The sequence below is a fragment of the Enoplosus armatus genome, chromosome 2, assembly GCF_043641665.1.
Source record: "Enoplosus armatus isolate fEnoArm2 chromosome 2, fEnoArm2.hap1, whole genome shotgun sequence".
NCBI lineage: Eukaryota > Metazoa > Chordata > Actinopteri > Centrarchiformes > Enoplosidae > Enoplosus > Enoplosus armatus.
Genome location: NC_092181.1, coordinates 8,392,160 through 8,535,434, shown reverse-complemented (window position 1 = coordinate 8,535,434; position 143,275 = coordinate 8,392,160). Strand labels below are relative to the sequence as shown.

The following is a 143,275-nucleotide window of genomic DNA, read 5'->3' as shown; positions in this document are numbered from 1 at the left end:
GTCTCTGCTTCGCTGCAGGTAAATTCACCTGCATCGAGGTGCGGTTCCACCTGGAGCGTCAGATGGGCTACTACCTGATCCAGATGTACATCCCCTCCCTGCTCATTGTCATTCTGTCCTGGGTCTCCTTCTGGATCAACATGGACGCTGCCCCGGCCAGAGTGGCCCTGGGCATCACCACTGTCCTCACGATGACAACGCAGAGCTCTGGCTCCAGGACTTCACTGCCTAAGGTCTGCGTTTGTTTGTTTTATCTGCGTTGGGTCTTCCTTTAGGTGTCCCACGTCCCTCCCACGGCCCCAACACATGCAGGTGTCGGTGAATGAATTAGAGACTCTTGCCCATAGGTGCGAGCGGTTGTCTGTCTGTATTTGTCAGCCCTGTGATGGTCTGGTGAGCCCAGCTGGTCTGGTGGAGTCAGGCGCACTTTTCTCTTTGGAGACGTCATATCACAGACCATATGATAGAGCTGAAGTGCATTCCAGCAAGATACTGCACTGGACCCTCACCTGTTTTAACCCAGGGCTGCTTTTGCTTGGTTTTCACACTTTTTACAACAGGCTTATGGCAATGTCACCACAAGTGTTAGCTAGGCATGTCATGTATTATTTTTATATTAAGTCACTACTACTACTACTACTACTACTACTACTCAGGCATGTTCAATGGACAATTTCACATTTTTAATTGTTTAATTGTACAGTTTTTTAGCCTGTATGTCCACGGGCTTCTGTCCATCTGTAAATGAACGGGTATAGATGGATAAAGGAGAGCTGACAGTGTGGGATACCATGAACGATGACGCTTATTGCTATGTTTGTTTGTTTTTTTTTGTTACATTTCAGGTAAGATAAGATATGCTTTGGGTGATGGAAAACAGGAAGCGTAATGGCCGACACCTGAGCCCCGTTTCTGTGTGCTGCATTAGCTGCAAGCAGATGCTGTTTCTGCTGCGGCCGTGGATGGACAGATTGTGTCTACCCGGTTCGAAGGGTTAAACTCACAGGCCTGAGATTGCACATGCGTGTGTTGATGTATTCCCTCCCCAGAGACCTGAATTGCCTCTTCTTTTCCTCCATTTTGATTGGTGGGTGTTTTGCATGGGCAAGTATGTGTTGATTGCACACATCATGCATCTGCTAGAGCGCGTGTGAGACAGAGCCCCTTAGTCTTGTTCTGGTATCTTGTATGCATGAGAAAAAAAATCAGACATGGAGCCCTTTGTTACGTAACCCTTATTAGCACACCCATCTCTCTCACACACACATCCTCTACATATACACCTCAACAACATGACTGTGTGTGTGTGTGTGTGTGTGTGTGTGTGTGTGTGTGTGTGTGTGTTATGGGTTAGGAGGTTTCTCATGTCTCCAGTGCTCAACAGAACTTTGCACTCAAGTATGTTACACGTGTCTGAATAAGTCATTATTTCATGAAAGGGTGAGGATACATCAGTTTGACACTATAAGCATCGGTAACGCAGCCATGGGGGTGTGCGCGGGGCAGCAGCTGCAACCCTAAAATAATGGCTGTAATGATTTAAGGAAAATGTGAATTGGTTAGGACATGCAGTACAAAAGTGGACTGACTAACTGTCTGACCGGCATTGCCTTCCCTAAAGCCTCAGCAGCATCTCACATGAAAAACAAAAATCATGCACCTTGAAACAAACTCATTTGCATTGCAGGCTCATCTGTACCAAGTTTACCAAGAGACCTCTGGTGGGTTGAAAGTCCACAGATTGAGACTTTACTTAATAAAGTGTATGTGTCTGTGTGTTTACAGGTCTCTTATGTCAAGGCCATAGACATCTGGATGGCAGTGTGTCTTCTCTTCGTCTTCTCTGCACTGTTGGAGTACGCTGCTGTCAACTTTGTGTCGAGGCAACATAAAGAGCTTCTGCGATTCAGACGGCAACCCAAGAACAAGAGCAAGGTACTGGAAAATCAGCCCCGTCCTCCACACTCCCATCGTCCAGAGTGATCGGGCAAAAAAACAAAAAACAAAATTACACCTATATCTATACCTGCTCACAGATATGCACATACTGTATGCACACTGACTTATGGACTGGTTCGAGGCTGCCACCTTGTGATGGCACATTGCTATTGCAGCTAGATGGCATCAGATGAGAGAGAGAGAGAAGAAAACCACAATGTTAGAATGTAATGCTGGACACGAGTCCATTCCTGATTTGTGACAGTATACATGAAGTGTCAATGCATCTGACCGTGCATGCGTGAGTCTGCTGCAAGGCCACGTCTCACTCACTGTATTAGTGCACGACACAGCATGGCTGCACCTTTAACCTCTGTGGTTTTATGATTCCTCAGATCGCAGCTATGTTGTTTCTCTTTACAGAGGGGCCATCCCAACAGAGGATGAGCCTGTCGTCCATGCATGATTAGGATCTGTGTGTGTGTGTGTTGGGAAAGGGTCAACTCAGCATTCAGTCAACTCACACATACACAAAGGGCACTTGTACTTTTTTTTTCTGTCTGTCTCAGAGAGGCAACTCAGTAAATGAGTACAAACGGAATAGAAAAATAAAGGAATAGAAGATATACAGTATATATTATATATCAGTATTATATTATCTGGTCAAAGACTGTATATCTCCTCAGCTTAAATTGTTGTGAAGCAAATTACAATATAAAAATATCCCATTCACAGATGAGATTACTGATCATTGCTGGATTTTACAGTTTCTTCCGCGGTGGAAACGATATTGCCAAATCCCTACTGGTGGACACATTTCTACGGTGTGGATATTACCGTCATATCGCCCCACCCCTATTACAGAGGCAGCGATGGGGTTGTGTCAGTTGTAGGAGGGTGAGGGGTGTAGACTTTTAACGGCTGTTGGGGCTACCAGCAGTACTCTAAAGGGTCCTTTCCAAACTGCTTGACGTGCTCCTTTTTTAGGCTTTACATAAACGTGGTCACCAGGATTCACGTCGGGGGGGGGCCTTGGCAGCCTGTTGAGCCTATGGAAAAAAAGCTCAGACTGGTCGTTGCTCTCATTGACATAAACGCAGCAGGACGAGCAGTTACCCATTTCCCTGCAGATAAGAACAGATTCTGTGCAGAACGATTGGATTGCTCAATTAAACCACTGGGTTGTGGATGCACAGGACAGTGATACAGATTTTATTTATTTTTTTATTCCTAAGGTTTTAAATACCTCTGAAACCAAGTGAGGACCTTGGTCTGAAATGTGGGAGCTATTCAGTCAGCAGCAATTCTGCTACTGTCAATGCATCACTGTGTGTGTATGTGTGTGTGTGTGTGTGTGTGTGTGTGTGTGGCAGTGGCGGCCATGCTATACTCATCCTTTTTACCACACATAGCTGCCTTTTTAGCTGAACCATCTGCGTAGGCCTGACCTCGACTCTGCTCGTCCTGCTCCTTTAGTATGGGCCTTTATTATTATCACCGCCGCTGCCACCAAAGTTCTGTCGGGTTTTACTTCATTTACAATGACTGTGAAGACAAGAACACTTCAACCCAAGATTTTATTGTTTATTGCTTTATATTATTTGTCAGTTGTTCTATAAAGGTAACTGCATTTCGACCCACCCAAACAAAATGTCATCTCCAGCATTATCACTGACACATTTAACACATAGGTTGACTGAATGAATGGGTGTCCCGACCCTGCTTCTGGATTCTGTTCTTGTTTGTTGTTGTTGTTTGGGGTTTTTTTCTTCCTTTTTGTTTTCCGTCTGTTGATTACTGGTGTGCATGCTGTCAACTGGTAGAACAGTGGAGGTGCAGTTGATCAAGAGGAGCTAGCTGATGCCCTCCGTCGCATTAACATTGACAACGGCCTCAAACCGACAGACCCTCTGTGTGGATCTATGACCAACATCTACACCAGCAATCACAGGGTAACGGCACAGTACATGTATGAGTGTGTGTGTGTGTGTGTGTGTGTGTGTGTGTGTGTGTGTGTGTGTGTGTGTGTGTGTGTGTGTGTGTGTGTGCGCGCATGTGTCTGTGCATGTTTCACTTGCATGATCCGGCCTGTGTGTTGTTGGAAGTTCTCCCCTTGTCGCTTTGCTGGTTTTAGCGAAGACGTGGACACTGGGTGATAACAACAGTCGTGATCATCAACGCAGCAGTTTTCAACATACAAAGGACACGACAAAGGACATATCAATACAACTGAAAGAAGAGATACATTTTCTGCTGAATTCTAACGTGCTGTAGCTCATTTGCGTACATAAATTTGACTAGGAACAGCTCTGAGTTGTTCTACAACATGGCCAAAAGTATGACTCAGAATACATATGACTCTCTCACTATCATTTCTGCACTAACCAATCTAATTCAAGACCAATGTTGTATATAAACAAAGCAGTATATCAATGTAACCCTCATTCTGTGCCTTGCTCAGTGGCACTTACAGTCATGTGAAGAGAACAATGAATGAGCACGATCATCTGATCCATGCCCGCCCCCCGCCCCCCCCTCCCTTCCTCCTCCCCCCCCCTCCTTGTCTCTGAAACAGGAAGGGGAAGTACACGAGAGCAGGCTGACCTCCACCGCTGCTGTGACCTCCACTCCCAGCAACAGCAAGGACTCAAAGGCCAGCGCCAACAACGCCGTCACTGTACTGAATACCTCAGGAGCTGCTGCAAACACTACCCAGAATCCACCTGGGGCAGCAGCAGGTGGAGGGGGTAAAAGCACAGAAGAGATGAGGAAGTTGTTCATCGACAGAGCCAAAAAGATTGACACAGTGTCGAGGGCCGGCTTCCCTCTGGCCTTCCTCTTCTTCAATATATTCTACTGGGTTCTTTATAAGATACTTCGACATGAAGATGTACATAAGCAATAGAGACAGAAAGAGCACAGATTATTCATATACAGTCTGAGCCGACTGGCTCATAGCTGAGGGCTACAGCTTTTCAAATAGCAGCACCCCTGTATCCTTGACTACCTTTACTTACCTCTCCCCTTAACCCCGACCTTACCCCGACCTTGACGACCATTCAGGGGGGACCTCACTTTGCGAAAATGTCCTGGTTCTGAAGGTGTAAAACTCATATTCGGTCCTCACAAACAGTGTACAGAAACACACCAAAGGATAAGTATACGGCGGAGGTGCGCTCTAAAATACGCCGACTGGAGAATATCTGAATCTTACAACGTCTGAAAGCAGAGGTGATTATTTACACGTACATTACACATTTACACAGTGTCTGGATTCAAAAAGTCTGGAATAGTATGCGTAAACATATCCAGTGTGTGTGGCTATGTCCTACAGCCATAAAGCCACCAAAAGTTTACAAGTTAAAAAGAATCCTCCACCAATAAGTGACGCGGCGTATCTGACTCAAAATCTGTGACTTCCATATGGACATCATCGATCTCCTGAGGAATGGAAGAAGTGTGGTAATAATGAGTAGGAGCCCTGGGGTTCACGTGATGATGAATAAGGTGGCAAGGCAACTAATGAAAGTGTGATCGTGTGATACGAAGAGGACACTTGAAACACAATTTGCACAAGCTTTGGTTCACTACAGATTCACAACACCAGGCAGGAGTGAATCACTGCGGCTGCGTGAGACTGCTCATGTCTGATTGTCCGTGTTTTATTGGGAGAAAAATCGGATCGCTCAAAGACCAAGCGGGGGATTTCAATCACCTTCATCTGCGGTGCATTGAGACCAACTAGATCGGCCACCACCCTCTGGCATGGCAGCAAAGATAGGTGGAGTGTAGTCTGGCTCACCGGGTGTAGGCTGTTGGGATAAGTCTGCCATTGGCCCGACTACGTAAATTGGTGTTCTCCTCCCCTTCCCCTATCCGCGTGTTACCATTTTGCAAGGGCAACGCCGCTGCATCCTGGGCTTTAGCGCCGCCCAAGACGATGGTGATTGGTTTAAAGAAATACAAACAAGCCAGAGCGGAGCCAGAATGGTAATGGGTCGAGCCAGACCTTTCTCCGAAGTGTGGAGCTAGCCTGGCCATGCGAGACTATGCAGGGTACAACTCTGGCACATATCTGTGGGTGGAGCTCTAAATACAAACACCATAAAGACGCACAGATTTGCCCAATGTGCCCGTCTTTACTCTCGCTAATTGGCTGTGTAACATTTGTTAGTGTCAGTTTTTTACTATGAAAACTCTTTGATTTTAGCTGCAAACATCCCATGAGCCTTGTAAGCAATAGTAATAAAGTATCATGTAACTGACAAATAAAGCAAGAAGAAGAAATGACAAAAAAAGAAGAAGGCGATTTGAGCAAATGTGATTCTTCCATTGGTTATCTTACCGAGCGCCTGGTTTGTGCAGCTCTTAGCATCACCTCTTGGTTTATGGAATGGCCAAATAAGCATATTTACGATTAGGAGTTACTGATGTATGGATGAAATGATGCCGATGACAGACCAACCGGCTTAAAACCAGTAAACCACTGTGGGAGCGTCTCACCAGTACACTATACAAAGGAGATTCTGAAATGTAAATGCGGCAGGCGCGGTGCAGCTACTCCCTGGCTGGAGAAGCGGAGCTCAGGTCTGGCTGCCTCAGGTCTAACTGAAACCTCTCCAACTCTCCAAGCGTAATCGACGGCATACCAGCTTTCTGATGCAAATGCTGTGTCTTTGAGACCTAGTGCAGGCCACAGAACCCTGCACAAAGACCCCCGTGCAGTTATACCACGTTCAGTCCATGTGGATGTCGTTTCTGCTCCGCTAGGACGCTAGGGACATGCCGGTCAGACCTGTCTGAGTGCTTCAATACGACAGTTACTGACATATTCTCATTTAGGGGACATGTCGGAGTCACGAAGGGCAGTTATTCCACTGTTTGTCATTTCTTTGCTTGGAAGTCGTGTGTTTTGTTATGGCTAGCTGGCTGGCTAACGCCCTTGCAGTGGTGTATCATTCCAGAAGATTAGCGAAGTGTAATCAGATCAGAACTGCGCGCTAACACCACCCACACCCATGTAGGGTGGCGCAATCATTTGTACTGGTCATTGGTCTCTGATCATGAGGTTATGACTAAGGAGACTTTTCAGACCCAGGCAAGTTTCATTAGAGAAACACATAAGACTTAGGTTACAGAATATCTTCAAAGTTACACTTGTGGATCACAATAAAGTTGGTGCTTTTACCTCAAAACTCCAGCCAAAAACTCCCAGTATCCCTTGCAGAGCACCAAGAAAGTGGTTGCGCGGAAGAAGCCACCTAAATCCATGTCAGTTTATGCATATTAGTATCAAATTTTCAGTTCTTGTTACTGTGAAACATCCTGCCCTAACCCGGGACTTCCCAAATCCATTTCAAGACTTCCAACACTGCGACCAAGAGACCAGGTAAAGCCTGAGAAAGAAAGGGGATTGGATTAAATACCGTGCTCCATTAACAGACAGTGAACAACTAAAAAAAAATGCTAAATATGGGAAGATAAGTAATCTGCCATTCACGGATGACTGCTTCGATCAGTCAGTCAATATTGTTGTGGAGAGCAGCAGGCAATGTACTTTAACAGACTCGAGGCGGAAAAGACTATTAGGAACCACAAGAACACACACACACACACACACACACACACACACACACACACACACACACACACACACAAATGACACACTGTTCTGCCCACTCGTGTCTTACAGCTCAACTGCCAATGTTGTATTTCTGTCCTCTGAGCCGTCGGCCCCACCTCAAACCCCTCATTACTCCCACACACTCACTCACTCACACAGCTGTGAGCACCAAGCCACACACACTGCACATGACTGTTTTTATTAAGCTACCAAACAGTAAAAGCCCCCCAAAACCTACAGCAACATCACTGCACTGATTCCCTGTTGACACTGTAGCTAATACTACAAGCCTTTCCAGGTCACCGTTGTATTCATTCACACACAGGTTTCCTCTGACTCGAGCATTCAGGCATTTAGGCTTTTCTACCCGCTCAGAAAACGTAGATCAGCCACTCCCGACATTTAGAAACTCTGTGGTCTGAAACGGAAATCCGATCTCATGCAAATGACATTCATATGCCACTATTTTTCTTTAGAAATTTACATTTTGGAGATGATGGATAGAACATTAAAAAAAAAAAAAAGGGGAAAAAAACAAATTATGTTACTCGTTGAGTGCCGGTGTAGAAGCGTAGTGTGATGTTGGAGTGCAGTGAAAAGTAAGTGTGAGGAGGGCGCGTGGTGTGTGACGGATGTTAAGTGTCTTGTGTCCTAAAAAAGAAAGTGAATTATCAGTCTGCGATTAGTAGCTCTGAAAGGAAAGTGGTATAGTGTATTATGTAGATATACAGTCAGATCAAGTCTGTTTCCAAATGATTGCTGGTTTATGAAATTCTGACCCCGGAGTACACACACTTTCACTGGAATTTCATTGTGTTTTCTGGGAAACAGCTTGGCTCTCCCTTTAATTGCCGTTAACATCAGCAGACACTGCGACATTCAGGCTGTTTGTGTTTGAAACAGGGAAGCGGCCGGCAAAGGTTGCTGCGCTGTAGTGTTGCATGATGAGTGTTTTCTTTCTTTCTAAGAAGACGGTCATGAGCCTGTGCCACACAAAGTGTTTTTTTGCAAGTTCAGCCGATTTCCTACGAGTCACGTTTCATTTCCTGCCCCAGCGTTTAACGGAGCACGCTGCAGTATTTTAACCTTTCAGTTCAGAGCGTTCTCCAGGGTAAAATCAGCCTTGTGTCGAGTTGTGAAACTTGCACTTGCGCTGTCTGCCGTGGCGATAAGATGGCCACTGTTTCGGGCCTCTGCAAGCTTATTTACATACCTTTAATTAAATCATAGGAAAATGATCACTGTCTCAAAATTGGGACACACTCACACACTGGGTGAGAAAAGAAATGCACAGTCACTCATGAGTTGTTTCCTTTTGCACAGTTGGCCCTGACCCAGGATTTGCATGAAGTACTGAACAGCCTGACGTTTGTTTGTGCTCTGGGCCAGCTGCACAGGAGCCTCACATACTCTCATGTTCCTCATGTTGAACCGGGTCTTAAAAGCCTGTGTCCCCCCCAATAACCGATCAGTGTTTCCAGTCGGTCGTCGTGGAGCCAGTCTGGGTGCATGACGTTTTGGCAAGAACCAGACTTCCAGATTTCACATGAAAAGTCTTGACTTCAGTGGCAAACGACGTAACCACCTCAAACAGGTTTCAAGCTGATTTTCATAGTGCAAAATGAATGCAAATCAGTGGCTGCCTGGAAGGAAAACACATTCATAACCTAAAATAACCTAAACCTAAAAAGGTTGGCAGCTATTTAAGGTCTACATGGTTTGCTGTTAATATACTAAAAATGAGTGTGATTCTTAAATCCTATTATGCTCATTTCCAGCTCTGTATTTTCCTTTTGTGATTCCACTAGAGGAGCTTTGCATGATTCACAAAAAAAAGTCCTTATTCATCTTATTCTGGCCCTTCATGCGGTCCCTCAGCCGTTTGAGCTCCTGTCTCTTTAAGACCCGCCCCCTCCCTAAAAGCCCACTTTCTTCTGATTGGCCGGGCCAAGTTCCGGAAGTCAGAAATAAACATAAACATCTCGCCTGTGCCTGGAGCAGAGATACCATATGAGGACATCTGTCTGACATCAGATAGAGCTTTTGGCTCACAGGGATCACTTTTACGTACGCTTACCTGGCAACGTTTAGTATGAATATCCAACATTGCAACATTATATATATGAAAATAAGGAAAAGCATAATAGGTCCTCTTTAATATTGCTCCAGTGAAGGAAGTCTTTTATTACACCCTTTGACCTGGAGGCGTTTTCACTGCCGTTGCCTGATTAGAGCTCTCCAGGCGACTGAGTGTGCATGTACGGACTGCGTTTGATTGTCATCGCCTGCGAGAAACCGTCCACCGCTATCATTCTGATCGGTACGTGCGCAGCAGTTGGGCGACCTCGTGGGATTCCCAGCACGGTGCCTCATTAACCTGCGAAAAGGTGTCATCAACCAGAGCAACGGAAAACCCACCTTGTGTGGGGGTGCGTTTTGGGTTTTCCACTCGGGGCCTTGCAGTTAATGACTTGTTTCAAGTGACTTGTTCTTTATCGTCATGTGCGCAATAATTACAGTGGAGCAGTCATCAGGCCCCCCTCCAACAATGACCCCCGCAAGTAAAAGAGAAACTAAGACAAAACATAGTGCGGAAGTTAAAATATATTTGATTCTATATATGTTATATTCCTATAATAATAATAATAATAATAATATGGAATGTAATACTGTGTTAGGCAGGTAAGCAGGACAGGCAGTGGATATATGTAGTGTGATGGTTACACAGCTTGTAAACAGGTAGTCCAGGATCCTGTCACATAGGGTGGTGTTGAGCCCTCCAGGTGGGAGAGGACAGTGTGGAGCACAAGGGCAAGAGCGTCATCCAGTGGGTCCAGTGAGTCAGGGAGGGAGGAGGCGATGAAGATTTTGACCAAGGCTGCATTCAGACCAAATCAGGCCTTCCGGCGAAGATGCCAGTCCTCCCATTAATTTGATTGAGGGTAGTCGGTTAAGGGTGCGGCGGTGGGGACCACAGGGGGTGCCAAAAAAGAAAAACAGCTGCTGCGACGCCTGATTTGGTCTGAATGCAGCCTAACCGCTCAAAGTACCTCATGATGGTGGAGGTGAGAGCTTACTGGGTGGTAGTCATTCAGTCAGAGGACTTTGGTCTTTTTGGGGACAGGGACAATGGTGGTCTTCTTGAAACACGTGGGGGCTACAGACTGGAGCATCGAGAGATTGAAAATGTCTGTGGAGACGTCTGCCAGTTGATCTGCAGGTGTGCTCGGCCAGAGATGCCACCAGGTTCAGGTGCCTTGAGTGTGGGTGAATCCCTTTGAAGGATCTACACACACACACCTGCCCTGGATATTGCTGGTGGGCAGGGGTCCTGGGCCAGGAAGTTGTTCTCAAAGCGTGCATAGAAGGTGTTCACTTTCTCTAGGAGATGTGCAGACATTATCGCAGCACTGCTGGTTTTCCTTTTGTAGTCTGTAACAGTTCTTAGTCCAGCCAACATGTTTCTGGTGTTGGAGCCCTGATAGTTGGACTTTGTCTCTGTATTGTGGCTTGTTGTTGTTGTCCTGAAACATCTACCACTCCGTGATGCTAAAGCAGTGACGTAGGGCCGAATGTGACTGGTCTCATAGGTGAGCGAGGGAGGGCCTCATATCCCTCCCAAAAAGGGAGCGTACACGTGGCTGAGCGTGTTACCTCCGCGTAGGACAGCTGATGTGTCGGCGATGCCTCTGCAGAACTTCCCTCAGGTTGGCCTCAGCCCTGTCGACACCTCCCTCCTTTGCTCTTCCCCCGATCGTATTGTCCAGCCCTGGTGGTGAATGCACAGCCCCTCTAGAACAATGGCCGAGTCTGGGTCGAGCCAAGTCCATAACGTTCCAGTCCTTAGTGTCCCACCCCGCTCCTGAGCTCATCCAGCTTCTTACCCAGTGACTGGACGGGTTTCACCTTTCTTCTTACCAGGACCCCCGACCTTCTTCACAACCTCACAAACACAACTCTGTCTCTGTGATGCTGTTGTGAATCTGGTTGAGTTTCTGCACTGTGACACACACACACACAACAACAAAACAAAACTCTATACTATATGTACATTTCTATCGTAGGTCAGAAATGATCCATTTGTACAAAAAGAAAGAGGTTTTTAAAGATTTTGAAAGTTTCATTAATGTTGATATGAAACTGCGGGCTGACACTGTGTTTGATGTGTCTTTTTACTGCCGTTCGGACAAGTCAGCCGGTGGATCAGAAGAGCACGATTTTCAAACACTTTTCTAGGTCGTATGCCTTCCTTTGCTCTTTTCACAAAGAAACGGAATTCTGGTGTTGACGCTATGTGCCGGCTGGCTCGTAACTGAGTGCTACAGCTTTTCAGCCTGAAGCACAGGAGCCACGGGTTCCCTCGCTAGATTGTATTTATACTTGGTTCTTAGCTTACCGCAGTGTTAAAAACTCTGTCGTGGGAGCCCTGGACTGGGCTGACCGCGGTCACGTCATGTATTTGGAGCTATTTCACATCTCAGAGGTTGTATTTCATCGAACCAAGTCAAATACGTTTCTAACAAAATGTCACATTATTCACACCCTCATTGTTGTGAGTTGTCTGTCAGAAGTAAATGTCACACAGCTTTCGAAACACGACATAACAACTCAGTAATCATGTACTGTATGCGGACAGAGTATTCTGTCGTGAGGCCCTCATACGTTTGTTGACTAAAGAGTTGAGCACACACACTATTTTTTGTAAAATAAGATCTGCATATTTTCCATTGTTCTAATTAAATTCTATTGGATTGAAATAAACTTGGTAGCTACTTCTTATTGTTGACTGACTGTCTGTCCTTTTCTTGTCTCTTTAGTCTGCCTGGATAAGTTATATAACGCCACCTTATTTAATGCAACATTATGCAAGTTTTTGGGAGATCGTACCTGTTCAACCAGGTCACACAGTCAGTGCAGGAACAGGAATGAGAGAGGCACCACTCTCCCTGTTAAAAGTCAGTGTTCCATCTAAATGATACTGAAGCTGCTATTTTAAGGAAAAACTGTGACATAATGTTGCTTTAATGGGTGGTCCACTGGGTCCAGCGGGCCATTACTGAATCTATATTCGATCCTTTTTTCCTTTTAAATGATCAGTTTTAATGGAATATCAGTACCTGCCCGGCACAGGTGGGCAAACATCCCCAATGAGCCTCATCCTACCATCCACCGTGACGGGACCCACTCCATCTATTCACAGAGAAGGCTAGAACTGATTCCTGTTCAGGCACTCACTGGCGATCTGAATCCTAATGGGAAAAGGAACATCGTGCATGGGTACCCGCTCCGCCTACCGCACATTCGTTGCTTTCAATGATTTCATCATTCCGGTAAGTAGCAGAAAGAGAGATAGCATTAGTCTTTGGACCTCCACGGGTCCTCCTCCAGCTCCTCGAACCCCTCTTCTGTTTCAATGCGATTCAAGTTGAAGTCCATCACATCTGGTTCATTTTGACCTCTGGTCCTTTGCAACACATCCAACATGTCCACTAGGACCTCAAGTACAGGCCTGAAATTCTAAATTACATTGTAGTTACTGTATTGTGCTAACTTTGATGATTACTGCCAGCAAGCTAGAAAACTAAGACTAGTACATTACTGATTTCAGTCTTCATTACTTTTGAAGACTGAAAATTGTAAAAAAAAAACAAAGAAAAACGTTACAAGTCTTTAGGAGTCCTGGCTGTCCTGCAGAGATACTGCCAATCACTGCTGGAAAAACACGACGTTGTAGCCTAGCTGTTGGTACCTTGGACAATCGCAGCTTCATCACATAAAATAAAGAATTACCTTGTAAACGTTTCGGCTCTCAGACGGGAGTGTGGCTCTGATTCTAATTTCTTGTGATTGTTCAAATACATAACGGTGGGAGAAGAAAATGAATGCACAGATGCGCGGCGCCTTCAGCAGTCCGAGCTCTCGTGGATGTTGGAGATGTGTTTGGCCATCACTGTTGGAAGTAAGAGGATACTAAACCTTTTGAACTCTGAACATCAAAGTGTGTAATATCTATTAATGGACAGCAAACACCACCACAGTCTCAACCATACCTCGACTTGTCGAGAAATACGTTGACTCAAGATAAAGAGAAGAAAATATTTAGTGAGAACTGTAGTTGACATCCGGTACGCCATTTCAAATAAACATTTTCCTCTTTTGACAATTGCTTGAGAATGTCACTTCAAGAACACATACCTTGGGGGCCAACTCCAGTGCGAACAGGGGCAGGCGTCGTGTGCCGGCGATACAGGTGCAGAATGTCAGAAAGCCTACACCCACGGCTGCCTTTAAGCCATTACCCTCGCTCATTTTACAACAGGAGCGTCACGATATTCCCAAGACTATATCCGCGAGAGCGCATTTCTTGTGACGCCACTGTTGGCAAAGCAGCTGTCATTTCACACGGCGGAAACCTTCAGGAGTCCGACTTCTCGTGGACACATTTGAGACCTTTTTGGCGATCGCTGTTGGAGGTTGAGAGGATATTAAACCTTTTCAGTGTCGCTGAACGTCAAAGAGTTCGCGACGCCTGTCACACTGAAGGAGAGACAGCGGGGTTCTTCGCCTCCAGCTGAAATGGACGGCAAACAACCACAACAGCCTCAACTCTGCCTCGACTTGTCGAGACATATGTTGACTTAAGATAAAGAGAAGAAAAGACTTGGTGAGAACTGACTGTTGACAACGTATGCGCACACACACACACACACAGGCAATACAGTCTTAACGCTGCCTTGATTTGACAAGCAGGTGTAAAAAATATGTATATCGTCACTGTGTGATGGAGTCCAACAGTAATCCCCTTATGTCAACAGAAGCAGCGGTCGTAGCCAACATGCCTTTAGCAGCCCCCGCTCTCAGTGGAGGGCTGCTGGGAGAACAAAAGAAGCTGTGGTAGAGCTTCTGAAACAAGTACGTATGTGAGCGGCGTGGTGGTGCAGCGGTTAGCACTGTCACACAGGCAGGTAGGGCAGGGTAGAGGGAGCATGGGGGGAGGGGTGTTCGATCAACCGTCCCTGAGGAAGACGCTGAACCCTAAGTTGTTCCCGGTGGAGGCCAGCACCTTTGCATGGCAACTCGAATGGGTGAACGAGACCTGATCTGTAAAGCGCTTTGGGAACCGTGAAGGTTGAAAAATGCTATTTAAGTGAAAATTTTACCATTAGATTACTTGGGATAATGTCATGTCATGGGGCTTCTACATATAGGGGTGCTTTGATATGGAGAAAATGTTATCCCCCCCCCCCCAAAACCCCCAGTGCATTACTGCCAGTCACGTTGCGCCCTCACATGTCCTAAGCCTGAATGTCCACTGACAGCGAAGTGTGCAGGAGTAGTGACACTAACCAGTAATAATTTCAGTGATAGCAGGCGTGGCGGATTCGAGGTGAAGGTCACAAAATTACGATTACAAGTTCGCTTAAAACTACATGAGTTGCTGCGCCCGGTGTTGAGGAACACTGTGGAGGCGCTGACGAGGTACTATGGCCGTCCACGCCTGGAACTAAAAGATAGGATGTTTGGGACCAAATTCAAGAGACACGTGTGCCATGATAACAGGAAGGATGTCAGATAAGGAGGACGAGGGAGGAAAATGTGTAAAGGAAGTTCCTGAATCTGATATTCTGCAAAGTATAAAGTGGTGTTTATTTGCATACAAAAACTAGATTTTTTTTCAGTATTCTTTTTTTTTAGCAAGCGAGGAAACAAGGACCAGAATTTTCACGTTTCGTTAGCCATCAGCAGCCACTGGTTCCCATTCACTTCAGCACCGATGTGAAAATCAACATGCAGGGACCTGAACCGCTCTGTAATGTGCCGCTGAACGGCGCTGCATGTTGTGTAACAGCAGTTACACACGGGGAGACACACAACAAGCTAACAGGGACGCGGTGATAAATGGGGAACGTGGGATTGACGGCTCGGGCTCGGCCGGGTTGTCTTTTTGTTTTGCTTCCAAGTCGTAGGAGGCAGATTCTTATGCAAACAGTAACAGTGTGTGTCCAGATGAAGCAGCAGTAGAAGGAGTGAAAGAGTGTAGAGAAAGGAGGAGGAGGAGGAGGAGGTGTAAAGGAAGTAGGGGGAGGCAGGAGGGCAGGTACAACAAGTTGGATAAAACCTGTAATTATTATCCTACGGAGTTTACTTTACCCTCTCTCTCTCTCTCTCTCTCTCTAACACACATGCAATGTTTGTATAGACTGATAAGCTGAGAGAGAGAGAGAGAGAGAGAGAGAGAGAGAGAGAGGGAGGGAGAGAAAGGGAGGGAAGAAGGGAGGGAAAACAGCCCAGCCAAAAAGAGTGAAAACACACACACAAGGGTGAGAAAGCCTGTGATTGTGTTACAGAGAGCAGGTCGGTGCCAGAGCTCAGAGAGGAGGACAGAAGAAGAAGAAGAAGAGGAAGAAGAAGGAAACTCAGTGAGACTCAGAGAGAAGAAGCAGAGGAGACGCAAAGTGTGAGAGACAGAAGGAGGAAGACCAAGTGTTAGGGGAGGGAGGGAGGGTGGGGGGGCGGTGGTGGTGGTGGGTTTCTGCCGCTGTGCTGGGATCATGTCTCTGAATGGGAAGGTTGCTCTGGTGACCGGGGGGGCTCAGGGCATCGGGAGAGCCGTGGTCCAGGCGCTCCTGCAGAGCTCAGCCAAGGTCAGTACTGCTTCATCTTTCTTTTTCAAGCTTTTCAGGTTTTGTCCTCATCAAAAATGCTCCGAGTGCTTTAACATTGCGTGTTTTCGCTTGTTGAAGTCACTGCCACGCGTTCTCTGAGCCGACGCTGTGCAGTAACAGCTCCAGCTCTTGAATGCCTCTCACTGCGACCGGAGATGTGTGCATGTCTGCGGCGGTTTTATTCATTCCACTTGCATGCATCGACCCAAAACACTGTTCTTAAGTGCACGATTGCTTTAACTTAATGCTTAACCTACAGGGAAACATTCTGTCGTTTTCTGCTTCATCGCGTTTGTTTTAGTGCAAATATTGAAATAGGACCAGTGTTAACAAGTGACATTGTTGTGTTTTTTTTTAAACTAGCAATCAGAACATGAGAGGGAAAGCAAAAAAAAATAATAAATTGGTTTCTGAGAACTTCCTTCGGTACAGCACTGAGAGAAACATCAGTGGCTAGTCGTGTATTTCGGTTCCCCATTTGAGCAGCGCACAGCCTCACTCGTCAGACCACAGGTCTTAACACAGGAAGATGATAAAAAAAAAAAAAGTGCGAGCTCTTTGAATTCTGCACCAGGTTCTGCAGATGTGGATACACACTTTAGCGCCTGACGTCCTCCAGCTCTGCAGTCTGTGTGTGTGAATTTAAAAAGTCCAACTCACCGAAACAGAGTACTTCCCCCCCCCTGTCCAGGTGGCTGTGGTCGACCTCAACAAGACCTGCGGTGAGGCGTGCAAGGCGCAGCTGGACGGCGAGTTTGGGGAGGGGAACTGCGCCTTCATTCCGTGCGACGTGTCCAATGGAGACGCGCTGAGAGGTAAACACTGTCCACGGGGCTGTTAGAGAGGACAGACAACAACTGACGCCCGTGACACTGACGCTGATAGATGATATCATCGATCATTAATGACGGCCTGCAGAGCGCGACTGACTTTTAAAGTGACTTCAAGAAAAAAAAAAAAAAGAGAACCCAGGGACTATTTTTTTGGCAGGCGTCAGAAACTTTTTTTTAATTTATTTTTTTATTTTTTCCCCGGAGAGAATCACTGTTGCTGCTGTCTGGGCCGACAGCCGCTCTCAGCGAGTGCGAAACACACCGCGACTCTCTGTGGTCACACAGGTGCGCCTCACCGACCGGCAGTCACGTGGTCAGTTTGCCTGCTCCACATGTACAAGTGTACTGCTGCTCTCTCACCTCCTCACCTGTGCGTGTGCGTGTGTGTGTGTGTGTGTGTGTGTGTGAGCGTGGGCGTGTCTGGCAAGAACCAGAAGAGGCCAAGAATGAAAGTGTGTGTGAGTGAATGAGTGTGTCTCAGAGAGAGAGAGAGAGAGAGAGAGAGAGAGGAACAAGGTTTCATTGTCTGACACTGAAAAAGTAAATCCCTCCAGGCAAACGGCTGTGGAATGCTGTTTGGTGTTGCTCCTGACTGGGTGATAGCACTGCTGTTGATGTGGACACAGTGTAAGCCTGCACTGAGCTGATGACAGTGTGTGTGTGTGTGTGTGTGCGGTAAACAGAGATTATTCCTGTTCATCTGTGTACATGTATCTCTGGGCAGGATGTGCAGTCGTTAGCAATGTGATAGCGTGTGTGTGTGTGTGTGTGTGTGTGTGTGTGTGTGTGTAATTGCGGGTTGTCCAAGTGTGGAATGCGGCGGGCGACGACACGACGCAGGTTTCACCACCTCAGGTGCTCTCCCTCCACCGCATGCACAAGGAAGGATTCCACCTCATTGTTCAGAGAGCGATGGGGGGAGTTTCAAGTGAGATTGTCCTCAAACATTCTAAGATACTGACATAAGAGATCATGTTATTGATAAGCACCTTTACTGCCGATGAAACTGTATATATGTATATATTTATGTATAAACAGTGGGCTCTCATGACAGCTCTCCTCGACCCTCACACAGCCTTAATGAACGGAAAACAGTTGTTTCAGCTTTTTAATTCTGATCTGGAGTCATCGGGGGGGGGGGGGGGGGGGGGTGAACTGAGGAGCGTGGTGATCCTGCGTCAGGCGTTGCTCACTGATGGCCTTTTTCTGTCTCTGTGGAACAGACGCATTCCAGAGCACGGTAGACCAGTTTGGCCACCTGGACATCGTTATCAACAACGCCGGCATCAACAACGAGAAGAACTGGGAGCAAACCATACAAGTCAACCTGGTAAGATGACTGAGAAGAGCCAGTTTTAGCTCGACAGGCCCCGAAATAATAAATCCCAAATGAGTGATCAACAATACAACGCCCTCTGGCCTCGCTGGTTACTTGGTTGCATATGCAGGAGGAGGGACTGTTTGCACCAGCATCTACTTTGTATGAGGCTCTCGATGACCCTCGAGACCACGCCCCCCTCTGGGAGTGGACACGTATACATTTCAGCGGTCAGTCATACTTGTAGTGAATACACGACCAAGCTCTTCCGCATGTTGACGGGAAAGAAAATGTTCCTGAGACGACTAAAATTCCTCACATGCAAGTTAGATGAGAGCGGTTGATAACACCCGGGTTTCCTTGTGTGTGCTGAAGCACTGGGGTTAATTGTGACATGGGATCAAAGGTCACGCAGGTTAATGACCCGGTAGCCGGCTTGAAAATAGTTACTGTAATCCCTTTTTAGAACTGAATCCTCAGTCAGAGCCACCTTGGACAACACAGTTAATAAAGCCCTGCAGGCCGGCGCATGTATGCACTGTATGTGTCACTGACGGACATAAATGTGTCAGCCAGCCAGCTCATTTTCAACTGCAGCCCTTTGGCAAGATGTTCTAAATCCAAACCGTCCCATTGTTTTATCCGTGCCCTCCACTAAGAAAGGAAGTGGGGAGAGACAGGGAAGGCAGAACTGGTTGGTCGGCCACCTTTTCGTGTTGTTGTTGATAAGGGGCCAGAAAAATGCACCGTCTTTTGACACCGTCAGAAAGCAATGCTGATGTGAGTGTTGAATTTTGCTGGATTTCCTGTTTAAAGAATGATGAAACTGGAACTTGGTCGCCGGTTTCGCGTTGCAAACACTCCTGGAAACGCGGACCTTTGATCTAAAAGTCCTGTGTTTAAAGTATGCGGTGCTTTATCAACGGCTTCGGCGCGTTATCAGGAACAAAAATCACCTCGTGCCAGCTGAGCCATTGTTGTCCTGTCCGACATGACTGAAAACTAAGCACCAGGCAGATCATTTACAATCCTATTTGAGACTTCACCCATTTGTTTTTGATGTAGGTCAGCGATGCCGACCAGCCGGCCTAACCTCTATTTGTAACACACACCTGAGGCAGGAAGATAGCACAAGTGTGGCAAGGTGTAACCATGATACTAAAATATCATGAAATATGAACGTTTTTGTTCAACTGGGGGGGGCTCATTGTCCCTGAAAGACCCCAGCTCAGGCCTCTCAGGGTGCAGCGCTCGGACTCCTCCGTTACATAAGCGGGTCTTCTTCTTCTCAGCCATTCATGACACCACACCACACCAAGCCCAAGGCCCTGCAACTGCATTCCTGCAAAGCAGAGTCGCAGCAGGCAGCTCCACCTCCAGCAGTGGAAAAACATGTCCAGCCTCCCAATGTGCACTCACAGCCCCCATGACTCCGAAGGCAGGAAAGCAAAGGGGTCAGTTGACGTGCTGTTGACACAGTTCGTCAGTTGCTCAGATACAGTAGCTGTGTTGGACTGTGTTTTTTGACTTTTTCACTGGGCCAGCTGTAGCTAGAAGCCGCCATGAGAAAGTTCTGAGAGTTACATGAAGAAAAGTCTGAAGACGTGTGTTCGATTGCTAATAGGATCCTTTCTTAGGGGAGGGTTTCGGTGACTGAGTACTATTTGTACGACAACTATTTGTCTAACAATGTATAGACTCTTAATCATCACTTATGAGCCGGCAATAATAGCGCGCCGGGTGCGAGGGGGCGGGACTCACCATAAAACTGTAGCAACCAGGTGCCAGATCGTCAGCACACATCCAAGAGGAAGCTTCTGTTGTCGCTGAGCCGGGGAGGAGGGGGGCCAACTTTGAATGTCCAACCGACAAATCCGACTCGTTCTGCCTTTTAAGATTACTTTGAGAGTTGGAGGATCTGTTGTCCACCTGCAGCCGGCGGACTCCGTAGAAGCCTTCTTTAAAGGAAGCTTCCGGAGTGGTGAATGTCTACCATCTGGAAACACAAAAGCCAGCAGGACCACATACCGTGTAATCCTAAATCTGTGATCCAGCCACGAATTAATGATTTGAAAAGAGACTCACAAATCATCAAATTTACTTTTCACAAACTTTTACTTTTGACCCTTTCGGTACATTTCCTGCTTTTATCATCTCCTCTGCTCCTAAGCTGCCGCTAAAAGCCAAGAGGCAGAAAATTACAGGTGCTCCTCCCTGTGGTCGTAACTGCTCACTGCAGAAAACCTGGGGTCTTATAAAGCCTTTGGTCACGTTTGATATGAACGTCTAAGGGTCTAAGAATGGCGAAGCCGGTCGGTCGGGACAGGATATCACAACAACTACTGACCAAAACGCCACGAGATGTTTTGTGGACATTCATGATCCCCACAGGACAATTCGCAGTTATTATTGTGACCCCATAACCTTTCCCCTAGGGCCACCAACAGCTCAAAATGTGTACCTCTCCACAATAAATATCAAAATCTAAAGAGCAGGTTAACATGAAGTTCACTTAGATAGTAGATCAAAGTCTAGCGGTATAGGAAAAAAACCTGTTGTTTGTTCTGTCCAACTATATATAGTGTATATATAACTATATATATATACATGTTCTTTTACTTTCACTTTCACTTCCTGCTGTGACCATGTTGTCTCTTTCCCCCTATAGACCTCGGTAATTAAAGGGACCTACTTGGCGCTGGAACACATGAGTAAAGAGTACGGCAAGGATGGAGGCACCATTATCAATGTATCCTCTATGGCAGGTAACACATACACACTCACTAACACTAACTGCTGAGGACATTTCTTTTTTTTTTGTTGTGTGTGAATTCAACCTTGTTCAAGATCAACCTTGTTTGACGCTTTCAACGCAGATTTTACCTACAAGCTGATGACATCAACGTCGTTCTGATTCATTTAAAACATGGGAACCAAAAAATGTATTGTTTGAAAATCAAAAAGTCTTATTTCTTTTGGACAATTTAAAGCAATAAAAAAAAAAAAAAGACTTGTCATCTCAATATACATCATTTGACGCTCCTGACACTTAGGCTTGAGTAATGCTAAAACATTAGCATAGGAGATGAGACCGAGACGACGGGGCAACGCGTGCCCGCATATCTTGATTTACACTGAAGCCGAAACGTTTCCTGCTTCACGTTAGTTTGGGTTGACGGTGAGGGTAGTTGCCCTTCAAACTCACATGCTAATAATAAATCAAAACACAAATCAAACACGGGATCTACACTGGTCGCCATCGCTGTGTGAACGTGTGCACCGTGGGCCCCCAGGGAAACAGCATTTCATCCCAAATGTACACTTGTATACGAGTGGGTCGACAATAGACAAGAGTCCAAGCTCGAGGACGAGGACGAGAGGACAAATAAAATACAATAAAAGCATTCTGACACCCACACAGGCTAACAATGATGGCCTGCGTTACGTAAGAGCAATACAACCAATAGGCTAGGCTTAGCTCGGTTTCAGGCAGTGAGTGACATCGCATAACGTAACGACATTCACTGTCGTGTTATGAGCGTTTTTTGGAGGTGCCCACCCGTTTTATATTGTGGCGACGTCCATTCAGCTAGCAAGGCTACAACCTAGCCCTGCGCACAAGTTCCATGGAGCACTGAGTGATGATGCTGGCGTTAAATGAGGAAGAGGGGCTAGCTTCGTGTCAAAGTGCCGGGGACCTTCTCCCTTTACGTAGCAGTTAAACAACTACTATCGCCTGACATGGCGATGATGGGCCGGGGTCGCTCGGGGTCCGTTGGTTTGGGCGCCGGGCTTCTATCAGCCCGGTCTCAGATAGGCAGGTGGTTTGGTTGTATGGGCACCGAAGAAGTCTCCCACAAATGCGGAGTGTGGTTTAGTTTGTTTCTTTTTTTCTTTTTTTTTTTTTATCATTGTGCAATCTTCCAACACATGGAAGATGAAGATGAAGACAGGACAGCGGGAGGTATGGGAAAGGTTAGGGTGGTTGGAGTTGCAGGTGGTGTTTGTGACCGGAGCTCCACTGCAAACAATGAGATGGTGCAGCAGAGGGAGTAGAAGAAGAGGGAGGGGCTGAGGAGCTTGGTTTGAGATTTTTAGGCTGGGCCTAACGGCGACAAGCCCTTTTCATAGAGCAGGTCCCGGCCACACTCTTTATGATATGCTGGAAAATGAGCCATTTCAAGCCTCAAATTAGTCATGACTATGAGTCAATCATTAACTTTTTCCGTCTAATAACGTTAGTGACACTTAAGTTCTAGTTGGAAGCACATGGCCCGAGTGTTAAACTCACTACTCCCCAAATATTCTTCCTCCTGAGAGACACACAGATGCGGAGGGACTTATTTATGTCAAAATGTCACGGATGATGAATTTCTCAAAGTCCCTGGAAGCCAAGCTTATGAAAACAGTTTCCCCTCCTCCTCGAGTGTGTGTGTGTGTGTGTGTGTGTGTGTGTGTGTGTGTGTGTGTGTTAAAGTGTGGGGGAACACACCAGACAAAAAGCAACCGTGACAGGCTGGAAGACATCCACTCTAACTGAGAGCACTGGATCTAGATCATTCTGCACTCCGTCATGGAAAAGCTCGCACTCCTCCAAAAAATTCTGAGTTTTGCTCTCTGCATGCTCACACACACACACACACACACACACACACACACACACACACACATGTTTTAACAAGGTAAGTCCAGTTCTTTTATGGATTTATTTGGTCCTGATGGGCCTTTAAAAGTTGCAATCCGTCTTTAAACTCAAACAAAAACCCTGCAGCAACTAAGCCTCTCTGAGAAGACACCAAACTACATTCTGCATACGTACCAAAATAAAGAGATGAACACTGCCTTTGCGACCGCGGGACCTTTTGATTTGACAGGAAGCAACTAGTCTTATGTCAGTCTGGCTCACCGGATGTAGGCTGCTGGGATAAGCCCGCCGACTATTTCAGTCGCCATGCTCCTCCCCTTCCTCTAAGCGCATTACCGTTTTCAAAGGAGATCGAGTTCTGTTCGTCTTATTTAACAGTAAACGTTGTAAAATCACATAGTCTACATGCGTCCTTCAGTATTTTATGTGGCGTTTTCTTCAGCAGGGATTTGACCATTTCAACCACCACTATTTTGCAAGGGCACCGTCGCTGCATCCTGGGCACAGCGCCCAGCCCAAGGCGATTGTGATTGGTTTAAAGGTCTCCAAAATGTGGAGACAGGTCATGCCAGTCAAGGTTTTCGTATCCCTGCGCTGACTGGCAGAACATCTCAAGACGCTGCACCGCAGACCGCTCTCCGTTAGCTAGCCTTTCTCTGCGTTCCGATCCGAGACTGCTGTCTTTCAATGTCTGACCTGGGGCCTGCCCGACCATAAACCAGGAGAACTAAGCCCAAATACACGCAGCTGACTGAAGCATCGACATCCTGCGAGGCATCGTATAGGAGACGGATGCCAGGTCACCAGGCTGTGTGGCGGACAGGACTATCCAGCCTACAGCATTTGTCTCGTTTTGGTAGCACATAACAATTGAGTAAGACGTTGTACCACGATCGTATGTCATTATTATCAATAGGTACCGCATGAGGGCTGTGTTGTGTAAAGTGTTACTGTTGCTTTTACAGCTGCATGTTGTTCAGGAAGATTCCAGAGGCTGTTCTTCGTTCATGTAGTCGGGACACATCATCTTGTAGATCTAGAACAGTTCAGCCTCCTGTAACAGCAGACATATGGTAATCATTTTTCACTTATCTCACTGGTGATAGCATCAGTCCGCGCGTGTGTGTGTGTGTGTGTGCTCGCCATTCCCATAACAAACAAGGACTTGTCCAAACATGGTCAAGCATATTGTTTTGGGGGAGAAAGAATGTATGTCTGTGTGTGTGTGTGTGTGTGTGTGTGTGTGTGTGTGTGTGTACGTGTACTTGTATAGCTGTCTTTGTGAGAACCAATGTGAGTTTTAGACCTTGAGAGTGAGGACATTTTTGGACAGTGAGGACATTTTGGTCCTCACTTTCAGACAGACCTTCAGAGGGCTAGAGAATGCATTATGTCAATGAAGGTCCTCACAAGTATAGAATCACAATCAGAAATATTTTATTGATCCCCGGGGGGAAATTCTACAAGTATGAGTACATGGATGTGTGTGTGTGTACGTATGCTGGAAATGGATATGTTGGTGTGTGTGTGTGTATGTGCGTGTTTTGAATGGTGTCTATTATCAGACTCCTGTGGATTCGACATCTGAGACTGATCGAATTTATAGTCCTGTTTGTTTTGCTTTCATTACTTCATCTTCATCTCATCCACCTCAACAGCAGGCTGACACTGTACTGAATTTGTGGTCGCATGTTTTTAAAATTTAGGAAGCCGCTTGCAGATTTCTGTTCACCGCTCTGTCAGTCGTGGGAGCATACGCCGCTCCTCGGGTGGGCTCCTGTGGTTAAGTTTACACCATTTCTGTCACTTTTCCTTGGCGTTTGGCCCGATATTTCGGTCCCCGTGTGCTTGCATGAAGCCTTGAGACGGGTGTGGTAAAGTCAGAGCGACCTCTCACAACCTCCCCTGACCCTTATTTGTCCTGAAGGAACTGCACACATAAACCCGACACCTGTTGTGGAAGGTCGTGAGGAAGAGGAATGGGAAACAGTTTCCGAAATCCTGAAAACTCACCGCGGAGGCCGTCTCGTCGTCTATGGTGCTTTACTGAGATTTGCAGTAACGTGTCATGAATGTTTGAAAGGAGAGGACTACATTAAAAATGAGATCCCAGGCCATGTTCTTCCCTTCAACTCCCCAGACCGGCCGTCCTCTAACTGTCCACCAAATATGCCCCACCCATCTTCACACCTATTCCCATCTCTCATCAGCCCTGCAGTCACCTGAGCCCCTCCCCAGCTGCGCCTCATTCTCTCATCACCCCTCACTACATCTACCGGTCCACGTCCTTTGTTCCTTGCCAGTTCGGACATGTTACGTTGCTGGTTCCCTTGTTTCTGCCTGCCTTACCTGTCTTTAGACCTTTGGACTTCTGGATTTCTGCCTGCTCCTCCACGTGATCTGTTTGCTTGTCCTGGACTGCCCTCTGGTTTTGACCCTCACATAAGCCTTTGTGCCTTGGTGTGTTTATTAAGTCACTAACCTGCACCAAGCTCTGCCTCAGGTGTCTGCGTTGGGTCCCGTTCCCTGTGTTCCCTATTACCCTGCTCGCACAGTTGTGACAAAAACATTGTCATTTCTCTCCAAGTGATCCTCTGCTGGTTTAAAATGAGAAGCTGCTGTTGAGAAGCAGATGCAGCCATGTTTGGGAACAGCCCTGATGCGTCCCTATCACTGTACTTCCATCGCCTGCGTGTTTAAAACTCACAATAAATGGAGAGAAGCTCATAGTGAAAACACTCTGTTGGTAACATGTTTTGTTCCCTTGTCTCATCTTTGTCTTTTTAAAATTCAGCCTTCCTGCATTCTCCTCATCAGCCTGTCTACACTGCTACTAAACACGGAGTCATTGGCTTCACGAGAGCTATGGCGGTAGGACACACACACACACACACACACACGCACAGTAAATATGACCAGGGATGCGAACTCATCAGAGGGGGGGAAAGGTGACAAAGATGCCAGAAAAGGAAGAAATCTCAAAAGTCTATTTCGGATTCAAAACTGCAATTTTTTTATTTTTTATTTGGCTGAAAGGTGACAAGTTCGCATCCCTGATGGCAGTACAAAAGGTTGTCTTTTAGCTTTTGTCCTCCCAGGCGGCTCATTCCAAATGTTCTGGCAGGACGCGTCCTCTCAGGGCGCCTACGGCGTTCGCATCAACGTCCTGTGCCCGGCCTTCGTCGACACTCCTCTGCTGCACTCGGTGGAGCACGAGGACAACATGGGCAAGTTTGTCAAGTTCAAGGATGACTTCAAGCGCGACATGAACAAGTTTGGAGTTTTGCAGTAAGTTAACTCGCACACGTTCAGTTTCACACGCCGTGAACTTGTTGGTCATTTGCAGTCTTGCCGATCCCTTTCTTTTTAATCGATCAAGTTTCGGCCCTGGGTCTCCAAAGTGGAGCCTCAGCGTTGGTGGAAGGGGAGGTACAAGAAACCGATTCATGTCTGGATTTAGGAATGTGTAGAAATGGCAAACCTCAGTTCACGGGTTGACACAAAGATGAAACAGTATAGAAAGCACACATTCACCACTTGTGCTCTGGTTTTGTAAGAATACTTTCACTCCTTGTTGCTTGTGAATACAACAGGAATAGGTATTAGTAGTGAGGTCCTGAAGACACTCCGCTTCTTTCCAGGCCTTCTGTTCTGATTTCACGCAAGTGGCTCGGCAGATGGCCGATACTTTATCTTTTGTGAAACTTAAATTAAGTGTTTATTCGGAGCCGTTCAGACTGAATGCCCTTGTGCTAATCAGATGCAATATGTGCCAAGGGTTCCAACATTCCATGCTTCAGCGGCCAAACGGAAATTTTGAAAAGTAAATACATAAACAAATTGTGCAGCTCCGAGACCAGCTAGTGTCAGGAAGTTGAGGCCGGATGACTTCCTGAGCACACACACACACACACACACACAGTCTCTCTGAGTAAAGGCAGAATGGCAGGTTTATTGTATTTTTAGGATGGGAGGCACAGGAAATCCACAGGGCTCTTTCTGAGTCTCCTTTCCATCTCCATCTAATGCCCCCTTCTTGTCTCCAGGCCGTCGCTGATAGCAGAGGGCATGATGAGGCTGATCGTGGACACCAGTCTGAACGGGGCGGTGATGAAGATCACCTGCTCCAAGGGGATCCACTTCCACACCTATGAACCCATGTCCGCTTGACCCACGACACACTGAGCACCAGGCTGCTGCAGAGGAGAACAATGCAGTGCTTTGATCAAGAAAACTGGTTCAGGATAACTGACTTCATATCAGAACTGAGTCAGATCATCGCTCGGATTCTACTGGGGGAAAAACTGACCTGGACGACGCCTGATCATGGATGTACAACCTGTCCAAATTAACAAATGAATGCTATCCAAATAATCGTTCCATTCACTGTCAATATATACTGCCGGTGTTATTGTATTAAAAAGACGAACATAACTTGATCATCGGTGTCCTGGAGGTGAAGCCTACCTATACTTTAGCTCTGGAGGAGCTCACTGGACCCGTTAAAACCGCGAACGATCAGAATCAGAATCAGAAATCCTTTATTGATCCCTGGGGGCAGGGGGGGGGGAATTACACAGGGAAATCCAAATCTTTGTCAAATCTTTGCCATTTTCAGCGTGTACCTCACCAGTTTGAACCAGTTTAATGTGCTCCAAACACCCGCACACTGCAATACAAAAGTGATGGAGGGAATAAAACAGCATACTCGTGTGTTTGTTCTAAGACTTCCTCTGTGAGGCGATGATGATGATGATGATGATGTCAGAGGAAATCTCAGGGGCTCACCAGAAACATCAGTAGATATCTTACTGTGGACTGTGGATTATGATGCAAATTTGACTGATTGCTGTTTACTGAAGACATGATCATGAATGCTATTATTCTAAAACAGTTGCTATTAATATTATTAGCGTCTTGGGTTCAATAGGTGGCTCTACTGTGGTGTAATCTATCCATGCCTTTTTCTCTCAGGGGGAAACCCTGACTGTTTGTCTACTTAAAGGGAAACATCGCTGATTTTTTTCTTTGAATCATAACAACGTGGGACGGGTCCCTGGGTCCCCCCATGTTGCTCATTTGCCGGCAAAAGTCTGCCAGATGACGTTTTATTGGTAAGAACGTGCTTACCTTAGTGATCCAGCCAGGGAAGTGATCTAATACAGTAAATACAGTCGCACAGTAGTAAAAATGTCTATTAGCATTTTTAATCCTTGAATAAACATACATTAAAAAAACAAAAAAAAAGGATTCCTCGTTTTGATTCTGCTGTCCTCATTTACAACAGATGAACTGGGATGATGAACCAGGTGTTTTAAGCGGCCTCACTGAAATCCCCACCGCCATCGCATCAATAAACCTACTGCACCAACTACTTCAATAAGAGAGGAGCAGCACTATTCATATGTAACGTGGAAAAGACTGAATATGTTGCGGCTCGGGAAGTCTAAAAGTCAACCTGCTTCCCACACACACAGTTTACACACACACACATTATAGTGTTCTTCCTGTTTTGGTGAGTGCAGCGGTAAACACGCCGCAGGGCCTGAACCTAGTACAAATATTGCACTTCCAACAATTCCTCCCAGTTAAACATTATGGCAGAAGAATAACAGAGAGGACAAGCAGGAGTCACGGCGAATAAACCGAATCATTCTCACAGTGCCAAGTTAGTCATGTTTGCTACGGAAAGCTTTTCCCCCTTTTTTGTTCTTTGTTTTGGGGGGGGGGGCCTGACTCTTATTCTTCAACCTCCACTTCTGCTGTACATTTAACAGCTGCATTACGCTATATTGTCGATGTTGCGCTGTACCGTGTCGAGTCAAGCTTACTTGTTTCGATTGATCTGCGAGCTTCGCGGCTGGTGTTGACATTCCTCACGACTCCCTGGTTAATGAGGTCCTTTCACTGCGCTGAACATGTTGGCCCCTCTCCAGGAAAGCTGTATGAACTCTGCTTGAGGTCGCACTCTCAGGTAGGTGTGTGTGTGTGTGTGTGTGTGTGTGTGTGTGTGTGTGTGTGTGTGTGTGTAGGAAGGGTATGAACAAACAGGTCAGCTCTTTGTCAACAGAAACCTCGCTGCATCCAGCTGTTGTGTATACTGTATTACCAGCTGTTAAATACAATCTTGCAACTGCACTTGCATGCATTCTGTGACTTTTTTTTCTTCTTCTATCAATATGAGTGCAACACAATAAGGTCGACCATATAAATACGCAGTGGTTGCTTTATTCCAGTTTCTTTGTTTTTTACAACAATAGAGGAAAGTTATTACGATTCATACCCTGTATGTACATGCTCATACTTTGAGAAATTGTTAGCTGGCGAAAAAGAGGGGATCCTACCGACTAAATCATACATCTCATTCAATAAGAATCCCCTTTCACAAATGAAGCATGATGACTTTGTCGCCGCGTAACAGCTAAGCTAAGCTAACCGCTATCGAAATCTACCAACACCAGTCTGAAACTGAATCCTCCTCACAGAATCACAAATGTATTTGTTTGTTGACGTCGCCACGTGTGTTGGCTCAGGAAATTATAAAAAAGTGGGCCAGTTAGCTGAAGCACAAAAGTGTGTGTGTGTGTGTGTGTGTGTGTGTGTGTGTGTTAGAAGGGGTTGATGCGGAGTCCCGTTCCCAGAGGAGAAAAGGGGTTGACCTTTGCCCACATTAGAGCATCATTAAGGGAGATGGCTGATTTACCGTCCTCCAGCAAAAACACTGGACCCTGCGCATCAAAACCAAAGAGAGCCATGAGGTCAGTCACAAGTTGCCGAGTCATGCCCAAGCGTGGATGCACACAAACTGGTAAAACACAGAAACACACACCTGTATTCTGTGTCCCGTGAAACAGGACAGTTGGACGTCTGAGTGGCTCGGCAGATTGGAGCCCGTCACATAATCAGCGCCACACAAGACTAACGCATCTAAGGGAGAGAGGAAACGCGTCTTACGGGTAATAATGATGACACACAATATGTATTCAATATGGAGCCTCGCGAGATGATACTTCACCCTGCCTCCTCTGCTCCTTCATTCATTTCTCACTCCATCCAATCAGTGGGCCACTTACGCACACAGTAGCCAATCACTAATCAGCATACTCTTTACTGCCCATATCAGCTGCACCTGAGGTTCAAGTACGTCTACACCAAAATAGAATAAATGATTTTCGTGAGCGGTGTTCCCGTGTTATTATTATTATTATTTTTACCAGAGTCTGTTGGCTGGATTCTCCTCTCAAGGCAGCTGAACTCTTCTCTTTGACACTCTGACGGAGGACTGTGGAAAAAACAGACGGACAGAGGGACAACCGTGAGGCCGCGCACCACGCACATGTGCAATGCAGACGTATTATAGTGATAACAAGTCGCAGAGTGATGGTGGATTTAAACATGGTAGTATGCGCATCATAGATGATGTAGACCTGCGTTATATGTGTGATGTTCAGCAGAACATCCAGGAGGCCAGAACGCCTCGGACACCTCTGGATCACCTGGGTCGCCTTCTTTGGGAAAGGATCTAGAGAACGATGTTCTTCCCTCCTTTGCCATTTTCAAAGTGGACTTTTTTTTCTTTTTTTTTTGCGGCAGATGTTTATGTCAGTCAGGCAGCAACATGGCCACCGACATCTCCCTCTCCCCAGGGGTGATTCGGCTGCTTTTCTCCTCCTTCCCCAGTGTTGCCTTGGTAACTGGCCTCGCCGTGGCCTTTTTCGGCTCTTTGCTCTGCTGACTAGGTGTGATGACAATGCAGAGTCACCGAGTGACGACCTCTTCGCCTCTTTAGCGTCATTGCATCGTTTCCAGTAGCTAGATGAAGGCCTCTTAAAACCTCGCACCGCACTTGGCTCAACTGGTGTTCATTTGTTAATAATGTGTTTTATTTTTTTTATTTTTTTTTTTACAATATTGTACTTTGTGCTGTTATTAATATCATTCAATTGTAATAAGACTATCTTTAGTATAATTACAGTGTAATTCCTTTACCTTTATTTCTTATAGTTTTTTTAAAACAATTATTGTTTTTATTTATTATATCTTGACTTTCTACTTATGCCTCTATTGCACTATCCTGTAATGCAAATGTCCCCACTGAAGGATGAAGGATTATCTTTTCGTTGTGTTTTCTGCGTGTGCGTCTGTGTAACCTACTTGCTGTTATTTTGTGTGCAGGCCCGCCAGGCGTCCAGCTCCACAGACAGCTGCTCAATCTTCAGAGGAACGCACACCTCCCTCCTCTTCAACAGCTGGCTGAGAAACAGAGAGGAAAAACCCCAAATTGGTAATCCAATTTCAACCCGATTAGGGTAATTATCGACGTAAAGGAATTCTGAACGAGCAGTTTGACGTCAGACATCAGCCCATTGTTGCTGCATATACCCCGGTTATTTTTAACACACTCCTCCTGGAACAGCTTCACCCCGTTTAAGTCCGAGAACCTAATTAGTCCTGTGCCTTTAAAGAACTCCGCAAATTACCGCCAGCCAAACATCAAGACCAATCGGATAGAAAAGCTCCATGTGTTTTTAACAAGCAGCACACCTTTTTGACCAAAGGCAAAACACCACAGGAAAGGCCGTATTTCAGAGTTTAATATAGAATTCTGAACACACAGTTGTGTGTCTACCTGGTGTATTCGTAGAGTGCAGGTACGATGCTGGAGTACTGTCTTCGAACGGCCAGCAGACCTCCAATGTAACCACACAGGATCAACAGCTCGCTGCGAGCTCTACACACACACACACACACACACACACACACACACACACACACACACACACACACAGACAGACCAGGATGATGATCAAGTCTGTCAACATATGAGAGATGTGATAGAAAAGAATTCAAGTAACCATTAATACAAAAACTAACGCTGTAATAAGTAATGCATGTCCTCACTCAGTCAACTTGGCCGTGATGAGGCAGTCAGTTCTGATGTAACTCATCAGGTCCAGGATTGGCTGAACACTATCCACCGTCCAATCAGACCCAGTCAGCTGCCCTGGAGTGGAATTAAATAGAGTTTCTGATTGGTCAGTGCTTTATGGAGACAGACATTCTGATCCTTTTCTTCAGGCTGACACTGGTTGCGATGCATGAGTGATTATTGAGAAGGTATTGCTCTAACTGACTTACATTTTAGTGGAGCGAACAAGCAAAGGGAGAAACTGAGTCGGTGCCAGTGAACGTCACCAGGTCCAGTATTTTGGCTTGTTTTCTCTCGTTCAAATATTGCCGACTGTTTCACGCTGCGGTCACCACATTTAAAAGTGAAACTGAAACTTGAGCTGTCCATACCTTTAACGTGATCTATCCCTATCCGGAGGGCGTGCTCGGGCTCGGGGCTCAGCAGGTGGAATTTAACCGCTGAAAACAAATCTCCTTCACACGTGGCGGCTTCTGCCAAGGCCTTACACTCCTCTAACGACGGGAGGCCGCACTTGAATGACAAACAACACACAACCATCGTCATTATAGTCACAGACACGGAGCCTCCATCCCGTTTCATCCAAAAACATGTCTCAGATTGAACTGAATGATCGCCTACTCACTCTCTCGTGTAATTGGTCGATCTCGGTGGCATTCCCAGGGTAAAACGCACACAGCTTGGCCAATAAAATGTGGTTGTCGGGAATCATTCGCAGTAGGTCAGTAGAGAGCTCCCTGAATGTAAACACATTTGCACGGACAGCCACTGTAGATGTGTTGTTGTGCACTGTAACCCTAGTTCTACGAGCACAGGTGGAGCCCTCTAACTTGAGCAATTTGGCAAATGCAGAGAATCAAGATCAAGTGACTTAAAAATGGGGGAAAAAGCAAATATTTTTTTCGTTAGTTATGCAGAAAAATAGCACTATGAAGCCAAAACTGGATCAGTATCAGTTTGGATTACTTTCAAGGTTTTTACAGAAGAATACAGAGTATACACTGACATGGACATCGGCGTGGGTGGAGACGTACCATGTCGGTGTGGTCATGTACTTCCTGGCCAAGAGTTCAAAGCAGTACGCGGTGCTCTGATTGGCCGCCTCTCCTAGGACGATACCCACACATGCAGCCAACTCCAGTTCATTACCTCGGACCAGACTAGACATGGCTAACTAGAAACATAACAAACACATTTCTTATTATTTTATAAGGATGCAGGGCATATGCAAATATACTGTATGTGACAAATGGCGACAATGGCGCAGACTGGTGCGTACCTTGATATTGTCCACAGCTAAGTGGCAGCATGCTGCCAGCACAGAGCATCCGTCCTGGAAGTACCACTCGGCTAGTTCCTTACATACCTTATGGAGGAGACTGGACAGAAAAAAGGAGCAAATAAAGCCAGGGGTGCTGATCAAAACACTGGGGTTCATTTCAGGGAGCAGTCAAATGAATCTAAAATGTCCTGGCAAGGATGCTTTGAGTAAAGAGGTGTCGCTCACCATGTTTCTAGGCATGATGCTCTACTTTTAGATGCTATAATGGTAGATCTGTTTCTCCACTTGCACGCAAGGGAACACACTCGATACTACACACAAATACTTGGCTTAGTATCGTGGAGTTTGGGATGGAAACAGTGTATTTAGTCATATTTTGGCAATATGAATGGGTACAGGAAAAATTGATTCTGCTGGAGGACCGCAGTGTTTTTCCACACTGAAAAGAATAACAAAGTAACCCCTAACAATAGTGTTCGTAATAAAAAACAAAAGGCCATGCATCATCACTATTCCAGTCCCAGTGAACATATCTGCAACTGTGTGTCAGATTTGTGCTGCCCCATTTTGGGGTAAATGTTCAACTCATACCACAAACGTGAATCAATAACAGAATGTTGTGTGTGTGTGTGTGTGTTTGCTTTACCTCTGGTATTGCTGTCTGTTATCCACATCATTAGTGGTGTGGTTGACCGGGGAGCTTTGAGGTGCACGAATGTTCCCTTCACACGCTCCCTAAAAATAAAAGAATATTATCATTTCTGCCATTTCTGGTCGGTATTTCTGGTCATCATTAGTATCACCCGCCCCATCCATCTGGGACCATTTAAGATGTACCATCCATGCACCCCTGCAGAAAACGACTGTTAAAGTGACTCCCTCCCTCTCTGTACCTGTGCTATTATTAAGGCCTCTAGCAGTTGTCCTCTGCCAGTGAAGAAAGTTACAAGTTTTTTGATGTCTCCTGTGGCGATGCAGTACGGGATAGCGTCATCATTATCCTCGGCCATCAGCTGGTCGGCTCTCCTGCGACGTGAGCATATGAAAGTTACCCGTGCACACACACACACACAAATGACAGATTGCACTTGAATATGATATGAACATGCGACACAACATGCTAAGAAACATTTCTTGAAACCTTCCACCCTTTTTCTCAAAACACAAATCCACATTCACAAAACCTCTGGCTCTTCTTCTGGCAAAAACCGAACAATCCGCCTCCAAGCTATTTTAGCCGTGCTCAGACAATGCTTTCAGATCAGACGCACAGCCAGTCAGTGTTACAAAGAGTATGGTCTAGACCTGCTCTATATGTAAAGTGGCACTATATGAATACACCTGAATTGAATTGAATATAAACACTAATGCGCAGTCATTACACGCTACATCAAAGCATGGAAAACACAGTGTCCAGGGTATGTATCTTCAGAACAAAATGTCCATTATGTACACTGACAGTGAACATATTGTTTACTGCAAGTACTGCAAGTAATACAGTATTGAATTACACTGTAAAATTTTTGTGCACATGTAAAATGTAAAATCGTGAAAAAGTGGACGAGAGCTTCATTCTATCTTCGTTCTTTGTTGGTATCAGCGTGAAACTCACTCGTGCTCACTTTGAACTGGCTCATGTTCTATTCAGCTGGATTGTGAGCAGCGTGTGAACAGTTTTGAGTGTGTAAACGATGACTATACTGTGTTATAGCTGCGCTCTGCCGCCCAGCGCAAAATGTGTTTTTAGAGAGTGAGAACATTGTTTCGAATTTTGCCAAAAGACTGAATACATGGGTTCAGGGCACTGAGGATCGGGTTCAGAGAATGGGGTTTGGTGTTTTAGGAATTGTGAAAAACAAAAAATAGTATAATCTTATATTATATATAGGGTATATATTATGAGTGTTCCTGATCATCTGTCCACCCTCTGACAACTCAGATATTGTACCTGCATTTCACTTTTATTGTTGTAAAGCTGAGGGGAAAAAAACAAAAAAACAACTTAAACGTGGCTTACCTCTGCATGAGTTTCTTCCAGTACTTCATGGAGACTCCTGGCGCCACAGATAATGCCTTCTCCCACTGAAAAAAGTGATAATAATTCTACATTACATTGTCAATATCGTCATTTCACATCTGTCTTTTTCTGATGCTAGAAATAGAACTGTCGCAGGCTGTGACCAAATACACTTCACGCTAAGACCTGACAATGCCCAGATGTCACTCTCCGTAACTTCAAACTCCTCTACAGCTGGCTTTTGTCTCTGCAGCTGCTCTGAAAGTCCTGCATGCAGGGCACCAGGGGAAGCTTGTCTCCTTAGGCATGAGCTCCCCTGAAAACACAATTTGTGAAATTTTGGGGGGGGTCTCTAAAATATTGACAATATGCTATTTTTGCCATGCATTTCTATTGTTCTGTATCTTCCTCGTCATGGGTCGTGCATGAAATCAGGCTCTTATTAATGTAGGATTCATGCATGAGGGCCCCAATGCCCTTTATCACATGGATTAAATCAGGTCAATGCTCATCCACATCACGGGCCGCAGATCCCAGGCCCAGGTTTTAAGGGCTATCAACCAAATGAACTGTGTTATTCACTGTTAGCACTGTATTGCATGTGATGTGCCGTGCTCTGTTGTTGATTTAATGCTCTTACATGTGTGTGTTTTACAGGCTGTGTCTTAGTGTGTCTGCAGTACATCACTCTGTATAGTGCACTATGCCCTGCTTTAGTAAGCTGTATTGTATCATACTGTGGTCATAGTCACAGGCAGGATCAGTGCCAACACAACTAATCGAGTCTCACGAGTGTTTGCGTCACATGCTTTCTCGTGAGGGAATTTACCACACACACACACACACACACACACCTGCACACATACACAGACGCTCCATACCTGTCCCAGCTCCACCATTAACTCGCAGTATCGCTGAATCTGCCCCAGTCTCAGATGAATGTCTGCTGCTTCTTTCAGCCTCTCCTCTTTACTGGGAGCTCCAATGCCTCCTCCAAATTTAGACATCTTGACTATGGTCAGTTCCTGGGCTTCAGACTGAAGGTAAATAGAGCAAACGGAAGAGAAACAAAACAGCGAAATGAAACATAAGACACCTTTGGAAACCCAAATACCTCCTGTCTGCAACATCGTAAATGGACTCGGGTTGAGTAGAACAGACGAAAATTGAAAGGGAATTAGTACTCATGAATAAAATGGATAGAAAGCCAAATTCCATCTGCAGCTTTGAATCAGTGTAAGGATGAAGTGTCGGGCTATTTATGAGTGGATTTCCATTCAAATCGTGTGAACTAAATGTAGTCCTGCATCTATTATCATACGTTTTCATTATATTTATTCCATGTATGTTCTGTGATTTCTGTATTTACTGTGCTTTTCCTTATTTCTAAATGGAATGCATGTCAGGAAAAAGCAGAATTACGATTATGACGAGAGGGGCCAACTGAAGTGACAAGTGTCTCAATTCATAGGCCTTTCTGTGGTAGTGTCATAGTGCAGTTCTGAGTGTTGTGTGTGTGTTGGTGCCGCTGATAACATTGTTTACGAAGAGCGCTTATTTTCCTATCTAGGGGCAGAAATCGCTGCATTTATTTAGTTCCCCTTGAGCGAAGAACATTTTTTCTTTGGCTCTGTACCATTCAGTGATTTGATTGGCCGTCTGTTACCAACCACAGTTCACGTGGGGCAGGGCAAGCGGCTCCTTGGCAGTGCAGCCTCTCCGGGTTTCTGCACATGCAACGAATCGGAGCTACTCACCGTCTTAAACTTGAGCAGGTGCCTCATGTGCATCACTCCCTTGCTGTAGCTGGCTGGCAGCAGTGAGTCGTCCTGGCCATTAATGACCGACACCAGGTCCCATAGGTTGTTGCTGCCTCCTGGAGGCTGGGACACACAAACATGTTCAGAAACGCACCACCAACGCATGTGCGGCGTGCACACTCACACAAAGACAACAAACAGGAAACATTGATTCGTGGATGAAAAACCGTGCAGTCAGTGCAGTCGTTCACATGCTGCCATTATTTTCAAGCATTTCAGTGATTTTTCGAGCAGTGTTGCAAAGAGCAATGAAACAAGCATTTTTAGTGGACGTGCTTTTGACGGGCAACCCTAACCCTGGACCAATTCCAGGGTATTTATTGTTCAAATGAATGGAAATTCTTAACATCTGCTTATGTTTAAGTGTAACACCATGGAGCTCTTCTCACTGACTTTTAATGTCAACAGAAACAAGGTGGACTGGATATTTTAGTAAAGAGAAGGTGTATTAAAGTCTTTTCTTTTCTAATCTCTGTGTTTGATTTGCATTTCCTTTGAGTAAACATCAAATACAGGGTATGCAGGAGAGAGTCTTGTTGACTCACCTATCCGATTGTATTCCGAAGTCCAACAGTTAAAATGAGCCTCGTGCAGAATCAACAAAGCTGCACTTATGGTTAAACCCTAGGCTCTGGGCAATGTGTTACATGACTGGAGTAATGTCAGTTAACCTCCGAATGTTTATGGGCAGAATCTACATAAAGATAGTGTGTTCTTAGCTATGAAAGCTCATTAAGAAAGCTGCTCGCCACTATTATATTAAATACATGTCACCTTTTTACAAGCTTTCGTAAATATAGCTAATCTGTTATTGCTTATCTGCAAAGAGATTTTTGAAGAAAAGCCTGAAGTTACACCTAAAGGCCAGAAGAGGGAGACAAAACCAGAGCAAACGCAATGGAAGCTGGGTGCTAAGCTATTATGCTCCCTAATTTCCTTACTGCAGCCTCCAACCAATTAATCAACCTAATACGATGTAAAATATAAAATATGTAGTGTGCAAGCAACAGGACATTCATTCGTATTTCAGAGCATTTCAAGCACGATAAATAAACATTTAGAATGTCGTTACCAAAAAGCATTCAGAGAACCAGCGTAGCTTCTTGGCCCTGATGTCTAAGCTCAGTTTATCCAAGTCCTGCTTAATGTCTCGAGACACTTTACCACAGAGCAGCGGCAGTGAGCTGGGAACCATGGCTGTGTCTGCAAAGACACACAACCAGCATGGTTAAATTAGCTTTTAGAACACAACACCTTTGGAATGGAACAGATCAGGAGTCCGTTCTTACCCGTGTTCCCTATGATCTTTTCCCAGGGCTGGTCTGTGAGGATGTTTAGCAGCAGTGGAGAGATGAGGGGCGTGAGAGACCACAGCCTCACCGTGCTGTCTCTGCTGCAGCTGGCCATGGTGAACGGGCGACTCTGATGACATGTTAAACCTACAGACGCATGCACAGTTTGGGAAATACTTGTCATAATAGAAACTGGAACTCCGCCAACCTGTCAAGTTGCAGTTTTGGCATACTGATGATACATATGTATGATTCCAGTCAATATACATTGTTGAAGTGATTATTGAAGGATTATCATACATGTATTGAGCAAACAGGTACACATGTACTGTTATTTACTCTGTAAATATGGATTCTTATAGAGTATAGCTATACTAAATGTGCTGCTTTTGTTTTCTCCGGGCATTTTTAGATGCGAAGCCTCTCTGTGAGCTGTAGGTGAAACTTTATAGTTTACTCATCGTGTCGTCCCAGTCAACATGCGTGTGAAATCTGGCATCATCCAATTCATTCTTAAATTATAGCTAAAAACCTCTGAGGTCATTGATTTGATTTGACTTGACTTTGTTAAGCTTTTCTGTTTTGTTCTGCTGTGTAAATTCATTGAGAGTCAGATTCCTTTTTATGTGTTCACATGTTTGGCCAATAAAGCTGATTCCGATAGAACAAAAAGTTGTAGCCATGACAGCAGACAATGCTTCGTTGCTGAGATATTTGGTTCACGAGAATGCGGTGGACATGACCTTTAACCACCAAATTCAAATCAGTTCATCCTTGAGTCCAAGTGGACGCTGAGATATTGCGTTGTTTACTGTATGTTGCATGCAACCGGTCAAGGCAGATGACCGCCCACCTAGAGTCTGGTTCTGTTCAAGGTTCCTGCCTGGTAAAAGGACGTTTTTCCTTGCTGCTGTCGCCAGAGTTTCATGTAACTTTCATGTATTGCATTTTCAGCGAAGGACCTCATTCATTACACACTGTACCTGCCACCCGTCATGTATCTGCAGTATTAATAGTCTACCAGCTTGTTCTTCCTATGGTAATGTCTTACCGTAGACATCAGCACCGTGGTCGTAGACTGTATCGAGACAGGTGCCATCTCTTGTGTCCCACACTCTGATTGTATAATCCCAAGAACCTACAAAATAAGACAACATTTTACTATTTAAATACAACACACTTAAAACACAGCCCCTTGGTCAAACGCCACTAACCTAATGAAATAATATACAACACCATACAACACTTCAGTCTTGGTTATTAACACATTTCCTAACTATCTAAGATAGAACTGTGTCACGCATCAGCAATATAAAACAAATGTCCTGCATCTTCACTACAAGCTAATTTTTATCCTGTGTCGTAATATTTTTATTTATCAGTGCTTGCGACCGTTTCATGCCACACTATCTGCCAGCTAAATGGCGTTCAAAATCTCAGAAGTAGCGTCAGACTCCGAAAGGCTTCAGGTTTGTCGCTAACATTAGCCGTATAAGCTAATTACCGTTACTGTTGATGGGACATGGCCAGCTACAGCGTCACATTTACCGACATCCTCTCATTGTGATCTGTCTTGCCTGAATGTGAGGCCCAGTTAGAGTACCATGTCACGTGAGTCATTTTGTACTGTAGTATAGGTGTGGACTGGTGCGGAGATGTTGAATAAATGCAGAAAACATTGCAACAATATGAAGGTTGCAGGTCTTCTCAGGAGCACTATATGCCTCTTAAAAGGAAGTTTTTCCTCGCCACTGTCGCCAAAGTGCTTGCTCATGGTGGGAACTGTTGGGTCTCTGTAATAACATTATAAAGAGTCTATTTGTAAAGTGTCATGAGATGACTTTTGTTGTGATTTGGCGCTATATAAATAAAATTGAATTGAATTGAATTGAATTGAGTTTCTGTAAGTGAAATCATCATCATCATTCATTTGCTCAAAAACACTGTTTAGGATTGCAGCAGGAGATATGTATGTGCTGATGTTTTTACCTACAGCTGCCACTAGGTGGTACTAAAAAGCCATATATTACTGCCGGCACCTTTTAACATTACTGGGTCATAATAGTGTAACTTCTCAAACATTTTAATGACAAAAAGACGTTTCTTGACAACAGAGCCACCTGCGTGCAGCTCTCTAATGCAACTTTGTAAGGTGTTGCATTCAATGTTATTCTCTCTCTCTCTCTGCAGATACATTCATGCTGCTGTTATGCGCGCCCTCCGCCTCCCCGTCACCGCCCAGTCTCTGCAGATTCATCTGCCTCATCAGCCTCAGCAGCGTCATCAGCCACCACCACCAGTGTCTGGACTCATGGGGGGGTTATCACCCCTTGATTACAAAATCTCCCCTGTGGGGTCTAAGTCGTTCTGTGAAGACTTAGTTGTCTCATATCATCTGTTTTAATGAACAATTATCTTTACTTCATTCACTTGTCTCTCCTGATTTAATCATCTGTTGGCCTGAGCAGACCACATTAGATGGACATACAGTGTATATATATATTCAACAGTATAGTCAGTGACAACACATCGATATCACGAAACAGTTGGTATAAAAGAAAATCACTGGAAAATCAAACAGTACTTTTAGTGACATTACCTGAAATGAGGAGGTAAGGAACCTCTGTGTTCCACATCAAGCCTCGGACTGGAGCTGTATGACCACTCAGCACATTGATACACGCATCCTGTGTGTAGTCCCATATACGAACAGTGCTGCACAGACAAGACACACATTGAAGTCATTTAGAATGATTACTTAAAGGCATAATCCTTGTCCTTGTGTACTTCGCCATGCAAAATGCAAGTATACACACATACTGTATGTGACTGCAGAGCTCGAGCTGTAAATGATAAATCAATTTGTTTTTGTCAACATGTCATAATAAAAAATAAAGGCCTGGATGTCACAGTTTGCTTCCTGTGTGTGTTTAGTTCAGTCATTTGTGTTTCATGTTTCCTGTTTTATTTTGTTACTTACCTCTCCTCTCGTTTCTGACAACTTCACTTCCTGCCTTTGTGTTTTTTTCCCGCCTGTGTGTTTGTCTGCACCTGCCCTGATCAGGTTCACCTGCCCCTCATTACCCCCATCTGGCTTCTGTATTTAGTCTGTGTGTTTCCCTCTCTCCAGTGCCAGTTTGTTGTGTGTTACTGCTGTATGTTTCAGTATGGCTCCCTGTTTCCCCTGCGTCCCCAGTGTCTATGTCTTTGTCCCCCTGGTTTTGCCAATAAACCTTTTTTTACCTGCATCAGTTCTGCCCGTGTCTGAATTTGGGTCCTCTTCTCCGTTCTGCCTAGCACCCTGCCATCACAGCCGTGACACAGGACAGCTACATAAACGGTCCTGGATTCAACATCCCATCCTGAACACCGTCATATCACTGGGAATATAATCCTCCAGTCTTTAGCATTGCTAAAAACGGCTACTTTTCCCTCTGACTTTTTGCCCTTGTGTCTTTTAAAACATATAGAATTCCGCACTAACTCTTAAAATGGTCATTTTCAGGAAAGGTTAGGTATAAATTTAGTAAAACAATCCACAAGTCGCTCTTTAAACGACGAGATGTTACCGGTGAATATGGTCAGGCAGCAAGTGATATTGGTGCGTGATTGGTGAGCTTCTCCCCGATGGACATGCAGAGACTTTTTAAGTGATACTCATAAGCCCGCTTTGACAATGAAACTTAACTAAAATCTATTTGGATGAGCAGCTTTAATAGCATTAACAAAATGAAACATGTTCTGGCTCCTTTGGTCTTTTAACAGTTTGTTTGTTTTTGTCTTTTTGCTTGCAGTATCTCCAACTACATTTGGCTTGGTTCTTTTTTAATGTACAAACCTTTTGTGGTATATTTGATCATGTATAAGTCTATGTAACTCTACATTATGGAAATTAAATTGTGTTGATTACATCAACACATTATTTCTGCATGTTATCTTTTAAAATCATTATCATGTCAACACTCTTTCATTATAAATCCAAGAAAACAAGACATTCGTATTTGAACATTACTTCATTTACGGGGTGTCACCATAAAAAAAAAACATTGGTCATGACCCAGCTAATTATCAATGAGCCTGCACTTTTGCAGGTTTGGGCTTAAGAACTTTGCCAACAAATGGCCAAGATTCTAATCTAATCTTATCCATGTATGAAGAACAGGGCCATGTTGTCTTGCTGTGCTAAACATGACTGATGTAAATAAACCTTTTAACGGCATCTGAACTGATAAAATCTGTCAATCAATTTAAAGAGTGACAGCAGGTTCTAATGCCTTTTTTAAGTTTTGGTGGTGGGGTGACACTTTTGATTATTGGTGATTAAATCATTGTGACACACAATAAGACATCCTCATAAAACTCTGGACAATTGAAACTGGTAAAAATGTGTTTCTAAGTCAACTCTGCAGAACCGCTACAGAAACCTTACCTGTATTTTAGCAATGGGACTGCCCATTTCTGAACTTATAGTTGTTTCCATTCCATTTAGTTTTAAGAAGACACATAAATAACATATGTTTCATATTTGCGGACCGATACCTACAGGATGTTAAAACACAATGTCCACATTTTGTAATTCCCACGTGTACTCTGCATGCGGTACACTTAATACTCTTGTCTGCCTGTGTTACGCCCTAGCTTTCTGTGCCTGCACTCACCCATCGTCTGATCCAGAGCACAGTATTCCCTCTCTGAGTGGGGACCAGCGGACATGGAATACTTTGGCTAAGTGGCCAGTGAAGACCTTCAGAGGCTGATCAGAGCTGGTGGCCAGATAGTACACACGGACATTTTTATCCTCACAGCCTGTTGCTATCATGTCCCTACGAAGAGAGAGAGAGAGAGGCGGGCCACTTGTTAGCAACTACCAGACGACACAACACCTTTTTATTTTTTACAGTATTAATGTGCTAGAACATCACTATTGACATGGTAGGAACTTCCAGAATCTACAAATATGCAAAGTTTCGTCATTTCTAAAGATGCCTCCTACTTCACTGTAACGTCTATTCTCAGTGTATGTGCTACTGGCGGCCTCACATACAAGTGTGACGTAGAAAGATGCAAATAGGACCAGGGTTGGCTTCCAAACTATTTGTGATGTCACAAATCACGCCCGTAGGCCCCGCCCCTTAAAAGCAGATGACAGCCTTCTAGTGTCAAACGCCGCACGTGCATCGTTCTGCACAGTGAGGCTCAAACATCCAACTGTAGCAACAAGAAGAACAACATATTTTTGATAGGAGGGGGACTTTAACTTGTTTGTTTTTTTTGCTTCACTTGTGTTACCTGTCTTTTTATAATCCTGGTTTGTTTATCTGGTAACATTTTGTAATTGAGTTTTAATATGTTGTTTCTGTGGAAAGTAAGTGTTGTCTTTCAGGTCCAGTTGCATATAAATAAACTGTTCAAATAAGTGAAATAATTGAGCCAGTTGCAGCACGAGGTGACTGTCGACTGCATATTGGTTTCACCCCACTGAGAGAGATGGTAGATGGTTGGAGGTCTTACTTGTTGTTCTGGCTCCAATCACAACCAAACACAGCAGCTGGATGTTTGTACTTATGAAGGATTTTACCATCGATGGTCCGGATAATACTGTAGTCAAAAAAATACAAAACACTTAAGACTCCCTTTGAAGGACAGATTAGTTACGCTTCTTTTCATAATAGAAGAGGGGTCTATCGGGGAAGATGAGGACTTACCAGAATCCGTCTCCACTACAGGTAGCAATCCTCTTGGAATCCTTATGGCTCCATGATATACAGAATATACCGTTCTTACCGTGCTGGAGGAAGACAGAGACACCATTGTATCATTCACCGTTTTTAATAAGTTGGGAGTTTCGTGTTTCATTAGGGGGTAGTTGGCAAGGATAGAATAACTAGTATGGAAACAACACATGTTTTTTCAAATAGTCAGTACAAAAAAAGGGGGCCATATTTCAACTTATCATTTGATGAAGCTAAGTGATACACCAGTGATTGTCATGATATACAGAATCCCTTTTAATGTGATTTTGCAGAAACCTCATTAAAGCGAGTGATTATCTTTCCTTTCCTGACGTCCCAGATGAACGCTCCATTACGAGATGTCGCCCCTGCGATGCAGTTCAGGTCTCCTTCAAAACGCACCAAAACACACACACACACAGACAGACAGAAAGGTCAGTGACGTTCACATGAGCAACAGACGATACGCTTTACTGAGATATTGCTGTCAGGATGGGGACTAGAAGTCTTTTGTACCTTATACCTGACCAGTATGTGTATGTACTTTTTACAAGTTATTCCTGTGTGTGTCTATGTGTGTGTGTGTGTGTGTGTGTGTGTGTGTGTGGAGGTGGAGTTAATGTACCTGGAGCCCAAGACAGGGAGTAGACCACTCCTTCATTGCCGGGGGAGGTGTACACGGCTGTTAGTGTGTTTGTGTCCCAGATTTTGATGGTTCCATCAAAACTAGCTGTGGCCAGCAGGTTGGGATCATCTGGCTTAAACTTACAGTCGAAGATAGTCTCTACATGACCCTGGAAACGACACGAAAACAGAGAGAAAGAGCAAAGAAATCTCAAGTACACAGTGCAAGGCATGTTCTTTTATTGGTTTGTTCATTCAGTCATGCATAAGCACGTGCAGGCTGCTTTACAAAGGACGTTATAGAATACCAAGTCTCGTAGGAAGTCCCACTTCTTGGCCCCCATGTCGTAGAGTCCCACCCCTCCATCCATGAAACAGCACACAGCATGGCCTGGAGGCAGAGAGAAGGACCGGTTCTGTGACAGGGTTGGGGGAGGTACTGCCTCACTGGTGGAGCTGGTGTGTAGACTTTTGCTGGGGGAACAGGAACTCTGAGCTGAAGAGAGCGGAGAACATAGCTGGTGTGTTATTATTATAGACATTTACATTCCTTAACAGCCAATCTCAACCTTATTTCAGGGACAGTGCTGCTGAGCTAATTAAATGAAGCCTTACAAGAGAAGTACTACTGCTCAGTGTTTGAAGGGCTGCATTATAACCAGACAGCGTACATTTAACAGAAAACTATCAATCAATCAACCAGGTTTATTTGTCACATGTAGTCATATAAGGTACAATCACAGTGAAATGTAATCCTACCACTTCCTTCAATGTGATACCAACCTGAAACTAGAACCCCGGCAACAGTTTATAACACATTTACAAGTCCAAAAGGTTTTAATCAAAATATTACCTTTCTTTGCAAGGGGGGAGTTGAGGACATGCAAAGCATGAAATCCGGTCTTTTTCAATTTAAAGCTGTCCAACGGAGTGGAGCGAGACACATTCCATACCCTCAACACCCCAACCTGGGAGTCTGAGAGACAGACAAAGACAAACCAGTTAAAATAGTGGTTCAGTGGTCTCTTCCAAAATGTCCTCATTAATTCATTAATATGCAAATAAGAATGCATCTATACATAGACAGATGGCACCGGGGCAATGACAGGTCCCACATACCAGCTGGCTGGTATGTGGGAGGTCGAGAGGCAAGTCTAACCTGTAGCGGTAAACACGTCAAGGCAGAAGGGAACCCAGATCATACACACATCCCACACAGAAGTGCACAGTCTTTACCTCCGGTGATGAACATGCCCGGTGCAGAGGGGACCCAGGCCAGACACTGAACCGATGCAGCAGCTGAGGGGAAGCAGAAGGACGTGATACAAGCCAAGGCCTCGCTGTCCACCAGCCTGATCCCATTATGGAGGTTAGACACTGTTGAGAGAGAGAGAGTGTGCTCGCCATTTAGCATCTGTGGTTGTAATTATAGTCAGCCAATAACTGAATGGGTTACATGAATAGACCGGATTCAGTGTTCCGATTACTAGCATCTGTTTTTAACTGTACCATAAAATAAAAAAAGCGACTTTATTGTTATAGTCCATGTTTCTTATTGTAAGTCTTTTTAAATTCAAATCACTTCAGCAAACAAAACCTTGGTGATGTTGTTAATATCTTGTCCCACCTAGTAAATAGTCAGTTGACAAAAGGTCCCATTCCAGAGCACTGACTGGGTCCTCTTCATCTGTCCCCTCCAATGACTCTGGACGCAACACATGCTTCTGGCTTTTAGTCCCTAAACAATAGAGGACAGACAGATCGGTGAAGATGTCTCTGCTTATGGAGAAGGGCAGGGTTGGACGTGCATATATTGTAGTTAGGCTCAGACTATATGGCTATATATAAGTCCCACGAAATGCATAAATGCATGCATAAGAGTACGTTAATAAATTTAGATCTTAATGAGTTGAGGAAAACATCCGTACCTGGCTGAAAAATGGACAAACTTCCGTCTGTGTGTCCAAACACCAGTTTGCCCTTCTTGGTAGGGTGCCATCTGAAGAGACAGATATCAGACAGGAAGGAGTGGGCTTCTTTATGCACTGTGACCCCGCGGTCAGAACCTCCATAGACCCAGATATACAGCGGACCACGCTGGGAGACAAACGCCACTCCGTCAGATGAGTTCCAGCACCAACTGACTGACGTAGGGACGCCTGGGAAAGAAGAGGAGACGCTGAGGACATTGCAATAATCTAACCTTAGACACTCCAGTGTGCCAATAAAACCTGGTCAGGATCATCCATTGACCTTTAGTATTGTCCAGTCTTGCTACAGCCTTTTGTTCTGCTACGTTCCATACGATGAGCAGGTTATCAGCGGAGGCTGACACGAACAGATCGGGGTTGTCAGGACACCAGCTAATGGCTGTTATGGTCTTCTTGTGTTCTGACATGATGGACCGCAGCTTAAATTCGTTGTACTGCTGGTCCAACTACAACAAGGAGACAGAGAGAACGACAGTGTAGCATATTTATGATTATAGGCAGTTCCTTGAAATCTTTTGGAGGTTTAGTTCAGGGATTCAGTTCTGTCCAGAACTGTAGGCACTTCGAACAAAAGGACTAAACCAAGAACAAATGACATGGGACAAAGGAATTGCAGCGTATTGTGCTTGAATGGTTTAAACAATTGTGTTACATCACACTGTGTATAATTATATTACAGGGTTTGCAGTACCCAAAAGACATTTTTGGTTTATTGCCTTGCCAACCATTCATATTTTGCCAGTGACCTTACATTTCCAACGTTAAGTTTAAGTGGCGAGTTGAACATGATTTAAACACTCATCACCCTCATGGACACACACACACACACACATAGCTCACCTGGTAGATGTATATAGCCAAAGTAGCACAGTAGGCAAAGCGGTCTCCACTCGCAGCACACACGTCTTTATTCCAGGGCTGACAGCCTGCTGCCAGCAAGCCCACCTGCTTCACCTTGGCCATCCTCACCTAGAGACACCCAAACACACGCAGACACTCATTATGTTACATGTTCTGTGTATATTTACATTCTGTAATGTTGAAGTGGCTATGACTTTGTAGACAAGCGGGCGTTGATCTCAGATGTAAATGAATAAATGAATGGCAGCAATAGGCAAATTTAGATCCCCAGTATTTCTGGACCCATCGTGGCTAAAATGTCTCTTAAACAGCGTCTAAAGATCATTTGTCGGCTGTGTTTTTATATTCTATTGTATTCTTAGGTGTTGGTGCTGCTGGTGTTGTGTCCTCTAAACAATGTTTATCATGGATTGATTTACACTGTGCAGTTCCATCTCCAACGGAGCAGCACTCGCAACATACTAATATACCACGTCGGCCCACAGGTTGAGGAGGATAAGATGATTAAAGAGGGAAGAGGCATGTAGAGAGGATTGAATTAATCTCTGCTGTGATTGGCTGAGGTGGCTGCTTACGGGTACCCTGGTAGCTCACCGGGTGGAGCGCGTGCCACGAGCTGAGGCTGGTTCGAGTCCGAGCCGGGCCCTTCGCTGCGTGTCATCCACAATGCCAAAAACTAAACAGAAAGACTGCTGCTCATTTACTGACTGAACTGACTAGTGACTCAGCGTACAGTGTGTCTGAATGGCGGCACTGTACTGGCTGCAGCAGCTACACATCCTCAAGCTAAGAGTCCTGAAAAGACCCTTTTGTATTAGTTGGTTATCTCGTGATTTTTTTTAAAAACTAAAAAAACCCAAAAGGATAACTGTTCAACCAATAACTGTTCAACCAATTCCTTTTGTATCTGCGGGGTGTTTCTGAAGTATCTCCATCAAAGATGCTCTTTAGAAATGACAAAAAAAAAAAAACTAAAGTAAGAACGTCTTAAGTTCATGAACCTGCAGGAAGAACTGTGACCTGGATGTTGTAATTGGTATATCTGTTCATTCCATTTCATTCTTTACACTTTTATAATAAAAGGGGGTTTTTCTTGAGGCATTTTCAGGGGCTGGTTCACCCGAACCGCAACTGAAAGGAGGGAAACAAGGGGAGCGCGGGATTTTCTATCAAAGGTAATCTTCAAAAAACCTGCTGACCGGTTAGCCTGTAACCTCTTCCTGTAAGGTGCAAATTGGCTGATTTACATATAAATTTCTCACCGTCCATTCTCTCTTTTTGAATAGATAATGGCGTGATCGTCTAAACAGTAATGATGCACGGTAATGACTACGTGGCACTTTGATGGAGGAACGCGTTACGCTGCAAGTGGACCTTCCTGGGCGTCCCGTAATTACATTTTACTTTGTCAGCGAGCTAACGTTTCTGATGAGGGTTTTACTCACTACTTCCTCTAATGTTGCGTCAATCTCCAGTGGCCAAAATGCCATGTTTCCATGTCTTTTTTTTTCTTGTAGGGTTTGGATTGAGTCCTTCTGCTTCTTCTCTGATAGAGAATTTAGACGTATAAACACAGCTTCAGCCTCTTTATCAGTGGCAGTGCTTTATAATGAATTCAGTAATGCTGCGTTTGAATACACCAGCCTTTTAGGTGCTGCCTGGTTGGTGTAAGGGGGATGGTTACTTTCTCAGCAAGATCAAGCCGAGAAAATCTTCTTCTTTTGCCAAATGGACCATTTTTTTTTCTTCTTTTTTTTTTTGACTTACTATAGCAGGAAAAGCACGGATAGAACTGCTAACAAGTGTCCAGAAAAGCCCTGGACCTGGTTCACCTAGCTTGAGTAGCCTTGTTTAATTCCAGTGATTACATTGGTGCTTTTCCTGCTTTGACATGTCGAAATGTCTGCCGGGGGACAAAAAAAAAGGGGTCTATTAAAACTAAATGTGTACCCAGGAGACCAATCAAGACCTCTCATCCTTCTCTAGACAGTAGATTTAGCTCACACTCGTGAAAAGACGTGTCGCTATTTGAAGACCATTCACACTTGTGCACACACTCGGATAAGACACAACAGTGGAGTCCGGCTCCTGAAGCACGGCTCGTCATCATCAGCCCGACACACACCCCTCGGGTCATTTTAATGTCGTGACATGGTTCGTGTTCAGGTGAAACTGCTGTGGGAACACAATTCAGCAACACGCTGTGTTACACGTTTACGTCGCGTGCAGCCTCTGTTCCAGCCGCCTTTCATTGATGCATTTGAGTTCATGAAGGAGTCGGCTTTTCAACCAGACGCCAGACGTATTTTTTTTCTCCCCCCCACACCATGCAAATCACCCGAACCGTGCTCGCTTGGAGTTGGTATCGGCTCGACAGCAGGAGAGGCTCAGTGCGAAACTCGTATTAACACAAATACCTCGTTCCAGACGTGATATGATACTGAAAATAGCCCAAAACAAAAATGCTCGACCGTTAACACAAATACCAAATAGCCTGTTTGTAAGCTACTAACTAGCTGTTTCCATCACCCACAATTGTTGCCACCACTCGTCAACCAGGCGGGGGGGGGGGGTTTGGCGGTTGGTTCCTGCCTGTTTCCCGTTATATTCCAAGAATATGAGGCGACATCAACAGGTTTCAGCAGTACTAACTAGTCCGTGTGGGAACTGTGTGTTATTGAGACACTTGAGTGTCGCAGATGCTCTCCGTCTGAGCACCGCGGAGAGGCGGGCTTGGTGATGACTAACGTGCGGTTTAGCAGCGGTTTTGACTTCTATGGTTTCGTGTGCCGCCGCTGTTCCAGCGCTACCGGGCGAGCTGGTGTGTGTGTGTGTGTGTGTCTGTATTTTTTTTTTTTCTTCTTACCGTCGGTTGTCAGCCGGCTCGTGCACAACGGACAGCTCCCAGGTGCTGAAATGCTCCCTGCTTACCTTCCTCCGCGAGGGGTGGGCCGCAACGGCGGCAGTGACTGGTCCGCGGGGGTAATCATTTTCGTCAGCTATTGGCTGTCCGGCGTGTCTGTAAAAGCCCGCTTTCTGCTGTGTAAATACAGGAGTGTGTGAGCATCCTCTCAGGACTCCGTCCAGCATGATGTATGATTATATTAGTGGGAGCCAGCCATGGGTCGTTTCCCTGGGTGAAGAATTATCCTGATGTTTCTGTCGCTTTTGGAAGAACTATTCTGATCCTTTTACTTAAGTAATAGAAGTAATGCATTAGGCCAGTGTATTAAAACAATGTGAAAATAATGTGCATTCAAAATCAGAATCAGGATCAAGCAATTTGCCTTGGTGTGTTGGTGCATAACAATAAACACAGGAAGTTGGAAATATGACGAAAGACATAACTGGAATAAAAGCAGAACACAAAAGCTATGTTCCCTCTGTTGTAGCTGGTGGGGGTGGAGCTGGTTTAACCTGAGGAAACTCAGCTTTATGAGGACATTTCCTCACAATATTTCTATTTGAACCTTTAACGCCATGAGATACAGCCTTTCACAGTCATATAAAACATAGCAAAGAAAAAACAAAACAAACAAACTCAAACCCAGAATGCTCCTCCTGTTTAACAAGTGGTAATCTATGCTAAATGGAGTACATTGCTTGCAATAGATGCAAAATATGACGAGTAAAACAAGAAATTCACTTGATCATCTGTTAAATCTAAATCCTTAACAACATACTTAATGAAGGGCCTCCATATATTCTCAAATATATGCTGTTTAGCCTTTTAATGGAAGACTTGACAGCATCCGCCTTATCCGTTGAGTTGTGCTTGGTCTGTGAATATTTTTCCATGACAGTGCAATATATTGTCTTGGGGGGCACAAAGCAAGCTGAGGTCTATAAATGCTCGTTCATTTTTACTAGAATTATGTTTCCCTGGATTTAAGCCCAACAGAAAAAAAAAGCTCAGGGTCCAGTAAGATTTGTTTTGATAGTAATCTTCTCAATTATAACTTTTTAATCATTCTGCATAGCCCAATACAATGAAATAATGTTCCTGTAGTTTTCCCTACATTTTGTGCATATGTCTGTCCGTTAATACTGTATTAATTTAAGGTGTATTTATAGACTTAGTATGGGCATCAGTGCAAGCTGCTTTCCAATCTTCATCTGAAGTTTCCCCTCCAGGCATTCAACTTATTCTGTCAATTTTCTGAAGAGCAAAATTCGATTTGACAAATTGTAAAACTCTGATACGATAATGAAGCCTTCTCTGTCTGTAATCGAGTCCTATTTGTTGTGTTTTTCAGTCAGAATATTTCAACCAATTTCCAATTTCAATAATTAAAAAAAAAAAAAAAAAGCAAAAAACAAACATTGTAGAGAAGAGTGTCTGTATCTTGAAACAAAGGTGGAAATAAAATAACAAATCAAAAACAAAAAAAGTAGTGAAGTTTGAGGGAGCTACTGGCTGCCGCGTCTGCATCTAAATCATTTCCCTCTGGAATGGAGAGTAGTAGAAATATGCAGTAGCAGAAAATACTCAAGCAAAGTCCCTCAAAGTAAATGTTCTTAGTTCCATCTGCCCCTGAGTCCGAGGTAACATGATACCAATCTATTGGCAAAGAAACAAGACTAATAAGAGTGGCTGTCATACCATAACACATGCTACACATGAACATATATCTCCACACATACACTGTCTATATGTTATAGTTATTGCTAGTATTAGTCATATTTCTATTGTAGTTATTGCTATGCATCTTTGTCTGTCAACCCAATCGGTTGAGGCACATGACCGCCCCACCTAGAGTCCTGGTTCTGTACATAAGGTACTACCTTGGCCTTACACTAATTGTTACAATACAACCAAAATCAATTACTCGAGTAGAAATTAGCATTAGTCCTCCATGGACACATGAGACAATGGGTCCCCCCCCCCCCGAGCACAGATGTCTATAATCCTAATCGTCATGACATCTTCATTCTGAAGATGCTTTTCAGGCCCTCTGACCTGGACTACACAACAGAAGCAGTACTTTAGACCTTCTACATAGCACAGTCCTTATCCTTATGAACCAGTTAAGAACTCACCTTCCTCCTTACTTAGGATATCCAATCAAACAACTTGACAATTAAGAGCAAACAGCAATTTTATCAATATACAAAATTTTATTACAAAAAGAAAAATCGTTCTACATTTAAGTTTCCACATTAAAAATGGCTGCAAACATTTTTAATCAAACTACAGATAACCCCCTGGTAGTAAAATGACAGTGAAGAAAACAGCACCACTAAACAGAAAACATATGCAGTGCTTCCAGAAACAATACATTTTTTTAAATTTTATTTTTAAAAAAACTTTACCGATTTGCTGCTGTCCACTGCCTGTACATGAGTTTCAGTCCATTGTATTTTCACAGGAAATTCATATCTGTCTGCCCATTTAGAGAACGAGGATTTAAGATATAACAAACCCGAGTTTAGCAGAAAAACGGTTAAAAAAAAAAATCATAAGGGGACTAGTGACAAAATAAAAACTAAATCCCTGAATTTGAAAAAGGAATACAGGTCTGGTATCCTAAAGAGGCAGACCAACAGGGACAGCAGGCTATACTGTTGGAATCATCCACACAAAAAAAACAAATAGGAGTTAAGCTGAACAATGCATTGCAAAATTCACATCCTTTAACACATAAACCGCCTAGTCATCATCGTCGTCCTCATCGTCATCTTCCTCATCGTCATCCTCTTCCTCGTCATCATCATCGTCGTCGTCGACTGGTTCTTGTTTCTTGGCAGCGGGCCTGCCGGGGCCACCTTTCTTGCCAGCATCACTCTTCCCTGTACCACATCTGGCTCGGTAGGCAGCGACATCCTAAAGAGAGAAAAGTGACATACCTTTTCATACTCGTGGCTTCAGCAGAGATTTTTTAATATAGTAAAACCTTGGATATAGCATGACTGGAGTTGTTCTTCCGTTGAATTGTTAGATATCACAATACAATGAATTTTAGCCACCGCTGGTTGGGTTCAGGCCTGATATTAACATGCGTCCTGGGCAATTCGATCACAAGCACCCAAGAAGCATCGAGAGCTGATCGCTCAGACCACATTCTTTTAGCAGTGTGTACTCGAATGTGTCCTGGGCCATGTTGAAGGACCGCCTACTCAACTGACAACCTCTGTGTAAGTGGACTCACTCAAAACGGGCTAAATAGATTCTTATGGATGGCGCACAGACGAAACACACTGTCTGATGTCCTCTGGTTGCTCTGCCTCAACTCTGATTTACGGAGGTGCCTGGTCGACAGATAGCTTTACTTGATAAAAATAACCGCTAACTGTAGCGGCTGTTAGTTGGTTAACTGCTAGCTCAGTTAGCCGTGCAGCTAGCGCTCTGCTGCCCGGACCGGGCGCTTGAAGCACCGAGAGAATGTTAGTGTGTGAACCACTGGGGGAGGTTTAATAAAGCTTTATAGCCAATAGTCCACTAAATGCATGACTAACTAGCTTACTAATTAGCAAACAGCAGCTACAGTTAGCAGCTGTTTTAACAACATGTAAAGAAAAAAATCTGTCTATCAGTAAACTCCCTAAATGACAGAGTTAAGGCAGAGCAGCCTAGGACATCAGAGGGAAAACCAGAAATTATTTTCTCCATAAAATGATCGAGTTTCACCAGAATCAATGAATAAAATTATAATACAGTAATCAGTGAGACAAGCCCCCAGAAACACTCCACGCCAACAGCATCTATTGTTTTTTTCCAACCTACTTGTCTCATTTGCAGTCTGTACAGTAAGCTCATCATATTCAGGTTAAATCTATTTGGTATTTGGAAACAGAAATGATGTTCATTTGCATATAGAGCAGGGAAGTAAGATCCCATTGTGGGATTTGTGAAGAAAAAATAAAATAAAATGCCAGGCAACATACCTTCTCATATTTTTCCTTCAGTTTGCCAGCCTTGGCCTCATAGGGAGACTTGTCTTTGGAAGTCTGTGTGGCCCACAACTCTCCAAGCTTCTTGGCAATGTCGCCAATAGAGATTCCAGGATTTTCCTCCTTGATCCTGGGACGGTGATCAGAGCAGAACACGAAGAACGCAGAACTGGAGAGAAAAGAGAACGGATTAATGTCATGCACAAAGTAGCTTGAGGCTAAATCTGATAGTCTCCTCTCCAGTCTTTGTTTTTAAAACCCTATGTGCGGGAAATGTGGTGATGGTTTAAGACTTACGGTGGCCTTTTGGGTGCATTGGGGTCCTTCTTCTTCTTGCCTTTCACGGTACCTTTGGGAGGGATGTACGTTTTCATCTCTCTGTCGTAACGGACCTTGTCGGTCTTGGCCATGTCCTCGAACTTCACCTTCTCCTTGGCTGACATGGTCTACAAATCAGAAACCAGAGTTCAAAACATCTCAAAATGATATACTTCCAGAGGTCTTCTTGAACAAAATCCATAGATATTTGAATCTCAAGACTCATAATGAGAATACTTGTGTAACGCCCATCCTGATGTTAGGATACTCACACAAATGACATCAAAACAGCTACACTAAAATAAATGCCACCTCCCAGATCAAATTCAATTTCTGGTTCTGTTCCTTAACTTATATAATGCGATGCCCCAAATACATTTCATGCAAACAAGGCCTTAAATCAAATAAAGAAATCAAGGCCAACTTACCCTCCATCTTTCAGAGCATTTCTTGGAAAACTCTGCGAAGCCTACACTAGTCCCTGGGTGTTTCTTTTTGTGCTCTTCACGGCAGGTCGCAACAAAGAAAGCATATGAGGAGGTTTTTCCTCTTGGCTTATTTGGGTCCTTTGCCATGGCTGCAATTGATCTAGAAACAAATGACAAAAAACACGGCGTGAAATATGAGTAACAAAAATGAATCCACTTACGCTAGTATATGCAAGTATATGGGCAATTTTACCTTCGACCTATTGTTACTCTAGCGTATACCGGCACAATAATCAAACTTAATATACACGTGTTAACTTTTAGTGTTGTCAATGTCGACACTAGCAAATATATATAAACATGTGTAGTTGCTGGAGTATTACAACTAACGTTATTGTAGCACAAATAGGGCAAGGAGGTGCCCACGGGTGTTTTAAGGCTCTAATCGGATTTCTGCTTCTCTGGGACAAAAAGACGCGACTCCATTTTGTATCTTCCCGCCCAAACTTAACTGCGCCAAAGGATTAAACAAAGTAACTTAAAAGCCATTATTTTAAATTTCACACGACTGCTATGCTGCCTTTAATTACGGTGCAACTAGCAACCGGAGTGAGTCCAAAGGGCGACTTAATTCAGTCTGTAAATGTATGGACTGCCGTCGTGTAGCAGGCTAAGCTACAAAACCAAATGGCGTTTGAACGGCATGTTGCGCACTAAGCACACAGCAGCAGCCTAACGATACACGGCCTGTGTCACAGTACTGTTAACGACAGACCAAAAATGTCACCGTTTGGGTTAACCACAATTCGGCGGCTTTCTTCACATACATTATGAGCACCGTTATGTTCTGCGCTAACACACAAATGACTTAATTCACTAATAGGCTTTAGTTGGTAAATATGCACAAACAGGAAACTCGGTCACTTAGACATTACAACCAAACCAACCAAAGGGAACTCAGTTGAATTCTAATTAAAAAAAAAAAAAAATGCTACGTACAATTGCAAAGAAACGGCGGAGCCTTACCTGTTCTCAACAAGACAAAGTTGTAAACGACTGAATGAGGAAGAAAGCGCAACTGTTTTGTCACCGTCTGCTAGGCCGAACTAACTTGACTACAAGTACCGCCACAGCTCCTCCCAGCCATCAGCGGATTGGCCAGATTTATGTATTTAAATTTGAACGTAGGTCACCAGAAAGACCCGCCGCTGTGATTGGCGGCCGTATGCGCGATGAAGACATCAAGTTTGTATGCCATACCTGTACGCTGATTGGTTGAACTGGGCTTTTAAAAAACACGGCGCCAAAAGTCCTTTGTTTGCTCGGAGTCAAAATATGTTTATCTGTTGATGTTTTGTCGGAGGTCTGTCAGCAGCAGAAACAGCTACAGGACCGTTTCTATTTCGTCCTATTCAACAAGCTGCAGACAACTCAAACTGCCCTTGCTAGGTCAAGTGAAAAACAAATGCTCATTTGTTTTTTAACGGGCACAGATGACTGCTGAACTGATGAAAACGCTTCCGGATTTAGCTTACCCCTATCAAAATTCAACATAAACGGTTATACACACTCGCATCTCGTGGATGAGAAACCCCCTAATGAAAACCACTATGAAAGAGCAATTTTGAAAATACATATATCACAATATATTGAGTACACACTTGAAAACCAATTAATCGAGACCTGCTTTAAAGTGCAATATAAGACTGTGTGACGTAAGAACTCATAATAGTAAAAATGCATTTAGACATACCCTCTGTCAAATGACCATATGTAGACAGGGACATGCACAATGTTAAAAATAATTAGAAAACAATGAATGTACACAAAAGCGCGGAAAGGCCTTCATCAATGGGCTACATGATGTCATTTGTATCATTTATTGACAATTCAAGGTGCCTGGTAAAAACAATCATATCCAAGAGCTTCACATTGTCACCTGGTAATATTGACAGGTACGACTGTTGCTCCACATTATTCATCTCCAGAACTTGAAGGTCATTACGTGTTCTTTCGTTTGGCTTGTTTTCTTCTCATCTTTTGCATTTAGATGATTAAAACGGAGGGATCCTTGTTAACGGGGGAATGTTTCACTTTAGCTGACCTTAAATCCTGGTGGTTGTGTTCGGTGTACACTGAGAAGGCTGCATGCTGGATCAGCAGTACACATTGGTTTGTTGAACCAAGGATGAAAAGGTTGACAGCCAACACATTGAGTACACATTTCTATCAAACTACATAAAGCCCCTGGTAGTGAAATGACTAGTAACGGGCAAATGCTTTTACTTTGCAATTGCTTCAAATAAAGTCACTTCTTCTTCTAAAAAGAAGTGCACTGCTCTGTTCAGTACAACCAGTGAAATGGCGGGATTGGTCACAGGAGCGATCATGCACCTTTGGACAGGAGGCTGGACAAGTTTAGATAAATGCAAAAAATTGTGTTGATTGACTCCGATGGGGTCTTCTCCAGGGTCCAGAAAACCAGCTCCGTGACTTTTCTTCACATGTTCTGCAGTTCCCAAACCATAAACACCATTGACATAGACAACAATAACATTTTACCTCAACAGCTTTTCTGGCATTTTGAACCTTATGAATAGAATCAGTGCAAATTCTCAATTTAGGTGCCAATAGGTCATTCTTGAACAGCTTTTAGCTTTAAAAAAAATGGCAGTTGTTAAGAATCCTGAACTGCATGGACTGTAAAAGCCAAACATGGTCAAGGTGTGTACTGTCATTTTGGCCCAGGGAAAGAAATGTCCATATTCCTTGGGAAAGGCCGGGTCGCGTCTAGATGGCAACCCTGGATTTGTGAAACTCTCGCACACGGTTTGGTTAGGCTTAACAAAACCACCTGGTTAGGTTCAGGAAAACATCATGGTTTTGGTCAAAATAACAAGTCAATGTCGACTTGGTTTCTGTGTTTCTATAAATCTCGCAAGAGTTTTCGCAAATCTATGGTTATTATATTTGGGCACAACCAAAGGCTGGACGGCTGCTATCAAATCACATTCTGAGTTGTTCTTTCCTTGTAGCTTTAAGTTGATGTCATTAAGAATCAGAATCAGAATCAGAATTACTTTATTGATCCCCGGGGGGGAAATTGTACAGTACCGGTGCTCCCATTCAAGAGTAGAAAGTAGCAAAAATGTAGAACTAGAAGTATGTACAAAATATAAAAATAAGAAATAGAAAATAAAAAATATACACATTTACAATATTTAAGTGAAAAATAAAAGTACAAAAATATATACAATAACAATGTATATGTATGTGTATATACATGTATTGCACTGGTGAATTATTGTACAGATTATTGTAATTGTAAGTCAGTAACAGTCAGTCAAGATGTCATATCAACCAAGAAGGTCACAATACAATAATATATGTATATAATTATATATATAATATAATAATGTATATGTTGCCCCAACAATTCACAGTATCTCCATTGAACACTGGTTTGCACGCTGTTGAGCATTGTCATGGTGACTCTACACCCTCCGCTGCAGCAGGTGGCGGCATGCGCCTTCCGTTTGGGATGCGTTGGTTAAACACTAAAGAAGAAGAGGCTAGTCTCTTTGGTAGTAGTATGGCTAGTCATACATTCTAGGCCATGCTAGTAGTGTGCTAGTTGTAGTTCTCATCGGTTCCGCGGCTGAGTTACACAGTGGGGAGAACGACACGAATTAAAGGACACCCGAGGCAAAGCAAGAAAGAGTGTGTATGCACGCTGAGTGTACGCTGGGGGGGGGGGGGATTTTGAGGGACTGTGTCTGCAGTGAGGAACACTGAGTCAGCCTTGACCGGGGACAGAGATGAGTGACGCCGCCGTGGACTCGAGCACGCTCTGCCTCTTCGACGTGGACGGCACGCTCACGGCCGCGAGACAGGTAATGGACGAAGCTCTCTGTGTGTTGTGTGTGTTGTGTGTGTGTGTACGTGTGTGTACGTGTGTGAAACTAATGTCACGCCTGACTCCAGCCATACAAACATCTGACAGTGCGTTACGTCTGTGCAACATCCGGCTCCACGTTTTGTTTTGTTTTCCGAGCGATAATGTGTTCCGCAGAAACTTCTAAGTTGAAACATGGTTCCACCCTAAAACATTAGCCTTTGAGTATGGGTTACTTAGCTAACTAAGTTAGCATTTTTACACTTCCGGTTATTTGCGTGTGGTTTTGGTAGATGCCTGACATAAGTAAAATAAAAGCGAAGTAAATGAGCCGCCCTATTTGTAACTACATTTATAGAGGTGGTAGTCCATTCTGATTTCCTACCTGACAGAATGAGCTCAAAATGGAAAGTGCTTTGGGTTGAGCAAAGCGGCCTTCAAAGGATATACAGGAAGTCACAGAAATATTTACATCCTGTCAGATCCATCTGTAGTTTGCTTGACTTTATTGATATTTACTTACAAAGTGGATTTTTTTTTCCAAAACAACAAATCTACTTTTGTCCTTGACAGCTTTTTATTTGTAGAACGATGCCACTGTAATTGAGGAGAGAATCGGAGAAAGATCGGGCAGATTGTAGCCCTTGGCAGTCATATTAACTGAAGAAGTATAGCCTACATAGAAAATGTATGTAAAGGCACTGCCATTTAAAAATCGTACGGCCCTAAAGTCAGTAAATGTAACTTGTCTGTCTCTCTGTGTGTGTGTGTGTGTGTGTGTGTGTGTGTTTTCAGCGTGTGACTCCAGACATGGCAGAGTTCCTTGAGAAGTTGAAGACTCGGGTTCGGGTTGGAGTGGTAGGGGGGTCGGACCTCAACAAGATCAAAGAGCAGCTGGGAGATGATGGTGAGAGACACACACACACACACACACACACACACACACACACACACGTACCTCTACAGCAGATCAAGTATATATCCACCTCTCCAGTGTGTAATCCGCTCGACTCTCTGTTGTTTGTTCGGTTTGTTCATGTGTTCAGTGATCCAGAAAGTGGACTACGTGTTTGCTGAGAATGGTCTTGTGGCCTATCGGAATGGACAGTTTCACTCTGCCCAGGTAACATTGACATAATGTCCTAAGCACACCTTTTTTTTTTTTCTTCATCTGAGTGCTTTTAAGCCTGTATTGTCAAAGTCCTCATTTGACAGAGAGCAAGTGACAAAAACAAAACAAAACTACCCTTCGTTTGCATGCACACTTTGAACAGACATGTGTTCCGAACCCCAGCCGCCAAAGTCTTGCGCGGGCTTTGAGACTTCATTAAACAGCCGCAGATTTGCCGTCCTTAATCTTGGGGTTTTGTGACCAAAAGCAACGTGTGAGATGCTGTCCAGGAAGTTAACTTCGTCTGCTTGCTTGCTTGCTTGCTGTCAGTCCATCCAGGCCCATATGGGAGAAGAGCTACTGCAGGACTTCATCAACTTCTGTCTCAACTACATGGCCAAGATCAAACTGCCTAAGAAGAGGTACAGATACATCAGTGTCGTGATCTCATTATTACTGTTTACTTGGTGTTTTGGGGGGCGGGGGAGGGGGAGGGTATTTGAAAGTGTAGAATAATAATGGGTAGTTGTGATCTGGTGTAGCCTTATGGGGACCACATTGACGTGTGTGACGTTTTCACAGGGGGACATTCATTGAATTCCGTAACGGCATGTTGAACGTCTCCCCTATTGGACGCAGCTGCACGCAGGAAGAGAGGAAAGAGTTCTACGAGCTAGACCAGGTACCCCACCCCCCACCCCACCCCCACCCCCACACACACACACACACATTCACATGGCTTGAGTCAGAAAAAGCATCACTTAAAGCTTCCCTAATCAATATATTCTATATTAACAAGGGATCAAATAGTAATAGTTAATAATTAATAGTGATGTTATTTAATACCCACCAAACCTCAACCACCCAGAAACGCAGAAAGTGACGCCCCCCCCCCCCCCCTGCAGGGCTGTGATATTTGAGGCTTCTTTTTTTTCGTGCTCCCGACAGAAAGAGAAAATCCGAGAGAAGTTCGTGTCCGTCTTGCAGGAAGAGTTCAAAGGAAAAGGATTGTCGTTTTCAATCGGTGAGTCAGCCGCATTCGTGGCATTTACCCAGCGGGTCTGCGGGGAACACAGACCCCCGCAGACTTGCGTGCTTTAACCGGCCCGGGCCGCAAGACAAAACGCTAGCGTGAGATGTATTTGTCTTCCTGTAGGAGGGCAGATCAGCTTCGATGTGTTTCCTGTAGGCTGGGACAAGAGGTACTGCCTGGGGATTGTTGAGAAGGACAACTACTCATCCATCCACTTCTTCGGAGACAAGACCAAACCTGTGAGTATGCTAACTACTGCAGAACGGCACAGTTGATTCTTTCAAAGGTTAGAATATCAATAGAACTGCCAGTTCAAACCGCCAGTAGAAAGACCAGGCGGACGATGGTCTGCGTTGCCGGAGCCGACACCTACAGTTAGCGTCTAATCATTGCGGCTTAGTGTGAACAGAGTTCTCATGTCTTTAGTGCCGTTTATCTTCCTGTTTCGGAGCTCTTACACACTGATGTTTTAAAAGCGTTTCAACACATTTTAGAAGAGCTGTAAATTTTGTGATAGGGTTGGACGGCATGGTGAAATTGTCCAACCGGCAGTTTCCGATATATATATTTGCACTTATTCTGTTTTCACAAATCTGCCTTCACCTCTGACATTTGTGGTCTTTAATGTGAAAATGTAATTTAACTGAAACATTACAGCCTGTAGGCTACTCCTCTTGAATTACACAGCCTCCTGATAAAACACACACACACACACACACATATATATATAGTTTTTGATCTAGTTCTCAAATCGACAAATGTTCCTATTCACACACAAATACACACAGGTTCGCTACATGCCGAGTTGAATTCTAACCCTAATCTGAATTCCGGAGGAGTCGGACCGTCAAATTAGCAAAATAAAAGGACAAAAAACAAAACAAACCCCAGTCGCAGATAGCCGGCCTGTTCGTCCAATCACCCGACCCTAGTGTTTTGGAGTTAAAGCCCACCCTAGCACAAGCTGACGACCGTCCCCATTCATAAACATGTTGCTTTTCATCCAGCTCAGCCAGAGAAGATCACCGTGAGCGCCTTCATAGAGTTTACCAACAACACAACTCTTTTCTGTGACAGGGGGGAAATGACCACGAGATCTACTGTGACCCTCGGACCATCGGCCACGAGGTCTCCTGTCCAGAGGAAACGCAGCAGCTTTGTGTGCAGCTCTTCCTCTCGTGAGAGGGAAGACGCCTTTCTTCTACCACTGTTAGTGTCCCGTCTACAGGACGGGAGAGAGGAGAGACGCCCAGCAGAGGTCTTCCTCCGTCTGTTTGTTTGTCAAGGTCTCACTTTGAGGGTTTAACTACGAAAAACAATGACTCGAGTGCAGAGAGCTGATTTCCGGGTATTCTAAACGTGGTAGTAAAAGTAATGATTGCTTAACTTGTTTTAATGAGATTCTTGTGCCGGAAACCCTCCTCCTCATCGTCATCATCATCAAATGAATCATGAAATGTTGTGAAAACTGGAAATCTATTTGTTTATGGCCTGAAATTGCTTTGGATCGACTGCATGTCCGCCTGACTCTGAATCTGCTTTTAAGGACACCCCTACTACCACTGACCCACCGCGCCTCTGACACAAACACAGAGGACCTTTTTCTTTTATGTGAGCGATGATGTCTTCTCTCCTCCTTCTTCTCCTCCTCCTCCTCCTTCTTCTTTGGGTCGAAGCCTGTTGCAGGTTTCACTCTTGTCTCTGTTCAGCTGGAGCCAATAATACCCGTTACTTGCCACGTGCTATCAGATGCTTCTTGCACGTTTACACACTACTGTGAAAGCTGAGACCGCACCTTGCTGCATTCTGCTATATCAAGTCTGTAACCCCTAATCGGGGACACGCTTGGCTGTCTGGACCGTCCGTGTGCAGAAGACAGCCAGGGATGGACCAGGCACGCAGAAAGATCCTTTTCCCCCGAATGCATTGCGAGAGAGGACGGAAGGTGTTGTGTTCTTATATCTGCGGCTGTCCTGTACAAGTATGTACAGTGAATATGTGTCGCATTGCTGGAATTGCTCTAGTTTCATTTCGTGCACTTGGCTCTATTACTCTGTGCATAAATGTAACGTAAATAATTGGGACCAGGATATGTGCTGAGCAGTTGAACAGTCGACTCGTCAGTGTTCTCTGGTGGACAAAGTGTGTAATGGTGACGTTGTACCTTTTTTTCTTAAGGGACCCCTATTTTACCATTGTACATATAGTGGCGACCCCCACCGCCCCCCACACATACAATTACAAAAAGGGGGAAAAGTAGTCTACGTCTTTGAACTACATATAATGATATATATATATATATATATATATATTTCATGATATTCATTGCATGAAAACAATAACAGCACAGAACAATTAACTGTACAATTAACATAAATAGTGAACTCAACACCTGCAGGACGTTTGTGTAAATCTCTGAACAGACTATTTCCTGGGGATATTGCAAAGTATCAGATTATTTTTCCTTTCCACATTTCTTTGTCTGTATTATGACTTTCTTGTAATTTCACTATACATACGCTTTAATAGTCTGGCTTTGTCACCAATAAATAAAGATCTACCTGTTACAAATGGAAGTGAACAAGTAATGTACATGTAATAATAAAAACAAGAGCTCTCCATGAAATGAAATGTGCGTTGTTAGGATGAGAATCCAAAATGGAAGAGGTGCTGGGAAATGCTTTGCAGCCACCATCCAATCACAGGCCAAGCTGAGCCTAAAAGCCCACATGGACCAACGCTTCTTTCCCTTTTAACAGTGCTTTTATTGATGGATAATTTACATCAGTGGATATACAGAACACACACATACATACACACACACACACACCACAGGCTACAGTGACATAAGGAGAGGACAGCAGCATGGTGACACTTCTTTACCTTCTTGTACCTGCGTGTTGGAACACCTGCCAATGAATATTCCCTTGTTTTTTTTTTTCTAATTGAATGCAGCTTTATGAGCCAGAATGTTCCACGGCTTTATATAGGGAAACCTAAAAAAAAACATACCAACCCTTGAAAGAGATCTTTTCTCTCTTTTTCTTTTTTCCAGAAAATGTTAGAAATTGTACCTGTGCTAAAATATTTGGCCAGCTTCTTTCTTGGTGGCCCTCACTGCTCAGCAGTAAGAAGCTCTACTCAAGTTTGACAGTCGGTGTTTCCCTTGCAGTCCGTCCACCATTAAAAAGGAGCCAGGCAAGTCCGCCTGGAGCCACGGTAGGCTTTGAATACACGCTCAAATAGGTCGGCTCTTAAGACGCCATACAGCCAGACGCTGCATATGCTTGTTAAAATATGGCCTTACACAGAGGGTACACATCTGGACTGTGGAGAGACCACGAAACCAGCACAGAAAGTGTTGAATGTGGGGGGGGGGGGGGGGGGGGTGTAAAAAGTCACAGAGAACCTGCACGTCAATCAAACATTAACGGTCTATATAATGACCTTGGGAGCATCCGACAAACTTAAGAGCTAAATGTGCCGTCAGGCCCTTAAAGAATGTTCTACAGTACACTGAAACATAACAGAAACAAAAAGAAGAAGAAGAGAGAAATGGCTTTAAAATCACATATTGCACGTGGAAAGACGAAAAAAAGAAAAATACTGCATTCCATGCATTTGTTGTAAACATGAGTGTTTTCACATTTTGTTCTCGTCGATTCCTGTTCCCGGTGGCCCTTCCAAGAAATCTCCCTTCCGACTGTGACACGTCCTCCTCCTGCTATACTTCTCCACATTTCATTTTCATTTCAAACTGCTTATCTTTGATCCGAACGTCATACGCTTCATTCGAAACCTGAATGCTGACCCCCTGGTGGGCAGATTTGTGATTTCGTGGAGTGCTATGGTTTTTTTTGGAGAAGTTCAAAAAGGAAGAAGGAGACCGTCCACGCCTAAAAACCCTCAAGCTCGCCGGAAACATTCATCTGCTTCCCTCTCCATGAACGGCTAAGATACTTGACGTGACTCTGAATGTATTACCACAGAGTTATGTCACTTCACTTGTGGCGTACTCGGCGTGTTTTAGCTCAAGGAACTCTCGGGAGATACAACGTTACTGACAGCACGTCAGTTTTTGAGCATGTGTCTGCTGCTTCCAGTTCAATTCAATTTCAATTTTCCAGTGTGTCTAAAGTTAATATCCGCTCACTGTTATTACAAGTACCACAATGCATGTTATTTTACACTGAAGAAGAAGGAAGATCGGACGTGAATAACTTGTTTTTGCAAATTCTTATTTTTAGGTTTGCTTGGAAGAGAATTACCGTTTGTTGAAGAGAATGACTACATGATTAATGTGGACACGAGTTAAGGTTCGTCTAGTGTGTTTGTTCTACTCTCTAAAAGTGCTACGTCAGATTTCCTCACTGCCCTCGTCAGCATTATTTCAGCCTGGTCCCATGTAACATTTGTAGTAATAATGCGTTCCTCGAACGAGGTACAAATGACAGTAATTGAGCCCGCCTACAAACAGCATCCACGTATATATATAAAAAAACAACAACACATTTCTGGACATCTGCAACAAAAAAAACAAAACAAAATTTAAAAAAAAGTCAAATTAAAAATACTAAAGTGGCATCTTTCAGCGCCTTGGTCAAAATAAAAGCTGAGGTTTCTCCCTCATTCACGGTGACTCCCTTTAGACCGCATCAGCGTGCCTCTGCTCCCCTACTGGTGTTGGAATAAATATTTTTGGGGGATCTGGTTTCCTCTCACCTGCCTCAGCAGGGTTCTCTGTTGCCCCCCCCCCCCCCAGTCAGGCAGTGGTAAAGGCGGCCTCGTCCGAGCACGGGTCCTTGCCGTCGTCCCCGCCGCTGGACGAGCGGCTGCTGAGGTCAGCCACGCCCGACTCCAGGTCGCTGCAGGCGGAGAGGTCGTCGGGGTCGTGACTCTGGAGGTGGGCGCGCGGCCCGAGGCGCAGGGTGAGAGCGGGGTCCTCGTACAGAGCCTTCTGATTGGCCGGCTCGGGGGAGAGTGCGTGGCCGTTGACCGGTGCAGGGCTGGCAATCGGATCTGTGTAAGTGGTGGGCGGGTCCGGCCCGCAGTGTCTCTGCCGTGGGCGGCTAGTCCTCCTCCTCGGAACCTCGATCTTCTCCCACGTGATTGGTTTCCCCGTCAGGGCTGCTATCCTCTGCACAGACAGAGACAAGACAAGACACACCCGTCCTTTAATCACCTGCGAGCGTTCCCATTCATGCCTCAGCACTGTTGACTCCTCTCACTGTGTATATTGGGTGGGTTAGGAGGTGGGACATGTGGACGGCTGAACAGAACTCATACTCAGGAGGATTATCCGACATTTACTTGCCATCTGAACGAGGATGTTAGGCTTTGGCTTCAAATTCTCTAATGAGGAGCCACAAATATTTACACACACTTCTTTTTTTTTCTGTACTTTCTCTATTTATCTGTACTTATTTCTGTCCTTCAGGTGTTTGAACAACTGAATTTCCCCATCTGGGGATCAGTACAGGCCCATCTTATCTTATTTGGAAAATCCTGCCAGATGAGCAGCGCCGGAGTGCCTATATTAGACATATAAATTATTATCTAATATTAATTCTAATAGCCTTCAGCTATCAAGCTCCTCTCCTGAGGAAGCAGCCTCCACATTTAAGACTTTCTTCTTCGATGAAGCTTATAGTTCAGGTGAACCCTGAACCACCCCTTAGTTACAGTGCTATAGTTCCCAGACTGCCGGGAGACTTCCCATGATGCACTGGGCTCTGTTACTAACTGGACGTCTTCTCTCGCCTCTCTCCTTCTGTTGCTCTCTGCAGGTTTTTTAAAAGGAGGTTTTTCCTCAGAGAGAGATTCTCAGATTCATTCTGGAGCGACGGATGTTGAATTGGGGTTATGGTGGTGTCATAACAGGGTGGGAGGGGGGTGTGTCTTTGTGTGTTGAATGCCTTGTCTGGAGCCCGGTTGGTGGTGGTGGGCGGTTCCTCCTGGCGGTACCTCCTGGTGATTGGTGAGCTCCTCCTCCAGCTGCTGGGACTCCTCCCGTACGGCGGACAGGAAGTCGGCAGGTGACTGGCGAGGAGGCGTTGATTTCTCCACGTGGTTATAGAGACCCTTCCACATTCTGGAGACAAGGAGAGGGAGAAAATAAAGGAAATAGAATAGTTTTTTCCCTTTTTGAGTAGATTATGAGAAGGGGGATAAGAAAGGATCAGCTGTATCAGAAAAATAAGACTTTTTAATGCTAAATCTCTGGAGTAATCTACAGATATACAATCCATTAGGCAATAAATACATACACACAAACAGCAGTATTTATTTTACCTTTTCGACGGTTCTAATAAATTCTAATAATTAAAAATGATAGCCATATGTACCACTACATATCTATCACACGCATCTAGACGGGTCTCTGTGGCACTACAGTCGCATGGCGTCAATGGGCGTGTTTGCCGCAGTGACTCACTTGAAGCAGTAGGGGGTGGTGTTGGGTCTCAGGACACCCTGACACTGGCTCAGCTCGGCCTTGTACAGGGGGTTGGTGTACTCGGCTCTGTCCTTCCACAGCTGAGGCCACACAGAATGACTCCGCTCGCGGAGCCTGTGGTCCAACAACGCGCACGCACGCACACACACACACACACACACACACACACCAACCGGCGATGCAGTAAACAACTTTATAATGCTGCACTGAGAACAAAAGAAGCTTTTTAAAAAGGTCCCATATTATACTCATTCCCAGCTCTCTATCTTTATTCTGGGACTCAACGAGAGTAGCTTGGCATGATTCACAGTTCAAATAAAGTCCTTATTTATCTCATACGTTCTAGCTCCAGCCCGCTATCCTAAAAGCCCACTTTGTTCAGCTTGGCCAACTACCGGAAGCCATCCTCTTGCTGTTGTGCTCGACGGCATGACGGCAACAGTAACTTAGCTTGCAAAACAGAGATATGGGGCACTGAATTTGATGAACTTACTGTTTATCAGATCACAAATGAGACAAGAGGTAGGTTGGAAAAAAACGATAGATAGAAGAATGATAGATTCTTTCAGGACGCGACATCTCTGAAGCCAAATGGGCCACAAATATTCCATATAATCGATTACATGGATGTTATTGTCCTGCGTCATAAATAAGGTCACATGGTGCTGTTTTTTGTATGCATCCTAATTTAACTGCAACAGCAAAGTTACATGATAAGTGTGAGGGCCGTAGATGTGATGCCTTTTGACTTTTTTTACGGTTATGAACTGCGACAATGTTGCTAAGTTCTTGACAGACTGAAAAAAAAGTGCGGAGATAAACAATAACATTCTTCAAAAATAGCAAAAACACACGATTCCATTTTTAAAATAGTTATTAGATAATCCTAATAGCACATGAAATGTATCTGTATTTACATACCGCTTGGACGTGGGAATGAGTGAAAACGACGCTTACTGCCTGAGACTAGTGTCAGCCCTACCTCATGTCCCGGCTTTCCTTCTGGCAGTTGCCCAGGAAGGTCCCGTACTGACAGGAGTAGACGTGTGCGTGTATGGCGATGAGGAAGCGCTCGCTGAACTCGAAGGCGCATGGGAACTGCTCGGACAGCTGCCACACGCACTCCAGGAACTGGTCGATGACAGGTGACACCTCTTTGGGATCTCCGTCCAGGTGGGCGTACCTGCGGGGACACGGGCTATTATAAAATGAAACTGTAACAAACTGATATAATTTCATGAGTAACTAAACCTTATTAATGATGATATTATTTGTATTTTTATAGGTAAGGTTGATAATCTAACAGAGGCCGATATAGAGACAGTGGAAAGCCCTGCCTGACCCCTCTTGGTAGTAAGATATCTTGAGATAATAACCCCTTTTTTTTTTTTAATCTTACTTGACAAACGATTATACACAACCTTAACCAAAAGACCAGCCAAACGCGTGAAGCTCTGTTGGATTAACTGCTGTTTGGCGAAGTTCAGGTTCGATGTGAGGATGAAAGAAAGTCTGACTTTTGTTTGTCGAGCACTGTTTCCCTTTAGAGGAGAAGCTGAATTATGAAATGGGTATGACGTAAAACTAAGGACAGGTCTAGAAAAATGACGGCGTTTCTTCATTACTGTGAATTCTCAATGACAGGCCTTTATTAGAGAATGAGGCCTTTGTTTTGAACAGGCATATATTAGAGACAGGCTTCCCAAAACTCCCTCCATGTTTACCGTTTGTCTCGATAAATTCACTATCATGTATATTTCCATCAGCACAACAACAGAGTCACGTCATCCTCACCAGTTTCTCTTCTCTAAAATGCCGTTTATAATCGCCCCGAGGCTCTCTTACTACGTCCGTGGTTCCAGTCCTTTTTTTTTACGCTTTCACAATAAAAGTCTCCCAGCCTGCCCAGTTGTTGGCAGGCTTTTAATGTGACTGCTGATTGGTAAAACTGGAAATGTGGAACGGCTGGAATCAACATGTGGATGTAACGGGTATTTCTGTTCAAAGTGAAAACAAGCTAAGTGGCGATTATAATAATAAGGCGATGTGTTATTCTGCCTGGCCTACATTTACACGAGAACTTACAGAATTCATTTATTCAGCCTCCCTGTCTCTCTCTTGTGTATTGTTCAACCTGCTTTAAGTTCATTTTGTATGCTAAATCTAATTTCTTTTCTTCATTTTGGGTATGCGGGATCAGTAGGTTATATACAGTATGTTGTGTCTGCTAGTTCATTATTATTTTATTAATAACAATATTCAGACTCGTGTTTTATTTTCTCATATTCATCTGCCATCATAAAATGTAACTGTAAATGTAACTGCGAGGTTGAACTCATGGAGAATAGCAGTAGGCCCTGTCTTACAAAATGAAATACACAAAATGACTGTAATGGTGCTGCTGTGCGGACCCAGTTACTGACCTGTGGGAGAACTTGTGTCCGAAGGAAACCCAGTCTCTCTCTATCAGCACCTGGTAGGGAGGAGAGGAAGAGGTGGAGATAGGGAGGGGGGCACGGCAAAGATGGAAGGGAGCAGTAGAGAGACAAGAACTTAGAAGGTCTTGAGGAATAATACCGGCCTTTCACTGTCGCAGACAAATTTCCATGTCAGAATTGCTGGAGTCGGGGCGCGCTCCCGTCATCTCGATCATTTGATGTAAGGTGGTCTTCAAACTCAGTCCGAGCTGTCTCAAGTCGGTCTTTTCCTCGTCCCGACGTTCCGATTAAATCAAATATGTTTGTCAGGAGTTTTTAGTCTCGGCTCAAGCAAATGGCGAAGTTAATTGAAGTCCAGGGCCAAACAGGAAGCAGCAAACTTACTTACTTAATGAACTCAAACACCGTGTCACACACACACACACACACACACACGACAGACGGTGAATTAACAGTGAGTTATGTGTCGGCGTTTAGTTTGGTGTGTATCTGATCCACCAACCGGCACTTATTTTAGTGAGAAACCTTCCATTTTTGAAACGGTTCGCCTCTCATTCCCTACGGTCCTCTCCCACTAAAATGGCGCTCCTAACCAACGGAGGCTGGCAGCGAGTTGAGTGGACAAAATTCAAAATGTAACGTTTGTACGTATGGATTATATTGATGCCGAACTGACAAGAGGACTGTTGAAATACAGAGCGCTTTATCTTGTTTCTGGAGTGATGAGTTTTTACAGAGCTTAAGGAATTTTTAATATGTTATATTTCTTAAAGGGAGTTTGGTGCAATATTTTGCCTGGAGATGATAAGGTTGTCGGACTTTAACTGCTGTTATTGGTTTGATTAATTGCTTAATAATGTGAGGAATCTAGTTGTAGTCGTGTAAATATGACCCTGCAAGATCGCCAGTCTTTGCAAAATCTTAGTCTGGGACTAGAACTCTTTAGATGTGGGAGGGTGTCAGACTTTAGTCTTTTCAAAATCTTTTCAAATTATGTGTGTGTGTGTGTGTGTTACCATGAGTCCTTTGATGGTTCTGTAGAATGGGTCCAACAGTATACTGGCTATAGAGCAGGCCTGGGCCGTCCTGTCCCAGCCATCTGAACAGTGAACCAACACACTGACGCCTTCATCAGCAACTGCCTGGAGAGTGAGAGATAGGGGGGGTGTTAAAAAAAAAGAAATTAAATAGGATCCAGGAAGTCCAGCTTGAGTAAGAGATCCATGAAAGATTCCTTTTTGTTTAACCAGAGACGGAAGTCTCGCTCCGAAATATATGCCATGTATAATAGTCTTTGTTGTGTATCTTTATTATCTCGCCGAAGTACACTGAGAAGCATCTCTGGTTTACACCGTAAGGAACATATTGTCTCATCTCGCCTTTAAATAGCCAACAGTGAACACCTGACCCCCCCCCCCCCCCCCCCATTTTTTTCCGTTTCCTGAAAATCCACCAAATGCGTGGAGCGTCAAGACAATTTGATCTGTGTTTTAACCCTTTCCATCATACTGAAATGAGGCATTTACTGTAGTTGCTTGCCAACTGTTTAGGCTGAAAAGATCTTTATTGCTTCTTTGTTGTATTGACACGTGAGTTTCATGAGTTGTCGCACAGATGATATTATTAAAACGCAATCAGACCGTCTCAGTGCTTTAAATGCTTGTGGTCCCTGTGTGTGTGTGTGTGTGTGTGTGTGTGTGTGTGTGTGTGTGTGAGTGTGTACACACCCTGGCTATGAAGACCCCGGCATCCAGTATGGCTTTAATGTGTTTGAGCCAACCAGAGTTCTCCAGACCCCACAGGAAGTCAGTCATGGACGGAGCTCTCATCTCGCCAACTGCATGGAAGAGAGAGAGAGAGGGAGAGAGAGGGAGAGAGAGAGAGAGAGAGAGAGAGAGAGGAAGTTTACAAACCACCACACACACTCACATGAAAAAAAAAGAAAAGATGCTCGCGGACGAAGTGTGACGACTTGAATATTTCTCTTCGACCAGCTGTTTCCCTGTTCCCATCTCACGCTGCGTCTTTATATCATTTGCTCAACACACACACACACACACACACACACACACTCTTACCATCGATGATTTTCTGCTGGCTGTTCCTCATCACGTGAATGTTTTCGATGCCGATGAACTGCAACTTGATGTTGGTGTAGTGGTCCTCGTTCTCGTAGCCTTTACCTGCCGCTCGATTGGCCATGGCGTTCAGCTGCGCGCACACACACACACACACACACACACACACACACACACACACACACACAGAGAATACTGTATATGAAAACATTATAGCTCATTGTTTATTTGTATTATTTACTGTGGGTGTGTGTGTGTGTGTGTGTTTACCTTGGGCCTGGTGTCCACCACATAGATGTAGTCACTGCCGGGGTTGGACTTCATCACAGCCAGCAGCATCATCTCATCCTCCTGACAGCGTCCACTGAAGCCTGACAGTGGCTGACTACACCTGCACACTGCTGCCTGTGTGACAATGAAACGTCATCATCATCAAGTAGAAAAAAAAGACCCTCACTTATTCATTATTAAGGAGAAGTTAACATTTTCCAAAACATATATTCGCATAATTCTTTCTGTGTGTGTGCGTCACACTGACCAGTGTGTCCTGGTGGAAGTAGGACAGGGCAGGGAATCGCCCTCGACTCCGGAACCTTGAGCTGCCCACGATGATGGCGGGCGTGGCCGACTTGGGAACAAACAGCTCTGACGGGTACGTGTCGCACACCTGGGAGATGACACACACAAACACACACACACACATTTTAACATCAGTGGCCCCCAAGTTAAGATACACATTATTGTGCCCATCCTGTCCACTGTGTGTGTGAGGAGTGCATGCAGATGAGAGTAACAGGAACATGTCAAGCAGTGCAAATATGTGGCTCACTGATGTGTGTTTTATATTTTTTTGGACAACAATGGAGCTCTAAGGCGCAGAGGAGTAAGATATAAGGCTTTTAGTAACACATACTTTTAGCTCATTGTCAACAAAATACAGAATACTGCCTAACTTCTTCATTAATAAAGTAATTGCTAAACAATTCAACAATTCCCAATACCATTACTACAATTACCTGCGCCATTTGACAGGCTTCTGAGTAATGCAATGCATCATAGTACTGTGGTGTTACGCGCATACACATATGTTCTGGATAAGCTTGACGATTGAAGACATTTTAGACTTGGTTTTAAAGTGCTCTGCGCTTTTTTAATTGTTGTCTTCCCGAGGTTAAATATTAAGCTACCGCCAGCAGACTGTTAGCTTAGCCAAAGTCCAAAGGTGCCTACCAGCAAATCTCTAGCTCAGTAATTAACATGTTGTAGATTTACAGAGGGTTATATACGCTGAACTATTTCTTTGACCGGACTGGAACGTCTAGTCTCTGAGCTAAACTAAGTTAGCAAGATGCTGGTGGTAGCCTCATACTTAAGAGTCCCTGATTAAATATTCAAGTATTAAAAAACTGCATAGGCTGTTAATATGCACCCTATATTAAGTCTACCAGCATAATGAATATAATGATATACATGAAGTCTGGAGCCAGACTTTGGCTACAAAATGTGACTCTGTGTTTTTGCTCCATGTGTTCGAGGAGGTAGCTGTTGATAAGCAGTCAATGAGGCTGGTGCTATCTTATCTATGACCTTGTAAATGTCCTGAGTACAAGGCGTATTCACTGCACTTAACAGGAGAAAGACAGCTACAGACCACAGAGTATATTAGAGCGAGAGCTTTAGTAGAGGCAGAACTCCACTTCTTCTTCAACTCCATCCTGTTTTATCATCATAAAGCATAAAGTGATATATATATGATATAAATAATAACTCCCCAGCTGACTGGTTGTGCTATTTCTTTTATTTCTACACCTCATGCACATGTCACAATTAGACTGACCCTGTATTCGCTGTTGGCCGCTGTAGCCACCCACAGGTTGTTAGGAACTCCCATCCTCTTGTAGTCGGCCATGAGGTCGATGAAGTTCCACGACTCTTCTCGCTCCTCTTTGTTCACGTTGGGATTAAAAGACAAGCAGTACAGCTCACTGTACTTCTCTGAGAGAGGAGAGGAGAAAGTCATTTTAAATCAGTATTTTATATGTGCTTACAGTAACTATATACAATATTTAGAACCACTAGATTTCGCACTAGAGCACCAGCAACTCAGACTAAACCAAAAACAACTCTCGTTCTCCTCAAAGCCACCAGACTCCATTGACAAAAACAAAAATTTTACCTAACAGGTCATCGTAAAAAAAATACAACTCACCAAAAACGTCTATAAATAGTCAATAAATAAATAGTAATAGTATATATTCAACTTGAGCGAAACATTTGCACGTATCGCAGGGCTTTGCAGAGTGTTGTGTGGGGAGGACCGGAGCAGAGGGACAGAGTGAGCTCTGGAGGAGAGAGCCGGAGCTTCTGGAGGAATTATGAACTGTATAATAAGATGGACGACATGATAGCTCCCCAAAAGTGAAGCCAAAACATCTCGATCGGCCCCTGGTGGCTGGCTGCAGTATAGATCATAAGCCCTTCCTCCCCCATGTTAGCAGATGGGACATGGGCCAAACAAAAAAATCGAAGTACACGTCAAATACATTTTTCCCAAAGATGGTTTCTGTCATTTTAGGTAGTTTTTATCACGCTGATGTTTGTTCAAGTGTTTCTGATACGTTTTCTACGTAGCTCAGAGTTTTTGGATGTTCTAAGAGTCTGTGGTGGCCAGTGCTATCCTCTATGCTGTTGCATGCTGGGGCAGCAGGCTGAGGGTGGCGGACTCCAACAGACTCAACAAACTGATCCGCAAGGCCAGTGACATTGTTGGGGTGGAGCTGGACTCTCTGATGGTGGTGTCAGAGAGGAGGATGCTGTCCAAGCTGCGGGTCATCTTGGACAATGTCTCACATCCTCTCCTGTACTGGTCAGTGTCACTGACACTCAGAAGAAACAGACTCATTCTGGACCTATTTCACCTCTGTCAGCAACTATAACCTCATTATTTATTCTTTAAATGTCACTAGTGCAATACATATATATATATACACATATATACATATGCAACAGTACACACATATACATTGTTATTGTATATATTTTTTATTTTATTTTTCACTAAATATTGTAAATGTGTATATTTTTATTTTGTATTTCTTATTTTTTATATCTTATTTTTGTACATACTCTCATTTCTAAATGTATTCTACTTTCTACCCTTGAATGGGAGCACCGGTACTGTATAATTTCCCCCCGTGGATCAATAAAGTATTTCTGATTCTGATTATTTTTTAAGCTTTTGGGAGTAAAAAGTGGATTTATCACGGAGGTGCCGACCCCCGCTGTCGGGTGTTTGTGAGTGGTCTCTCTTCTAACGTTAGCTACCTAAAACCTCATGTAAAATATGCTTTAGGTAGCTAAAGTGTGTGTGTGGGAGATCACTCTCTTTGTCTCTTATAAACAGGGAGGGGACTCACGTGCCAGACCCGGCAATCAAAACAAAGAAAAGAGAAGCTCCAATTACAACACACACAGAGGGAGTGTGACTTCACTCTCTGTCAGGACACCATTACTCCACTACATCTTTACATAGCAAATAGTTGTTTGCTGCTATATTAAGGTTCAAAATCTCACATATAGAACCTTTAACGTACTGTAAAAGCAACGCATGACAAACCACTTACACACATAAATACATATACACACACACACACACACACACACACACACACACACACACACACACACACCTGGTCGCGACAACCTGACCAATGAGGCGTGGACGTCCAAACAGTCTCTCTCCTGCGGAATGAGCATCTGGAAGACCCGGAAGTCCTTACAACGCAGGATCAGCTGACTTCCGGCGGGGATGGCGGGTGGCCTCTCCACACTGCTCACCATGCTGTGCAACACCTGAAACACACACAGGCGCACACATCTGTCCCACTATCCACCATGGACGTTCGTTGCCCAACCTTAAGACTAAACACACACGCAACGCTCAATTTTCTCTATAAGGTCCTTTTGTGAACAACTCATCTCAACTGCAAGAGCACAAGTCCGTGATATCAATCAGCACTATGACACGGGTCACATTTTGTGTCATCTGTCTTGTGACTTAAAATATTCAGGAAGGAATGTCAACATCAGTTTATGGGGAAGCTCCTGGTCAATGCCGTGCAGCAAAGAAGAAGGAGGAAGGAGAAGTAGACGGTTGCTTTAGCGGCACGAGCTAATCTGTCTTCTTGGTTCCTGCTAGTCCAGTAGACACAGTCGGCGCCTCTTGGGTGAAACCTGACACCCTGTCTAGTCAGGTCCAGTGGGACAGGGCAGTGCCCGCCACCACCTCCTGCAGGAGATTGGAAAAGGGGGGAGGGCGGCATCTTTCCTTCCTGTTTCTGTAAATTTCTGCACTCACGCAATCCCTAACAGTGATGAGGTAACACCAGCTCTTTATTTATTTTATTCTTATTTTGGAAAAGCATTCATTTCACCTTCATCATTTGAGATATGGTATCAGTGTTTCCGCAAGTAGAAGAACAGAAGAATAAATTAATTAAGAGTGAGCTGTGAGACACGATAAAGTCTCAGTCCACCTGGTCCAAATCTGGAAAACGACAACCTTTCCATAATATATATATACATATTTCATGCATTATTTCTACCTATTCATCAGTGGTGGGTGGCTCTGATTTTAGCCCCTTCCTCGTGACGGCCTTTCAGCTTGCTGCCATGAGTCCCAGTTTCTCATCACTGATGTTCCACCCTTCAAATGAGATGTCACCCATGTACACAGCCTCGCATCTAGGCAAAGGAAAGTCGAATGCCGCCCAAAACTCTTTGAGCTGAGACTCAGACTCTAGTTATTCTCATATACAAGCATACATTTATGATGAAATGCTGTTTCCCAGGGGCCTACGGTGCCGGGGATCGAACCCCCCAACCCGCTCTACCCTGCTCTACCTCCTATGCGACATTGCTAAACCATGGTGGTGAAGTGATGTCCTGCCAGTAAGGCACAATAACCTGGCAATTCCACAAAATATGGAAGCGACTGGCGTCATTTATCCCACATGGTCTTCAACGTCTACCACCACTTCCCTGATACCGTTTTTATTCACAGGTAATTCTCACTGACGCTTTCAAAGCCCCAAAAAAGGTATTCGGGGCGGCCCAAATAATTAGTAAGTCCTTTTGTGACCCATTTTTTAAATCTATTATCAGATTTATTTGGACCACCGTAACAGTTTAGATGTCTCGCCTAATAATTTTACTGTCTCCTGCCATGTTTTCAATACTATATTAATCCAAGGGTTATCTGTGTTTACCTTCTTATTTTGTATTCAGTGTCCACCATCATCACTGCTATTGGTACCCCATCTGTCACTGCACTTTCAATTTCTTTCCGTCTTGAGGAGTATGTTGGTGTACATGAGCAAATGAATGGCCCCAACTGTGCTGCATAGTAGTATGCTTGTAAGCATGGGAGGCCCATGCCACCATATTCCTTTCTAATAAGGTTTTATACTGTTTTTTTTAGCTGGTTTTTGCAAGGAGTGATATAACTTTTTGAACATTGCCTCGACGTTGCCTACTTACGGCTACGCTGCATTCTGTGTCCAGCCTTTCTTCAAAAGTCATGGGACGAAAAGACAAACTTATCTTCTAAAACCCTCTAATTTGATATTTCTGTAACTAATGCGACGTATGATGAAATGAGTTTAACTGTCTGATCAAATTTCTGTCACAACATGTCCTCATGTTGCCTTTCACTTTCATGTGTCGGCATGCCTGTAGGATGTCTTCTAGAGAACCATTGACATTCCATTCAGCCGAGCAAACAGATGTGTCTCTTAACATTAAATCAGTTTCCCCTTTCACCACAGACGGAGCAGCAGTATTTGTCTCTGCTTTACAGCCACAGGGGAGAGCTGCTGTTGGTGCACAGTTAAAAAGGGTGTTCTGTATAGCAAAATTTACCACCACATCTAGGCAGATATTCTGTTTCTTGGTGGATATGTGGATGCAGGAATATTTGAAAGCAGGTTATTAAAGCGGTTACGTAGGAACAGCCGATCCAGAGTAAGCAGAGTAAGGGGGAGGTCTCAAGCAGGCAGTGGTGTGACGCTGAATGAAGAGAAATGCAGTGTCCATATTATTAATGCAACTATTTAAATGTATCCACCTGGGGGCGCTCTGGCGGCTCACTGTGTAGAGTACTGTTACTGGTTTGATTCTGACCCCCATCTATACTGACGCTGTCGGATGAAGCAGAAATGCCAAAACAAATTCATGCTAAAAAAGAAAAAAGATTATCCAAGCTTGACTGTGACATGGGTCAAGTGTTAAGAGGTCAGAGGCTCACAGGTGCAGCACCCTGCTTCAGGCTTACCCACGTCTCCTTGCGCGTCTCGGGGTTGTTCTCCACAAATATGGTGTGTGTTGCAGAGAGGTAGAGAGTCCCAATGCTGGCCTTTCTCTGGCCCGACGACCGGTCCAGGAGCCGCACATTTTCCACCTACCAAAATGTCAAGAGATGGAGAAATATGGTTAGGAAGATAAAACATGACATGCCTCCACACTCACGAAGGCACACGAACACAACACAGATTATTTAACTGTAATAACAGCTCACTGTATCCTCTGGCATGACTCAACAGATTACGATGTCCACTGAGCTCAAATTAAAGCCCAAATCTAAAACTCAAGGTCGCTCAGGAACTGGTTTTGAGTGGCACGTGTGCTTGCATCGTGGAACAACAACAACAACAACAACAAACATAGGTGCCTCTGTGGCATGTAAGAACTGGTTATGGAAGATTTTGTAACTGTAATGCGTGCATCATTGCAGATTCTGCACACTCTGCATGCCTCATTACCTCATCCATGTAATTTGTAAACACCGTCAGACCACAAAGATGTGGCGATGGGGCCTGTGTGCCTCCGCCAGGTTGGCAGACGGGGAAAATGGTGGTGAACAGTATAATGTTAAGTCATGGTGGGGCAGGATATCTCGAGTACATTACATATTCCATAGGTAATAACAAAATAATTGAACGTCTATGGCAGCAGGAGCACCGTGTTAGCATCCTAACGGCCACATGGCCAGGTGTTTAGAGCGACGTCAGAGATTCAGCCACTGGATCCATTATCGGACAGGGTCAGTTGGCTTCACAGAGATTTCACGTTTCTTGCTAATATGATGGGCGAGTATTTGTTAAGCGGGAGGACAAACTGGGCTACTACTGCCACGACACATAATAAACTATTAGCATGTCTGGTTTCAAATGACGTCTTTCTGTAGGCTTCCCCATAATGGACGTACGTTGGTTTTGGTCAACACTGTGCAGTGTAACAGAGGCAGAGGGGGATGAGAGGAGAGATGGATGGACAGAGGGGGGATACAAGGACCTAGCGTGTCATTGAAGAAACACCTAACGTTAGCATTTAAACGACGGGGCGCGTCGGAATAAACGAGGACGAAGCACAGAGACAAGCCAACGGTGTTGAAATGCCGAGTGTTATTACCTTGGGCGTCCGGATGTGCTCCATCACTGACAACCAAAATGGTGGAGATGGAGAGTACGTGTTTTTTTTGTTTTTTTTTACCGTCAGCGGTTGCGCGCTATATTCCCTGTTTCACGAGAGCAAACGAGTTGTTCGCGTTGCTAATCTCGGTGGCTGCTGCTCCAGACCTGCCCTGGAATATTTTCCATGACTCCCGTAGCCTCCGTGCCCCGGGTTTGTTCGGTTGTGCTCGAGGAGAAAGGATTATGCGCTGCCACTGGCCCCGTCGTTAACAGTACCCGGGCTCCCTCTCATGTCACCGACGGATAGCGACTCGCTCAACAGCTGCGTTACTGCGTATAACGTTACTACACCACCGTGACGTTTACGATAATAACACGCACGGCCTCCGGTCTTGCCTTTCAAAATAAAACCCAGTATTTTTATATTACAAGGACATAAGCGTTAGACAGTCAGCGGTGGAAGAAGTATTCAGGTCCTGTACTTAAGTAAAAGTACTAATACCACACTGTGGAAATTACTTATATTATATATTACATTATATTATATTATTAAATTATTATAACAAAATAACATCTGATCGAATCTAGTATTGAATCTACATTGGTGCTTGGCATTGAAACCAAATGAAAGCTAAGTCAAACATTTCCAAAAAAAAAAAAGGATCAATGACAGTGGGATCAATTTAAATTTACATTATATCTACTACCAAAAGGATTAAATGTCAGAATCAGAATCAGAAATACTATGTTGATCCCTGGGGGGGAATTACACATGTGCCTTGGACTATTTATGAAACTATAGCTACTAACAGATCAAACATATAAAGTGAAATATAATATCACTGCATGTCTTTTAAACTGTGAATGAAATACTTACAGAACTTTTTTTTTCTTTTCACATTTTAAAAGCTTAAAGGCCAGGACCGTTTAGTCAGTATTGAAAACAAGACATCAGAGAACACAGGGGGTTATCATTTACATCACTGACTACAGTGACTATTCAGGTGTCCAGGGGTCAACATATATTGCTAAAATTGAAGTGTGAATTATGTTAACCAGATAAAAAAACCAAATATAACGATCTTATCATTTATTTTAATGGGGCTAAAAGGGGCATTAAATCTATATTATCCGTAGTTTATTGTGCTTTATTGTGTGTGTGTACAGTCTTTCATTGCTGTCTCCTTGAAGGGCCCCTTGTCGGCCTTGCATTCCCACCTGAAGCTCACGGCAGACGTTCTCAGTAGATCGCCTTGGAAGTCCAACCTTGAGAGATTGGAGAGAAAGAGAGAGAGTGGTTGGTTGGTGTAGCTAAGAAAGTCACATCTGTCCAATATGTAATGCACGTAGATTGCAGTTGTTGTTGTTGTTGTTGTTGTTGTTGTTGTATTGGACTGAATTTGAATGTACAGTACGTGCTTACAGTGTAATACAATACCATTAAAAATATCAACAACCATGGCCTCAGAATGACAATACAGCTAATTTTGACACAGTGACTCTGAAAAACAAAACTTTGCATTGCTGGCAAACAAGGGCATTTCAAGCAGCTCTCCACAATATAATATTATGAAATATTTATTTTGACCAAAAATTCCTTTTACTTACTAAGTCAGGTGAGATGGTGGATTTGAGGTCAAACCAATCTGATACATTTTTTCTGTTCTTTTAATAAACAGTCACCCATTTGCATCCCTTAGGATAGCATGTAACTGTAAAAGTCTAAAAGTTGATGTATATAATCTTACTCGTACTATTAGTAGTGCAGCTAACTGCAACAAGTAATAAATGAGTGAAAATTAGACCGTATTTTAACATCGGGCATGCTATTGACTGACATAAGTTTAATGTCAAGTCAAGTCAATTTTATTTATTAGGGCAATATCACAAATCCCACACTGTTGCACAACCCTGGCCTAATCGCCACAACGCCTGATTTGGTCTGAATGCAGCCTTAGCCACCTTTGTGCGGTATGCAGCTGGGCCCTTACGGAATTGCACCACCACTGCAACTCAACAGCACTGATTCAAACACTAAAATAATAATTTGCACATAACGTCTGTGGTGCATTACAAGGTAACCAGTTTAAACGTTTTTTAGTTTTTTTTTTCATCTAGGCACTGAGCAGTGTAACTACCCAATCGACCAACTGACAATAAACCAATTAATGAGCAGGCATCTCTAATGCAGCTTCAAACAATATGGTATTGTACATGGCGTCATATTGTACTTGCATTGTGTTGGTACACTTAAAACACATTTATATCATATATATCAATTCAACTGGAGAACATTGGAGTCCTGTATAATAAAAAATGAGTGATAGAAATGAATTTGCTCGCATGTTTTTGGCTGGTTAACTGTTCTGCTGTTCAGGGTCCTCGTACACTTTCAGCCCAAACTATCACAGATCGACAGTCAGCTGTAGGCTTAGCGCTACACTGCTCTTTACAAGTCATCAGATTTACCTGCAGACTCATTTCAATGAGGCGAAAGCGTTTTCTGTCGGCACTTGGTAAGTAGCTGCGGGTAGAGGAGGTCGACGGTTCGATCCCCGGTTCCCCCCAACGTCCACATGTCTAAGTAACCTGGAGCAAGACACTGATTTGTGTGCGTGTGTGTGTGAATTAGACCTGAACTGTAAAGCGCTTGTTAATTAATGTGATTAATGTGCAAACAAACAAATAACCGGAGTTTAACGCACTGCCGCCTAACCATTGGAGTATTTTCTTCCACCAAATGCATGGCTGCAATGCGTTGTGGGTGATATACACCTCTGGAGGGACCATCGCTGTTGACTCGCTCCTCGGTTCACTTCAGTTTTTCGGACAAACGGAGCGACACTTTTGATGGCGGAGGGGAAGTCAACAAAGGCATGTTGAGCGTCTACTGAAACGCAGCCTTGGGTGACAGTCGCCGCTTTCACACGATCCTTTTATTTTGAAGGCACACGCAGCCAAACCGGAAATCGTACCAGGTTTGTGCGCAGCGCTTTGAAACTACTGAGACACCGTGTGGCTTTTAAAGACAGGATTAGAAAAAGAACACGCTTCTGTTTTTCATTTACAAAAAAAACCCATTACGAGTAACTTACAGTTACAGAGGCAAGTGGAAGACAGCGACGTTTTTATTTTACGTTACAATTTTAGACAGGAGAAAAAAGTATTTTGGCGCCTCATATACAGCCCCCCCTTCAATAAAGAGCCGCGCAGAGCCACCAACATTACTCGGCTGTAGAATCGTAAGCATCAACGCCACATGACGGGACCAGTCCCGAACAGACAAAAGGCTCGAGGAGACTGCTCGGGTGTCGGCTCCGTCGCGGATCCCGTGACTGACACTGGCCCACAAGTCGTTCTCAATTTGTTCGCTCTATTACATTGTCGTAGCATTAGCGACACAACACAACTTTGTGACACGATGTGCAGTGTGACAAGTAAATAGCGACAATTAGACAAATCAAGAAATGATGACTTAAGAGCAAATCGAAGGTTTATTACGTGTTAAACGTCATCGTTCAACAGGTGGCTCCGTGGCGCAATGGATAGCGCATTGGACTTCTAGTCAAGCACTTGAGGAGTGATTCAAAGGTTGTGGGTTCGAGTCCCACCGGAGTCGCATTTTTTTTCGCTGCCTACCCACATAGATTTGAGATTCAACCCTGCGAAGTGCTGTCCGATGCTTTTCACATCCAATGCCGTCAGCTAACTCGTGTAGCCGACTGGTTTGGTTCCATTCACGGCTCATTTGACTAACGTATTCATTTCTGTATCTCTACGTTGTTTCATGCGTTTCTCTGTCTCAGTGTTAATGAGGTAGGTTGTACTAGTCTCACTGTAAATCAGGACAGGTCGACAGGTTTCAGTCACTGCTGCTTTGCTAGCGGTGTATTAAGATGAGCTGACTGGTGCACAAGCTGCTGATGTTAGCTAGCTGCAAGATCATTAGCTTCTGGCTGGCTTGCCCAGCTGACCAATCACGCTTTACAGTGAGGTTAGTACCACCTACCTTAATAAAATACACAGAAATAAATATATTGTATCTTTGTAGACATATTAATACATTAAAGACATTTATTTGTGCAATTACCTTCATTTATTTATACATTTTATTATATATTTATTTCAGCGTTTGTTTATATATTTGAGCATTTATTAATTCATTTATTGATGAATAAGTAATTGTCAGTCCTCTGTAACATGAAGTAAAAAAATACAACTTGTCTATATTGTACAAATAATTACTCTATTGTTACTCTCAAGTTACAGATAGTGGAGAAAGTGAAATCATAATAGAACACCCACTCATAATTTCAACATCATGTCAATATCCTTACATTACATGAGTGAAATTGTAGCCAAGTGAAATTCCTGTATTGAGACCCGTGAGTGTGCAGTTTGTAGGTTCAGTATGTGGTATAAAGGAGGAGACGATGACTGTCTACTCCAACCACTAGATGGAGGCTGGCTTCATCAAGTGTCAGTCCAGGGGCAGTCATAATAAACTCCAGCGAGACAAGAGTCACAGTGAAGTGATGCTACAACACCAAACAGGGCAGAGGAGTGAGGCTGCACAGATCAAGTGAGACAAGAGAGTGTGACGGTTTGAGTCAGTCACCAATCGTTGAATATGGGAATCATGAGGACATCAGTGGCCATCCTTCTTCACATGGCTGCATCTCTAGCGGTAAGAAACTCCTGCTAATTCTCAGTAGATCATACTAAATACTCCTGCTACCATGCCATTTCTAATCTTAACATATTCCACGCAGATAGTCTTGGTTTTAATGTGCACAGCTTTTGAGATACCCATCTGAAATTTGTGCCTTGACCCAGGAGGTGACTGGAATTTCCAATATGCCACTCGCAAAAACAACAACCAATCTCTTTCCTGAAAGTGTCCCCTGTTACTCTGGATAATCCGCAGAGCTCGCTATGAACAGTTTCTATAGGGGCTACTTGTCAGGTAAAGTAGCAGTTCCAATGAAAACTGTTCACAGTGGTGTTTCTGTGACATTCAGTAGCTGTGATGTTGGTTTTTGGACAGTTTGCATTGTACTGCTCGTCACCTGGCTGCTGATTACAGATGAAAACATGTTCAGTGGCTCTAATCTAATTAAATATTAAAAACGCACCTCTGTAAAAGTGCAAAAGTTTCTGCAGCCTTGGCCTCCATGCGCTGAGGATGATGCCTATGATGAAGTGATGACTATCCACAGTCTTCTTCAACAACATTATCCAGGTTCACATCCACATCCCAGTTTCAGCAGAACATGTGCAATGAATGTGTGTTGTGAACACGTATAATGGCATCTGGAAAAACGCACACAAAAAAAACAAACATTTAATACGCAATAAAGGAATATTAAAACGGCAATGTTCTGGCCTCTCCATATCATCATACTGTAGAATGGTGAACTGTGCCATTGGCTGGCTTATGCTGCCCTCTATTGGCTAAACATCGAAGCAGGCTAAATATGGAAAAATTGGGAAAATACTGACGCAATAATCACAATGTGGTCAAAAAGACGGCCTTGAATTGAAAATAACCTAGTTGTTACCCACAAATGTCGAATATTTACAACATAAATTGGTCTAACAAAATATGGCGCAGGCGAAATGCACCGTGGTCTCCGGTGCTAGCTTAAAATATTGCTAACTGTTAGCTGGATTAATTTTATGCTATAGCAACGGCTGCAGTGCGCGGGACATAACCGTAGCATTTTAACAACCATAAAGGCCACCTTACAGTTTCACGCACACGCGCACACGCACACTCAGACTAAAGGAACATCCCATAATAGTCAGCTCAATGCTGTGAATCCGACCAGAGCCACTCTGCCCCTACAGACCAAGTGCAAAACGGTTCAGTCCATCACTGGCACTGCTAGGGTGATGGAATAGACCAAGTCGCGGCAGAAACGGGGGGGGGGGGTTTTGACAACAATCATTAAATGTGACGTTCAAGGAATATGGATAACAGTAGCATGTTTATCATTTAAATTGTCAAGAAGCCCAACTTGTTGAATAAAAATCATTCAATTAACACAGTATGCTAAGCATGTAGCTTATATTCTTTGCATAATGGTTGCAGTTTTGTCCAGTTGTAACATGTTTGCTGGCTGTCTGTACTTCCGAAAGACAAGTTGACAATTTGCATCCGGCTAGGCTGTCCTCAAAATCCAGGGTGACCCTCAGTGTGCTAATCTGGCCTCGCTTTTCTCCGTCCAGGCCCCTATGCCGTGCGAGGAGAGGGTGGCGCGCGCGGAAGCGGAGATCCAGGGCCTGATGAACGTCATCAACGACCAGCATCGCTACATCCAGGAGCTCCACAAAAGGCAGGCCCAGCAGCTGGAGCACATACCAAACTCCCACCTGGACCCCGAGAACCTGCACAGAGGTAGGGCCGGATTTCCACGGGAGACACTTACGTTTGTGTCTGGGTGTCAAAGTGTGTGTCTGCCTTCACCACAATATTTCCTACATTGTTAAGAGTCCACTTTGTTGGATGTTTGGGTTGAAATAACTCATTTTGTCCATTGCATGTCACTTAAAACATCTCATTGACTGGCTCCTTTAAAAACACGTGTGTTTGTGAGCAGCCGCCCCCTTTGTATTCAGTCTCTTCAGCCAACTGGAACAGGTATGAATCAAACAACCAATCAGGGTTAGCTAGCACGTAACTGGCCAATCACATCGTTCTGGCCAATCACATCGACCGAACCCCCTGATTACCCTGATTGGCTGTTTGATTCAGACCTGGTCCAGTTTTTTAAAAGACTAAATACAAACACAAATTAAATATTTTTAGCAACATGCAATGGTCAAAATGAGTTATTTCAACCAAAATTATAATTCAATAATATGACTTACTGTAGCTCCCTCGTTGGCTTCCATTAGATCCAAATGATGTATTTCCCTGGTTTGAATATTGAATATATAGTTGTGTATCTCTGCGTTTGTGCATTGAGACTGTTCCGAGGTGTTTGCCGATGGTAACGTGGCCAGTGGGCTGTACGTGATTCGCCCAGACGGCTCTCCCACCGCACTCAGCGTCTACTGTGACATGAACAACGGCGGTGGATGGACCGTCTTCCAGAGGAGGAGAGACGGCAAAGAGAGCTTTGACAGGTGTGTGTGTGTGTGTGTGTGTCAGTTTTAAACACATAAAAATAGATATATTTGACATTCAAAAGGGGATGTGTAATCAGTGTGTGTGTGCTCTGGATGTGCAGAGCGTGGGTTGAGTACAAGCATGGATTTGGAGACCTCTACTCCCCTGATGGAGAATTCTGGCTGGGCAATGAACCTCTCCACCACCTCACCTCACAAGGTGTGTGCATCTCCGCCCGTGTGTGTGTGTGTGTGTGTGTGTCAGACATATAGAACAGTTGCCTGTGTAACTTCTGTCTTCTAGGAAACTATGACCTGCGGATCGACATGGAGGACTTTGAGGGTAATCAGCGCTACGCAGAGTACAAGAACTTCAAAGTGGACGACGAAAAGGTAAAACAGAGGCACTGGAGGAAAGGAAAAAAAAAAAAGTAATTTAGTCTCATGGGTGAGGGTTGTCTCAAGAGTCTCTGCAAAATAAAGCCGATTCCTTCAACAAGATGCAAGATTAAATCAATAAATCCTGTGTAATTATGTGTCTGTGCGTAATCCACTACCATTTTTCCATCCTGTAACAGCTTGCAAGCCTCTGTCTTTCCTCTGATTTGTATTCTTCTTTAATAGTCTTTAACCTTGCCCTCTCTTCATTTCCCATAACAGTAGGGGTCTTATTTAGACTATGTATTTGCACTTTACTCCCTTTGCTGTGGAAACAGCAGCAAGGACGTCTGGCTCCAGGCCCCGGCCAGCTGTTCTCCATCTCTTCCCTTTCATCCTCCCTTTTCTTTCTCTTCGCACGTCTACCCCTTCATTTCCCCTCTACTTCTCCCCCCCCCCCCCCCCCGTCTTTCCCATCCACTCTTTCAACCTCTTGTGATGTCAATTTATTCAAAACCTTTTGGCTTTTACCCTCCCCCCGTCCACTGAAAGGACGAGTACCAGTTACATTTGGGAGAGTACAACGGCAACGCAGGGGACGCCCTGGCTGACGTCCACGGCCTCCCCTCCGCTGGGCAGAAGTGGAGCGGCCCGGGCCTGGGGCCGAGCGGGGTCAGATTCAGCACCTACGACCAGCTGAACGACAGCGACGCTGACGGCGGGTGCGTCAGACACAGCAAGTCGGGCTGGTGGTTCAGCAGGTAATAGACAGATCCTTAATAGAGGTTAAAAGAGGAGAGCAGGGTTCAAAATGGCAATGTAACAAAATGTATATATACAGCAGTTACTACTGGCTGGATGTTTCATCATTCTTTTTCGTCACCACAGGTGTGATTCAGGCAACCTGAATGGCCACTACTACAAAGGGCCATACCGGGCGATGGCCGATGACGGGGTGGTGTGGTACACGTGGCACGGTTGGTGGTACTCCATCAAATCTGTGGTCATGATGGTGCGAGCCGCTGACATCGGGCACCTGCCGCCGGTCATCGGCCCGTTGCCGGGACAACTGGACCCCAGCGAGGCGGCAGGCGGCGATCCCCCTCATGGCCGATGAAAGCAACGCGCGTCTCCTTGTTGGGGCCGAAGAACGCTTTTCACATATTTGGCTGAAGTCACATCCGTCACAGGGCGCAAACTGGATGACGTCGGTGCCGTCCCGACTCTTTCCTGCACTCCTGCCATTTGACAAAAAGTGTGTACCACTGCGCTTCTTTGAATATTCAAAATAAAAACAAATGTTGCTTTAATCTTATGTCATATGTCGTATTTATTCTGTGTCCAAAATATAACAGAACATGGTACAGGCTGAGGCAATTTGGGTACATTGGTTTCCATTGGGTTTTTTTTTGTTTTTTTTCAGGACAGACACAAGACACACAAAGTGATGATTTCTTTTGGGATTCAGTAAAAACAGAGGCCAGAAGTTAAGTTTTCTCTATGGAAATGATCACTGGAGGGGGTTTTCTGGTGATTTAATGTGTAACCCAAGGCAAAGGCAGATTGGGGGAGGGGGGGGGGGGGGGGTCATATCCCTTTGTTAATGAGATTCAAGGGAAAAAGTAAAGGGGGGTAAACACTGTCCTGGCTAACACCATCCTTCTTAAATAAACTGCATTTTTGGCTCTTAAGGTGTGTGTGTGTGTGTGTGTGTGTGTGTGTGTGTGTGTGTGTATCTGAACTGGCCTGCTCAGATTTAACATCCAAGGGTGATTACATTCCACATAGTAGATTAAGGTAGAGGTTGTGAGGAGCTCACACAGAGGAACAGATATCCACCGGATCAAAAAGGTTCGGGTTAGCTCCTCAGACGAACACCCGGAACGTGTCTTCCCGTTTGCCCATAGAGGGACACCAAGTCCATCCACTTCCTCCGAAAAGGAGGTCCAAAGCGGATCAGTGATTGAGCTTCGCTCTTTGGGGGTGGGGGGGGGGCATTCTCTTTAAAAGAAGGGGAAAAGGCAAAAACAAATCGCTGCTAATCCACCAAGAAGTACCCGTCATTTGTTCAATTTGCCGCAACAACTTGGAGTCTGCGTCCACAAACCTGCATATGCCACAAATCAAAAAGCTTTTTCCTTTTCCTCATCCAACTCTTCAGAAAGAACAGGATGAGCCGAACTTAAAACTGTACAACATAACAAAAAAAAAAAACGGTAAGGATAGTCATAACAAAAGTGAGGCGCTATGTACAGACCCTGAGGTGTGCCTGTTCGGAGGTTTTCTTCAGAAAAAAAGAAGAAAGGTTTGCTTGAGAACCAGGCGTTTGGTAGAGCAAGGCCAGTCCCACGCTAAACTGAAGTGCATCGGTGCCACTGCAAAGTCTTTTTCACTTACAAAAGAAGCGTCCTTTAATGCAATTTTATTCCAAATGTACACGTTAATATCCAGCAGCGCAGGCTTCCCTCTCCGTCGAGGCCCTGCGGGGAGAATCAGGGGGGTCAGAGGAGAGGGAGGAGTTTGTCGAGGGTTATCTGGGCGATAAGGGCGCAGCCGTGGGGAAAGAGGCCGAGTTCTGCGGCGAGCTGAAGGGCGAGGTGGGCGAGAGGCGGCGGGGGCTCGCCAGCAGGTCGCCGTTGTGCAGCTTCCACAGCAGCTCCTCGTTCTCCATGGACAGACGCTTGTTGACCTTGGACTCCTTCTGCAGCGTCTGCTGGAGGATGGCCTGCTCGCTGGACAGCTGCCTGCAGGGGGAGACGGAGAGCTGTAGTGGGACACGCTGTGGCATGAGAGTGAGCCCAGGTTGAACTGACCGTGGATTTTAATATCAGCAAAAACCGCTTCATGTTGGTCAAAAGGGTGAGCTCTCAAACAAGAACTAACAAGAGGTCAACAAAATACACAGCGTCGCATGTTTTCACTGGTCGGATTACAAACTAATCACAAATGAGACTTAAGTTATTTGAATTCATGGCTGCTCCTGCTGAGTCTAGGCCAAAACACAATGTTCTATCTTACAGGATTACGAGTTCAAGGGAAGATAAAAAGCCCCTGATCGCATGACTGATTGACCTTCTGTTCACACTCTGCAAGGGTTAAAAGTCCACAGACGGTGAGCTGCGCCTCCACCATACGTTACAAAACACGAGGCGGTCGGTTCACACATGTAAATCCGAATTATTTAAAACGTGTGGCTGTAAAAAAGAAAAAAAAAAGTACACTGCCTTTTAAACTGCAGTCACTACGTTGTCCCAGAGGGTGAAACCTGATCCCACTTGGTTTTCCAGGTAGGTGCAATCAAACACTAAAGAGTTTTACATGTCACAGGTCTGACAATATGAAGCAGAGACTGCTGGAGTCTAACCATCAAGATGGGTGGAGGAAAAAAAACGGGACAAAACTCCACCAGGAGGAGGAGGAGGAGGAGGAGGAGTACAACATACTTGGAGAGAGCAGCGTGTTTGTCCATTCTGGCCTTGTAGTCCTCATTCTCCTGTTGGACCTTCTTCAGACACTCACCCAGTTTCACATTAGACTCCACCTGCGACACACACACACACACACACACACACACACGCTGGTTTGATGTAAGCTCCTACATGCATAACAAAAAGTGAACAGTAACCAGACTTTCAGAACTCTGAAACAGCGTTTAGATAAGACGTGACGGAGACAGCTCGACGCCCACCAGTTTGTCCATCTCCATGAGCTTCTTCTCCTTCTGGTGCAGCTGGTTGTTCTTGATCTCCAGCACCACCTTCAGACTCTCCAGCTCCTGCTCCAGGTACACTGTGTGGGAGTCCTTCTGCACAAAACGAACAAAACAAAACACGCGTTCAGAGCGGGCAGCATTAGTCAGCTCCGAATAGAGCATGTAGACTGCAGCTCTACTAGATACTAGATATTAGTACAGTATCAGAATGATGCATGCTTGATGGTGAGAATTCAGCTGTGAATTTGACCCGGTGTCCCCTCTTCACCCCCTCTGCAATGACTTGTTTTTAGTGTCTCGTTTGGGGCTTTAGAAACTTTAGTCTTTACCAGGCTCTTGTCACCGAGTATGCTCTTCCTCCTCTCTTCCTCCGCTCTCAGCCTCTCGTTCAGAGCCTCCTTCTCGGCGGACAGCTCCGACACTTTCTCCTGGTGAGAGGAGACAGAGAGACACGCGAGTCCTTACTGAGTGAACGCTGAGCTGCTGGCTCGAAACAAAGTGAAGACGGGACACGTCAGGAGTCAAAAACAATAGGACCTGCAAACACACTACCGCCAACATGAAGAAGCAGCACAAAACAAAACATATGTTCGGCGTGAAATCCTCCAGACGTGCCAGATGGTGTGACACATTATAGCTTTTTTAGAGTCTTCTTCGTGTGGATTGTTTGCTTCCAAAATTACAACCGAACTACAGGATTTTTACTCAATCGGTGTTAAATTGCAGGGAGTTTGGTAGGCAGCGCACAAGACTTTTTCCCCACGATAAATCATCAACAAGAATCATTTTTTTGGTTAGCAAACTTTGGAGTGCATACACAGGCTGTTTTTACTTTATTGAAATCGCACAGTGTTCCATTAAAAGACACCGAAGTTGAATGTCTTCTTTTGAAAGGCGTGAGATTATGTGGGCGTCTCTTACGAAGAGAGATGTTTCCGTCTCCTTCAGTGTTTTCTCCAGGTTCTCCAGGTCCGCTTGCTGGATCCTCTTCAGCTCTGAAACGCACAAACACACCAACAACAAATCGTGAATATATTCAAAACAGGGCAGCAATCAACAGTTAAACATGTAAATGTCGTCAGACTATTCACACACCTTGTATGGAGGTCTCATACTGCAGTTTGAGAGACTCCACCTTCTGGCTGTGGCTCGCTTCCTGGTCCTTCCTCTCCGCCTCCTGTCGCCTCCTCAGCTCCTCCACCTTTAAAGGACGCAGACGCGAAATCAGGGGCGGAGCACACGCGACTTTACTGGCGCCAAAAGTAAAACGGAGAAAGCGCCACACCACTGATCCAGTCCCTCACTTTCACTGCCCTCGCCAGTATCTGGCTATTACATGTGTTTATTCGGGTTGTGAAGTGTTGTCGCTCGTCCGTTAGTCCTCTGATGCAGACTGGTCATGTTTTTAGATTACACAGAAACCTGACAGTGTGGGGGGAGATACAGCAAAGAAAAAAATATATAATGATCATACTCCAGCGTGTTTAACTGCATCAGAGATGTAACCACGGCGATGGTCATAAATCTCTGGCAGAGATTGTTTTATGAGCAGCTGCACGGTGTGTGCAGAATCCAATCAGGGAGTGTGTGTGTGTGTGTGTGTGAGAGAGCCAATGAGATCCTGTTTGTGAGTCACATCGAGCTCCTGTGAACCAATCAGAGTTCAATCTGAAGGGGGTGGGGGTGGGATTGTGCCTCTGAATGTGACGCCACAGTGTTTAACTCAAAGAACCGGCAGAGACATTTCGTCTCCAGTCAGCACGACAGCAGGGACTGTGATGGGTCTGATTGGTCGTGTGTGTGTGTGTGTGTGTGTGTGTGTGTGTGCGCTCCAACCTGCTGTTCCATCAACATGCGGCATTTGTCAGCCTCCTCCTGGTACGTCTGGTGGACTTTGTCCCACTCTGTTTGGTAAAAACTCCTCAATCTGACAGACACACACACACACACACACACACACACACACACTTCATTATGGTTATAAATATCCCCGTGCACGTGTCCAGCCGTGAGCACATCAGCAGAGGCGGAGTGCCGCACCTGTCCTCCAGCTGCACCAGCTCCTCCTTGTGCTGCTCCTCCAGCCTCTTTAAGGCCTCCTCCAGGCTGACGCGCACCTCCTCCTTCTCCTTCTGCAGATGCCTGCAGCAATGCGACGACGCAACTGGAGGTGGGGAGAGAGGAGTGGGGGGGGGGGGGGACATTCAGTGTGAAACTCTTTACTACTGTTTACTGATATGTGCCACATGTTGCACGTTTCCTCCGGCTAGTCCAAATGGGGGTCAGGGTCCAACTTTCTGGTTCGGGATCGTTGCAAAACAAGACAAAAAAAAAAAGGAGAGCGAAAGAGCGAACAGGTTGGGAATCAGCTGTTTATTACGCACCATAAGGTCTCAGTTAGAAACCCTTTGGAGGGCAGATGTGAGGGGAGTGGGGGCCAGATGTGGAACCTGTTAGCCTTTGCTGAGCTACTATTTTGACCTTTTACTGCCATATAAACACACACACACACACACACACACACACACACGCACACACACTCATCATATCACATTATGTCATTCCAGACGGTGCTGAGATGGGACATGCCTGGAACAGTCGGTGTCTCAACAGGTAATGAATAACACATTTTCTCTCTCTCTCTCTCTCCCTATGTGTGTGTGTGTGTGTGTGTGTGTGTTCCTCAGCATTCCCTGACAACCACATTCCAGTTCAACGACTCTGACGGGGGCAGATGCGAGATCCGACCCACGAAACATCTGCAAGTCAGCTCACAAGTATGCGGCGGGACTCATTCCTCTCATGACTAATTGAAAACCCGCAAGCACACGCAGGCTTACCCCCCCCCCCCCCCCCCACCCGTCTCTACCTGCCCACCGCACGCCATCTTGATTTATGGCCGCGTCTAATCGCAGATATTTGGGTACAACATCCGGATGAAGAACGGAGCACCCTGGGCCACCAAACCGGGACACAGGGGACACCGTCAGACTCCACCTTGTGTATAAACTGTGTGGTAACAACTGGCTGTAGCCGGGCACAGTTGCCGTTTTCTCTCTGAATGGAGCTGCATGGTGCGAGTGCAGAGCGCCTGTCGCCGTGGTGACAGACACACACACACACACACACACACAAAAAAAAGCCGACAACAGCTGAGAGCAGCTCGGACACAAGCGTGTTCTCTGTCGTGTACCGGACAACACAAACTGTGCGTTGTGTGTGTGTGTGTGCGCCGTGTGTGACAGCAGGTGCAGACATCATTTCAGGAGAGACCCCTCTTCTTCTCCCCAGCGGGTGGGGGGGGAGGGGGGGGTTAATGACGGATTATCTCATCTTCGACAGCTTCAGGCCGGGAGTCTTTGTAAACCATTTTGAAAGTGTCACACTGTCAAGCCAAAATGTGGATTGTGCACATGCAGGTTTCGGTTTAAAAAAGTGCCTCGGGGAAAAAATAGCTCCCTCGTAAGTAAACATCGATCATACGAGAAGATCTGAAACACTGAAGCATTTTTGTGACAAAATAAACCTTTTGTCGCATTTCAGGATAAGCGAGACCTGTGTGGCCGCGGAGGGAGGAGCGGGAATGCTGCACCGACCTGACCTGATCCGAATAGCTGCAGCAGTCGTGTGAAAGTCGCTCTACACTGTCAAGCTCGACATACAGCTCTCTGTGTGTGTGTGTGTGTGTGTGTGTGTGTGTGTGTGTGTGTGTGTGTGTGTGTGTGTGTGTGTGTGTGTGTGTGTGTGTGTGTGTGTAGTGACACAGCAGCGGCCTCTAAATCGCTGACATTCCTCAGCTCTGTGTGTAAGGAGATGAGTCAAAAGGTCAAACAATGCAATAAAAGGAAAAAGGTGAGGGGGAAAGTGGAAGCGGGGGGGGGATGTTTCAGACAGAAAGAAAGTGCTGGGGAGCGCTTCAACTCAACTTTATTTGGGGCACTTTTCATATGGAGCAGGTCTACGCCGCCCTCTTTATGATGTTATTATAGAAGTTAAAGGCCCCTCTGCTCTCCGGTGTGTGTATGTGTGTCCAACGTGCCAAATATAACACAGCATTCAGAGCAGAAGTGTGTGTGTGTGTGTGTGTGTGTGTGTACTTGAATATACTTAAATTACAGCCATGGTTATTTTTAATATACTGATGATACGCGCGTGTGCGTAATTCGGCACGCCTTCACGTTGCTATGTCAACGCAGCACGTGAACACACACACAATGTGTAAGTGAGTGTGTACGTGTCTGTCTGTCAGTGGCCCCACGCGTGCGTGCGTGTGTGTGTGTGTGTGTGTGTGTGTGAGATCTTTCAGAATCATGCTGTATCAGCCAAACTGGTAGAGCTGCTATTGACATGATACACACTCCCAGCTCTCTGAGTGCATACACACCAGTGTGGCTTAGTATTTAGGACACAGAGAGTACTGTCAGACACTGCCACCTTAATGGTTTTTTTTTTTTTTTGTGTGTGTGTGTTCAGATCCCCTAATAGAAAGCTTTCATCCCAGGAACACGTATGTGACAGTAAATCCTCCTGAAACTAATTATAATATTATATACTGTATGTGTGTAAGTGCCTTCACTTCCCCTGACGGTTTTTCCCTTTGTTGAACTTGGGCATTGTCTCAGTGACAGTTAAATGGCAGGCTGTCAAATGCTGAGCAACACACCTCAAACACACACACACACACACTCGACATGGAAACTGATCCCTAATCATTTTCCGTGACCTCCCCAGCAGTGCCGGGGGATCATCTCTCGCTATTGAAAGTCTCGCTCATCTGCTGCAATTATGTTGCGTGTTACGCTGTTCCACTTTGGACTTGGAGACGGTTGTGAGGGGCCGCGGTAGACTGTGTGGAGGTCGGTGGCTTCAAGGTGCTTAAATTCTTAACACACTTTTAAACATCAAGATCCATTTAAAATCTGACAAATGACAGTGGCGCAGACACACGTCAAATGAAATGTTTAACTTAATGACACTCATTGATGTTGATGCATAATCTACTCATCCTCATGTACACATAAAAACAACAACAACAACAACAGGTGCACTGCGTGGACAATGGACGTGTTGCCGGGCGTGTGCAGAGGCTCCTCTTGGCAGAGGAAGGAGGAGCAGCTGCACCACCAACGCGTTGCACCAGAGCGCGCTTGTGTGTGTGTGTGGGGGGGGGTGCATAGAAAAAAAAAAACTTACCCAGCTCGTCCCGGAGGTTTGCCAGCTCCAGCGACAGCGCCCTCTTCTGCTTCAAGGCGTCCTCGCGCTGCACAGGAGAGAAGATCAGCTCAATTTAAAGTCCATTCTGAGCAGAGATCGATAACATGCACACCGAGGCTAAAAGCATTCGCTATTCGGACTCTTAAGTTGAGGACTATATTCTGAGTTAGATGGCAGAATAATAATAATAATAATAATAATAACCCCCCCCCCCACTCCTCCACTGGCTTCATGGTCAGCTACAGGGAACAATTGTAAAGGTCAGCTGTGGTTGGAGAGGCAGGGCTGTGACCAGGAATGCTGTACAGATTAAAGTCCCAAATATTATAGCAGGGTGACCAGATCCTATCTTGTTGCCCCCTCCCCTGAGGGAAAATGAACTTGAAGTCAACTCCAAATAAAAAAATGAACAAATAACATCAAAAACTGAAATATCTCATCCTTACCCTGTAGGAACACTATTACCAACACACACATTTCAAAAGACAGAATATTATGATCACATGTCCCGCATTTCAATCCATTACCGTAACATTTACTCTCTCTGGCACACACACACATGCTGAACAGCAGCTTTACAACAGGAGTAGTGGAATTTACAATGGAAACCGGGTGCTTGAGCTCCCACCTCCTTGCTTTCAAACACACACACACACACACACACACACACACACACACACACACACACACACACACACACACACACACACACACACACACACACACACACACACACACACACACACACACAGCCATAAAGTCCATCTGTTGTCTGGGGGGGTCAGTAAAGTGAAAGAGCAGATAGAGACGGGAGGCGACAAAGAGAGGCCTGCAATGAAGGCCGAAAGGTTTCCGGCAGTGAAAATAGGAACTCTGAGGAGATTGTTGGAGAGGTGAGACAGAAGATGGTGGTGAGACGTAGCAGGATGAGGAGGGTTCAGGTCCTCAGGTCCAGAACCTATCCGTGACACTCACGGTCCAAATAACCGACGGCGGAAAATCCGTCCGCGCTGGGCTCCCGTAAAGTGACCCCCATTGTAAAATTCTTTCCTAAATCCCCCCCCGACTTGTTCCGGCTGACCGACCAGCAGCAGTGAAGAGAAAGGAAAGCTCAAGCAGCAGATGAGTGGAAAGCAGAAACACGTCTACGCGCGCACACACACACACACACACACACACACACACCTTGCGTTTCTTCCTGCGGCGATGGGGGGGGGCCTTGCTGGGCTTTGCATGGGCTTTGCTGGCCGTGGAGCCCATTTCTCAGTGGAACGAAGACACACACACACACACACTTAAAAAAATGATTCCCTGCTTCTATCAAACAAACACACACACTCTCTCTCTCTCTCTGCCCTCCTACTGAATGGGACGCTCCCTCCCTCTCTCCCTCCCTCTCTCTCTCTGTTACTCAGTGCTCACTCGGCCACTTCCACTCCTCCCACTCTACCTGTTCACAGCAGAGCTCCCCGTCCTCCCTCCCCCCTCTGTCTGTTTCTCCTCCTCCTCCTCCTCCTCCTCCTCCTCCTCCTCCTCCTCCTCTTGCCTGGATACTGTATGATGGAGGAATGCGAGTTATTTCTGCACCACCTTCTTTTCCTATCCCATCTAGCACTTTCCCTTGTTCCCTATTTACACACAAACCCCCGTGGATCCGCATCGAACCACATGCCTCTCGTGCCTTTACTCATGTCCTCCTCGAACTTCCTACTTCTTCGGTTTAACGTTTACATTAAAAAGAACTAGTGCACGCAAAACCAAAAACAAACCGATAGAAAACCATAGAAATGTAGTTAAAAATGACACTTGTAGCTTTAAAGAAATGTTCACTGCACTCCCTTACAGAGTTTATGGCTATTGAAGTCCTTTATACATCTTGCCAACATATGAAAACACTCACTAAAGCCCCCACCCCCTTTCACTAAACCAAGCAGCCCCGCCCCCCCAGGGGAAAGTGGCCGGTTTATAATCACCAGTCACCTTTCAAGTGCGTAGGACAGATTAGATAGTGCTGGTATTTGTGCTTTAGATAAAAAAAAAAAAACACACACACAGACACACACATTATCTCAGACACACACACAAATCAAAAGAGCTCCAGGGCTTGAAGTGCAGCTGCTGCATTCCTCCACCCCTCCCCTCTCTTCTATCCATCAGCCCCCCCCCCCTCCACTCCACTTTCCACCAGCCCGTCCATCTAAATCAATAACCCAGTGCAGGAAGGCTCCTGCGCTCTCTCTCAGCTGATCTTTACGTACTTTACAACACCCCCCCACCTCCCACCCACCCGCCCGCCAAGAAATGGCCACAGAAACAAAAATACACAAAGCCGATGCTGAGAGTTATGTAACAGTTAACAGTCACACACACTGATGCTGCACTGTGTGCAGGGTTGTTACTGCGGATAACAGGTTACTCTACAGATAATGAGACACCCCCCCCCCCCCCCCCCCGAGAGACACATGCTGCCAGGTAACTGCTGTCCTGTGCTTCTCACACACACACATACACTGAGGACAAGTGTGTGTGTTCATGTCCATCTTGAAAGCAAGAATACACCACTTCTTAGTATTGTTTGCATGTCTGTTATCAGTAAAGGGAAAGGGTCACCGTGTGTGTGTGTGTGTGTGTGTGTGTGTGTGTGTAGTTGCTGACTTTGCTTCTGGGTGCATCGGTCCACTTTAAGGTGCTGTATTTTGCTGAGGTAAAATAAATGATCAATCAACTATAGTTATGTAGCAGACTTGACATGCTCTTAATAAAATACACATGAAAGATGATCTCAGATTTTATAGTGTACAGTTTGTAATCTTTACTTATTATTATCATTATTATTAGTGGACAGAAGAAAGTGAGAGTTGCAGAGTATTAGCATTATAGTATTAGAGTATTAGCATGTCATGCTAATACACTTGTTGCACAGATTAGTTATGAAATCTACACAACTTACTGCAAATTTGGTGGATTGAGTAAAAGCTGTACAAAAAACAAGCCTGTACAATGAGCTGTACAAGTGTGTGTGTGTGTGTGTGCTTGTAAAATCCCCCGAGGGCTCACTAACTAAAAGCATTAGTACTATTCCACATATGCCCCCCCCCCCCTCGAATGTTATTGTGGCTAAACCCCAAACACCAGCACCGTGTGTTTGTGTGCATTCATTTTGATTTCACTACGCTCTGCCAACAGAAAATCACTAGTCCCAGTAACCAGACAGCAAATATTTACGGAGCAGCATATCCATGTCCGGGACTCTGTGACTGACATGTCCTGGTGCCTGAATGGACCAATCACCAGCCTGCTACAGTATAAACAGTCCCAAATGCTTCAACCAAAGGAAGTAGTGTGAGGAGCGTGTTTACACCAGGAACGACGCACACACACACCCGTTACCAGGGTAACGTCAGCTGTTGTAAACAACCCCATCGTAGCTGACAACAGGCAAAGCAAACCGCAGCTATTGTACACAATACGCACACGCACGCACACAAATCCATCAACACATCGATGTGACACAGCAGCAGGCCTTGTGTGTTGTTGTTGTTGTTGTTGTTGTTGTCGTCGTCGTTAACGGCAGCCGGGCGTGGACTCAGACGAGCCTCTCCCTGCTGCCGTTACTCCGCTCCTCCTATCACCAACGGCTGCTGAGTGATGCTTTGATTACAGGCTGTGGGTGCTTTGCTCCGATTCTGCCCGAGGGGAAGGATGGCGTGCGGGATAAGTGATCGTTTCCCCCTCGTTCACCCCCCCCCCCCACACCCCCACCACCCCTCTTGAAGCTGCAATATTACATTTGCATGTACAATCGCATCCACCTTATTTGCCTTTTAAAGTTTTATGGTGCTGCAGCAGGAGAGAGGGACCCATCCCCACTAAACTCACTAACAGGGAGGTACAACACTGGCTGCATCCCAATATACTCTCAGTAACATCCAGAGAAAGGTGAACGGAGGACGCACAGACACACTTGGCAGAAAGAGACAACATTTTGGTCGCCCGCAGGATTTCGAGCTATAGAAGACTTACACAACCTCGCCGCGGAGGTCCAGTGAGAACCGACATGTGCACAAATAACAGATAAACAGAATATACGTAACAGCAGAGCATAAACACAAGCGGAGCCCATTTCCTTGTGTAGTAGTAGTAGTAGTTTTGTTTTCAAATGTTGGCTACTGTGTCACAGTACACTTGACAAGATTGAAGCTAAACAAACCTCTAACTAGCCAGCAGGCTAATAAGGCACAGCAACTAATGTTGGCCTCTACTGGATATATTAAAGGTCCCATATTGAAGAAAGTGAGAGTGTTTGGAGGTTGTTCAGTTTGTCTAAAACGGCTTGTTTCAGACAGAGGTGTGGGGGGGGGGGGGGGGGGGGGGGCTGGGGGACTACAGAAAGGGCCAGGAGGAGATACACAAGGACTTTTTTCAACTGTGAGTCATGCAAAGCTGCTCTGGTGGAGATGGAGAACGAAAATATAGAGCTGAAATGAGCACGGTATGGGACTTTTAAAGCCACACTCAAATCCCACAGGGTCACAGATACGCTTTAAAAAGAAATAAAAAGGGCAGCGATTATAGTCACTGCCTCTCACTGCCTGGCCATTTGCACATCATCATCAGCACTGGACACACTGCTCTACAGTGAGCTCCTTGTCTACACTGTAGTATTAGTATTTTGTATAGTTCATCATATAGTAATATAATATTATTAATGTTATATAAATGAGGCCAGTATAACAATGTGCAAAACATGAGTTCCCCTTTCATGTTTTTTAATGCAGTTCATAAAACAGCAAATAAGGGATGGAAGCTTTCACTGCACAGCAGCTGGTGGGAGTATTTCTTCACTAAATAAGTGAAGTACCTCAGTGAAGAGATGTTGGACGACCGTAGCCAGAGCCTCCACTCTCTTGTTCCCCTGGACCAGCAGCTTCCTCAGCTGGTTGATGGCCTGGTTCTTCTTCTCGGCCTGCTCCCGGCTCGGGTTCTGTTTAGTCGGGACTGTCCCGTCCGCGGCGGCCCTGGCCGCGCCGGGCTTGAGCGTGCTCTGGAGGCGGGATCCCGCTTTGGGGCTGGACCGCGACCCTGTTCTCGCTTTGAGCCCCAGACCAGAGGCTCCCCCGGCGGTGCCTGACCCGGTGTTGGTGGCATCGGCGGCAGGCACTGGGAGAGCTGGCGCCGCTGGTGCGTTAGCATTCACCACGTCCGGTATCTAGCAATAAAATATACATGATGACGTCTTTGATGAGGACACTAATGAAAAGATCTGATTGTTCATCAGAAATGTCATGAACCCAAACCCAATTGCACTCTTAATGATGCCACTTTTTAAAATGTTGAACCACATTTTGAAGAAGATAAAAGGCGTCTAACTAAAATACATACACGCAGAGAAATGATCCAATATAATGTATTATAACAAACATACGTGCACTTTGCTGCTCTGTGTCTCATTGATTCATTCAACTTGTACAGTGGCCAGCTCCTCTGGCACCACCGAGAGGAACTTTAAGTACATGAACGGTGAAAGGAATGAGGATCTTGAAATATATATAATATCCGTCGCTGAGCTGAGTTTGCATGTTAAAGCTCAACACTTCAACAAAAAATAAAAGAAGAAGAAGAGGAGGAGGACATACCAGGTCAGGCGGAGGCTGTTGCTGGTTCTGGTTGTTTCCTCCTGCAGGCGCTGCTACCTGTGAGCTGCTGCTGTTGGTGTTTGCCGGTCTTGCCGGCGCCTCCCGGGGTTTGTTTTTGTCCACTGCAAGAGAATGGCGTCCTCTTAGTTTGCGGACGGCAGGCACGACATTCAACATGGTGTCCCCGCACACGCAGAACACACGCCGATTCCATTAACATAAGTGGTAAGGACACACGCCGACATAAAACCACAAACAAGTGTGTAAAAGACAACTTAAGACAACACACACACACACACACAAACACACACACACACACACAGGGACAGAGTGTGGGTCAGTCTGGGGTCTGGACTCGACCACTGCCACAGCAGCCAAACACAGAAAACATAAAAACCCAGTACACACACACACATTCGCTGTCATCTGGTGAATGAGAATACGCCCTGCTGACTGTTGGAGGCTGAGACAGATGCATCATGGGATTTCATGGTAATGATGGCCAGCCTGTGTGTGTGTGTGTGTGTGCGAGAGAGAGACAGGCCCTGAGTGTGCATTAAGGAGTGCATTACCAGAGACAAAGCAATTAGAGAGAGAGATCAACACACATCTTTTCTGTCTCCTCTGCTCTCCTGCCCTCCACTGCTTCTTTCCCTGTAGTCCATCTCATTACCCCCCCCCCCCCCCATCCTTCCATCTATTTCTGGGTAGTCTGTCCGGTCTACAGCGTCCAGAGTCGCTCCCTGACTGGATATAAAGATGGCTGTATTTCAGTCTGGGGAAATAAATTACGAGTGGACAGATGTCAGCGGCTCAAAATCAACAACAACACTTCATATAGAGATCCACGGACATCAAGCGGGCTCTCTGTCGCCCACAGACAGCCGGGCGCCCCGACACTCGCTACAAAGACATGGAGGTGCGAAAAGCCTCTAAAATAAGTCGGTATAAACCAGTTGACTTTGGTGTGGTGCCAAATAGGCTTTCTGTGCAGAAGTGCAGTATGTGGGCCAGAATGCAGCGCAACCTGCGGGAGGGGCTGTGGTGTTATCTGAAGCTGGTAGCGACTTACTTAAAGAGATACTGCCACCTACTGGCGGCCACCAGGCAAAACATGTTGGTCTGTATCGGCCTGTTTGATCAACCAGAGCTGTGATCAGAGCACACAGGGGGCGGGGGGCGGGGTGAGGAACGGTCCAACATAATTGAAATGGATTGGGCTGCCGCGCGGCTTAGTGACAAGGGGGAAATCATTAGATCGCACTGACATTTGAGCAACAGTGGAAGGAGAAGCTGTCAAGCACCGACTCCCTTTTAATCAAGGAGCCGTCTTCAGCGGGATCTAGCACCCTGATCACTCTGAAGTACGCCAGCCTGCTGCTGCCGCCGCCTTATAGTCAGACACTGAGGGACCGACGGGAGCCAAGACACCTCCCCTGTGTGCCTGGAGGAGGTGCCACTCCAGTCAACAACCCAACCGCAACGCATGCAGTGACGTTAGCTCGCTTAGTTAGCCAGCTAGTGTCAGCCAACTACAAAGTAGGCTAATTTGATGGCACATGACAACACACTTTTTCCACCCAAAAGTCATGAATGTGAGTCCATGTCTTGTTTTATTATAAAGCAGATCCCGTCATGACTTCAGTAAGGTTGTGATGTCACAAGCACAACCAGGAAGTACAAGTTATTGGAGTGCTCTGCTCAGGACTGCTCTTCAGGTTTTTGGAGGTTGTTCAGTCTGTTTAAAACGGCTTGTTTCAGACAGAGGGGGGAACTGGGGGGCTGCATGAAGGGCCAGGAGAAGATACATAAGGACTATTTTGAACTGTGAATCATGCAAAACTGCTCTAGTGGAGTCCCAGAATAAAAATATAGAGCTGGAAATGAGCATAATATGGGACCTTTAAGGTAATAATTACATGCATCACATCTTGCTGTGGTGACACTACAGATAGTAAAATTATCACTGACAGTTGATAAGAATCAAAGGTTCCTATGAGATGCCCACTTATGGAAGCTTGGGGTTAGTAATACAAAAAGTACAATTTCTTAAAAAGTATCATTTAAAATGTAAATGGTCTGGTATCTAACACCTGGACCAAGAAATTATAAAAAAACAAAAAAACAAACTTTTCAATACAAAAAGATATTGCAAGAAAATGATCCACTTATGCATCAAAGGGTGAAGAATACCCTTTTCACACGCGCTGCACTGCATCCAAGTCCACGTCATATGTGAAACACAGGCCTGGGCTAATAATGATCCATCTGTTAATAACAAGGACTTCAACCCCATTGGGACGCACCTGCGTCTACAGGGGGGAGACAATTCTATTAGTACGTGCAAGACATGTCTTGTTTTTATTGTCGTGATGTGTTTTCCCTTTCGTTGTATGTGTAGTGTTTGAATAACCACCGATGTGATGTGTGCTGTTCTGGCGCAATAAAATCCCGGCTGTTGGGGCGAACCCGTGTGGCAGCGGCACACCCTGGCACACCTGTGCCTGCGCGACAGCCGTAAAGTGTCGGATGTTAATTGCATCAAAAATTCCTCATTTTGATTTTTGGGCCATCTTGAGATATGGCCGAACAACACCATTTTAACAATACTAAATCGGTTCAAGAGGACTCTTTCGGTCTTTCTGCTCGATGGAAATATTATTTTTGGCTTCCGATTGGCTCGGCAGTTGGATGGAAACACAGCTAGTGGCTCCGTATGACCTTGTGAACAGGTAACACTGCAGAGGAGAGTATCCAACCAGTGGGTCGGGGATTGTAGAAGTGCTACCGAACCGCAGGAGAGAACTACGAATGGGTATCATCATACAGGTGATCCAAACCGCTTCAGTAGCAAGACTGAGAGAAACTGGAGAGGAGCTCTCAGTATGAAAATAATACCCGGCTCCTCATGCAAGAAACTGCTGTGCCATTAATGCACAGGCAACTGTAACCACTTCAACCACTGGCTGTTTCTGAGTGGAACATAAGAGCAGGATCTGGCCTCAGAGGCAGATACTGTGTAAAAACAACAGTTACTCATTTCACATGGAGGTTTCTAGATCAGATGCGAGTCCAGATGTGAGATAAACCGCACACAACTGTCCTTGATCTCCACAGAGAACATCTCCACCTAGTTTTACAAAATATTAGCCAAAATCTACTGCACATCTCTGCTGAGGCCTGGGGAGAATATTCCAGCCCAGCAGATACAACCTCTAATAACCTCGTCCGCCACCACATTAGGCAAAAGAAAAAAAAAACAACCCCCCCCCCCCCCAGCAACCTCCACATCAGATTAAAGCCGGCATCATTTGCCAGCCTCATATGAACCACTGTGCAGCATCCCTCCCGAGCGCGCGCACGTGTGGTGACTAAAGCCTGCTGTAACCTACATTCCTGGGCGATGGCAGGCAACGGCAGGGAAGTGGGTCTGTGGGGCTCAGACCGAGAAAACACGCCGCAGCCAAACACGTGCCGCCGGGCTAAGATGGGTCGGGCAGGAACACACACGGTACATCGTGATGACAACATACATTACAAGCAAAAACCAAATGAGGAAAGAGAAAAAAAAAAACTACCGGCCGCAGAACATGAGCCGGTTTGCACATCATCTGCTGCTGAACATGAAAAAATACGCAGAGCGTCTAAATGGATCAAAACCACTTGTCACCACTTGAGAAATTAATGCTTACAATGAGGCCGGCGGGGCCCAGTGATACTGGCAAAAACACACACACAAGTCAAGACCCACATGAGGCTGTTGGAAATCAGCCTTTAGCTTCTTTTGCTCCTTGTAAAACAAAAGCAAAAAACACACAAACAAAAAAAAAGTTCAACTCAGCTCTGAACTTGAAGGCTTTTCTCTTTTTACAGCCGCTCCTGTTCATAACATCCTACATGAGAATATTCTATGTTCTTATTATCTCAAGAAGGGCGGTGTTTTTAACTTACATACCACGCGCACACATTTAAAAAAAGACAAAAACAATATTCAGCTCTAGTCCGCGGCCTTATTTTGTGTTCAGTTGAGACGACGCCGGCATTGAGCTCGAGAGTTCAATCCATGCCAACGTTGTGTCTTGTTAGCTCGGCGGGCTAAAAGCCCAAAGATATTCATTTCGCAATGGCACCCTCTCCTTTCACATACGGGGCACTGCAAGGCTTAAAGCAGCATCTATCTGTAGGAAAAGAACTAAACCCCATCACAGTGAGGCCAGGCCCTACTGCCATCACGAGAGAGAGAGAGAGAGAGAGAGAGAGAGAGAGAGAGAGAGAGAGAGAGAGAGAGAGAGAGAGAGAGAGAGAGAGAGAGAGAGAGAGAGAGACCTTTTAAATGGCTGAAGAAGTGAAAGCCAGATGTGCGCTCGGCTATTTCTGGTTTGCGTATGTGTGTGAGAGTCACGTGGTCGGTGCCCTCCAGGCGTGGGTATCACGGCTAAAGAGGAGCCAGCAGCCATGGAGCTATTCATCACGCCACTGCTCAGGCACTCGTGCAGAAAGCTTCCACACACACACACACACACACACACTAGTGTTGAGACAACTGACGGCCCTATTGTAAACCTATACATCCATGGCGGTGGCGGTAGCCGGCGCATACAATGCTGAAAGCCCCCCCAGTGGAGGAGAGACGGAGGCAACAATGGCTGCCAACACCATGAAGGAAAACAGGAGGAGGAGGAGGAGGTGGTGGTGTGAGAGGGTGAAGTGGCCTTTGAGGCTGATCTGGAGTCAGGCTTGCCATCCCATGACTAAAGATTAACCTTAAAAAAAAAAGACTTCTTCTCAAAGGCAACCTCCCCCATCAGATGAAGCCGAAGAGGAGGGCGACGGGTTGAAACGGAGGATTAAGTAATACGACAGAAGTATTTTACTGTTTTAAAGGCAAACATGTTTTTTTTTGTGGTTACACTAGTTTCAAAATCAAATGATTCTTTGAGTTTTTCTCATCACAAAAGCAAACATGCTCTCAGGAATGTGTGGAGTGGCCTAGAACACAATTAGCTCATATGCTAGGGTGTGGTAGCATCCCAATTAAACCCCACCCTGACACGTGTATCTATGGCGGATGGAGAGAGGTGCCGGACGGCAGCTTCAGGCCTGCATGGAGGCGTCTTCCAGCATTCTGAGAGCGCGCGGCAAAGAGGAAGATGATGGACGGATGGACGGATGAGAAGGTTGGTGTGAAACAGTGAAGAATCACAACTAGTCTGGAGGATTGGAGGATGGGGGGGGGGTGTTGTCACAGAGGGTTTGGAGGTGAGGCCTGAAATCTGTGCGGGAAAGATGGATGATGCGTTGAAAGGATGAAACCACGAATGGCTGGACGGCGAGAGGACATGGAGGACAGCGACGCGTCCAGACCTGCGTGGAAGACCACGGTGCTCTTCCTGCATCCCGGCAGCAGCTGGAGGTTTCGGAAAAGCCCTTTGGCCGTCAGCTTCACGTGGAAGTTGGACAGCGACAGTCTGGGAGACCATAACATCGTCTTCCGCTTGTCCTCTGATCCCCTTGGAGACCCGGTTTTAGACTGATGCTTCTAGTCTGGATTGTCCAGTGGATAAGAACTTCGAGAGTCCAGAGGAGCTGAGTCAAAGAGTCCAGGAAATACCAACCCAGTTTTTTTTTCTTCTCGCCTGCCCGACCTGTTTCCTGTTGTCAGGAAATGATTTCCTCGTAATTACAAAGCTCCCAAAATACTTAAGAATGATGTTGAGATGCACAATAGTGGCTTCACACTGAAGTCTGAACTCTCTGGGAAGTAAAAATATATTTTTTTTCCTTCTTCTTTAATTACAGAGGTGAGTGAAAATTATTCCACAAGAAAAGGAAAAGACTTTGTTCGTTGCTGCTGGCATGTGTTCCTCGCATCTTCATGAAACACACAAAAAACAAATGCAGGATTTTAAATAAAAAATTAAAAAAAAAGGGTAAACCTTTGACTCAGTACAGAGGGAAATACAAGCAGGGGGGGAAAAAAAAGACGTCCGTTAAGCCGCTAGCTGCCCTTCATCGATTCAAAGCCGCCGCAAAAAAATAAAAAAATAGAAAAAAATAAAAAAAATAAAGACCGAAGGAGAAGAGGTTTCTGTGGCCCAGCCAATGGAGGAAGAAGAGAAAATGGCGCCAAAAATAGCTGCAAGCTTCGCTGTCGTCCAGGTGGTAGTGAAGCATCCGACGGTGAAGACGAAGAGAGAGAGAGAGAGAGAGAATGAGGAGGGAAAACGAGAGGAGGTAGTAGAGGTGTGTGTGTGTGTGTGGGAGGAGAGATGATTAGTAGTCCGTCTCTGCTGTCGCACAAAAACACACAGGCAGCGCTCCGTCCACTGATGCACAGCGCAGCAGCAAGAGACTGTAGCTCTCGTTTAAACACACACACACACAAACACACACGCTGGTTGGACAAAGACAAGCATCTATACACTCCTTCTATTTCACTGCTGTTTCCAAAGAGACCCCCCCCCCTCTCCCTCCCTCCCTCCCTCCCACACACACACACGCACGCACATAGAGGGAGCAATGCTGCAGGGGAGGAGGGGGGAGGGATTTGAATAATCTCTCTCGGCTGCTCGCTCACTCTCTCTCCCCCTCCCTCCCTCCCTCCCTCCCTCCCTCCCTAACCCCCCCCCCCCCCCTTCCGTGCTCAGGTCTCTCATCCTCTCTGCGTCTCCATTTGAAGGAGAGAGAGTTTCAGAGATGAACCATGTCAAGGTTAGACGTGATGACGATAAAGACGAAACACTGGAGAGACCAAGGGGGTGGGAGGAGCCTCTCTCTCTCTCTCATTCACTCACACACACACACACACACACACACTTCATCATCAGTGGCAGGTGCCAGGCTAAAAAGGAATTCAGCCAAACACAGACGCCTTGTGAAAAGGCGCACACACACACACACACTGTTGTTTAAGTTGGCAAACTGGCAGAAATAAGCCAAAGGTGGAGGTTAAAAGTTTGTTGCTGCCAGCTGCAGAGGGAGCTGAGCGTGTGTGTTTTCATTTCATTTTCATTTCTGTTGCTTCGTTAGAGTTGGACTGCTATTCGTCTTGTCCAAGTATACACAGTAGCCAGCCTTTTAGGTACACATGGCTAAATGGTAAGTGGAATTCACCAGCTAGTGCATACACGTGTAGACAATACGGACCCTGCTCTCCCTCCCACTGCACCACCATGCCGCCCAAACTCTAATTCTAAATCGAATTTAGTCTAATGCAAGTTTTTTTTTTTCTGTTGTTGAAACTGTTTTTTTGAGGGGTGTTGATTCAACCTCACAGCCATCTTGGGGGCTGAAGTTTGTGGTGCTTTTGCCTACGTTTCTGATGACGTCCAGCCCATTTACGTCACCAAGAGTAGACTAAATATGAGGCCTCTTAGCCTCTTAAAAACCATACAGTTGAATTAACACCTCAACAAAAACCTGAAAACAAATTACAAACGCTCAAGAAGGTGGGATTTATTGCGACGCTGTGGTGCACTGGAGTGCATTTGTAGCTAGGTGGGCCTAATCAACTTGCAAATGGATGTTTACTGAAGCCGAGCCTGAAATGATTAGCTAAGAACCACGAGAGTAACATTCCTCCTTTGAAAAAAGGCAGAAAATCCGCCCCAAGAAACGCCGAGGTGGTCGCACAAGAAAGAGGAAGTTGGTCATTTGGCGTCTTTGCACACTGGCAGCGGGCGGTAACGGAACTTCAGGAGCCACAAATCATGCGCTTCCTTTGACTCCGTTAAGATACGTTTTCATACCACCAAAACCTTTCCTGGTAAAACTTAGGGGAAAAAAAAAACTGTACAGGCGCATTTACAACTCAGCCATGACACAAAAATAGTCCCCTGAGAGCACAAGACAGTTCATGGACAATAAAACCAGAGCCCTGTGTGTGTGTGTGTGTGTGTGTGTGTGTATGTCAGAATCAATAAAGTCCATGTTCAACAGAGACAAAAAGAGCTAAAGAAAGCCACCGAGTGCTTTGAAAGGCCGTACTGCTAACCACTGTCGCCTGAGGGCTGCTGCTGTGGCATGCGTGAATGAGGTGTATGAATCAAATGCATGTGTGGGGCTTATGAAGTGTAGGCCTGCCTGCCTGTGTGTGTGTGTGTGTGGCGGTTAAGCCATCACGGGGGTGACGGCAAGTCTGTGAGTAGCGGCTCCTCCGCCACAGGCCCTAGAGAGACTTCCAGGACTTCCAGCAGCAGAGGGGAGGCAGCAAGGCGCCCGAGCCACCCCCCCCCCCCGACCAGAGTCACCACACAGGGAGGGGGGGCTGCAACCACGGGCCCTGGCTTCACAAGGGCCCCGCGTGCAGGAAGCCAGCAGCACTGCACAGAAGATGGACCGCGGTAAACATGGCCAGTGTTTTTCGTGCTGCGAAACATTAAGAGATTTCTAAAGCTGCTTTCAAAATGAGCCTTTGGTGCGACACGACATCAGGAGGTGTGGAGTGCAGACTTCACCCGCACATTACTGACTGCACGGGGAATTCAACCAGTGAGCAAACGGTTGGAAACTGGTTGTTTCAGCGCGCCGAACAGCTCCGAAGAGATGAAATCCAACTTGAAGTGCTGCCGAGATGCAAACGTGGTTCCACTCTAAATTCAAAAAAGACGATAACACGTGTGCGGCGTGAGCGTTAGAATAACTACACAGAGACTGCAGAGGGGTGGTAATTATGTTTGCTTAAGCTTCTATGGTATGTGTGTGTGTGTGTGTGTGTGTGTGTGTGTGTGCGCGCAGCTGAACCGTAAACATCCAGCACTTAAGCAATTAATGGATTGCAGTTTTCAGGTTTTCAGTCTATTAGTCATGAGCAAATGTCTTCGTTTTGGAACATATCAACTGCATATACTGGATCTTGTTCGTGTTATTTTGCTTTGAAATGGACAAATAAAAAGTGGACCTGGATTACTGATTATCTGTCTCAGCCTCACAGCAGGCTCATGGTGGTGGGAAGAAGTCGCCACGACTGGAGCCACATCATCTGAAGACTCATCTACGATCGAACCAGAAACCCACTGCTAAGGCCGCATGAAGGGATAGTGGAAAGTTAACCGCGACGTCTTTAAAAGTTTTTAGTTTTCGTTTTTTAAAGTCACCCCTGCTTGGCACCGAGCAGAGCGTTGCTCTCGCTTCAGGTGCTTTCATTTCAGCGTCATCAGCAACACATAAATCACATGTAGTAGCTGGATGTTTGCCAAGAGTCCTGGGATCAATGTGGTTTTGAGACGCTGACACACCTGCAGCCCTTTGCACGCAAACACCTCTCCTTGCCAACACACACACACAAAAACACACCTCGCACCACATCCTTACCCGCGCTGTTCAGTCGACTGAGTCTTGCTGAGCCGCTTCTTTGCAAGGGATACTGGGACGCCTGCTTCGCCGGCCCCTGGTTGGCAGCAGGAGCCGTCTTTGCTGCTGCTGCTGCTGCGGCCGCTGCTGCTGCTGCTTGATTGGCGGATGCCGCCTTAGCCGCGTTGTGGTTGGTGACGGTCGGGGCCTTCAGACCTGCGGAGGGGACGCAGAAGGTCAAAAAGCCCGGCCCGGTTTCAGACGCGGGGTCACGGAGTTTATCGGCTGAGACTGGAGATGCGGGGATTGTTTACATCCTTTTCTTGTTCTTCAGTCCTCAGTGTTTAACAGCTGGCGTCAGCGTTTGTTTACATTTATGTACAGAATTTAAAGAATGCAAAAAAATAATCTGTTCTCCACAGTTTACTTTTTTTTTTTTAACATTTTCTGTAAATCTTCAGTGTATTGATTAAAAATGCAACGGATAATGCTGTTTCTTTAAATACACACTGCTACTGTATTATGTATTATTTTGGTGCAGTTGTTTATTCTTGGCTGTTAAAATGTTTGCTAAAGTAGAGTCCCCCCCCCCCATGTTTTCTGCTGCTTTAGGGGGTTTGGAATGAAAGTTATTTTTCAAGATAAACTGCAATCTTGTGGCATCAACAAACTCGCCCAAGATGGTGGAAAGTCATTTCGACTGACTGGTTCACATGGAAACCGAGAACACTCACATTCTCTCACCGAGTCAACCCCCCCGGTCTGCCTCCCAAACCACTACGGGAGCACTATGACACGACCCACCTGATTCTCATTGAACACATATAAAAACAGTTCACAATCACGCCTGATGAGCGAGCTGCTCATTAGGCTGAAACTCTTGATTGCGGTGTTCAATCAAAGTGTAAAATCTGACCAGCTCCGCTTTGACATGACGCTGTAATGCAAGTTTGTCTGATTAAAACCTCAAAGTTAAAAATCATAATAGAAACTGGGACCAGCCTTCAAAACGTGTGTAGCATTTGGATCTTATTACTGATTGAAAACAGTAAGCTAACGGTGCGTCATCTGTGCATCTGCTTGGCGTGGAGGATTTGGGTCACACACACACACACACACACACACACACACACACACACCTGTAGCAGTGGTCCTGGCCTGCAGTGACAGAGCTCTGCTCCTCATGGCAGGAGGCTTCGGAGCGGCGGGGACGACGCCGTTAGCGTCACCGGGAGCACTGGCACAGGTGGGGTGGGGCTGTGCCGCGCCCTGGCCGCCCATGGGAAGCGCGCTTCTGCCAGGCCGCTCGTCCGACTTGGTCCCTGCTGGTACTGGAGCTCCTGGAGAACGTGAAGGAGAGAGGATCCAGGAGATATTAAAATGCTAAGAATTGTTTATGTGGACGGAAGAGCAGAACTAGGGTCAGCTTTTTATGAATAAATGAAAAAATGAATTATAATATATCTAATAGAGAAAATAAGGACGCTATATAGAGACAAGAGGACCAGACTCTGTAATCATGGACACATCTTGACATTATCACTCAGGCCCAAATCACTGTCCAACTTCCTTTGAGCTGCTCAGGACTGAAAAGTGAAAGTGGGGCGGTGTGTGGGAAGAGGGTTCAGCAGAGAGCAGTGCTTTGAAAAAACTAAATGTGAGTGTGTTCCGGTAATTTCTCTCCTCACACACACAGACAGTAACCCACCCAACACACGCTCAGCGAGAGGAGCCCCTGCTGAGACAGTGTCCGTTCAGATCTGGTCAAGACTAACACACTGGCGTCTTCCTGAATGTCCGCACACAGAGACAGAAAATGTCCGGAGCTCCATCCGGACAGCTGACACACACACACACACACACACACACACACACACACACACACACACACACACACACACACACACACACACGGTGTAAATAAATAAATGGGAGTCATTACTACTGTGTGTTTGTGAAATGACGGAAACGCATGAAACTGCACTACGCCGACGCTCCTCTCTGACAACGACTAAATGCGGAACCCAAACATTACCACGGCAACTAGAAATGTCTAATCTGGTTACCATAACAACCCAGTGGACTGTAGCCAGCGCCGCGCTACTGTGCAAGTGAGAGAAGAGACGAGAGGTCCCACGCTTCATTACATCATGGCAAACCCCCCCCGTCCCCCCCTTTCCCCCCTTTCCCCCATCCAGCTGTTTCTTTACGTGGAGGTGTAGAGTTAGACAGTGGCATAAAACTAAAGCCTGACTAATGTTAAGTCTAAAAAAACATTAACAGTTGTGTTTCCGTGGTAACTGACTCCTTTCCTTCTCTTGACAGCTGACCAAAAAAAAAAAAAAAAAAGGCACCAAAGGTCCATCTCTCGTGCCACCAAACGGTTAAACGTTGGGGATGAATCACCTCGTGATGAATCTACAGTGGGCGGCGGTGGTGACAGCGGCTGTCACTTGAGCGGCATCGTTTAAATGTGAGAGTGTGTGTTTTGTTTCGTGTGGTTTCATTGGATGGTTTGATTTTTTTCGTTGATAATATCATGTTTTATGCATCTTATGTTTAGCGTGTGTGTGTGTGTTCAGTGAGAGTGTTACGTTTCACCCGGCTGCGAGACAACAACCCCCCCCCAGGGGAGACGATAAAGTCAAAAGTTAAACGTCATTACAAAGTGGTTGGTGGGACTACGACCACATCTGACTGTAAAACCTGCTGTGAACCCCACACACACACACACACTGTATCCTGAACCTGACCACATGTGCTCCTTGACCTCCACAGAGGAAGAGGGGATATGGCTGTGCACACACACGCACTCTCTCTCCCACACACACACACCCACACACACACATTCCCAGATTCCCCAGGGCCAGTGGTGGTGATGATGTGTAGAACAGAGTGAGACAGGAAGTGAATGAGTTTGTACAGTACAAGAATCTTCGTGCACGTCCGTACACTCTTAGCAGCTCATGGTGTATATTGTATATGACGTGTGTGTGTGTGTGTGTGTGTGTGTGTTTGAGAAACACAACAAGTCCACAGCGAAAGGGAAACAACCACACCAAAGACAACCACCTCTGATGATAACGAGAGTGTGTGAGGAAGAGAGCTCGTCTGAAATGTGCGCACGCACACACACACACACACACACACCAGCACCCCACCTCTGCTTGTTGCCCCGTTGCCCTCGTTGTTTCCCGGTGACGAGGAACTGAGGCTTGTGGGTAATCCCTTGACAGGAAGCTTCGAGGCGGTGGGCGCGGCGGGTCGGCCGAGTGGGCCCAGCGCTGGCTGCTGATTGGCTGCAGGTTTGGAGGCGGACGTCGCGGGACCCGGGGCGGCCAATGCCGACGCTCGCTCTGCGGCGGTGCGAGGTTTGGGGATACCTGGGAGAGAGAGAGAGAGAGAGAATACAGAAGGCTGTGAATCCACTTTACTCATCAGTACAGACACAACTCAGAAACTTGCTTTGGAAATAATATTACGTGGTCTAAAAACTGTGTGATGGACTGTTGTACTGACTGGGAACAGAGCTTGTACTGCATTAGCAATACACTGTCTGTACTATTCCACCATCCACTGCACCTCCAACATTTGTTACCGTCTGCAGCTGTCAAAACTACTAACAACTATTCCATTCAAAAATCGAACTCGTGGCATGTTTAGGGACTTCTAAACTTACAGTCCCACTTGTCTTTACTCTCGCTGCAGTGTTTTTTTCTCTGGCCTTTTGAGTGATGCATTTTTATTACACACTAAGAACGCTAAGACCGCCACCTCAACTTTCTGAATGAAAAACAACAACAAGCTAACCGCAGCAGAGTTTCTGGTGCCTTCAGATTTTGTTCAGAACAAAAAAAAAGGAAAAAGGGTGATCTAATGCCAGAAGACCGTTTGGACCGGATCAGTTTTAGGGACACTGTGACATATTACAGGCTGACTAAATGGGGACTACATACCATCGCAGTGACAGGACGCCGGATCACAGCTCCTCTATCTGGACTGAGAATGCCGTTGGTTTTCTCTGGTTTAACAATTTGCTCGACTACTTGTACCTTGTTTCTGCTGTTATTCTGCATCCGATTAGAAACTCTGCGACAGCCTCACTTATCCGCAGAGATCATTAAAGTTTCATTGAAGTGTCAAACTTTCGCTGACTTTCTACAAACATGAGCTCGGCCCCGGCAAGGGAGAGAAGAGAGGGCAGAGGAAAAAAAAAAAAAGGTTTACATGTGTTCGCCGCAATTACATTACCTCACATTAACACACACACACACACACACACACACACACACACACACACACACACACACACACACACACACACACACACACACACACACACACACACACACACACACACACACAATAGCCCTGTTGGCGATAGGTAGAGCAGCAGTAAAACTTGTGCTGCGGCCGGAGCCCGGCAGGAAACATCTGGCTCCAGTTGGTTTCAGTTCTGATGAAAAGCCAGCCAGAAGGAAAGCAGCTGGAATCGGTTACCTTTGGAAGTCGGCGTTAGGTAAGAGCCGGCTCGCTGTCGATCTGCCTCGTGCTTACTGTTGATACACAAGAAAAAAAAACCACACACGCACGCACGCACGCACGCACGCGCGGACATGCGATTGTCTGACTGCGCCTTTAGTGGCAACATTCCTTCCGTAATCCCAGACTTAAACCTTAATTCTAACCATAAAACCTAAAAGACCCAAACTGTAAACTGACAGTCTGAGTCCAAATAATCAGTTTCTGGCTTTTATAAAAACACAAAAAAACAAAACAAAAGACGTTCAGCTGCTGACAAATTCACAGCTTCTCTTTCACGACAACAATGTTGGCCGACCGTTTCTTCCTTCTGGGTTTTATTCCCCGAGACCGTGGCTTGCAAATGCTTTCCGACGGCCGACTCGGGTGCCAGTTGTCTGAGCCTCCTACAAGCACCTGAAGGCACCAACAAGATGGTGCACTTCGACGATGGTCAGCAGTAATGTAAGGCAAATGGTGGGGGTCCTGAACTGGGGGTCGCCAAAGCCCCATGGGGGGGGGCGGTGGTCATGAAGCCCTCTTGATTTTAAGGGTGTAAGAATTTTTATATAGAAAATATAATATTCATGCATTCAATTAATTTCAACTAAACGTAAGAGTTATTTTAGAAGTTTATGTCTTTATTTATTTATCATAAAGCCAGGCTGCTTGGGCTATTAAACAAATATGTATGATAGTGAAATTAAAAGAGAATCATAACACGGACAAATCATCGGATACATTGCAATATCCACAGGAAATAAGAGCTTTATACAAATTGCTAGTTTCACACAAACGTCCTGCAGGTGTTGAGTTCACTATTTGGGTTAATTGTACAGTTAATTGTTCTGTGCTGTTATTGTTTTTTATGCAGTGAATATAATGAAATATATACGTTGTGGGAACAGTGTGTTATAAACCCGCCTTACCGTCTGCGGATCATAATATTTGGCTCGCGATCTCATGGCAGCAAATGCAACTCATTCAGACGGCTATACATAAAGGCGTGTCCCACTCTTAACGTATTCAAAGCTTGATCTACAATGATAATGTTACTGCGTGACATAGCGGGTGTTGCGCCTCACAGCGGGTGCTCCGCGGCGGTAAATGGTTGAGCGACGTGACCGCATCCACCCTTAAAACCCAAAGAGTCAAGATAAGAATCAGCACGGCAAGCGTACGCTGCAGGGTCCATGTGGCCGCGGGACACGTTCAACCGCTCCGTGATGAAACGCTAAGCAGCTAACTTAACGGATAGCGAGCCGAGCAGACGATCTATTGAAGCAAGACCTGACCCTAAACTGGCCCCTTGATAAAATGTGGACTGGTTGGACTGGTCTACATCTCACAAGCTGATCGTGCTGTTTACAAAGGCCTGTCACATCTAGGTACAGATGTAAAACATGGAGAAGATTTGTAATGAAGTAATCAAGTCAAATTCAAAATGGCCCGACGCAGACACACACACACACTCAAAGGAATCCATTGATGGCGATCTCAGTCGGAGGTCAAGAGGCATCCGTTTGTTCCTGTGTGTCAGCCCGAGAGGACAGACAAGCTTTTGTCCATCAGAATGTGACCTTTATTAGGAGAAAGATCTGGTTTTACACACACACACACACACACACACACTTCATCCACAGACAAACACACAATATGCACATAGGCATGCACCGAGTGGAATTACAGGCCGGTGGACGCCAGACAGAGGATACCATGTTTAAGTTGAGTGTCCCAACAGTGTCTCATCAGCAGCAGCATACACTATATTTACTAAACACACACACACACACACACACACACACACACACACACACACTACAGGCTATAATGTCAGGATGTGACTGACATGACGCCAGCAGCCCTCTCCGTTTCACCATTCAGCATAAATCACTTTGCATGGTACACACACACACACACACACACACAAACACGCAGAAAGCCACAAACTGAAAACAAACACTGACATGAAATTAAGATTCAAAACATAAAAAAATAAAAAAGAAGAGAAAGAGAGGAGAAAGCGGAAAAACCAAAAAGAGGATAAGGAGAGAAAAAAAGGAAAGAAATCACGAAAGCAATAAAGAGAAAAATGTCACCCGTTTGTTCTTTAACTTCCTCTGAGGGCAGACTGGGAAGTGCAGGGTCAAATCAGTTTGCACACACACACACACACACACAGACACACACACACACACACACACACACACACACACACAGCCTGAGCGTCAAGCAGTAGTTTGGAGTTCTCCTCTTATGCAACACTGCAGCTGAAACACACTCTAATATGACGAGAACCAAATTCATCAACAACAACAACACACACACGCAGACAGTAACAGTACATGCCCGTCTGTCAGCAACATGCTCACTGTATGTGACAGTGTAGAAACCACACAACAGTGTGTGCTAGGCCCTGCAGAACAGTGTGTGTGTGTGTGTGTGTGTGTGTGTGTGTGTGTGTGTGTGTGTGTGTGTGTGTGTGTGTGTGAGAGAGAGAGTGGTGTAGTGGTATGTGGAAGGCATTTTAACTCGCAGCTCTGCAGTGTCAGCCTGGTCATTTCCTGAGTCTACTGCAGAGACGAAGCAGAGTTTTTCCTTCCATCACACACACACACACACACACAAGTTTACATGCCTGACAGGCCGAGAGCGGAGCTGAGAAGCGTGTTTTTGAGCAGAGCAGACATACACTCCATGTGCAGCGTGTTTACAGTTCAGACACCATATCCACTCACCCTGGCACTGACTCTGGCTCTGCCTCGCTCTTGTTGGAGATCCACCCTCTCCCAGCGTGGAGCCATCACTCTGGGCTTGCCTGGACCCGGGGCTCCCCTGTCCCGGAGGTCCGCTCCCTGACCCTGGAGGTGGAGCCGCTCCCGAGGGCCCCTTGTCCGCTCTGGCGCCTCTCCCCTGCGGCCTGGCACTGGGCCCCAGCTTGGAGGAGACTTTCTGCAGGAAAAGCTGACGTTTAGTGACAGCGTCCCAGCCGAGGGGCCCCAGCTCGGAGCTGCGCACCGAGACCATGGTGTTAGCCATTCCCCCCGCTCGGAGTCAGAAATGTGGAGTGGAGAAAGCGAGGGAGGCAGTGAAGCAGCGGAGGGGAGGAGTGAGGGAGAGAGTGTGTTAAGACAGAGTGGGAGGAGGGAAAGAGAGAGAAGGAAAGAGAGGGAGGAGGGGAAATTGGGAGTATGCTGCAACCACAAGGAGGGGTAAAAAAAAAAAGTTGCTATTGTGTTGTACATTCCCCTTGAGAATCCCAGCTCTGACCAGGCCAATTTTTTCTCTCTCTCTCTCTCTCTGGCTTACCCCCACCCCCACATGTTCCTCCCCCTCTGACTGACTCTATAAACACCAGCACACATGGAGTTAGTTTGTGGATGAGGGTCTGGCGTCTGTCTCGGCCTTTTCAGAGGAAAGGCTCAACTTAAAGAAACTTGCCGTTGGTTGTCATTGCTCAGCTATTTGCGCTAGCAGAGCGGTCGGGGGACTTGCGAGAAAAAAAAAAAAAAGAAGTTGGAGAATGTTCACAAGTCCATTCTTATGTCGAGACATTCTCAGTAAAAAAAAAAAAAAAAAATCCCTCCCGTGCTTTCATTCAAAAAGCCTTTTTTTTTTTTTTTTGCCCCATCACCTTCACCTCCGCCTCACTCGGAGCAGCAGACACAGAGCTGATTCAGAAAAGATGAAACACTCCAGAGTGTCCTTGCAGCTTACAGCCCGGCTGAGCCAAAAGGCTGGGAGCCCGCAGATTAGCGTAGCATACCAATACACGCTAAGTCATGTGTTGACATGCTGGCTGGCAGACGGACTGGGCCTAACTGATGCTCTGTTTGGTGATACGTGGACGGACGGATGGACGGACCGTCGAAACATCGAAAAAAAACTCATGCCACTGTGGATGACATCGACAAACAATCAGTGTGAATAACAAAGAGAGGTCGGTGACAAGAGTCTGAGCTTCTTCAACGTCCGACCTTATATCACAACCTTTACGAAATGAAGGCTGGCGCACAGAAAACACAAGCTGGTTATCTACAGCAGGCTTTACACACATGAACTTCAGCACAGTTCACCTGTGCTGACACGAGCCCCGAGGCTGCCTATGACAGAATACGCTGGGGCAGGTTTTAAACCCGTCCCTGGATCTTTAAAAAAAACAAAACACAACAACCACATACCACACATGCTGTACACACACACACACGCCATTCCTTCGTGCAGAGCACAGTGCACACTTTAAACTGCTGTGCCTTGATGCCAAACAACAACAACAACAACAACAACAATAATAATAATAATGCAGCTTCGGGCATCAGACAACTGAAGCTCATGGCCTTTGGACAAACGGCTGATGCGCATAAGTCTATTATTTCATTAATTCCCCAGTCCTGAATATACTTTATACTTTCCTGAACTTTACGTAATTGCGACCTACCTACATCCGACCTGCAAATGTTAAATGACAATGTTAAGCTCTCGTACACCCTGCCGGAGCACATACCATGACTGCTGTTTTCCCATTGAGCTGCAAAGCCGGAACGTAACAATAAAAAAAAACAAAGCTGTTACAAACCTGCGCTCGTATATAAAAAATAACCACGCTGGATACACTTTGTTGCTCTATATCAACAAAAAAGGAGCTTTTCTATGTCCATTTTCTCTCACCTACAAAGACCCAATCAAACCCAGTGACACCCCCACCCCCCCACCCCACCCTCAACACTCATTGAACAATCAGGTTATATCAAAACACTTTTAGTTTGACAATGGCTGTGTTGCATAACCTGTTTCTAGACCCTTGTTGGCATTTGAATTAAAAATAAATAAATCATTTGAATAGATCAACACACGAGTCTGAGGCAGAGGCGCTCAGTTTAAAACGCACTCGGACGTGCTCACAGTACTCACCCTGCTCTGACTCCTTGGTTTCTCCGCAGCGGCCTCAGTCATTGAAGCCTTTCCAGTACCCTCCCTCTGGTCTTCCGCGGACCCTTCATGAGCATTTTCACTTGGATGTGAAGTCTCCACACCTTCAGTTGTTTCATGTGTACCAGGCACTCCCTGGACTGCCTTCCTCAGAGAGGAGTCCAGGGGTTCTTCCTCAACCACCTCAGACCCCAGAGAGCTCGTCGAAGCGGAGCGCGTTCTATTGATGGCCACACTCTTCTCCTCCTGCAGGGCCGAGTCACTGGTTGTCGGCTTGTGGCTGGCTTTGAGGTTACTGCTCTTTCCTCTGATGGGTTTCAGCACCACGGCCACTTTGACTGAACCAGCAGATGACCTTTGCTTTTTACCCCCATCCCCAGTCGGTGCTTCCTCCTTCCTAGGAACACCTCTCTTTCCACTGGCTGGAGCAGGTTTGTTCTGCTGAGTAGAGGAGAAATGATAAATGTTAGACAGAACACAGCTGTACAATACCTGATACCTGATTTTACACTACAGTACCTGGCTGGGTGTTTTGGGTGGAGATGGGGTGGACCGTGATCCAACTTTAGCCTTGACATTTTTTAGGTCCAGTTTGGAAACTCTCTCCCTCTTTGAGTTCAGACTGGCTGGTTTGGTGTCTGTGGACATCGCTGTCTTGGGAGTAGTTGAAGTAGCAGTGGTTGGTTTGGTTTTTGCTGCTTTGGCTGGCTGACTGGTGTCATGTTGGGTGGGTTTTGGGCCCACTGCACATTTTTCAGCTTCCTCAGGTGGAAGAGATGAGACTTCCTTCGCATCTTGAGCTGGATTGGCAGAGGAGGGACAAGATGATATCTGGGTAGTTTCACTAAGGTCCTCAGAGGCAGGAGGCTCTGCCTGGTTTTCCACTAGACCAAGGGGACAGGCAACCTCAGGTCCTCCTAACACCAGCTCTGACCTCCTATCGTCAGCTACCTCAGGTTCTCCTAACACCAGCTCTGACCTCTCATCGTCAGCTACCTCAGGTCCTCCTAACACTAGCTCTGACCTCTCATCGTCAGCTACCTCAGGTCCTCCGAACACCAGCTCTGACCTCCCATCGTCAGCTACCTCAGGTCTTCCTAACACCAGCTCTGACCTCCCATCGTCAGCTACTTCAGGTCCTCCTAACACCAGCTCTGACCTCCCGTTGTCAGCTTCCTCAGGTCCTCCTAACACCAGCTCTGACCTCTCGTCGTCAGGTACCTCAGGTCCTCCTAACACCAGCTCTGACCTCTCGTCGTCAGCAGAGCCATCTAGGTTCATGAGGCCGTCACTGGATTGAGTGGTCGAGTTTGTGAGGGTCATGTTGCTTCTCCGCACGCCCATGTCAGAGCTCACAGACAGAAACAAAGCCTCCTCTTCGTCGTCATCATCATCATCATCAGCAGGGATTTCTGTTGCGTCCGAGTCTGGAGTTGAGGAGCCGTGCCTTCTCCCGGTACTGCTTCCACTGCTGAGGTTTTCATTGCCGTTCCAGGTGTCTTGGCGGTATTCGCCGCTGTTGGCGTCCAGGTAAACAGACACAGAGTTGTCATTGGATTCCGACAGCTCTGCTGCCGTTTGTATCTTTCCCGCAGAGACGTTGTTGCTGCAATCTGGTTTACTTTCCTCCTCTGGCACCCATTTAGAAATGACAACGTCTGTCATTTTGTCCGTTTTGGTCGTCACCGTGGTCATCAGGGTGACTTCGAACATGTCATAGTCCAGTGGGCTGTCAGTCCGGCCCGCACTGAGGCTGCTCAGACTCCGCAGTGACTCAGGAGACGACTCCCCCAGACAGGAGGAGGACAAGGAGGAGGAGGAGGAGGAAGAAGAGGAGATTGGGAAAGCATTCCCATTGTGGTCCCCTCCACTGTGAAGAGGGAGCCTCATGCCGGATCCACTTTTCCCCCTGACAGGGAAACCCTCACTGGGCTGAGAAACACTCATCTCTGGGTGAGGAAGGCCGAGGGTCAGTCGCTCTTTACAATGTGATAACTTTCTTCTTTTTGTTTTGTTTTTGTTTTCATAATATAGTTTAGTTTACTTTAGTATGTCACAGAGTTGCAGTCCATCCACTTAGGCATTTGAAATGCCGCAGCATTTCCAAAAGGGCTGTAAGTCATAATGTCCTTGTCAAGTGCAGAACTGTAATTTAGAAAAGTATCCATTTAAGGGCAGGGCCCTTAAGGGATCTTGAAGACAAGATTCCACATTTTCAGGAGTGTGCTGTTGAAAACATCTGAAAAACAGCAAGAAGAAAGGAAATTCGAATGTTAGAACTTGTAATTTTGATAAAACAGACCGTAACAACAACAACAATAATACTGGGGTATTCCGCCAGAAATCAGTCACTTTCTGACCTCACCCCTTTCGACATGAACAAATTCTTTCCAACACGTTAACCTGCGCAAGAGTGTTAGAATGAGGTTTGATTAAGCAGAATGACCAACCATTCAGGACACAAGTCAAAGTTGACCCATATTGGGCTCGCACCCCAACTAAAGACGCACATCCTCTTCAAAACTAAACATGCACAGTACGGTTCCCTGATTATCGGAGAGCTCACAAACAAGGTTATCCACAATTCCAATACTTTTGGGCCAAAATAAATAAATAAATAAATATGCAAAAGGGGTGATTTGTTTTGTCCTTTTTTGGGTGCACACTTCTTTAAATAAAGTGTTCTTGTTGTGCCCACTATCGGTCGACTTCTGGTCTTCTAGGCCAGTCTAACATGAATCCTTAATGTTGTCTATGATTTCACCTCAAATATCACTTTTCATTTTCCTAATTTGTTTATCGTCACGACTGAAAAACTGAGCATTTAAATGAAATTGCATAATAAGGAAGCCCAAGTCAGCGAAAGCGTGTAGTGCAAGACATGCGAAGGTGCGAAGACCTGGTCGAGGGCTGATGATGCTTAAGACAGTGTGTTCTGCCTGCTGCTGTGTATGGCTCCCCAAACCAACCACCGGTTGACAAGGATGTTCTACTGTGTTAATTTAAGACATTTTCCTACTAAATGTAATTTATTTTGGAACTCATCACCAAGTAAGCAGTGTTAAACTTCAGACGATATCCAACTCCTGTAACCCCCTACGTAACCGACATTTGTTTTCTGCTGAAACAACCCAGTGTCTGCACACTGACTGTCAAAGAGTTGAGGAATCCTGCCCTCTGCAGGCTAAACTCAAGAAGTGTTTTTTAAGCTTTTAGTGCATCACCGACTGCAACTACAAGGATGACAGCACGCAAAGTCAAGGTGAAGACTAGTCACGGCAAGTCAAACTCCTTTTGGAAGAGATGGACTTTGTGTGGAACAGTGACTTTTGACCCGCGTTGTTCCGTTTCACAACCAGAGGCCCCCACGTTTACATGGAACCCATTTGAAATGGAACACGACCTCAGAGTCTATGATCTAATCTGGCGTCATTTTAAAACCAGCTCCATGAAGTGTCACCTGTTGACGCTACAACCATGTGACATTGCACAGTGCAGATGCTGTGTTTCACAGTGGCACAGGGCATATTGTCCACACTGTGGCATGCAAAAGAGTGAGACTGACACCTGCTGTGTGTGTGTGTGTGTGTGTGTGTGTGTGTGTGTCTGTGTATGTGGGTCAGGGACAAAGAGAAAAGAGAGGAGCAGCTATTAAAAGGTGATCAGATCCAGGACGGCGCTCCATCTCCATTATCCAGAAATGACAGCAGGGGCCCCCCGGGGGCGACGGAGCTGACTCACTTCCAGGTAGACAGACGGAGAGGAAGCACTTCAGCACTAAAAGCCTTCAACTGCTCGGGAAAACGTTACCTCACTGAAGCAGGACATCTGAATCTTCCTCTGAACCAAATGTGTTTTGTCGGAGGGGCAGAATTACCTGCAGCGAACTTCTCTCCATACAAACGCAGATGACATCAGTGGGCTTCTTAGTGACACCCCGATACCTTTCTGTGTGCATTCAACAGGATGTACGAGCACTAAAATCTTTTGAAGTATTATATGATATAACTGAAAAATAAGCGGAGACAACCGTGTTTGAGTCACTATATATATATATATATATATATATAGAGATATATATATTTTCAGTGGTGATGCCTACAGTCTTCCTCTGCAGTGATCCATAATGTATGAGCTAGGGTTGGGGCCAAATCAGAGAGACAGCTGGACTCGGTGGCATTTTCGAAACAGTCCCGTCTGGATTGATTCCAGATTGGTTTACAAAGGCAGTGCATTCAACACAAGGACTTCTCTCCTGTTGTGTTGAAGCTGCCTATTCTCGGATAAGATCATGATGCCCGGTCAACGTGCAGGTGCGAGGTGAGAAGAGAGGACGTGTACATCACAAAATTGCATTAACTATGAGACATGATTGAGATTCTGTTGTCTTTTGGATAGAGACCTGGAAGGGAATCACACGAGTTGACGCTTTTCCAAAACGGTCCACTACATCGTCAGGTCTGACTCCTGGGCTTAGCTCCGCCTAGAAGAAATACAAACAAGCCAGAGCACCCACCCCGCCTATCCCAGAATGATAATGGGTCAGACCTGTCTCTGAAGTGTGGGGACAGGTCTGGCTATGCGAGACTTCTCCATTATCAACAGCAAACATTGACTTTCCAACTACTGCTGCTGGCTATGCAGCAACAAGATGGCAGAGGGGAAATATAGCGCAGCCCCTAGTCTCACCCCCAAATTTTCTGACATCCGCACCCCAAAAACCTGAAACTAAATCTAGGTAATTCACTGATCTTAAAAAAAAAATAAAGGCCTGGGAACATTGCAGAGGCGCAGGCAAAACAAAACTGACAGAGGAGCTTGTGGACCGCCACTTCAAAATGTTGGCGGTGAATTCCTTCCAGGTGAGTTGGTCTGTCTTCATCTATGAGAAATGTTTGTAATATAATGCCCCCTGGCATTCACTGGGCCATTTCAGACTGTCGTGGAGCATCACTAGTCAAACTCGCATCCTGACGGAGGGGCGTTCCACTGTGGTGACGGTGGTGTAGATTGATTCATTTTAACGCTCCAACTCAATAAATCACACACCAACGGGGATTTCTTTTATCACGCAGAGAGACTAAAAGACAAGGCAGAGAGGCACAGAGTGAAATACTGTCCCACATTACAGTCGGGCGGAGAGAGCGACCCGCCTCCTCTGACATGAAGCCTCTAAAACTGAACCGACTTTCTCTGGCTTCAACTCCTGAACTGCCCCCTCACCGACCAAAACGTCTCATCCATTCCTGTTAGAATCAGTTTCACTGCCTGCACCCCCCAAGGGGGACTTCACTGTGACTGAACGTGTGTGTGTGCGCGTGACTTTGAATTGAATAACGGGGGCTAATCCACACATTTAATGACCATTGTTGAGCGGCGGGGCCCTGCCGGCATTAAGGCACGCTTGTCGAGCAGGTTTATGCCCGGAGCTGGATGGAGTGGAAGAGGGGAAAACACGAGGAGGAAGAGAGTGACACGAGTGAACACAAGATTAACAGAGGCACTGCTCAGCAATTACAACAGGCGGCCTAATAACCAACAGGCCTTGAAACTGGCTCAGCAAATTAACCAAGTGAACTCTTAACTCGTTTCACGATTGTTGGGGATTTTAATCCCGCTGGAAAACACTGGTGGAAACACTTTCAGTGCTCAGTGCTCAAATGCAATACACACTCTTCCTAGTAAGTTGTGGAATTATATAGTCAGAACATAAACTAATGTTTAACCTATGATCTCCCAGGTTTAAGGCGTGGGTAAAAAGTTCATTTTCCTTTCTTTAACCAAGTCAAATTCTCATTGAAATTTAAATCTATTTTTTTTTTTACTACTCAGTAGTCATTACTATGTCACTACACGAGTACTCAGTAGTCAATTAGTAGTAGCATAGCATTTGGCGTTAACATCCATAAAGAACGACCATTGACAGTGATCGGCGACTTAAACTGAATGCGGCCAATGGCCCCTTCCCTACTTCCTACCCGCCTACTTCTGGCACCCTTGCTCGGACCACACCCATCTTGGAACTCTGCCTTCATTTTGAAGTTTCGTGACTGCATCTTGCGCAGTTGTGACGCTATCACATTGACAAAATCTGTCCACAGACAGACAGACAGACATATAAACACCAGGCAAAGTACTGAAAACCTCTTCTGCAGTAGTCCAGCTACAGGAGGTGTACATACTAGCTATAACCAGCCACACACTGTCACTTTTTGGCACTATTTAACACTGGTTGTTGAGATTCTGTCTTGGCTGGACGTTACCAGGGGCAGTCATGTACAACATTTACGATTCCAATCTCTAGTCTAAGATTAAGCCTCGGACTAATCAGAGCTGTCAAGACGATAGCAAACACATTTGATTTCTTTATGACTTGAATCTAGACGATGCGGTGTGGTTGGACTGTATTCAATGAAAACTGCAGTAGTTGTACCTGGGAAGCTACGAGTTAGGATTTTTTCACGTCTTGTAGTGTGAAGTGTGCCCCTGTCTCTTTGCTCCATTACAGCTGTTTTGGTGTTCTTTTAGACCGAACACATTAGAAAGAGTACAATTGAAAACTTTAGGCAGTGTTGCTTACTTTCACAATCACTATGAAATACTTACAATAGCTCAAAAGTGACACACTCCCCCCAAAAGACGTCTCCTGTTATCTGCCTGGTGTTATGTAACCACCCCTTGCAGATGCCATATGACTTCATATGGCTCTGAAGCTCTGGGGTATGTGTTTGTTTTGTTCGGGGGGGGCATCCCTCGGCTTGGCTGGGGAACAACAGATCATGGTGGAACCTTTTTCTTAGCTTGGCTCTAATCACTGCACACACAGAGGTCAATTCAAACAAGAGCATCACTGAATGAAATGAAGTAGAAACTGCCAGGAAGGAGGCCGACCTCGCTCTCCACCCATCCTTTACTACTATATCTGCCATCTTATTCCTCTCTTTCTTTTGCCTTTTCTCTGATTTTCACCGGGGTCTCGTCTTCGTCCCTCGCCTTTAAAATCAATAGCACTCCACTGACGCGTTTTAAGGCTGGGAGGATATCTGCCGTCCATGAGCTTGAGTGCGTCTGCGCATGTGGTCGCAACAAGGTCGATGGTCAACTTCAGAGTGGCCGTGCCAGCCACAGATGACTACACTAGAAGCCATTTGTGGCGATCCACAGTCAACTCCATTGTTTTCAGCTGATCATTGCGGGATCTGGGACCTGGCTGAAAAAAAGGTACGGTTCAAGAACCACCACCAAGTGTCATGCAGCAGAGAGATCGGACCCGAGTGAAAACACCATCAGTACTTTAACAGTGGAATTTCTAAGATTATCACTCCCTTAGTTGTTGGAGTGCCCTCGACTGGGTAGTGGCCCTTCAGAACGGAGCTACAAGGGGTAGGGGTTGAAGTCTTTACCTAGGAAAGACCTAGGCTGTAGGCATTCCCATTCCGGACACAGGTTCTCCACAATGCCGGCAGCAGGTGTGGTGCCATAGATGAGCTCCGTTTGGAGGGCTGTTTGGAAGGACAGATGTCCGCTACCCCTCGATCCCCAAAGAGGAACGGGACACCCTACCCTACATGGCAGCTTGCAAAACGGAGGGTAGGGCCAATAACTCTGGTGCCTCTTTCAAGACGATAGAGCGTCGCTTCTTCAGTTTTCTTTGACATTCGAAGACATTTTCTTCCAGCAAAACAAGCATCTCATCTAAGTCCTGCTGTATTCCATCATCACTACATGTGATATGTCCTATAATGCAAGTCACTGTCCTGATAGAGGCTGAACATGGTTTGAGCAATGGTTGAGGCAGACATCTCAAGATGCCTGTGCGGTCCACTTGGCTCTTTCACTGAGAAAATGTGAACGGTAATTGTTTAAGTGTGAATATTCACTGGGCCACGCGAAGGAGAACACAGCACAGCAAGAGGCACAGTCGCTATGGAACTTTATTACACATGTTGGAAAAAACTGGGCAGCCTTTTTCCATGTGAATCCAATATTCTGCTGTAAATTAGTTTGTAAGCGTTCTCAGCCAACAGATGTTTATGGTTCTTACCGACTCTCATCGGCGGGTGCTGGCTGCTATATAAATCTGAATTTTACTACACCAAGACACCAGGGAAATAACATATTTCACGATGTTCAGTCAGCGTATGGTCACTGCTCTCGGAAAACGAAGCAGCTGGATGAAGTGGGACACAGCCGAGCAGAGGAGGGGCTAATGTAACACTTAAAAACCTGCTTAGTGTGGAATTTGAGAGGAGGTTTGCGTGAAGGAGGGTGGTATAGAAATGTCAGCAATGTTTTAAAAAAAAAAAAATGACTCCACGGGGCTTCCACAAGTACATGGACAGCAATACAGAGTCTTCCTCTCTTATTGCTCTGGATGGACAGTGGGGTTTAATCCCATTTAGCGCGGCGACTGACGGAACTGGAACATGCTACACTTTTACTACTCTATTAGCGCTTGAAGCGGAGGACAGAGATACGTTATGTTAACTACGTCAGATCTGGTGAAACAAGGCAAAAACACAGCGCCACTATGCAGCCACAAAGTAGGTTATGAAGGTCCAGCAAAGTCTGAATTAAGCACACCTGTTCAATTAATTCACCTAATTGCTTTAATATACACAAGATATTGTAGGTCAGGACCTTATTTTGTCTAAATGACAATGACAATGATAGTTACCAAAGGCTTTGGAACTGGTCCAGTAGATCGCCTCAGCCAGGAACTGCGAACGGGCTGCAAATGAATCCTCGCGGGCAGCCATGCTCGTCAAAAGTACGTCCACTAGAAGTGCTTTTGCAGTTGACCATCGTTCATCATCACGGCGCACACACACACACTACCTCCCTGCGCCCATCACTGAGTCCCTGTCTCACTGCATACTCTGCTTACCGCTTCAACTACCCTCTCCTCCTCCTGCTGCTGCTCCTCTGCCTGGCTGTGGCCACGTCCAGCCACCTCTCCCTCCCTCCACCTGTTGGTGCTGCCCGATGCTGTGGACATTGGAAGTTTGCTGCAGGGGCTGCAGCAGTACCTTCCCGAATTTTGCACATCTAGATTCTTCATTTTATTGGCAGTTTCTCCGGGCCTCCTTTACGTTGTCATTATTATCGGTCTTCCTTGGCAGTGGAGGAGGGAGGGGAGGGGGTTTAAAGATGTGATTGGGACAGCCCAGTGTCGATTAAAAGAAAAAAGAAAAAAGAATGGGCCGATGTACCCGTTTCACGGACCGGGAAAGTGCCCGGTCTGCCAGATGGCCAGTCCAGCCCAGGTGAGAACACGTTACATCATCTTACATGCTCCGTCGTCATGGCCACCATCCACCAAGCAGAACAAAAAAAAAAAAAAAAAGGGATGAGCTTACGGCAACAGCTGAAGTTAAGAAACACCCTCAACACGCAGCATCCTCTCGAATCCGTTGTCCTGGGGCTGCAGGTGAGCTGTCATTAGGTTTTTAGCTCGCGAGCCCTCGCTGCAGGGGTCTGTCCTGTTTGCAACATTAACACCCCAAATCAGGCTTCAATCGTCCACTTGACAGGACCACAGCAAGCCATCTGCTGAAATGTTTTCAAACTGAACCCACTTGATTTATTCATGGCGTAAAAAGGATGCAGGCTCTCTCTTTGTTTCTGCCGGGTGCCGGGCGGCGGCGGGGGGGGGGGGGGATTGTTAACAGGCAGGAGGCAGCTCACCTTTCCTTCATAAAAAAAAAAAGACACTTGGCGAGCGTCACCACTGCATCACGTTACAGCAACACGAAGCTGGTAGCACTGCGCACACGCCTCTGACATAACACAAGCTGGTTCTTAACACACACACACACACACAATGACAGGGCTGGCGTATGGAAGTTACACTCAGCCTCTCGCTGCATCGCACACGAACAACGCTCCCAACGTAGCAAAAGTGGTTGCCATAGAAATAAACAGACTGCTTAGTCATTCTGAGGGAAGATGAATGCGAGTGTGTGAGTGACTTACTAACCAGCCTGTGTGGCTCTGCCATGAGGATTCTCCCACCTGCAGTCACCGTGGAGGGGTGTGTGTGTGTATGTGTGTATGTGTTCAGAGGACATAAAGGACGCGCGTACACACAACTGATTCTCCCTACGATACCACAGTGAGGGCGGCAGAGGAGTCGAGTTGGCGAGAGGACATCAAGACACACTAAAAGTCACGAGTGTCATTGTGTTCTCCACTACGAATATTATGACCTTAATGTTACACCCTCGTGCCTGTGAAGCTCAAAATGCTACCGACAGCACCGGAACAGCTGTGCTGCTTGAGAGAAAGATTGAGTCAGGAGAAACTGTATAAATCAATACTAATAACACAACTGCATAAAAGTGGTGAGTCACTGCTGAAACAGAGCGCAATGAGATCGGCGTGGAGAGTGGCAACAAAAAAACAAAAAAAAAGGTACTCGATGGAGAAACGGAGCTGGCTGGCTCGCTGCCACTCCAATCAGGGCCGGTCCCCGAGGTGATGCAGCGCAGCGTGGATCGAGCCATTATGTAACCAGCTAGCCGGCCGCCCGCCCCAGCTATCTTAACGGATCAATACCCGGACACATGATAGTGGACGAGGCCTCATGTGGACCGAGGCCTCATTGGCAGTGTGCGTGCTGTAGTGGCGGATATACAAGTGGATGTGTGAACTGGGACACCGTTCACTTCTTCTTGCCCAGAATATAAATGTCTGGAAGTCAAAGCAAAACTTGCACAGTTGCAATTATGAGTTCATTCACCACATCCCTGATTATTTAGGCCACATCACTAATTAAATTACGGTACTGATATGCAGGCTAAACAGAGTTAAACTAGTCCAGTAGTGGTACTGCTGTCTAATAAAAAAAACAATGCTGTAGTTAGTGGGGGAGGGGGAGGGGGGGTCAGAAATGTTCACACAGCCTGAGCTGTACAGTGGTTTTACTTTGCAGACCGCAATTTCCTTCCTTTTTTTTTTTTTGCAGTGTTATAATATTATAAAAATATAACCTACACGTGTTGAGCTAACATCTAAAAAGTTTCCAAACTCTGGTCTGTCGGACGCATCGCTGCTTGCCAAGCGGCCGCGTGGCCCCCGTACGCCAGTGGGATTAAACCGGTGACTCGTTATAGTTAGCTCCACTGGGGACCTGAAGCGACTAGCATCTCGTAACGTTACTAGGGCTCATCGTGACTGCGATGCCGCATGCGTTTCGAACGATCACATGGTGGAACGTAAAAGTTCAAATGTAAGCCTATCAGCTCTTCATTACTAATACAGATTTGACAAATTAAGTATTGTAGAACAAGAGTTGGATTTAAAAAAAAAAGGTCCGCATTGGCCTCCATGTTAGTAGACAACCGCAAAGCCGCCAACGTGCAGCTCAGTGAAACAATGCTTCCACTGTCCGTACGTACGTTATGAGGGGATTCAGTTACATGTGCAGTCATCTCGGAGCATCTGGACACCATCAAATCAAACCCCGCCGTCTTCAAAAAAGGACTACAGAGGAGAGGCTACGGGACTGCTTTGGATCTTCCGTTTGGCAGCAGCGCCATCAGCGCGGCATCACCTTGTTGTTCTCTTCATCAGAACTTACTGTTCCGTTACCATGGCAAAGCGTACGGGAATCTGCCCTGGACTTCACAGAAACTTGTCAGCACATACTGAAACGAGGTAAATCTATGCTATTGGCAAAAAAGAAAGAAAGTTTTTATGCTACAAAAAAAAAAAAACCCCATCAACATGACTTCCAAATTTAGTCACATTCACAAAACAAGCATTTACTACAATGTCATGAAAATGATTTACTAGAGAGGAAATGAGTAGCTGGCTGAAAATGATCTGCCGTGACACAAGTTAATGTTAAATGATAGACTTGTTTTGCACAAGTGCACCAACCCATTGCTTTCCAAAAGACCTATGCTCCAGAATACACACACACACACACACACACACAAATGAAGACGAAAACACACGTGCATAACTGTTGCCACAGCTGTAACTTACTCTTCTGTCTCCTTCTCGGGCTGCACTGCCGCAGAGAACACATCCAGCAACAAGAAAAAAACAAAACATGGAAGCTCCTTCAGCCCGCTCACAGTCCTCGCTTCAGACTGACATGCACTTGGCTGGCTGTCCTCACACACACACACTTGATCCTCCTCCTCCTCCTCCTCCTCACACACCAACACGTTCATGCGTCGAATCTTATCCCATTACTCCTGTGTGTGTGTGTGTGCGTGCAAGAGCGGCGCATGTGAGCACACAGGCGAGGGAAGACTACGCAGGCTGTGATGGTGGTCGAGAGAGAGAGAGAGAGAGAGAGAGAGAGAGAGAGAGAGAGAGAGAGAGAGAGAGGGGAGCGCTCCCTTTTTGGTTCTGAAACACGAGCATGCTGCTCAGTGCTGCAGTAACAAGAACTAGTGTGTGTGTGTGTGTGTGTGTGTGTGTGTGTGTGTGTGTGTGTGTGTGTGTGAGACTTTGTCAATGCAAACTGCTGTTTCTGGCACATGAATATGGCAGAGGAAAAGACATTCCTCAACTAACACACACACACACACACACACACACACACACACCTTCCTCAAGGTCTAGTGTGGGAGGGGATAGTCAGTCCCATGTCTGTGTTTACAGAGAGCTGGTGTGTGTGTGTGTGTGTGTGTGTGTGTGTGTGTGTGTGTGTGTGTGTGTGTGTGTGTGTGTGTGTGTGTGTGTGTGTGGACATGTATTGCTTGTGTTGTGGGGACAGAAATCTGTGGGGACTGGCCTTCCATTTGGGGACAAAGGTCCCCATAAAAGGGAAATCATGAAATGTTAGGGCTAAGACTTGGTTTAAGGTTCGGGTAAGGGTTAGGAGAGAGTTAGGGTTAGGCAAGTAGTGGTTATCGTCAGGGTAAGTCAATGTATCTGTGTGTGTGTTTGTGTCTGCCAGGTAATCATACCCTGGTCAGGGTCCAGCCTCCACTCCCCCCACCAAAAAAGTAGGAGTGGCCAGTACCGGCCGGTCCAAAAGGGTTGGCTGTTGCTAAGCAGCACTGAGCCCCACTCCCCGTTATTGGCTGCAGGAGTCTGAGGGGAAATAGAGAGGGAGGTTTTGGACTGAAGAAGAAAGGGGCAATGAGAGTAATGGAAAAGTAACCCCTATAATCTTATGGAGAGGAGGGGGGGGGGGGGGGTGAGAGGAGAAACAGCACTGGTGAGCCAATGAGGGGAACAATCCAAGTAAGATCACACAAAATTGGTCATGTATGTCCTGCCAATACGGAATAACAACCAAACCGGCGGACTAGCAAAGGCCTCGATCCAAGCATTAGACTGCTACCGGTGGTCTTTATTAATGATAGCCCACACAAGCGTGTATAATTATATTCATACAACATTCTGCAGCTAAAATGCCTTCACTTTTATGGCCTAAGCTAACGGAAGAGACATTATCATACACTCGTACACACTCTGGCCCAGATTCCTGTACTAATTCTGTCACTCTCTAACAGTGCGAGGCTGTCAGGAGAACCCATTCCAGCCTGTTGGGTTCTTTTTGACCTATGACAAGTAGCTTCATGCAGGCTGTGGGCATTTTGTTGACGTTTAAAAAAAAAAAAAAGGTCTCATATTGTAGGAAGTGAGACCTCCATGTCTTGTTTGATTATAAAGCAGGTCTGGGTGCTGTATAAATACTGTGGAAGTATCAAGACACTAAGCCCACGTATTCAGACACTGTGCCTTTAAAACGAGCCATCAGGACTTCCGTAAGGTTGTGATGTCACAACTGTCCAGTTGCCCTCAGCCACGCCCCCCAGCAGGTCATCTGCTCCACGCACAGCACCACCCACCAAGTACAGGGACGCTCATCCACCCGCTCAGTCTGTCTGAGTTATTGGAATGCTCTGCTCAGGACTACTCTTCAGGTTTTTGGAGGTTGTTCAGTTTGTTTAAAACGGCTTGTTTCAGACAGAGGGGGGGAACTGGGGGGCTGCAGAAAGGGCCGGGAGAAGAGAAATAAGGACTATTTTGAACTGTGAATCATGCAAAGCTGCTCTAGTGGAGTCCCAGAATAAAAATATAGAACTGAAATGAGCACGATGTGCGACCTTTAACATGAGGGAATAATGGTGTAAACCAACATGGATAGGATGCACAAGTTTGGCTCCATTTTGGGACAATGTCATGTGTCACCATTGTATCACCTAGACACACTTTCACCAGTTTGGTTAACCCATTAGACTTCCTGGAAATAAGCTTGCTTATATGAGAAATCCGGCAGAAATGCTTGAGGTTTTCTAGCCTTTGTAACTAAAAAAGTGGTTGTTTGTAGCACCGGCCTCCATCACTGGGCAGCTCAGAACCCTCAGTGTGGGTGGTGAAGGAGTTGGAAGAGTCTTTGTTCCAAACCAGAGTGCAGGCTGGAAAGTGAGCGACGAAAAAGCCTGACTTCTCTGGATGAGTGACGGTCGAGTCACCGCTGCTGGGACTATATGGTCATAGTGTTTCATGTGTCGGTGCGTTTCCAAATATTATTTTTTTCCCCCTTCTATCTGCTCACTTGTTAAGCACTTTGAATTGCCGTTGTGTATGAACTGAGTTACTTAAATAAACTTGCCTTGCCTCATGTGGCGACAGAACTCACATGAACACGTCCCTGCTACCAGCCACACTGTGATTCGACACACTGATTGCATAATTCAAGTGGGCACTTACCACCGAGACCCTGCAGCAAGAGAGACAGACAGAGACGGAGACACTGTCTGTACAAATGACGTTTCTAAAAAAAGACGTCTGTCGTGGATTTGTGGCGATAACGGCTCGCCTTCAACTCACTTCTTGAGACTCGTTAACTATTTTTTTTTTCTGACGTATGATTTTAGATTTTTTGGCAGTTGGCCTACTTTAAAAAACTAAACTTGTACACAAACAATATTTTGGATGCTAATGTTAAACAAAGCCACTCCGTGTTATGTGAAAGGGTTGGCAATTGTGCCGAGATCATACATTGTTTTTAATGTCACAGTACATTTTCTGTATGGTTCGGTTTCACCGCTCCCGTAAAAACTGTAGGCAGCCTTTTCCGCTAAGACAAAACGCTGTGAGCTACCTGCTTAGCACCAAACAGCAGACAAAGCGCCATTACCATTCATTTTGCTCAGGATTTGGTGAAGACCGAAACAGATTGAAAACCAGAGTGAATATTGGACATTCATGGGGGGCCAGAAACACGATACCAAATTCATGTGACAGAAGGCGTCCGTTAGCTAACATATTAGCCATAACCTGTTTATAATATTATCATTATTCATTCCTCTAAACATATTTTTTTTTAAAAAGAGATCCCATAGCTCACCTTGGGCTTCACACAGGCAGTATTATTTCTCGGGTGGAGGTGGAGAGATTTTTCCGTGTAAACATCTATTTTTCCTTCTTCTTCATCTTCTACTCAGCTCAGTGTGAAATTTGACTTCCGTGTGACAATGGAGGAAGTCCAAAATCTTTTGCTAATCTGATGCAGGCCTCCATCTCTCTATGATAGGCCTATTTAAGAACCGATGTGATGACGGAAAAAAATAAAACCCATCAGCAGAGCAAGGCCACATAAAAAGCTCAAAGAATTTTTTTAATTTGGAAAAGGCCTTATGTTCCCTTATCCCTATGTTCCCTCGTTGTAGGAAACAGCAGTGTTCCCTCGTTGGTGGAAACAGCCCTATGTTCCCTTAGCCCTATGTTCCCTCGTTGTAGGAAACAGCCCTGTGTTCCCTCGTTGGTGGAAACAGCCCTATGTTCCCTTAGCCCTATGTTCCCTCGTTGTTGGAAACTGCTATAATTCCCCCAAAGCAACATTACATATGTTCAAATGTTCCCTCAACATAAGAATAGACGATATAAGTGTTGAAACACATCGGGGTTAAAACAGCCGTGAGGCCTCATGAGCAACCAGAGAACGTTGAGGTGAGTTAAATCCCAGTCATAATACAGCACATGCTACAGCTTAGTGACGAGAACACTGAAAAGCTTTAACTTCACTGTACATGCGAGTGGACAGCAGCAACTGTGTGGGCTTAACTACACCTACGTGATATGCAGGATGAATTGCATTGCAACTACACAAAAAACAAAACTTTTTTTCTTTTTCTTTTTTGCATACTGTGCTTCATGTTGCTCAAGATTCCCTATGTGCTTCCAACTGAAATGTCTCCGCAAGCCAAAAACCATGTGACTTTGGCCCGAAGCCTAACACACCAATTATGAATCCGAAACATTTTCCACAGCTTGCAGACGGGAAATAATTCACACGACCCGATTAACTTTTGATCTTAACAAAAAAAGGCCTTGAAGTATTCCACAAGGGAAGCCAACATGGTCGCGTGGGTTGACATTTTTAAGCTTCCGAAGCACGCAAAGGCTCAGAGGACAACACATGCGGGTACAAACATGCACCACACACACACACATTATTTTGCAGATAAGGCTGAGAGAGGAAACGCTGCCACTGTCGCCAAAGTGCTCGCTCATGCTGGTAACTGTTGGGTCACTATTTATAACATTATAAAGAGCACGGTCCAGACCAAGTGTCATGAGATGACTTTTGTCGTGATTTGGCGCCATATAAATAAAAATTGCGCTTAAGTGACAAATGAAGGCCAAGCGGAGAATGTATCCGTCAATGTGTCTGACTTTTATTACGACCGGAAAGGCAGAAACATGTCACTTTGCTTTTGCTTCATGTTTGCTTGCTACGTGTTTATGTATGTGAAACACACCCGAGACAGCGCCAAACATTTTGCACATTTAAAAAAAAAAATAAAAACAAATTGTGCACCACTCTAAGCCTGCGTGTACAAAACAGTAGTGCAACTATTCTGAGTGACAGCTTGCTAGCTAGCCGACAGCGATAGCAGCCGCTGATCTTTCTGGAAACTCGAGACTAAAAATAGATACTCTAATCAATTCCTGCCTTGTCGGGCACAAGAAGTGTTGAGGGGGAAAAAGGGGTGCGCGTGGGCCGTCATGATAAACACAGTCCTCTTTAAAGAGCACTGTCTCCACTGGGCTGCTAAAAAAAAAAAACTAAGGAGAAACAAAGTAGGAACTAAAAACGGAGGAAGTGGCCGTGTTTACATGCCAAATTGAAAATATCCTGATGGTCAACATACGTGTTTGATGATGGAAACACGGACGCCAGTTTCATCCTTCTATCCCTGCTGGATTGGCTCTGGTGATCTGGTGTTACTTTGACTTTTAGAGATAAAGTTGCTTGCGTATTTTTTTTTTTTTTATGTGGTCTGCTTCTGGAGAGACCCATTGTAGTTGAAGGTGTTTCACCCAGTTTCAATCCACTCATCTGCGCTGGAGGGGTGGTCCCGTTTTGCTTTGTATGGTGTATGCAGGTAAGGACGCAGACGGGCTCGCAGCGACACGACACACATTCCTGCTGCTGGGTTCCACGCCGCTCTGCTGATTGACGGCGGCGGCACAAAATGAAGAGGCTTAGCGATGCGCCAACAAAAGGCAGCGGGGGAGCCTGCAATGCACAGGTAGGCTTTTCACACACTTTGGGAAGGAACGCTTGGGTGTATGGGTGTGTAAATAAGCATAGTAGAGAAAAATAAAAGCAAACGGCACGGTTTCACAACACCCAACACTCATTCACTACTGACAACTGACTTCACGTCTCCTAATTTGCTTCTGTTGAGTCATCTTCAATGCATTATTCATTTACTTTAGCTGTCACTGCGTGGATCTCCAATCTTGGTTATGCTCCTGAATGAGCCGAGCATAACACCTGAAGACTGAAAGAAGAAATGCTCGATATCAGACAGATGAAATGAATTGCTGAACACTTTGGAACAAAAAAAAGAAAAGAAAAAAAAAAAAAGGCCTTGGATCTTGGCCTAAAGAGCTGAGAGTTGCAAAGCATTGCTGAAAACGCAGAAATGAGAGATAAATAGCCAGAATTACTGGCAAAACCTAGAAAAATCCAGAAAAGCTGAAGGCCATACTGTAATATAACCATGTTTTTCACTGCTACTGTAATAAAATAGTTGAAAAAAGCAGTAAAAATCCCCTCAAAGATAGGCAAACCAGTTCATGTGTGCCTTTTGATATATATACGATGTGTGTGTGTGTGTGTGTGTCTATCGGTCTATCCTGATTCCACTTGATTGACAGTAAACAGTCATTGCTGTGGTGAGGTTAGGTTAGATTGCCGCAGAGGTTTAGGGTTGGGCTGGAAGGGCAAATAGCATCAAAGAGGAAAGTGTTGTTCTGTTAATCCGTCTCTGGTGGATAATAGCTCCATCAATCACAGCACATTACTGTAATAATCCCAAACGACAAGTCTGGGCAGCGGAGGGCCCTCAGCTACGTCACGCGCAGAAAACGCCATTCACGACGATCACCTCCCTCCACACAAAGAAACACTTTTTGAGAAAGCAGTGGCTGGATTAGGCTCGCAGGAACTTGGCAGCCGGTACATTTGGCTCTACCGCCAACTGAGGCAAAAGCTGCACGGCAAGAGGCAAATCAACTCGCAGGACTGGACAGAATCAAGTTCTACCTACCTTTGAGTTGCAACAGTTTTAGGCACATATACACCCGTGTCATCAGCATACTAGCTAACATATCTCTACAATGGTGAGCTACAGAAGTAAAATTACAGCAGCAAACATCTAAGAAGCAGCACAGAACCCTTATACACGGATACTAAAATTGTCATTTTGACTTGACATGTCTGAAAGTGACATTTACTTGTGGCACGGTGACGCTTCTTCACACGCCAAGCGGCCGGAAAACGTTTCACCGAAATTGTGCACGGAGAAGCTTTTGTGTTTGAAAGATTATTTTAGTAAAAAAAAATGTTTTAAAAAGAGAGGTATGAATTAAAATAATTGTAGACAAACAAAAGATTGTGTAAAAGATGCAGATTGTGGAAGCTCTGCCAAGATTTTCTGCTCATTTCAGGTTTTGGTAGTGTTGCCATTTTATCGTAATGTTTTTGCTTCTGGGACTTTGCACATACTGACCCTAATTCAGTTAAACAGATCACTTTGTTCTTTAATGAAGTTTCATTCTTTAAAGCAGTCATATGAGCTGGTGGCACGGCACCCAGCCATGTGGCCGCCGATCCCAAAACTCGTGTCGGCTCGTGTTTCTTCTCATTAACAACATCCAGTCATCCACATTTGTTAAGACTCGAGAAGAACTTTACGCATCTCCTAAACTTACAGTAATTCTCAACGTCTTTCTTTAAAATTGCTTATAATCCACCGACACCAAACTCCCCGTCTAACCTGTGGACACGCGCATTGCGGTAGTATCAGCCTCTGTTAGGTGAACAAGGAACCGCTATGGGACAGGGACAGAAACAGACCACATTAAAAGGCGGAGACACATGTCGCCATGCTGAATACTGGAAAGAAATTGTTTTGTTTTTTTTGGCTCAACAGAATTCTCCTTTGCTCGACTTGTGGTGCCTAGAAACAGAGGAAAAAAAGGCCACAAGGGGACTCTTGAAAGGCAGAAATCAAGTGGCCGTCGGATCAATAGTGATAAGTCAACCCATTGCATCAAAGAGAGTTATCAATATTTTGTTCTGCGGAATAGAAGTGATCATTCAACACACTGAAGCACGGGGCGGCTATGGGGAGTATTCATCGGAGCTGGCTGTGATGAAGCAGGAGAGGTGTGTCCCCATACCACACACACACACACACACACACACACACACACACACACACACACACACACACACACACAAGTGCTCTGCCATGCCGAGGAGAAGCACTGAGTCTTTATTTAATCCTGGGAAGCCCTGCAGGACGATGCAGAGGACAATCTCTTACGTAACGCTCAGAATGCTGCTGCAGCAGAAATGTCCGTTACACACCGGCACGGCACACTTTACTGCATGGACACACACACACACACACACAGTGGACACACAAGGACATAACTGGACAATGCCATTCTTAAATGCAAAAGCAGACAGCCACAGACACACACACATATATATATATATATATATATTTATCTATATATTATGCGGTGCACAGCCGGTGATGCAGCCAACATATACACCTGTACCTGTGTGTGTGTGTGTGTGTGTGTGTGTGTGTGCGCACAGCCATAGCCACAACTCACTTAATGCCCCTGAAAGATCTGTTAGACAGTAGTTAGTGTTTACACAAAGGCTGAGAACACAGGGGGGGGGGTGTAACTTTGATGCCTGGGATTAAACCCCACAGTCATGCTGAATGGTGAATGATTACTAGTTGAACATTGAAGATCACTTAAGAAGGCATTAACGTTTACAGCATTTTTTATTAAAAATGAAAAACAACAACAACAACAACTATTACTACTTCGGGTCAACTTGGTCCCCGGCTGTGGAGGAACGCCGACGTCACCTTTCCTCGAAATATGACCATTTGCTGCAACGGGTAGGAGGTGACGCCAAACTCCGTTAAGAAAAGAGTCACTTTAATCTTCTCTTGTCAGTCTTTGATTCATCGTGCAGTCAACACATTAAAGCCGTACTTACTGCGATAAAATCTTCATTTTTATAATGAGCCTACCTTACACCCCCCCCCCCCCCCCCAACCACCAACCACCAACATGAATACATTTTAAAGTTGAAGTGGAAATGGTGGTGCTTTTTTGGGGTCGCACGCATGCCGAGTTTGCCATGGGAGTCCGTCGACTTCAACAAGGTGTTCAGTTAGTCTTAACGTGGCGCCTACGTTTCCCGGTACACGAGTCAACGTTCACGCGGCCACATTGTTGTTGGAGTTTGGCGTCACCGTTCGGACATAAACGACACATTTGCGGCCAGAGTGTAAAGTCACTCGTGCACTACATTGTGAGCTAAACTCTCACTTACCGTCGCCGCAGCCTGCTGCCCGCAGCTCTCACCCGCATGAGTGCGTGCACGTCCAACGCAGATTCCCCATCAGATCCCGTCCAAGATATGCGTTCGGGTCAGAAGTGCAATGGTCCAGCCGACTGACTCCCTTTTTACATGATTTGCTGTAGTCCTCGAGTCCGATCCGATGAGTCACGGAGTTGCCCACGCACACGCGCACACACACGCGCACACACACACACACACACACACACACACACACACGCAGACACACACACCTGTGGATAAACAACAGTTGATGAGCCACATTAATCATCACACTTCCAGCCTACTCACATCTTCATGTTCAGGGACTATATTATTAGGTGGAGGGATAACATTTTGTAAAAAAGAAATGTGTTGTGGTAGAGACACTACATATATATATATATAAATATATAAATGAGAAAACATTGTATTGTTATTTATTAGGCAAACAACAAACTGGAACAACTAAATAGTCCTTATTCACATTATTAACCAAACATCTTAATATGTTGTATGACCTCCTTACAGCTTGCATTCTTGCAACCACAAAACAAATGTTTCTGTTCAGGAATGCAAGTAAATAACTGTAATTTGGCATCTCAATCAAAAAATAATAATTGTGCTTTACTATTTTTTTCTGCTTTTTTGTAAAACAGTACATTTGAGAATCCATGGATAACAACAATAATTATATTTTAGCATTAAAGATCATCATTTTGATTAAAGCGCTTGGCTTGCACATACTGGATTAACCATTACAGAGACATCAAATATTTTGGTCATCAGCAATATCAGGTGGCAAACACCTTACACTGGGTGGTGGTCTAATACAATTGTTAAGCACTGTATATATTATATATAATATATATTGACCTGTCCAGGGTGTAACTGTAAATGTAAGAGGAGGTTAGGGTTAGGGCTAGAAGAATCTACATTTGATGACAGTATATCAATACACCAAAACAGTAGCTGACTTGGGGTCAGAACTATGTGGTCTTGACTGCCTGTCCCACCTTCTCCCTTGGATAAGAAAAAGGACTTTAAACAGGGAAAGAAAAATGGAGAAAAATGAAACCTCAGGAAAAGCAAAAGAAGAGGGGTCCCTCTCCCAGGGAAATTATAAGTGGACTGTAATATGTATGAAGAGTGGGCCCGGGAGGACGTCGAGCTACCTGGGAGAGGACAGACTACTCAAGAGGCAAAAGTCACCATTCACACAGAGAGAGACAGAGAGACAAGAGGAGAGGCTGAATCTCCTGGAGGACGAAAATAGCGTGGGTTAGGCACTGTGGGCGCTCGTGCACGTGCTGCTGCTGCTGCTTGCAGATCCTGCGCGGAGCTGGAGGAGCTCTGCTGGAGGAGCTCTGCTGGAAGGGACGTTTCCCCCTATGTCCATCTTCTGTGACTACAGACGGCGGGTTAGTGTATGATTCCCTTATTGTGGCGCCTGCTGCCCCTACAGTAGGAATATATCTGCCATTCAGTTTTGGAGGAATGGTCCCCCCCTCTCATCCTCGGTCTGGGTACAGTCTCTTGCCCAGGGGTCAGGGTCTCCACAATGCCGGCATCCGTCACCCTGAGGGCCCGCAGAGTTTGGAGCTGTCGTCGCTCGGTCGAGTTCTGGTTCTCTGAGGGTCTCGGAATTCGCTCAGACCTCGGATGACTGACAGGCGTCCTCTGCCCCGGCCCACGCGGTGTTTGCGAATCTGGTAGTTGATTTGCTCGTCCACGCCCTCCAGGAAGTAGTTCAGTAGTTGGCGTTCGCATGGGGAATCAGTCTGTGGGTCTGAACTGTTGTTTACAGCCTGTTAGTGCTCCCCATCTCATGATGGCTGGGAACGTTGTTTGAATTTTCTCATAGAGCCCCCCCCCCACGTGTCCACCATACCCTGTTGTCCAGTTAGTAGCGTGTGTCCGTCTCTGGCCAGTTTC

General features: G+C 45.4%; 7 protein-coding genes, 1 non-coding gene and 1 pseudogene across 10 annotated transcripts in view; 5 read left to right on the top strand and 4 right to left on the bottom strand.

Annotated features, from left to right (window-relative positions):
* glra3 (glycine receptor, alpha 3) overlaps nt 1–4,843 on the top strand; it is a 21,356-nt gene extending 16,513 nt beyond the window's left edge. Inside the window, exons 6-9 of one of the 3 annotated variants that reach the window (XM_070915137.1) lie at nt 19–233; nt 1,786–1,935; nt 3,202–3,231; nt 4,592–4,843. In XM_070915137.1, coding sequence (XP_070771238.1) covers nt 19–233; nt 1,786–1,935; nt 3,202–3,231; nt 4,592–4,843 — 647 coding nt within the window. Of the gene's footprint in view, nt 1–18; nt 234–1,785; nt 1,955–3,201; nt 3,232–3,777; nt 3,891–4,513 lie in introns of all 3 variants that reach the window. The other 2 variants (XM_070915121.1, XM_070915129.1) reach the window with 2 other exon arrangements.
* Nucleotides 4,844–16,075: 11,232 nt separating this feature from the next.
* Nucleotides 16,076–27,462, top strand: hpgd (15-hydroxyprostaglandin dehydrogenase). The gene is made up of 7 exons (XM_070920651.1): nt 16,076–16,206; nt 16,919–17,042; nt 18,284–18,390; nt 21,047–21,143; nt 25,818–25,894; nt 26,148–26,311; nt 27,070–27,462. Exons 1-7 carry the CDS (start codon nt 16,114–16,116, stop codon nt 27,191–27,193), a joined length of 786 nt encoding a protein of 261 aa, XP_070776752.1. The 5' UTR covers nt 16,076–16,113; the 3' UTR covers nt 27,194–27,462.
* A 2,169-nt stretch (nt 27,463–29,631) lies between these two features.
* Nucleotides 29,632–47,673, bottom strand: wdr17 (WD repeat domain 17). The gene is made up of 31 exons (XM_070920626.1): nt 47,551–47,673; nt 46,973–47,156; nt 46,648–46,878; nt 46,347–46,457; nt 45,956–46,096; nt 45,573–45,695; nt 45,028–45,215; nt 44,721–44,889; nt 44,393–44,484; nt 44,069–44,151; nt 43,875–43,961; nt 43,022–43,186; nt 40,963–41,078; nt 39,415–39,501; nt 38,361–38,510; nt 38,144–38,274; nt 37,009–37,134; nt 36,133–36,288; nt 35,252–35,316; nt 34,128–34,260; nt 33,881–33,969; nt 33,232–33,331; nt 32,987–33,126; nt 32,578–32,689; nt 32,324–32,465; nt 31,925–32,027; nt 31,653–31,754; nt 31,178–31,276; nt 30,238–30,305; nt 29,853–29,950; nt 29,632–29,751 (listed from the first exon to the last, which is right to left on the bottom strand). The coding sequence occupies exons 1-31, from the start codon at nt 47,671–47,673 to the stop codon at nt 29,632–29,634; spliced, it is 3,834 nt and encodes a 1,277-aa protein (XP_070776727.1).
* Nucleotides 47,674–52,669: 4,996 nt separating this feature from the next.
* On the bottom strand, nt 52,670–56,303 carry LOC139303305 (high mobility group protein B2-like). Its single transcript, XM_070927077.1, has 5 exons — nt 56,235–56,303; nt 55,209–55,368; nt 54,760–54,908; nt 54,457–54,631; nt 52,670–53,395 (listed from the first exon to the last, which is right to left on the bottom strand). The coding sequence occupies exons 2-5, from the start codon at nt 55,353–55,355 to the stop codon at nt 53,222–53,224; spliced, it is 645 nt and encodes a 214-aa protein (XP_070783178.1). The 5' UTR covers nt 55,356–55,368; nt 56,235–56,303; the 3' UTR covers nt 52,670–53,221.
* Nucleotides 56,304–58,924: 2,621 nt separating this feature from the next.
* On the top strand, nt 58,925–63,850 carry pmm2 (phosphomannomutase 2). Its single transcript, XM_070913071.1, has 8 exons — nt 58,925–59,101; nt 59,899–60,010; nt 60,150–60,226; nt 60,545–60,636; nt 60,797–60,896; nt 61,163–61,238; nt 61,371–61,486; nt 62,325–63,850. The coding sequence occupies exons 1-8, from the start codon at nt 59,027–59,029 to the stop codon at nt 62,427–62,429; spliced, it is 753 nt and encodes a 250-aa protein (XP_070769172.1). The 5' UTR covers nt 58,925–59,026; the 3' UTR covers nt 62,430–63,850.
* A 782-nt stretch (nt 63,851–64,632) lies between these two features.
* On the bottom strand, nt 64,633–79,966 carry LOC139291125 (phosphatidylinositol-3-phosphate phosphatase MTMR7-like). The gene is made up of 14 exons (XM_070913058.1): nt 79,685–79,966; nt 78,549–78,674; nt 75,907–76,069; nt 74,055–74,212; nt 72,756–72,884; nt 72,488–72,622; nt 72,218–72,350; nt 71,867–71,976; nt 71,156–71,281; nt 70,125–70,174; nt 68,684–68,884; nt 67,681–67,815; nt 67,212–67,338; nt 64,633–66,384 (listed from the first exon to the last, which is right to left on the bottom strand). Exons 1-14 carry the CDS (start codon nt 79,706–79,708, stop codon nt 66,010–66,012), a joined length of 1,992 nt encoding a protein of 663 aa, XP_070769159.1. The 5' UTR covers nt 79,709–79,966; the 3' UTR covers nt 64,633–66,009.
* Nucleotides 79,967–83,213: 3,247 nt separating this feature from the next.
* Nucleotides 83,214–83,305, top strand: trnar-ucu (transfer RNA arginine (anticodon UCU)). Its single transcript is given in 2 exon segments — nt 83,214–83,250; nt 83,270–83,305. It is a non-coding gene; the product is annotated as a tRNA-Arg (tRNA).
* Nucleotides 83,306–84,325: 1,020 nt separating this feature from the next.
* On the top strand, nt 84,326–88,350 carry LOC139303442 (fibrinogen-like protein 1; annotated as a pseudogene).
* Nucleotides 88,351–88,489: 139 nt separating this feature from the next.
* On the bottom strand, nt 88,490–122,427 carry LOC139295483 (microtubule-associated tumor suppressor 1 homolog). The gene is made up of 18 exons (XM_070917681.1): nt 121,749–122,427; nt 121,000–121,484; nt 120,463–120,921; nt 118,290–118,503; nt 114,204–114,413; nt 112,168–112,397; nt 111,052–111,238; nt 101,740–101,861; nt 100,965–101,312; nt 96,083–96,149; nt 92,930–93,053; nt 92,726–92,816; nt 91,985–92,090; nt 91,811–91,884; nt 91,219–91,317; nt 90,866–90,982; nt 90,621–90,718; nt 88,490–89,921 (listed from the first exon to the last, which is right to left on the bottom strand). Exons 1-18 carry the CDS (start codon nt 122,425–122,427, stop codon nt 89,708–89,710), a joined length of 3,924 nt encoding a protein of 1,307 aa, XP_070773782.1. The 3' UTR covers nt 88,490–89,707.
* Nucleotides 122,428–143,275: the final 20,848 nt, after the last annotated feature.

Bases quoted from the DNA above. Each gene is read 5' to 3' on its own strand.
- hpgd (XM_070920651.1), top strand. From the start codon at position 16,114: ATGTCTCTGAATGGGAAGGTTGCTCTGGTGACCGGGGGGGCTCAGGGC. The intron at 21,144-25,817 runs GTAACACATACA...TTTAAAATTCAG, and splicing joins CAATGTATCCTCTATGGCAG to CCTTCCTGCATTCTCCTCAT. The intron at 26,312-27,069 runs GTAAGTTAACTC...TCTTGTCTCCAG, and splicing joins AACAAGTTTGGAGTTTTGCA to GCCGTCGCTGATAGCAGAGG.
- wdr17 (XM_070920626.1), bottom strand. From the start codon at position 47,673: ATGGCCAAGGTGAAGCAGGTGGGCTTGCTGGCAGCAGGCTGTCAGCCC. The intron at 33,332-33,880 runs GTAAAGCAAACA...TTTTCTGTCCAG, and splicing joins AACAGACAGCAATACCAGAG to TCTCCTCCATAAGGTATGTA. The intron at 31,755-31,924 runs GTGAGGACATGC...GTGTGTGTGTAG, and splicing joins ATCACGGCCAAGTTGACTGA to AGCTCGCAGCGAGCTGTTGA.
- LOC139303305 (XM_070927077.1), bottom strand. From the start codon at position 55,355: ATGGCAAAGGACCCAAATAAGCCAAGAGGAAAAACCTCCTCATATGCT. The intron at 54,909-55,208 runs GTAAGTTGGCCT...TCTGATTTGTAG, and splicing joins AATGCTCTGAAAGATGGAGG to ACCATGTCAGCCAAGGAGAA. The intron at 54,632-54,759 runs GTAAGTCTTAAA...TTTTCTCTCCAG, and splicing joins AATGCACCCAAAAGGCCACC to TTCTGCGTTCTTCGTGTTCT.
- pmm2 (XM_070913071.1), top strand. From the start codon at position 59,027: ATGAGTGACGCCGCCGTGGACTCGAGCACGCTCTGCCTCTTCGACGTG. The intron at 60,011-60,149 runs GTGAGAGACACA...TCATGTGTTCAG, and splicing joins AGAGCAGCTGGGAGATGATG to TGATCCAGAAAGTGGACTAC. The intron at 60,897-61,162 runs GTACCCCACCCC...TGCTCCCGACAG, and splicing joins AGTTCTACGAGCTAGACCAG to AAAGAGAAAATCCGAGAGAA.
- LOC139291125 (XM_070913058.1), bottom strand. From the start codon at position 79,708: ATGGAGCACATCCGGACGCCCAAG. The intron at 71,977-72,217 runs GTAAGAGTGTGT...TCTTCCATGCAG, and splicing joins CCAGCAGAAAATCATCGATG to TTGGCGAGATGAGAGCTCCG. The intron at 66,385-67,211 runs GTACCGCCAGGA...CTGTCTGTGCAG, and splicing joins AGCTCACCAATCACCAGGAG to AGGATAGCAGCCCTGACGGG.
- LOC139295483 (XM_070917681.1), bottom strand. From the start codon at position 122,427: ATGAGTGTTTCTCAGCCCAGTGAGGGTTTCCCTGTCAGGGGGAAAAGT. The intron at 120,922-120,999 runs GTACTGTAGTGT...TCCTCTACTCAG, and splicing joins CACCCAAAACACCCAGCCAG to CAGAACAAACCTGCTCCAGC. The intron at 90,719-90,865 runs GTGGGCGTCGAG...TGTGTGTCGCAG, and splicing joins TCATGGAGATGGACAAACTG to GTGGAGTCTAATGTGAAACT.